The following is a 118,366-nucleotide window of genomic DNA, read 5'->3' as shown; positions in this document are numbered from 1 at the left end:
ATTTCCTTTGTGGGTTCCCCCGTTAACTCATAAGTAATTGCAAGACTTTTTTGGGCACACCTGAAGATTTTCATTTCACATGAAACAAATATAGAGCAGGCAACAAGATTTTGTCGTAGAAGTTTCAGTGCAAATATTCAAATTTCGCATTCTTTGGAAACTGTGAAACCACTACAGAGAAGAAACATGAGGTTCTCTTTTTTTGTTTGTTTTAATAACCTGGTATCTCAGGTACCTAGTGTTGTAGGATAAATACATCACAAAATTTAGTAAAGCAAAAAGGAAGGTTTTATTCGTTATATATTCAAAGAGGCAAAAGTGGAAAACGGACAAGCATGCTGCTAGAGCCGTGTCTACCGGAGTCCAAGGAAATACTACAGAATAGGCAAGAATGGGAAACCGGACAAGCATGCTGCCATAGCCATGACTGCCTGAGTCCAAGGAACCGTTACAGAGTCACCGGTGTATATTAACATCGCAAATGGGCAAAATCACTAAAGCCTTCACCTTGTCACAGATTGGCTAGAAACTGCCAAATTATCGTAATCCTACATTTTGAATTCTTTCTTAATAATCATTGGTACAGGTTTCAGTAACGACAGTCAGGAGGGTCTTCACTGGTCCAGCAAATCTTAGTATTCACTGAAAGCTAACAGAGAAAGATAACAGTGCAAAGTATGTGGGTCTTTTGTGCTGTATTTTATGATTTATTTATGTGAAAGTTTCCCTAAAAGATGTTTTCCAAGATTGTCCTAGCTATTGTTTCTATACCTTAGGGCCCAGCTGATGTGTCCTTGTGAGTCCTTGTGAGTCCAGCTCCAGCTGAATCACATTCTAGGACAAGGAATAATGGTTCCAATATTATCTCCTAAATTACTAGTGCAGCCATAACAGAAATACCAGAAATAGGTGGCTTTAAAGATCAGAAATTTATTTTCTCACAGTTCTGGAGGCTAGAAGTCCAAATCAGGGTCTTGGTGTGCTGATTTCTTCTGTGAGCCTCTTTCCTAGCTTCTGATGTCTGCTGGTGATCCGTGGCATCTCCTTGCTTGTAGACAATTCTCATATGCTGTCTGTCTTTTCCTCTGTGTGTGTGTGTGTGTGTGTGTGTCTATTCTGGTCTTTTTATAACACAGTAGTGATTAGGTTTAAGACCCACCCTACAGTGATATGATCTCAACTGGTTGATTGATTAGACTGCATTATGGAAGGTGATTATTTGAGGTCGAGTTGGCTCCAACTCATGGTGATCCCATGTACAACAGAACGAAGTAGTGCCCAGCCCTGTGCCATCTTCACAATTGTTAGCATATGCAAGTCCATTGTTGTGACCACTGTGTATTTCGAATGCCTTCTGTGATGGTTAAGATTGTGTGCCAACTTAGCTGGGCCACGATTCTCAGAGTTTTGGCAGTTGTATAATGTTGTGATCAATTCCATGTTGAGATTTGATACGTGATCACTCCCATAATGGAATCTGCTATGAGTAGCCAACCAGTTGAAACGGAATTTCCTTGGGCATGTGACCTGCATCAAATATAAGTGGACATTCTGGCAAGACGCGGGGCTTTTTGCTCCCGCTGGACCCTGCAGCTGGCTTCTGTTTGTCTGACCTCCAGTTCTTGGGACATGACAGGAATTAGACTAGCGTTTGTTCAAACAACTGGGAACCATACACTACTTGGATATAACTCCTATGTATCAAGGTAATAATAGTCTCATGAAGTGTTTTTCTACTCTCTGAAACAATTTGTATAAAACTTCTGACACCCCCCCAACACATATGCATACTCTTCTTTCTTTTCTCATTGTAATTTCAGATCCTTTGCTCTCTCTCAGGCTAGATTAGGTTCCCCTGTTCCATACTTCTCATGGCACAGTTTATTTCTTCTATCATAATTCACTATATATATATATCACTGTAATATCTCATTAATTGTTAGTGTTCTCAGCTGAATCATAAACTGCAGGATGGCAGGGACCTAATTTTTATTCACCACTACTCCAACACTTACCCCATTGATGACACAAAGTGGCCATCAATAAGTATTTGTTGACAGACTAAATTTGGGACATGAATCAAATTATCAATGGGTATGGGCAAATTTGAGCTCCCTGTGAAGACCTTCTGCTTCAGAACAAGGGAGAAGATAAGAAGCAAGAAAGGTCACACCCCCAGGTGTGGAAGCGGAGGCCTGTGACAGGAGATTGATGAACCATCCCAGTCCCTCTGTGCAGAAGCATGGTGGGATCAGTGGTGGAACCACTGTCAGCACAAGGTAACCCATCCTCACTAGAGGCCAGTGGTGCTGGATTCTAAGAGATGCAACAGAGGTAGCACTTAGAGGATGTGGGACTGTCATCATGCCACCTGAGAGCAAAGGTCATGCAGGGTCACAGAGGAAGACAACAGAGGTTCCTAGAGATTCCCCTCATAGATAGAGGAAAGGGCTTGGACAAAGCTAGATTTCCCTTAATACTTGTAAAAATGGCATGGCAGAGGCATCTGACCTCCTCTAACTTCACAAGGAGAATCAACAGCCCAAGGCTGATTCTTATGAGGTGGAGTTCAGACATGCCTATCTCTGCCATCTTTACCAAATATGACACCAACTGTCCCCCCCCATGGCACTCTCTACTTCTCTGCTGAGTTCATTAATTTATTGCAATGGCCACACAGAACTCACAGACAATACTCATGATTATGGGGTTTATTAGGGTTTATCAGGAACACTCAGGATACAATTCTTCCATCAGAACAGCCTCTTCTCAGCTGTGCCCGCAGGCATGCCTCTCTCTGGCCCTCTGCCCAGCTCAGGCAATTGTTACAAAGCTCTTTCAGCTCTCCGATAAGTGCCCAGAGGCACCCTACTCCATCAGTAAGCCTCAGCAAAAAGGCATTCAGCTCTAGCTCCCTGAGTCAGCAACCCTAGCTCCACCAAGTGCCTGGAGGCACTCTACTCCACCAGCAAGACTCCTGCCTGAAGGCACTCACCATTCTTGCTCCGTGGGCTCCCAGCCCACCTTGTCGTCTACTGCCGGTCTCCTACCAATCTCTGTCTCTACTTCTACCGTTTCTCTGCCACTACTTCTTGCTGTCTTCAGTGTAACAGCTCTCTCTCTTGGTCTCCTGCTTCCAGGAGCTTCTCAGCTCAGGGATCTCTGGTCCAAAGGACACGCTCCCCTCCTGATTCTTCTTCTTTGGTGGTGGTGAGATCTTCTCTTATTGCCTCTGGGATGGCTCATTTTAAGTTTAGCAGAATGGCAAAACTGACCAGTCCCTTCATTAGGGTTCCATATACCTTATTTGCTTAGTCCCACTCAATCTTTGTATGTGAGTCACAAAGACTATGGCTAGAAGGGCCATATTAAGTAATTCATTGCACTGCAATACTGCAGGTGAAGCCCTCCACCCCAAATGTCAATTTAAATTGTTTTGGTTTTCGGGCTGTGTAATCAAATTGGAATACAAGTCTGAGAAATTAAGTTACGCTTTCAAAATTCCCAAATCCAGAGATGGTTCAATGGCTTCTGTGGGCCCCTAGAGAAACCTTCCTTCCCATGTCCTGATCCCTTGACTTGTGCTCAGTAACCATCTTATTTATTCTGCATCTGCACCTCAGTACCAGCAAGTCCCTTGGACAGAGGCACAAGACATTCATTCACTGGAACGATATGATATCCCTGTATTCTAGCTTATCAGTCTGTCTCATGTGACTCTGGTTAGCATCGATTAGACCCTTGAGCTTCAATAACTCTGAATACTTTGACAAAAAGATCTTTAGACTTGTAATAACAATCATTAGGCTCTGATCCTACATGGTGCTTAGTTCGTTCAATCAATAAACTCAGACTGAACACCTCCTGTGTGGGAAGCCATGTTTGGGTCAGTCCTTGGTGTCTATTCAGACAGCTATTTCCATGAGACCAAGAAATCTTTATCTTTAGAGTAGGCCAATGGCTTAGGCCTGCTTTTTCCTAAATTTCCTTCCCAGTGTTTTGAAGGAGAATAGGGTGAACAAGTGGGGAGGTGGTTGAGAGGGCCTGTTTTAACTGTGCAAGGTTGACTAAATTGTTGGGTATGGTCACCGTCTCTTCCTACACAAAGCTCAGGGAAACCCCAGGACTAGCCCTATACATTTGAGTTGGGGTTTTTGGAACCTGATTCTGGCTCTTCCATGATCTGGCTGGCTACAAGGCCAAACCAAAGCCAAGTTGGCACTTTTTTGCTGTTATGCCCAGCCCTTCCACTGGGCACTATCCCTGCTTTGGGAGTATTTAACTGTGTTATACTTTGAATAAACTGACAAGTACATAAGAGACTTCAGCCTCCCATGAGATTTAGAAGGCCGGGTATCACTGCAGGTAAAATCATATGTTCTGTGGACAAAGCCTCAGTTGAAATCCAACCTCCAGTACTTACTGCTCTGGACTTCATGGCAAAATGGGACTAATAAGGGTCCTATATAGCCTAACCAGGGACATAAAAGACTTATATGAGGAAAATTATAAAACACAACTGCAAGAAACTAAAAGAGATCTACATAAATTAAAAATCATTCCACGCTCATGGGTTAGAAGACTTAACATTGTGAAAATGTCAATATTACCAAAAGCAATCTATAGATATAATGCAATTCTGATCCAAATCCCAGCAACATTCTTTAATGAAATGGAAAAGCTAATTTCCAACTTCATATGGAAAGGAAGGAGGCCATGAATAGCTAAATCAATACTGAAAAAAAAAGAACAAAGTAGGAGGCCTCACACCTCCTGATCTGAAAACTTACTATACAGCCACAGTAATCAAAACAGCTTGGTACTGGTACAATGGCAGACGCGTACACCAATGGAATAGAATTGAGAACCCAGAAGGAAACCCATCCATCTGTGGGTAGCTGCAAGGTCAAAGTCCATTCAATGGAGAAGAAACAGTTTCTTTAACAAATTGTGCTGGCAAAACTGGATATCTATATGCAGAAAAAATGAATCAGGATTCATACCTCACACCATGCACAAAAACTTACTCAAAATGGTTCAAAGACCTAAATGTTAAAGCTAAAACAATAAAGTTCCTGGAAGATAACATAGGGTCAAAACTAGGGGACCTAATCTTCAGCAAAAATAGCCTATCAAACAAAACTAAAAATACATTAATGACAAAACATAACTTAGATAACTGAGACCTCCTAAAATTAAATACTTATACTCCTCAAAATAATTTACCAAGAGAGTAAAAAACAACCTACAGACTGGGAAAAAAAAACCTTTGGTGAAGACATATCTGATAAAGGTCTAATTTCTAAAACATATAGGAAAATTCAACAACTCAACAACAAAAAGACAAACAATCCAATCAAAAAATGAACAAAGGATATGAACAGACATTTCACCAAAGTGGACATTCAGGCAGCCAACAAATACATGAAATGAGGTTCATGGTCATTAGCCGTTAAGAATATAAAAAATCAAACCTGTTGCTGTTGAATCAATTCTGACTCACAGTGACCCTATAGGACAGAGTAGAACTGCCTCATAGAGTTTCCAAGGAGCATCTGGTGGATTTGAACTGCCGACCTTAGCAAATCCACCAGGCGTTAAGGGAGATGCAAATCAAAACTACAATGAGATACCATCTCGCCCCTGCAAAAATGGCAGTGATCAAAAAACCAGAAAACAGCAAATGCTGGTGAGGTTGTGAGGGGATTGGAATCTTTTTTTTTTTTTGCTTTGGTGAAAATAAAACAGTTTAACTGAATAGTGCTGGGTTGCAGGGGCGGGGGCAGGTGGCAGAGGGTCGGTAGTTTCTTGAACTTGCATGTTGTAATGAATTGAATTGTGTTCTCCCCCAAAAATGTGTCAACTTGGTTAGGTCATGTGTGGTTGTCCTCCATTTTGTGATTTTCCTATGTGTTATAAATCATAGTCTCTGTCTGTGGTTAAAGAGGATTAGGGTAGGATGTAACACCCTTGCTCGGATCACATCCCTGATCCAATGTAAAGGAAGTTTCTCCGGGGTGTGGCCTGTACCACCTTTTATAAGAGATGAAAGGGAAGCAAGCAGAGAGCTGGGACCTCACACCACAAAAAAAGAAGCACCAGGAGCAGAGTGCATCCTTTGGACCTGGGATTCCTGCACAGAGAAGCTCCTAGTCCAGGGGAAGATTGATGAGAAAGACCTTCCTCCAGAGCTGACAGAAAGTGAAAGCCTTCCCCTGAAGCTGACACCCTGAATTTGGACTTCTAGTCTACTAGACTGTGAGAAAATAAATTTCTCTATGTAAAAGCCATTCACTTGTGGTATTTCTGTTATAGCAGCACTAGATAACTCAGACACAAGTTTTCATGAATTTGCATATTTTAGGTAGGGATTCAGTTGTATTTTTTTCCCATATGATGAACCAGTTTCTCAAACACTATCCACTAATCAACCCATTCTTTCCCCATTGATTGGTGGCATCATCTTTATCACTGAGTTCGTTTCTGAGCCCTCTATTCTAGACTATCATACATTTGTCTGTTTTTGTGCCGGTAATTTAGTTTTAAAAAAATTACTATAGTTGTGCAGTCTGTGGTCATATATGATAGAGCAAGCGCTTCCTCGTTACAATTTTTTCCAAGTTTGACTTGGGTTTTCATGGACCTTTACTCTTCCGTATATTTTGTAGAGTAAGTTTACTGAGTTTCTCAAGATGCACCCTGCTATTTCGATTGAAATTGAATTGATTTTATGGATTAAACTGGGGACAATTGACTTTTTAAAAAATCTTAAATTGTCTTTTCTAAAAGCATGAAATGTCTATCCATTTACTCTGATCATCATCCATGGCTTTTATTAACATTTAAAGGCTTTTCATATAGAAGTCTTGAATATTCTTAGAAAATGTCCTTTTTCTTGCTATTGTGATTGATTTTTTTAAGAAAAGTGTTTTGAAAATATTTCCGAAAGTGAAAAGATACTGACTTTTGTAAGTCGATCTTTTATCTGACAACCTATCATCTTCAAAGAATGACAGTTTAAAAAAAAAAAAAACTCACTGCTTAGATTTTTTTTTTTTATTCCCTTATGATCATGATTAAAAGCTATGTTAAATAGTGGTAGAGAGACTAGATACTCTTTTCTTATCTTTTTTTTTTTTTTATTGTACTTTAGATGAAGGTTTACAGAGCAAACTGGTTTCTCATTAAACAATTAATACACATATTATTTTGTGACACTGGTTGCCAAGCCCATGACATGTCAAAAGTCTCCCCTTCTCAACCTTAGGTTCCCCATTACCAGCTTTCCTGTCCCCTCCTGCCTTCTCGTTGTTACCCCGGGGCTGGTGTGCCCATTTAGTCTCATTTTGTTTTATGGCCTGTCTAATCTTTGGCTGAAGGGTGAACCTTAGGAGGGACTTCATTACTGAGCTATAAAGGGTGTCTGGGGACCATACTCTTGGGGTTTCTCCAGACTCTGTCAGACCAGTGAGTCTGGTCTTTTTGTGTGTGTGTGAGCTAGAACTTTGTTCTACATTTTTCTCCAGCTCTGTCTGCTTTCCCTGTCAGAGCAGTTGGTGGTGGTAGCCAGGCATCATCTAGTCGTGCTGGAGGGGATTGGAACTCATACATTGCTGGTGCGATTGTAAAATGGTACAACCACTATCGAAAACAGTATGGAGCTTCCTCAAAAAGCTAGAAATAGAAATATCTTATGATTCAGCAATCCCACTTCTAGGTATATATTCTAGAGATATAAGAGCAATGACATGAACAAACATATGCACACCTATGTTCATTGCAACATTATTCGCAATAGCAAAAAGATGGAAACAGCCTAGGTGCCCATCAGTCAATGAATGGATAAACAAATTGTGGTATATACATACAGTGGAATACTATGCAACTATAAAAAATAATGAGTCCACAAAACATCTTACAAAATGGATGAATCTGGAAGACATTATGCTGAGTGAAATAAGTCAATCACAAAAAAACAAATGTTGTATGGTTCACTATTATAAAAAGTCAAGAATAGATATATACACAGAAAGCAAACTTCTTTAGAGGTTGCCAGGAATGGGAAGGAGAGGTAGGGGGAATCACTTTCTAGATGGTAGACTGTTATTATTTTTGGTGATGGGAAAGGCCAAGACCAAATACGGGTGAAGTAACAGCACAACGTGACCAAGGTAAATAAAGACACTAAGAAGCACACAAGAAGCAGCCACCTACTATGCATCAATTGGTCCCAACCCACCTGGAGCAAAGGAGAATGAAGAACACCAAAGACACAAGGAAAATATTAGCCCAAGAGACAAAAGGGCAACATAAACCAGAGACTTCATCGGCCTGACATCAGAAGAACTAGATGGTGCCTAGCTACCACCAATGACTGGCCTGACAGGGAACACAACAGAGAGTCCCTGATGGAGCAAGAGAAAAGTGTGGTGCAGAACTCAAATTCACATAAGAAGACCAGACTTAATGGTCTGACTGAAACTAGAGGAACCCTGGAAGACATGGCCCGCAGGCTCTCTGTTAATCCAGAACTAAAACCCTTCTGTCTTGGTCATCTAGTGCTTCTCTAACAGAGATATCACAAGTGGATGGCTTTAACAAGTAGAAATTTATTTTCTCACGGTCTAGTAGAATACAAGTACAAATGCAGGGTGTTGGCTCCAGGGGAAGGCTTTCTCTGTCTGTCAGCTCTGGAGGAAGGTCATTGTCCTCAACTGTCCACTGGTCAAGAAGCTTCTCAGGCACAGGGACCCCATGTCCAAAGGATGTGCTCTGCTCCTGGTGCTGCTTTCTCTGTGGTCCCCAAATCTCTGCTTGCTTCCCTTTCCTTTTATCTCTTGAGAGATAAAAGGTGGTGCAGGCCACACCCTAGGGAAACTCCCTTTACCTTGGATCAGGGAGGTGACCTGAGTAAGGGTGGTGTTACAATCCCACCCTAATCCTCTCAACATAAAATTACAATCACAAAATGGAGGACAACCATACCATACTGAGAATCATGGCCTAACCGAGTTGATACTCACATTTTTGGGGGGACTTAATTCAATCCACGACACCTTCCCAAAACCAACTCTTCAGACAAAGATTAGACTCAACATAAAATAATACTCATGAAGAGTGTGCTTTTTAGTTCAAGTAGATACTTGACTAAATGGGCAGCTCTTGTCTGGAGGCAGGATGAGAAGGCAGAAAGGGATAGGAGCTGGCTGAATGGACACGGGAAACCCGGGGTGGAAAGGGGGAGTGTCTTGTCAAATTACAGGGATTGCAACTAGTGTTACATAACAATATGCGTATAAATTTTTGTATGAGAAATTAATTTGAGCTGTAAATTTTCTCCTAAAGCACAATTGAAAAAACAAAAGTACACGAGAAAAAGGGACAATTTCGGTAAATGCTGTAATAAACACAATTTTGCAAGAACAGGAAAACAACCAAAAAACATGTGTGTGGTTACATAGGGAGATATGGATGCATATATGTGTATAGAAAGGCATATGTGAACAAATGCGAGTGTATGTATAGGTGTATTTGTAGGCATATGTATATACATGTTTTTATGTGCTGCATATATATCCACATATATAACAAACCACATAGGGGGCACATTTACGGAGCCTACCTAGACATATTCAAACAATTCGTGGGATTGGTTTACCGGGTTAAAAGACTTGGGACCATAGTCTCAAGTGATGACTCAGTCACTTGGCATAACACAGTTCACAAAGATAATGTTCTGCAGCCTAGCTTAGTGAGAGCACATGGGGTCTTAAGAGCTTGAGAGCAGCCATCTAAGATAAACTGTTGGTCTCTACTCATATTGAGCAAAAGAGAGTGAAGGAAATCAAAGGCTCAAAGAAGAAACTAATGCATGAGACTAATAGTCCACACCAACCATAGCCTCTCCTAACCTGAGACCAGAAGAACTGTATGGTACCTGGCAACCACTACTGACCATTCTGACCAGAGACACAATAGAACTTCCCAGAGAGAATGGAAAAAAAATGTAAAACAAAACTCAAATTCCTAAAAATGGCCAGACCTACTGGACCGATAGAGACTAGAGGAACCCTTGAGACTATCACCCTAAGATAACCTTTCAACATGTAATTGAAGCTATTTCCGCAGGTCACCTTTTGGCCAAATAAGATATTGGCTTATAAAATAAACAGTATCACCTGTGAGTAATGTGCTCCCTTAATCAATGAACTATATGAGACCAAGTGGTCAGCATTTATCCAAAAGCAAAGGTGAGAAGGCAAGGAGAGAAGCTAGATCAATGGAAACAGAACAAACAGAATGTAAACAATGAGAACATGAACAGATTGCAAAAATTGTAATCAATGGCATGGAACAAATGTACAGAAATTGTTGAAGGGGAACCTAATTTGTTGAGTAAACTTTCAACTAAAACACAATAAAATATTATTAAAAAAAAAAAAGAGAGTTCTGTATCAGTTAGGACGCATTCAGCAGCAAGCTACAGAAAACTCAACTAACAATAATTGTCTCAAGTTACAAAAAAGTCTGGAGGTAGGCAGCTGATAAAGCCTCCCAATTATATCATCCATGATCCAGGCTCTCCCGTTGTGCTCTATCATCCTTTATATGCTGGCTTTTTTGGGCCCTCTGTGCCACTCCACTGATACACTTGGCCCATGGGAAATGTTTGCTCTTGGATTTCCTAAAGCCATCTCTAGGCACTTATGCTTAGGAGTGGGCAGGGGGCAGCGGTCCATAGTGGTTTGGACTGTTTTTCCCAATTCTTGGCTCCCTTCTTATTGAATTATACACCCACACACTTTACTATACCTTGCTTGGCATAGAATATCAGAGGACAGGACGCAAACAGACGCTTTAAATATGCTTTTGTGATTTGGTTTGCCCTCATGTGTTCCTGTGATCTAAAAAGAGAAGAACAGATTCCAAAAATCCACCTCCCCTTCAGCCTGGGACCTGGAATAAAGACCTTGCACCAGACCTGAACACAACCAAAAGCCTGGAGTCCCACCAGCCCCTATCAAGACCAGGATGAATCAAATAGAACTATCATATGACCCAGCAATTCTGCTCTTAGGTATGTATGTACCGAAAAGGCTTGAAAGCACAGACTCAAACAGACTTGTACACCCATGTTAATTGCAACACTATTCACAATAGCTGAAAGGTGAAAACAACCTAAATGCTCACCAACAGATGAATGGATAAACAAAATGTGGTACGTATATACAGTGGAATACTACGCAACCAGTAGAAGAAGTCTTTATATGCTACAATATGGGTGGAGCTTGAAGACATTGCACTGGGTGAAATAAGTCAATCGCAAAAGGACGAATATTCTATGACCTCACTTATATAAAAAGACAAGAAAAGGCAAATGTATAGAGACCAAAGTTTATTAGTGGTTATCATGGGCAGAAGGGAGGGGGAAAGAGAGGGTTATTGCTTATGAATTACTGAGTTATTGTTTACAGTGACGGAAAAATCACATTGATTAAGGCTGGGGTTGCACAGCCAATTAAGTGCTGTCAGTAAGTTGTACACCTGTAAAAAATTGAATTGGCAAAAGTTGTGTGATGGACATATTTACAACAATGACCAAAAAAAAGAGCAGCTGCTGAGGCTGCTTATGTACAACCAAACACCTCATGGGATTTGGTTCCTTGGTTTGGAGGTTTGGGGTCATGGTTTCATGGGACATCCTAGTTAACTGGCCTAATGTATTTAGTGCTTCTCTTCTACCTCCTAATTTGTTGTGTAGTGCTTGGAGTCTTAAGAGCTTGAAAATGACCCTCCAAGGTACAACAATTTGTCTTTATTCGCCTGGAGCAACAGAGGAAGTAGGAGAGTCAGGAATAGGAGGAGGAAATGGAATGTGTGGCAAAGTGTTCCCATGAACAATTGCCTCCTTTGTCATGAGACCAGAACTGGATTGTGCCTGGCCGAATTGGCCAAACCTCAGATAACTGCAGACCCATGGGCATGAAAAGTACAAACTAGATCCTATCTCCCTGCTGGTACACCCTGATTCACCCGTTTATCTACGCTGGGCAACAAGTTTGTATCAGCTTTAGTTATTTCTTCTATTTTATGGATGTTCCAAAGCCAATTCAATTCCAAGTTCCTAATTCCTGCTTTGCTCTCAGCTTCCAGCTTTCCTTTTCTTCAATCCCCAAAGCAAAAAGAGGTAAACTTCTCTTTTATTCCTTTTATACCATATTCTTGATTTCCTGGTCTCTACTTCAAAAGACAGGGGTTCCTTTTGGAAGCAATCCTTTGAGGTAGGTGTTATTACCCTCATTATTGACAGGTGGGGAAACCAAAGGTTAAATGACCTCCTCCTTTGGTAGAAACTTGAATCTAGCCACTAGATCTTACATAAAATAAGAGCTAAATGAATATAGAAAATTAGTTCTCTCTCACAGAGCCCAGTTTTCAAGCCTATTGTCTTGTTGCAAAATCCTATTTTGAATTTCAAAAGATGCATATTAGCTCTTTCCCTCTCTTTACATTCCTTCTGAAACAATCCTAATCTCACAAGCAGATTGATGGCACAACCAAATAAGGAGGAGGTCCTTTACTGAGAAAAGGAAAAGAGAAAGCACATTAATAGTTTCTTCATATATTACCCATTCTAGCTCCCTGCATCCATTTTGAGTTCCCTACTCCAAATCTGAGGATATGTTATCTAGTTCTGGTATATATTTTCTTCCAAGAGTTTTACAATTTTAGCTCTTATATTAAGGTCTATGATCTATTTTCAATTAATTTTTTGTATATAGTGTGAGATAGAGGTCCAACTTCATTCTTTTAGATGTGGATATCCAGCTGTCTCAGTACCATTTTTTAAAAAGACTATTCGAGAGAGGGAAGAAAAGGGGACTGAGCCCCTAGGTAAAGAACCCTGCAACACCTGCAACTTGCAACTTACTTACAAAAATTATGTGCTTGACTAATGACATAAAACCCTCATCCTGGAATGTGCGATAAGGAAAGAACAATGTACTTCCTTGTAAGATGTTTTTCAGGAGGACCTGCCCGATCTGGTCCCTGGAGCACGCGCAGACATCTGCAAGGTGACTGACAGATGACCTCCCCCTGATGCAAGTACCCACGACAGGAATCGAACCGGCGCTGTAAGGGGACTGCACAGGTGTGACACTCCATAATAAGTCCTGCCACCCAGTCCCAGGAGCCTTTGCTACAAGTTCCTTCTTGGATTCCAGATGTATGCACAGCCTAATTTAGTATGTACTGCCATTCAAAAGAAACCTACTAAATACTCATTACTCTATTATCCTCACCAAACCCATATAAGCCCCAGAAAAACCTTTGTTCAGGGGAACAGAGGCTAGCGTTGCTTGGTCCCTCTCTGTTCCCCGCTCGCGAGCCTTTGCTTTCTTCCTGCCACTAATAAAACTGTTAGTGTGGAAACTCTGAGCCTCTCCTGGTCATTCTTGGTCAGTAGAAGGCAAGAACCTAGGCAGGGCTTAGTCCCGAGCTGGGAAGCCTTGCCCTGCAACATATTCTTTCCCCCATTGAATTATATTGGTATCCTTGTTGAAAATCAATTGACCATAAATGTAGGCGTTTAGTTCTGGACTCACAATTCTATTCTATTGATTTATATTTCTGTCTCTTATGCCAATGGCACAGTGTTACAATGGTTTTATAGTAAGTTTTGAAATTGGGAAGTGTTAGTCTTTTAACTCTGCTCTTTTTCAAAATTGTTTTGACTATTCTGAATCTCTTTCATTTTCTATGAATTTTAAGATAACAGCAAAGAAAATTGAGATGGGGAGGGATTACCTACATCCTCACAACACAGCCCTGTTAAACCTGCTGCCATCGAGTTGACTCTGAGTCCTAACGACTCTGTAGGACAGAGTGGAACTGCCCCATACGGTTTCCAAGGCTGTAATTGGAGCCCTGCTGGCAAAGTGGTTAAGAGCTATAGCCACTAACCAAAAGGCTGGGAGTTTGAATCCACCAGCTGCTCCTTGGAAATCCTATGGGACAGTTCTACTCTGTCCTATAGGGTCACTGTGAGTAGAATTGGCTCATGGCAAAGGGTTTTTTTTTAATCTTTACAGAAGCAGACTTCCACAGCTTTCTCCCATAGAGCAGCTGATGGGTTCCAACCACCAATCTTTCCCATTCACAGCCAAGTGCTTAACTGCTGCATCACCAGGGCTCCTTACAAAACCCAGCTATCAGGTTACAACTAAAAATAATCTCTAAACCATGCTCTTTCACACGTACATATACTTATTAAACATTTATTAGCAGCAGACACAAAACCTGTTTTGTAAACTCAATGAAGTTCCAGCTTTCTGTCTTTTTAGGTGTAATGACCATACCTTCTATGAAAGGTTTATCTGAGAAAAATGTTATATTCCACAGGCAGGTCTCCGTCATCTTCAAATAAGTTAGTGTCAAGCCACCAGAAATCCTCCTAGACGATGGCTGGATCAAAAATCAACGCTTGGATGCCATCATAGAGTTCTGGTTATAGACCTTGCTAGATTATCCAGGCAAGAGTGGAGAGTGTCTCTAATGTATTTCAGCCAATCCACATATGTTGAATATTATTATTTTTACCAATGAATGACTTTCTTAGTTATCGAGTGCTATTATAACAGAAATACCACAAGTGGATGGCTTTAACAAACAAATTTATTCTCTCACAGTTTAGGAGGCTAGAAGTCTGAATTCAGGGCACCAGTTCTAGGGGAAGGCTTTCTCTCTCTGTCTGCACTTGGGGGAGGTCCTTGTCTCCTTTCAACATTTGTGGGCCCAGGGTTCCTTGGAGATCTCCATGTGTCTTGGTATCAATCTTCCCCTAGGTCTGGGAAGTACTCAGTGCAGAGGACACACTCCACTCCCAGCACTTCTTACTTGGTGGTAGGAAGTCACTCACTTCTCTCTCCTTTCACCTCTTGTAAGATAAAAGGTGATGCAGGCCACAACCCAAAGAAACTCACCTTACATCCAATCAGGGCTGTGACTTGAGTGAGGGTGGTGATTTAAGTAAGAGTGATGCATCCCACCCTAATCCTGCCTCATTAACATAGCAAACATAACCTCATCCTCATTAACATAACCCAATCTTGCCTCATTAACACTTAGAGGTCAGGATTAATAACACATCACAAAATGAAGGACAACCACACTGTGCTGGGAGTCATGGCTTAGCCAAGCTGACATATATTTTTGGGCGACATGATAACCATTTTCAGCAGTCACCATATTAGTTACTAGGATATTAATTTCACCAATAAAAACCTATTTCTGTTATTCAGCATGCTAATTATCAGAGCATTGATAGTTGACCAAGATTTGAATAGCAAGTACATTTATAATAGCCACTTCTGGAGTATGAGCTTCTTGATTAGAATGCTATTTCATCACCCTGGACTATGCATTCTTAATGAGAATGCTACCAGTACCTGAGTTATAGCTTAACCTAAGTCATACATTCATAATACCACTCAGTAAATGCAGAAATATTAAGTAAATTATAGATATGAAAACAATGAACTTCATTAAGAGTGAATCAGACTATTTTAGGCCTCCGTACAATCTTCCAAAGGCCACAATACACATAGAATAAAATCCAAAGGTCTTACCTTGGCCTCTACTCGCATAATCTCTCCTACTAACTAAGACCCTTAAGCCACGGGGGAAAGTACAGCAAACTCTCTCAGAAAAAGGTCCATTGCTGATGAGTGAAGGGTAAAAGAAAAAATCCTCTACCCCTAGAATAGGCAGAAAACTCCTGCCCAATACCAACCAAAGACATAGAGTTTGCTTGTCATGAGGAAGAAGGACAGGAATACTGAGAAAACACAACCTCCAAGGACCAGGTACACAGCATCTGTCTAAGACTGATGCTAGGCCAGGGCAACAGAGAACTCCACACCCTGTTGCCACTATAAGCCTAACACCAAGTAACAAGACGACTACTGGAGCAAGAGCAATATCCTGGAGAAAGACCCATCCTCTGTGTGTATGGATGATTGAAAGCTGAGAGGAAGAGCAGGAAAACTTAGGAAAACCTAGCACCCCAGACCACACTCTAAGCATAACAGCAAATTACTATTAAATGAATTTGAAACCTGTGGTGACTGCAGGTAAGGTCAGGAACAACGAAACCCAAATCCAACTTAACTCTTGACCACCCTGTCTCAAGCCCCCACAATAATGGCTGAGAGGCTAAATGAATAATTTCGTTAATAAGGATCAGCACAAAGCTGGTTCCTACGACGCGAAGGCTAAAGATGTCACAAATGACCAACTTTTCAAAACTGCTGTACCACTCCATCATCTCTAACATCAACTACTCCTCCTCCTCTCAGTACTTTCCCTCCTTTGGGTTCCGTAATTCACTGCAATATCTCACAGAACTCAGAAATCATCAAGGAAATGGCTCACAGGATTGTGGAGGCTGGCAAGCCCCAATTCTACAGGCCAGGCTTCAGCCTGGAAGCTTCTCCTGACTCACATGGTTGCAGGGACTGACAAACCCAAATCAGCAGATCAAATGACATGCTGATTAGGCTACAGAAGCTGACGAATCAGGTCTTACAATAGGCTGCTGGCTCACAGGGCTGTGGAAGCTGGTGAATCCCAGAACTGGCAGGTCAGACAGCAGGTTGCCGGCTCAAGTTCCAAGAACTGAGGTCAGAGGATGATGAGCTGGATACAGGATCCAGAGCAAAACAAAGAACTTTGCCAGAGTATTCATATACATTAGATGCAGAGTATACCCTCAAAAAAAAAAAACTCCTCTTTCTTGAGTAAGGCAGTGCAAGGATGTGACTTGAGTGAGGGCGTGACCTGACTGTGACTCAAGACACATTCCACACTAATCCTGCACCATTAACATTGCCTTAGTTATCTAGTGCTGCCATAACACAAATATCACAAGTGGATGCCTTTAACAAAGAGAAATTTATTTTCTCACAGTCTAATAGTCTAAAAGTCCAAATTCAAGGTGTCATCTCCAGGGGAAGACTTTCTCTCTCTGTCGGCTCTGGAGGGAGGTCCTTGTCCTCAATCTTCCCATGGTTGAGGAGCTTCTCAGGTGCAGGCATCCTGGGTCCAAAGGATGCACTCTGCTCCTGGTGGTGCTTTCTTGGTTGTATGAGTTCCCCCAGTCTCTGCTTGGTTCTCTTTCCTTTTATCTCTTAGAGATAAAAGTGGTGCAGGCCACACCCCAGGGAAACTCCCTTTACATTGGATCAGGGAGGTGACCTGAGTAACGGTGGTGTTACAATCCCACACTAATCCTCTTAACATAAAATTACAATCACAAAATGGAAGACAACCACACAATACTGGGAATCATAGCCTAATCAAGTTGGTATACATATTTTGGGGGGGGGACATAATTCAATCCATAACAAACATATATAACATATGTAATTATATAATACCATACAATAAAGGACAATTACATCAGAACACAAAAATGGAGGATAATCATATCAGATCACAGAATGGAGGATAGCTACATCATTACGTAACTTCCAGATCACTGAAAATGATGGCCCAGCCAAGTTGACACATAGCCTTAACCATCACAGGTTCCATACACATTATTTGCATTAGCAGCAAGCTGTTCAATCCCCTTGGCGGGTCACATGCACCTGATTTGCATAGTCACATCCAATCATTGCGTGGGAGTCACAAAGACTATGGCTAGCAGGGCCTTATTAAGTAACTCACTGCACTGCAGAGGCATAAATACTATTTACCTCAGTCTCTATTCATAATGTCTGTCATCCAATCAAAAATTACCAGAAATGTAAAACAACCCATTGTCAAGACATGAAAATATGAACAGAACCCGAAAAAGAGATGAGCTAAATCTTGGGACTATCAGACAGGGGCTTTAAAATTTTTTTTAATATATTAAAGATCTAGGAAAAAAAGTAGACTGAACATGCATGTACAGAAGGTGAATGTCAGCAAAGAGAGAGAAACTATTAGAAAAATTCAAATGGAAACGCTAGAAATAAAAATATGATACCAGAGATGAAGAATTCCTTCAATGGGCTCATCCGTAGACTGGACACAGCTGAGGAACGACTCAGTGAATGTGAAGATAGAATGGTGCAAACTAAAACACAAAGAAAAATAAAGTGAAAAAAAGAAAAGCGGAGCCCTCAAGAGCTGCAGGACAATACTAAACACGTAAATGGCATCCCAGAGGGAGAAGAGAGAAAGAACAGAACAAAAGAAATATCTGAAGAAATTATGCCTGAGAATTTTTCACAATTAAAAAAACACATGAAGCCATAGATCCAGAAGCTCAGATAAACCCAAATAGAATAAATGTAGGGGAAAACACACTTAGGCACGTTATAGTCAAACTGCTAAAAACCAAAGATAAAGAGAAAATCTTCAAGTGAACCATAGGGGAAAATATTACAGAGGTAAAAACACAAATTGCACCAGAGTTCTCATTAGAAATTATGCAAGACAGAACACAATGGCATGATATTTTTAATGAACTCTAGAAAAAAAGACTGTTAACCCAGAATTGCATACCCAGTGAAAATATCTTTCAAATACACAGGTAGAATAAAAACTATTCCAGACAAACAATAGCTGACAGAATTCACTGCAATTAGACCTTTGAGGCAAGTAATGTTAAACAAAGTTTTTTAGTCAGAAAGAGTATGCTATTAGATGGAAATTTGGACCTATACAAAGAAATTATATAATAAAACAAAGGTAAGTATAGAAGATATTTTTTCTTATTTTAAATTATTTTATATAACTTAGACCGTATAAGATTAAAAAACAATATCGTACTGTAGTTTGTAATGGAGCACTGGTGGTGCAATGGTTAAGAGCTACGGCTGCTAACCAAAAGGTCAGTAGCTCAAATCCATCAGCCGGTCCTTGGAAACTGTATGGGGCAGTTCTACCCTGTACTACAGAATTGCTGTGAGTTGGAATCTACTCGACGGCACCAATAAAGAGACAGAGTGTCAGAATGGATAAAAAAAAAAAAAAAAAGACCAGTCTATATGCTTCCTACAAGAGACACACCTTAGACTTAGAGACACAACAAACTAAAACCCAAAGGATGGAAAAAAATATATCAAGCAAACAGCAATCAAAAAAGAGCAGGAGTGGCAATATTAATTTTTGACAAAATAGACTTTAAAGTTAAATCCACCACAAAGGATAAGGAAGGACACTATATAATGATTAAAGGGACAATATACCAGGAGTACATAACCACATTAAATATTTATGCACCCAATGACAGGGCTGCAAGATACATAAAACGAACTCTAGCAGCACTGAAAAGTGAGATAGTGCCACAATTACAGTAGGAGACTTCAACACACCACTTTCAGTGAAGGACAGATATCCAGAAAGAAGCTCAATAAAGACACATAAGATCTAAATACCACAATCAACCAACATGACCTCATAGGCATATACAGAATACTCCACCCAACAGCAACCAAGTATACTTCCTTTTCTAGCCCACACAGAACATTCTCTAGAATAGACCACATATTAGGTCATAAAGCAAGCCTTAGCAGAATCCAAAACATTGAAATATTACAAAGCATCTTCTCTGACCATAAGGCCATAAAAGTAGAAATCAATAACAGAAAAAGCAGGGAAAAGAAATCAAATACTTGGAAACTGAACAATACCCTGCTCAAAAACGACTGGGTTATAGAAGACTTTAAGGATGGAATAAAGAAAATCATAGAATCCAACGAGAATGAAAACACTTCCTATCAGAACGTTTGGGACACAGCGAAAGCAATACTCAGAGGTCAATTTATATCAATAAATGCACACATAAAAAAAGAAGAAAAGGCCAAAATCAAAGAATTATCCCTACAACTAGAACAAACAGAAAGAGAACAACAAAAGAAACCCTCAAGCACCAGAAGAAAGCAAATAATAAAAATTAGAGCAGAATTAAATGAAATAGAGAACAGAAAAAAACTCAAAGAGTTAACAAGACCAAAAACTGGTTGTTTAAAAAAATTAACAAAATTGATAAACCATTAGCCAAACGGACAAAAGAAAAACAGGAGAGGAAGCAAATAACCTGAATAAGAAATGAGATGGGTGATATTACAACAGGCCCAACTGAAATTAAAAGAATCATATCAGATCACTATGAAAAACTGTACTCTAACAAATCTGAAAGCCTAAATGGATGAATTTCTAGAAACACACTACCTACCTAAACTTACACAAACAGAGGCAGAACTAAATAAACCTATAACAAAAGAAGAGACTGAAAAGGTAATCAAAAAACTCCCAACAAAAAAAGCCCTGGCCCAGAGGGCTTCACTGCAGAGTTCTACCAAACTTTCAGAGAAGAGTTAACACCACTACTGCTAAAGGTATTCCAGGGCATAGAAAAGGACGGAATACTACGAAACTCATTCTACGAAGCCAGCATATCCCTGATACCCAAACCAGGTAAAGACTCCACAAGAAAAGAAAATTATAGACCTGTATCTCTCATGAACATAGATGCAAAAATCCTCAACAAAATTCTAGCCAATAGAATTCAACAACATATCAAAAAAAAATTCACCATGACCAAGTGGGATTCATACCAGGTATGCAGGGATGGTTCAGCATTAGAAAAATAAGCAGTATAATCCATCATATAAATAAAACAAAAGACAAGAACCACATGATCTTATCAATTGATGCAGAAAAGGCATTTCACAAAGTCTAACACCTATTCATGATAAAAACTCTCAGCAAAATAGGAATAGAAGGAAAATTCCTCAACATAATACAGGGCATTTATACAAAGCCAACAGCCAACATCACCCTAAATGGAGAGAGGCTGAAAGCATTCCGCTTGAGATTGGGAACCAGACAAGGATACCCTTTATCACCACTCTTATTCAACATTTTGCTGGAAGTCCTAGCCAGAGCAATTAGACTAGATAAAGAAATAAAGGGCATTCAGGTTGGTAACAAAGAAGTAAAAGTATCTCTATTTGCAGATGACATGATCTTATACACAGAAAACCCTAAAGAATCCTCAAAATACTGAAAGTAATAGAAGAGTTCAGCAGATTATCAGAATACAAGATAAACATACAAAAATCAGTTGGATTCCTCTACACCAACAAAAAGAACATGGAAGAGGAAATCACCAAATCAATGCCATTTACGGTAGCCCCCAAGAAGATAAAATACTGAGGAATAAATCTTACCAGATACGTAAAAGACCTACACAAAGAAAACCACAAGACTCTACTGCAAGAAATCAAAAGAGACCTACGTAAGTGGAAAAGCCTACCTTGCTCATGGATAGGAAGACTTAACATTGTAAAAACGTCTGTTCTACCAAAAGCGATCTACAGATACAATGCAATTCCAATCCAAATTCCAATGCCATTTTTAAATGAGATGGAGAAACAAATCACCAACTTCACATGGAAGGGAAGGAGACCCTGGATGAGAAAAGCATTACTGAAAAAGAAGAACAAAGTGGGAGGCCTCACACTACCTGATTTTAGAACCTATTATACCGCCACGGTAGTCAAAACAGCCTGGTACTGGTACAACAACAGATACATAGACCAATGGAATAGAATTGAGAATCCAGACATAAATCTATCCACCTATGAGCAGCCGATATTTGACAAAGTTCCAAAGTCAGTTATATGGGGAAAAGACAGTCTCTTTAACACATGGTGCAGGCGTAACTCAATATCCATTTGCAAAAAAATTAAACAAGACCCATACCTCACACCACGCACAAAAACTAACTCAAAATGAATCAAAGACCTAAATATAAAACCTAAAACGATGAAGATCATGGAAGAAAAAATAGCGACAACGTTAGGAGCCCTAATGCATGTCATAAAGAGTATACAGAACATTACTAACAATGCACAAACAGCAGAAGAGAAACTAGATAACTGAGAGCTCCTAAAAATCAAACACCTATGCTCATCCAAAGACTTCACCAAAAGAGTAAAAAGATTACCTACAGACTGGGAAAAAGTTTTTAGCTATGACATTTCTGATCAGCATCTGATCTCTAAAATCTACATGCTACTGCAAAAACTCAACTGCAAAAAGACAAATAACCCAATTAAAAAATGGTCAAAGGATATGAACAGGCACTTTACTAAAGGCGTTTAGGTAGCTAACAGATACATGAGGAAAAGCTCACGATCATTAGGCTTTAGAGAAATGCAAATCAAAACTACAATGAGATTCCATCTGACTCCAACAAGGCTGGTGTTAACCCAAAAAACATAAAATAAGAAATGTTGGAGAGGTTGTGGAGAGACTGGCACACTTATACACTGATGATGGGAATGTAAAATGGTACAAGCACTTTGGAAATTGATTTGGCGCTTCCTTAAAAAACTAGAAATAGAACTACCATAGGATCCAGCAATCCCACTCCTTGGAATATATCCTAGAGAAATAGGAGCCTTTACAGCAACAGATATATACACACCCATGTTCATTGCAGCACTGTTTACAATAGCAAAAAATGGAAGCAACCAAGGTGCCCATCAACAGATGAATGGATAAATAAATTATGGTATATTCACACAATGGAATACTACGCATCGATGAAGAACAATGATGAATCCGTGAAACATTTTGTAACATAGAGGAATCTGGAAGGCTTTATGCTGAATGAAATTAGTCAGTTGCAAAAGGACAAATATTGTATGAGATCACTATTACAAGAACTCAAAAAAAAAACTTAAACATTCTTTGATGGTTATGAGAGAAGGGAAGGAGGGAGGGAGAGGGGTATTCAATAATTAGATTGTAGACAAGAACTATTTTAGCTGAAGGGAAAGACAACACACAATACAGGAGAGGTCAGCACAACTGGACTAAACCAAAGTAAAGCTGTTTCCTGAATAAACTGAATGATTCGAAGCTCAGCATAGCAGGGGTGGGGGTTTGGGGACCATGGTTTCAGGGGACACCTAGGTCAATTGGCATAATAAAATCTATTAAGAAAACATTCTGTATCCCACTTTGGAGAGTGGCACCTGGGGTCTTAAACGCTAGCAAGCAACCATCAAAGATGCATCAAATGGTCTCAACCCGCCTGGAGCAAAGGAGATTGAAGAACACCAAGACACAAGGTAATTATGAGCCCAAGAGATAGAAAGGGCAACATAAACCAGAGACTACATCAGCCTGAGACCAGAAGAACTAGATGGTGCCCGGCTACAACCTATGATAGCCCTGACAGGGAACACAACAAGGAACCCCTGAGGGAGCAGGAAAGCAGTGGGATGCAGACCTCAAATTCTCATAAAAAGACCAGACTTAATGGTCTGACTGAGACGAGAAGGACCCCGGAGGTCATGGTCCCCAGACCTTCTGTTAGCCCAAGACAGGAACCATTCCCAAAGCCAACTCTTCAGACAGGGATTGGACTGGACTAAGGGATAGAAAATGATACTGGTGAAGAGTGAGCTTCTTGGATCAAGTAGACACATGAGACTATGTGGGCAGCTCCTGTCTGGAGGGGAGATGAGAGGGCAGAGGGGGTCAGAAGCTGGTTGAACGGACACAAAAATACAGAGTGCAGAGAAGGAGTGTGCTGTCTCATTAAGGGGAGAACAACTAGGAGTATATAGCAAGGTGTATACAAATTTTTGTATGAGAGATTGACTTGATTTGTAAACATTCACTTAAAGCACAATAAAAATTAAAAAAAAAATTACAATCACAAAATGAAGAACAACCATACAATACTGGGAATCATGGCCTAACCAAGTGGATACACATATTTTTGGAGGGACACAATTCAATCCGTGACAACTGTGATAAGTTAAAGCCATATTTTGCAAATTCTAGGGTGATCACTAAACAAAGACAATAAAGAAGTGTAACTTATAAAACAGCCATGGTTAAGAACTCAGCTGCTAACTGAAAAGTCGGAGGTTTGAACCCACCAGATGCTCCGTGGAAAAACATGTAGCAGTCTGCTCCCGTAAAGATTAAAACTTTGGAAACCCCATCGGGCACTTCTACTCTATCCTATATGGTAGCTATGAGTAGGAATTGACTCAATGGGAATGGGTTTGGTTTTGGTTTTGGTTTAGGGTGCGTAGCCGATTAATATAATTGCTGTCGAAAAGTTGTACACCTATAAAAATGGCATGAGGGTAGTGTCTGACCTTCTGTGACTTCACATGCCGCTGTAAGGAGAATGAAGATCAACAGCCCAAGGCTGATTCCTTTGAGGCGGAGGTCAGACATGCCTCTTCTCTCCACCGTTTATCAATTCTGACACCAACCGTCCCTCCCACAGCACACTGTACTCCTCTGCTGGGTTCAATGATTCATTACAATGGCCACACAGAACTCATAGACAATACTCACGATTATGGGGTTACGGAAGTAACAGTTACAATTCAGGCTCAGGAACACTCAGGATATAGTTCTTCAATCAGGACAGCCTCTTCCCATCCATGCTGGTAGGCACACCTCTCCCCGGCCCTAGGCCTGTATGCAAAGGCACTCAGCTTTCTCTGACTGTGGACTGGGAAGCCCAGGAAGTCCACCATGCCTTCTCCTGCTGCCGGGTCTTTATCACTGCTTCTTGCTGCCTTCAGCATTTACAGCTCTCTCTCTCTCTCTCTCCCTCTGTCCCCTGGTTCCAGAAGCTTCTCAGAGCAGGAATCCTGGGTTCAATGGATGCACTCTCTGCTCCTAGCTGTTCTTCCTTGGTGGTGATGGAATCTTCTTTTCCTGTCTGTGGGGTGGCTCATTTCAAGCCCAGCGGGATGGCAAAACTGACCAATCCCCTTAAAAAAAAAAAATCCCCTTAGTGGGCTACAATTACCCTTTCTGTACAGTTCTGCTCAAGCACCTGGGTGGGAGTTACAAGACCGTGGTGAGAAAGGCCACACAAAAGTGATCCATTGCATTGCAACACCTGTAAAAAGCAGAAGTGGCAAAAGTTGCGTGATAGTTATATTGACAAAAAAAAAGAGTAGCTGCTGAGGCTGCTTACGTACAACTAAATACCTCATGGGGTTTGGTTCCTTGGTTTAGAGGTTTAGGGTCATGGTTTCATGGGACATCCCAGTTAAATGGACTAATACCTTGTTTAGTGCTTCTGTTCTACCTCTTAATTCATTGTGTAGTGCTTGGGGTCTTAAAATCTTGCAAGTCGCTATCCAAGGCAAACAAAAGGTCTCTATTTGCCCAGAGCAACAGAGGAAGAAGGAGAGTCAGGAATAGGAGGATGAAATAGAATGTGTGACCAATTGCCTCCATGAACAACTGCCTCCTTTGCCATGAGACGGGGAGAACTGGATAGTGCCAGGCTACCACTACTGACCACCACACATCTGTCAGTTTGTTGTACTGTGGTGGTTTGTGTGTTGCTATGATACTGGATGCTACGCCAACCAGAATTTCAAATACCAGCAGGATAACCCATAATGGGCAGGTTTCAATGGAGCTTCCAGACTAAGAGAGACTAGGAAGAAGGACATGACAGTCTATTTCTGAAAAACTTGGCCAGTGAAAACCTTATGAATACCAGTGGAACACTGTCTGATATAGTCCTGGAAGGTGAGCCCCTTGGGTTGGAAGGCACTCAAAATATGACTGGAGAAGAGCTGTCTCCTCAAAGTAGAGTTGACCTTAATGATGCAGGTGAAGTAAAGCTTTTGCGACCTTCATTTGCTGAGGTGGCACAACTCAAAATAAGGAGAAACAGCTGCAAACATCCATTAATAACCAGAACATGGAATGTATGAAGTATGAATCTAGGAAAATTGGAAGTCATAAAAAATGAAACAGAACCCACGAAGATCAATATCCTAGGCATTAGTGAACTGAAATGGACAGGTATTGGCCATTTTGAATCAGTCATATGGTCTACTATGCCAGGGATGATGAACTGAAGAGGAACAGCATTAAATTCATCATCAAAAAGAACATTTCAAGATCTATCCTGAAGTACAACACAGTCAATGACAAGATAATATTTATACACCTATAAGGAATGCCAGTTAATATGAATACTATTCAAATTTACACACCAACCACTAACGCCAAAGATGAAGAAACTGAAGATTTTTACTGACTTTTGCAGTCTGAAATTGATCACGCATGCTGTCAAGATGCATTGATAATTACTGGTGATTGGAATGCCAAAGCTGGAAACTAAGAAGGATCGGTAATTGGAAAATATGGCCTTGGTGATAGAAAAGTGGAGATCACATGATAGAATTTTGCAAGACCAATGACTTCTTCATTGCAAATACCTTTTTTTCAACATCATAAATGGTAACTATACACACGGACCTCACCAGATGGAAAACACAGGAATCAAATCAACTATATCTGCAGAAAGAGACAATGGAGAAGCTCAATATCATCAGTCAGAACAAGGTCAGGGGCTAACTGTGGAACAGGTCATTAATTGCTCATATACAAGTTCAAGTTGAAGTTGAAGAAAATTAAAATAAGTCCACAAGAGCCAAAATATGACCTTGAGTATATCCCACCTGAATTTGGAGACCATATCAAGAACAGATTTAACTTATTGAACATTAATGACCTAAGACCAGATGAAAGTGGGATAAGACCAAAGAGATCATACACGAAGAACGCAAAAAGTCATTAAAAAGACAGGAAAAAAAGAAAAGACTAAAATGGATGTCACAAGACAGCCTGAAACTTGCTCTTGAATGTAAAGCAGCTAAAGAGAAAGGAAAAAATGATGAAGTAAAAGAGCTGAACAGAAGATTTCAAGAGGTGGCTTGAGAAGACAAAGTACTGACATGTGCCAAGACCTGGAGATAGAAAACCAAAAGGGAAGAACATACCTGGCTTTTCTCAAGCTGAAAGAACTGAAGAAAAAATTCAAGCCTCGAGTTGCAATATTGAAGGATTCTATGGGGGGAAATATTAAATGACGCAGGAACCATCCAAAGAAGATGGAAGGAATATACAGAGTCACTATATCAAAAAAAAAACTGGTCAATGTTTAACCATTTCAGGAGGTACTGATGGAAGAAGTCCAAGCTGCACTGAAGGCATTGGTGAAAAACAAGCCTCCAGAATTGATAGAATACCAACCGAGATGTTCCAACAAATGGATGCAGTGCTAGAAGCGCTCATTTGTCTATGCAAAGAAATTTGGAAGACAGCTACCTGGCCAACAGTTTGGAAGAGATCCATGTTTATGCCTATTCCAAAGAAAGGTGATCCAACAGAATGCGGAAATTATCAAACGATATCATTAATATCACACGCAACTAAAATTTTGCTGAAGATCATTCAAAAGTGGCTGCAGCCGTGTGTGGACAGAGAACTGCCAGAAATTCAAGCCAGATTGAGAAGAAGACGTGGAACGAAGGATGTCATAGCTGATGTCAGATGGATCCTGGCTGAAAGCAGAGAATACCAGACAGATGTTTACCTGTGTTTTATTGACTATGCAAAGGCATTCAGCTATGTGGATCATAAGTTATATATAACATTATAAAAAACGGGAATTCCAGAACACTTATTGTGCTCATGAGGAACTTGTCCATAGACCAAGAGGCAAGTTTAAGATAACTGAAATAATAAAAAGTATGGTCTCTGATCACAATTCAATATTAGAAATCAATAACAGAAAGATATCTGGAGCTACCTCCCCCAAATATTTGGTAAACAACACACTGTTAAATAACCCAGGGACCAAAGAAGAAGTCAATGGGAAATTAGGAAATATTTTGAATTGAACAAAAATGAAAACATAACTTTTCAAAATTTGTGGGAGGCAATAAAAATTATTAAAAAAAAAAAATACTGGTACCAAAAGGCTGTACAAGAATGTTCATAGCAGCACTATTCGTAAGAGTCAGATCTGAAGCCAAGCCAAATGTCCACCAATAGCAGAATGGATCCGTAAGTTGTGGTGTGTATATTCACCCAGTGGAAAATAGCACAGCTATGCGAATGAGCAGCTTACAACCACACAAAACAACACGGATGCATCGCCCCACCAAATGCCCAGTCAAAGAAGCCAAACACCAAAGAATAGTAGTCCCTGGGTGGTGAAAACATTTAAGCGCTTGATTCCTAACCAAAAGGTTGGCAGTTCTAACTCATCCAGAGGCAACTCAGAAGAAAGGACTGGCAATCTGCTTCCGAAAGGTCACAGCCTTGAAAACCCTATGAAATGAACTTCTGCTCTGCAACATGTGGGGTTGCCATGAGCTGGAATTGACCCCAAGGCAACCGGTAGCAACTGTTAAGGGATGTGAGGCGGAGGCTGGTGATGTTTTGTTTGTTGACATGAGTCCTAGTTATGGATCAGTTTACGTTCTGAAAATTAATCAGCCTGTACTCTCATGATCTGTGCACTTTTTGGTATGTATATTTCAATAAATAATTTTATGTAAAGAAAAAAAAGTATAATAAACACGGGAAAGGGAAAAAAAAATTTGTGGGAGGTAGCCAAAGCAGTGTTTAGATGGAAATTTAAACATGAAATTAGAAAATCAGAAAAGTTTCAAATCAGTAATCTACTTTACCCTTTAAGAAACCAGAAAAAAGATGAGCCAATGAAATCTAAAACAAACATGGTAGCGAATAAGAAAGATTAGAGCAGAAACCAATGTAACTGAGAACAACACCAAGAACAACGACCAAAAAGAGAAAGAGACAAATCAATAAAACCAAAAGCTGTTTCTTTGAAATGATCATTAAAATCAATAAACCTCTAGACAGACACATCAATAAAAAGTCTGAAAAAAAAAATCTATAGGGGCAGAAATCAAATCAGTGCTTGCCAGGGGCTTTGGGTGAGGGGGAAGGGATTGATTACAAAGGAGCAGGAGGGAATTTTCAGGGGGCTGGAAGTGTTCTACATCTTGCTTGTGGTGATGTGCATGATCATACACATTTTTTAAAACTCGTAGAACTGTTCACCTAAAAAGAGCGAATTTTACTTTATCTAAATTATGTGTCATTTACCAGTACCAGCTGCCCTCGAGGAGATTCAAACTCATGGCGACACCGTGAGTCACAGTAGAACTGTGCTCCATAGGGTTTTCAATGCCTGATTTTTCAGAAGTAGATTGCTAGGCCTTTCTTGTGAGATGCCTCTGGGTGGACTTGAACCTCTAACCTTTCAGTTAGCAGAGGAGTGTGTTAACCGTTTGCACCACCCAGGGACTCCGTATCTCAATGACCGTAACTTGATGTTAGGGAAAATACAAGAGTACATTTTAGCACTTTATGTAGAAAGGGTATTTCATGAAACTTGTTTTAGATATATGTGTGTGTGTGTGTTCTGGATTGCAATGTAAACTGTGTTTTATCATGAATTGCAGGTTAATAAAAGTGAAAGCCATTGCCCTAGACCATGCCAATGTCTTTCCTGCCTTGAGATTTTTGCACTTACCACCCCCCATTTGAATGCTGGGACTGGCTCCTTCTGGGACTTCAAGTTGCCTCCTTGCAGAGCCCTTTCCAGGCTACCCTCTCAAATACCTAAATTTCTCCCCACTCTAACTCTGTATCACCCTGATTATTGCCTTCATCTCACTTACTACAATCTGTAATTATTTTACTTCTGTAACAGCATATTTTTGAATTTGTGGGATTTGTAGATTGTAATCAGATAGCAGCTTTATCCTTCTCCCCTACTGCTTCTTCAAACCTGCTCTGTGGGGGTAGTTCTTCCACTGCCCCTGAATGATAACTCAGGCAGGCCACTGAGTAAAAATGTCTTCAATTTCTGATATCAAATGTCCTCCAAACTTTATTTTAAATTAAGTTTCTTCCCTCCACTAGCTCAGACTGGCTTGACTTGGAGAGCTGCCAGTGAGAAACAGGAGCGACGTGGCCAGCTTCTCCTTCCTGCACTTCCTTCTGGTCTGTCTCAGTGTCTGACTCTCGACCCTGTTCATCAGAGAGGATGCAGGGAAGGTAAGGAGAAGGAAATGCTTTACTTAACAGGCCCAGATGAGCAGCGGTTTTGATTTCCTCTGGCTATGGCAGATGTTCAGATTGACTCGGTCTTGTGAGATGTTTTGCATGTCCTTTATAGACTACCATTACCGGGTATTCTCTGCACTCTGAATCCCAAACCTTCAATTTATGTAGGTGTTAGATTGCAGATGTAGCTGCAATTCTCTGTCACTCCCTGTACCCATGCCCTTTGTAACGTGGCTTTGCAGCTACTTCCATCAAGAGATGGAGTCCATTTCCGCAGTCCTTGCAGTGCAATGAGTTGCTTAATGTGGCCCTTCTAGCTATAGCCTTTGTAACTCCCACCAAGTGACTGGGTGGGACTATGCAAACGAGGTGCTTGTCGCCCACCAAGGGGATTGGAAAGCTTGCTAATAATGTAAATAAGATCCATGGCACCCTTGTGGGACCATGCAAATAAGGTGTATGGAACCCTAACGAGGGGATTGGTGAGTTTTGCCATACTTCTAGGTTTAAAGGGATGCACAGGGAGAGACAGATAGAGGAGCCATAACACGGAAAACAGTGAGAGATGGCAGCGCAGTTCAAGTGGGGCTTGCAGACCCACAGAGCTAAGAGTTGTAACGCTTGCCCAAGGAGGTCCCCAGCAGGGCCCAGCAGCAAACAGTGAGAAGAAGCTGTCCTGATAGGGGAACTTCGTCCTGAGTTGTTGTTTCTATTACTTCCAAGTTGATCCTGATTCTGAGTTGTACCCTGTTACTTCCCTAATAAACCACTTAACTATAGGTATGGTTTGTGAGCTCTGTGAGATGTTGCAGTAAATTACTGAACCTAAGACCAGAGGGAGAGTCCTGAGCGGAGGTGTAGAGATGATGGAGTGGTACAGCAGTTTGGAAAAGGTGGACATTTGGGGACATCTTTAACCTCTGCCTCATAGGAACCAGCTTTGTGCTGTTCCTTCTAAAATGAATTATTCATTTAGTTCTTGAATCTGGATTGGCCTTGTGACTTGTTTTGGTCAACAGAATGCGTACAAGCAACATTGTGCCAGCTCTGAGCCCAGGCCTCAGGAAACCTTATACACTTCTACTTCCAGTCTTGGGACCTGATAGCAGCCATGCAAACAAGCTAAGGCTAGTCTTTTGGATGATAAGAGACATGTGGCCCAAGAAATCCTTGTCATCCTAGCTGACACCGAGCCAACCTCTAGAAGCTGAGCTGCCTAGCTGACCAGCAGCTCATCACAAACATATGAGTGAGCCTTACTAAGATTAAAAGAACTGCATATTGGAGCCCAGCCCATATTGCTGACACATGTAATCATGAGCTAACTAAATGGTTTTCATTTTAAGACACTAGGTTTTAGGGTAGTTTCATACACAGTAATAGCTGGCTGACAGTCTGTCAAGAAGCTATGTGTGCCAAGCAGATGCTAGTTCATAATCTGCATGGCATAGCTTTTATCATCCCCTTATTTTCAAAGGTTCTGTGCCTTTGTGCTTATTTTAAACATGAAAATAAAAAACAGGACAAGAATTGTTTGGTTTGGTTTTCCAAGCTATCTTTTTCTTGGCCTAGGTACTTCAACTCCAAACTTGTGTGGTGGAGATCATTATTATCCTATTTTCCAGATCCACCACTCATCTATCAGTTTGTCATACTGTGGTGGCTTGTGTTGCTGTGATGCTGGAAGCTATGGCACCCGTCTTTCAAATATCAGCAGGGTCACCCATGGTGGACAGGTTTCAGTGGATCTTCCAGACTCAGACAGCCTAGAAACTCCTGGTGGTCTACTTCCAAAAATTAGCCAATAAATACCTTATGGATCATAACAGAACATTCTTTGACTCACTTTGAACACATGGTCAGGAGGGATCATTCACTAGAGGAGGACATTATGTTTGGAGTAGAGGGCCAATGAAGGCAAGTGAAACCCTCAGTGAGATGGATTGGGAACAATAGCCTCAACAACGGACTTGAACATGCCAGGAATCATGTGGATAATGCAAGACCAGACAACATTTCATTCTGCTGTATGTAAGTTTATTATTTGAAGTTCTCCTCTTCTCTCTGTTTCCTGCATGTTCCTTTTTACTTATTATTTTGGTTTTTGGTCATGTCCGAAGTCTTCCTCAAGTATATGGTGGTCCTTGGCAGAACATTCATATTTAAGAGAGAGGTACTAAGCAGCTGGTGGGTCATTCTGGTACCTTGGCAGTCACTGTAGCATGGTTGGGAGACAGCCCAGCTTTTTTTTTTTTTTTCTCTGAAAAATACCCAGATGTCAATATCTGTAAGTCTTTTTTCTTGGATGGGTCACTTTCCTCAGAGACTCAGATTCCTTGGAGTAAAAGTGAATCGCCAGCCTTCTAGGAACCAGCTGGGAGAAGAGGACTTGAGGGCTCACTTCTGGATAACAGACCTTCACTAACTCCCCCTGTTTTCAGTACGGAGCCTCATTCCTGCTTTAATTGGATGAGTTGTTCCCAAAGTCAGAATTTCTTTAGTTTGATGTTTTCCCAGTCTTCTCCCAGCGTGATGGGCAGGCTTGGGGATTTGCCTGGTTTACAAAGTGTTGGGGGAGCTAGCTTAGGGGTACTTAGCTTCTTCAAAAACATTTCATCTGTCTCCCCATGGAGCCTCTGCTTCCAGAGGGAACTGGAGCTTCAATGCCTTTATCTTCCCAAAGTTCTGCCTCAGAAATCAACTGGCTTCTTGTTGCCTATAGCAATCAACTCTCACCTTAAGTTTTATTTTCTCAGGTCAGTAAAATCAGTTATCACTCTTCTCTCAGCTCAGGTTTCCAATTTCTAAAATGTTGCCTTTTCTTGTCTGATTTTATCTCTTCTCCTGTTCGCTTCTTCTTACGGGCCTGTCTGCTTTTTATTCTTTTACTGCTATTTCAGGCTGGTTTGGAGCATAAGGAGAGAGAAACTTGAACGTCCCATTTTCATGATTTAACCAAAAGATGTTAAAATTGCCCTTGTATTCAAGGAAATGAACCTAGAATTTATCCTTTGGAACAAGATACTCCTTTGTTTTGGGATAGACTACTTTTGTAAACCTTTACTTAGCATTGGTTCACTCATTAATTTACTCGAAATATTTTTGAATCTCCAGTATACTGCAAAGACTGGACAAGACAGTGCTGGCCCCTGCCTTCATGGAGCACAGATTCCAGTTCCAAGAAAGGAGAGGTGCAGATAAAGAAGAGAGAATCAACAGATAAATTACAACCTGTGGTAAACATTATAATAAAAACAAATAAGGGGCAGAGATAAAGAATAACCTTATCTTGCTCCTCCTTTTCACAGCCAAACATATTGGAAGAGTTGTTTGTATTGGATGCTCCCACCTCCCACTTATTCTTCACAACCTGCTCCAGTTGGGCTTCTGCCTCTTCCGCTCTTGCATTCCCTGGTGACCTCCATGTCATTAAACCAGAAGACTTTTCAGACCTCCTCTTACCGGATTTCCCAGCAGTAGATGACATGTGAACTTCCGCTTTTGTCATACTTGTCCCTTAGCCTCCTTGACCCAACATTTTTATACTACTCCTACATCTCTGATCACTCTTGATTCCCATTGCCTTCTTTACCCTGACATTAAATGCTGAACTGTCTAAAGCTCGGTCTTGCACCACAGTAAAAATGGTGTCGTGGGGGCATCTGACCTCCTCTAACTTCACAAGGGGGATAGATAATCAAGATCTACAGCCCAAGGCTGACTGCTATGAGGTGCAGGTCAGACATACCTGCTCTCTCCAACCTTTTTACCAAATCTGCCATAAGCCATCCCTCTACTTCTCTTCTGGGTTCAATAATTCGTTGCAATGGCCACACAACTCACAGACCATACTTACAGTTGTGGGGCTTATTGGGGAACTAACAGTTTACAATTCAGGATCACGAATGACTCAGGATATAGTTCTTTGGTCAGGACAGTTTCTCGGCCATGCCCACAGGCAGGCTTCTCCCTCGGCCTCTGGGCTCCTCTGGCTGGCACTGCCCTGCTCGGGAAGTGTTACAAACCTCTTTAGCTCTCTGCCAATAAGTACCTGTGGGTACCCCATTTCACCAGCAAGCCTGCTGGAAGGCACTCAGCTCTCTCCCTCCATGGGTCAGCAAGCCTATTGTAACCACCTTGCTCCATGAGCCAGGAAGCCCACCATGCCATCTTCCGTTGGTCTCCTGGTTCTGCTACCACCATTTCTCTGCTGATGTTTCCGTTTGTCTCACACCATCTTTGGTGTTACAGCTCTCTCTCTCTGTTTCCTGGGTCTAGGAGGTTCTCAATGCAGGGAACCCAGATACAAAGGACATGTTCCACTCCAGTCTCTTCTTCTTGGTGGTAGTGAGGTCCCACCTTTCTGCTTCTGGAATGGTTCATTTTAAGCCTGGCGTATGGCAAAACTGACCGATCTCCTCATTACTGTTCCATACTCCCTATCTGCATGGTCCCGCTCCCACAAGGGTGCCATACACCTTATTTGCCTTATTAGCAAGCTGTCCAATCCCCTTGATGGGCCGTAAGTACCTTATTTGCACGGTCCCACCCAATCATTTGGTTGGGGTTGCAAGACATTGGTGAGAATGGCCATATAAAAGCGATCCATCACACTGCAGGCTACCTCCTGGCTTTTCTGGCCATGGTTATTTCATACTTGGAGGATAAGTTCCCCTCTCAATCATTTTACCAATCCAAGACAGTCATTAACAATTAGTCCTTATTTTTTTTTTAGGGCAAAGAGTCCTCAAGGTATGTTTACTCAGGTACCAGCCATTCAGTTCTGCTGCAGATATCCATCCGATCTGGTCAGGTTCTCCAAAAGTCATCTTGGCTTCACTCTTTCTGGTGTCTGATAAAATTTAACTGAGAGGAGATTATTTCCTTGCTCTGAGCCTCACAAGGTATCAGCATAGCAAAACCTTTAAGGGACTTTAGGTTCAGCCACTGTACTCCAGTCCAGCAGTGCCTCCCCCTTAGTCCACCCTTTCACACTTATAGCCTCTACAATTACATTTTTTACAATCACAATTAACCCTGTTAATAATCAACACTCACAACTGAATTATATAATCCTATCAGCATCTTCCCCCACCCTCTCTTTCCCAGACCCATCAGGAAAAGAGGAAACTCTTCAAGGGGTTCCTCCTTTGTCACCTTCATTTTGAGTATAAGCATACCCATGAAAGTGTGTAAGTCAGCCACTTCATGCCTTTATCTCCCCCTGTTTTAGATAGACAATGTTTAAATCGCCCGTCCTTATTGAACCAGTATTATGGGGAGACAAGTGTGCTCCTTGGTCTGAAGAATATTCTGTTCCCATTGGAACTTTGGGCACCTGCGTCGATAAGCAAAGTCCATCCAGAGCAAGCCATCAAATTGCAGCAGTCTACACCAGCTCACAATGTCAAACATTTTTCTCTTCATTTGGTTGGTCAGCTCATCTCTAGCCCCTGTGGGCTGGGGTGGATTATCTAATAGGCAAGGTAAGCACAATGTTTACCTTGCTTACCAGATCATCTGTAGTGAACAATTCCACATTTTTTCAGCACATCAAAGATTCTACTTCTAAGGTATGGCTGGCATCTATCTCTCTCCCAATCCCACAGCACCTTCCTATGGAATCAAAACCTCTTTTCAAATTTACAGTCCTGGATAACCCAGTAAGCAAGGTAAGCACGGGCTTGCTTATGCTTATTTACTAATCTGTTGTGAAAAATTTCACATGAATTTTCACCATATTGCTATGTCTGACCTTCTCTAATTTCACAAGGGAGAAGGCGAATCAAGATCAACAGAATAAGGCTAATGCTTATGACGCGAAAGTCAGACACACTGTCATGGATTGAATTGTGCCCCCCCTGCCCCCAAAATATCTGTCAATTTGGCTAGGTCAAGATCCCCAGTATTGTATGATTGTCTACCATTTTGTTATCTGATGTGATTTCCTTATGTGTTGTAAATCCTATCACTACTTTGTAATGAGATGGATTAATTAGTGGCAGTTATATTGATGAGATCTACAAGATTAGATAGCATCTTAAGCCAATCTCTTTTGAGATATAAAAGAGAAAAGCGAGCAGAGACATGGGACCTCATTCCACCAAGAAAGAAGCACTGGGAGCACAGCGCATCCTTTGGACCTGGGGTTCCCGCATGGAGAAGAGCCGACAGAAAGAGAAAGCCTTCCCCTGGAGCAGACACCCTAAATTTAGATTTCTAGCCTACTAGACTGTGAGAGAATAAATTTCTCTTTGTTAAAGCCATCCACTTGTGATACTTCTGTTATAGCAGCACTAGATGACCAAGACACATACCTCCTTTCTTCAACCTTTTTACCAATTCTGACACCAGCTGTCCCTCCCATGGTACTCCTTCCAGCAAGCCTCCTGCCTGAAGGCACTCAGCTCTCTTGCTCCATGGGTCAGCAAGCCTATTGTAATCACCTTGCCCCATGGGCTGGAAAGCCCACTGCACCATCTCACGCTTGTCTCCTGGTTCTGCTGCCACCATTTCTCTGCCGCTGCTGCTTGCTGTCTTGTGCCATCTCCAGAGTTATAGCTTTGTCCCTCTCTGTCTCCTGGGTGTAGGAGGTTTTCTGTGCAGGGAACCTGGGTCCAAAGGACATGCTCCGCTCCCATCTCTTCTTCTTGGTAGCGAGGCCCCCCACCTTTTCTGCCTCTGGAATGGCTGATTTTAAGCCTAGCAGGATGGCAAAACCGACAAATTCCCTCATTAGGGTTGTATACACCTTATTTTCATGGTCTCATCCCTACAAGGGTGCCATACACCTTATTTGCATTATTAGCAAGCTGTCCGATCCCCTTGGTGGGCCACAAGCACCTTATTTGCACAGTCCCACCCAATCTTTTAGTGGGAGTTACAAGATCGTGGTGAGAAAGGCCATTTAAAGCTATCCATCGCACTGTAGACCCTCTTCTCCTCTCACTTTATAATCACTAAAAGATCTAGCCCATAAGACCTAGAAACGCTTGCATTCACCTTTTTGTCTAGCCTCCACCAATAATCTTGACATTATTTTTGCATACAACCTCAATTCCCTTGTTACTCTATCCTTTCCCAGTACTCTTGGAAAAGCCCTAACTTTCTGCCCACTCTGCTACTGCACACTGTAATGTGGCATAAGGAATTGTCTAAATTCATGAGACATAAGAATCAGGATCAGTACAAAACTAGTTCCTATTAGGCAGAGGTCAGGTATGTCTCTGCCTTCCTACTTCTCCATAATCTGACACCAGCTGTCCACCTCATGGCACTCTATTCCTCTGCAGGATTCAATAAATTGTTGCAACAGCCACACAGAACTCACAGACCATACTCACAGTTTCTGGTTTCTTAGGGAAGTAACAGGTTACAACTGAAGGTCAGGATCAACTTGGAAGTAACAGGAATAACTCAGGATCAGCGTCAGAAAGCACACAGGCCTCTAGCAATCAGTGGGCACAACTTCTCTGCTGGGCAGCTGCCTTCTCTGCCATGCAGGCCTCTCACCATTGGGCCTTTCTGCCATTGGGTGCTCTGCTGTTGGCTATTTGCTGCCAGCTTCTCTGCTATTAACCCCTCTGCTGCTAACTGGCCCAGCTTATAACCACTGTAGCAAGTTTGGGGCCACTTGGCTCCCATGTGGCTCTGCTTTTCTACCAGCCCAGGTCTTAGCCAGCATCTCTCTTTCTTCCAGAGTCCTCTCTGCCATTGGCTTGTCTGCTGTCAGCCTCTCTGCCACTAACTGGCCCAGCTCATGGCATGTGTAACAGCTTTCTCAGCCATACAGGCCCTTTCAGCCATGCAGTGCAGAACCTCTCAGCCTCGGCTCTGCTACTGGGCCCTTTTCAGGTGTCTTGCCATCTCCAGTGTTACAGCTCTTGACCAGTATTACAGCTCTTTTAGGGGGTTCCCATGCAGAAACCCTGGGTCCAAACTGCTTCACACCAGGCTCTTCTTGGTCTTGAGGTTCCCTCCTCTCTTTCTCTATAAGCCTGTGGAGTTGGTCGCTTATATAAGTAAACTCCTTGTCAGCTTCAAGGTGTGGCCTTCCCAGAAAGACCACAATACAACCAATCCTCTCAGAGGACCACAAATCTCTCAATCCCATTGGGTGGTTTTACACATCACCTTTCCAACTAGTAAACCGATGGATCCCTGCAAGGTGCGTAAAATAGACCAATCACACGGCAGACTACAGCCCAACCAATCATTTTTGGCAGAATTACAAACCCAGGACCAGAAAGACCTTATATAAGAGAAACTCTTTGCACTGCACATGTACAGAGCTGAATATACTCAGAGAGAAAGAAAACCATACAACCATGCTGGCCAGTATCACTTTAAATTTGTGACAAACTTTGAATGGGTCTTCAGTGCTGCTCAACAGTCATGCTACATCCCTCTAGTTCATCGTCTTCAACCTAGAGTATGCAAACCCTAAGGATGACACAAAGACCTTACAAGGGGCATGAGAACATTGTCAGTTACAAAGGTATTCATTCATTTCGATATTCTCTACTTCTATATAGTGTTTTCAATCGTCTCATATGCATGCAAAAGCTGGATGATGAATAAGGAAGACTGAAGAAGAATTGATGCCTTTGAATTGTGGTATTGGTGAAGAATATTGAATATACCATGGACTGCCAAAAGAACAAACAAATCCGTGTTGAAAGAAGTACAACCAGAATGCTCCTTAAAAGCAAGGACGGCGAGGCTATGTCTCACACACTTTGGACATGTTATCAGAAGGGATCAGCCCCTGGAGAGGGACTTCCTGCTTGGTAAAGTAGAAGGTCCATGAAAAAGAAAAAGACCCTTAACAAGATGGACTGACACAGTGGCTGCAACAATGGGCTCAAGCATAACAACGATTGTGAGGATGGTGCAGAACCGGGCAGTGTTTCATTCTGCTGTACATGGGGTTGCTATGAGTTGGAACTGACTCAACAGCACCTAACACAACAACAACAACTACTTCTATATATCCTTTTTCTAAAACTGATTTACCTGAGAACTGCCCTGCAGTAGACAATAACTGTTCTTGTCTCCCTCCTCCTCTTTTACCATTGTCCCATTCCCTTCTTCCAAGGTGGGAAAAATGTAAAAGCATCTGAGTTGCCAAACAAAGCCACAATCGGAAATATTGTTTTTCGGGCTAAGAAAATGAATGACTCTGATGACTGAATAATAAATCCTTTTGCAAGTCATGTGGTTCCCAGTTCTTTGCTTTCAATGAAATTGGAGGACCTAACTGAGCTGTCAGCTTGAATATCATTAAAAGTAATTTTAATGACAGCTCACTGTGTGATTTTTGGCAAATAATTCAGAAGGAGTTCAAAGAAGTGAGTGTCACTGCTGTAATAAAAGCCTTTTCATTCCCATTTACTTACTTACTTATGTGAACTAGGCTTCTCAGCCTTTACACTGACAAAAAAGAAAATAATTGGAAGAGAATTGAAACTCAGTGCTGTTTCATTCCAACAGCATGCATTCAAGGATACGTGGAATAGGTGAAAACTGGATAAGCAATGCATTTCCAATAAAACTTTGTATTTACATTTAATAACTGTTTTTCACATTTACAGTTTCTACAGTTACAGTTTTTACAATCACAATTAACCCTGTTAACAATCAACACTCACAACTGAATCATAATCCTATCAGGATCTTCCCCCACCCTCTCTTCCCCAGACCCATCAGGAAAATAGGAAACTATTCAGCGGGGATCCTTCCTTGTCCCCCTTACTTTGAGTGTAAGCATGCCTTTATCTCCTCCTATTTTAGATAGCCAATGTTTAAATTGCCCATCCCTATCAAACCAGTATTCTGAGGAGACGAGCATATTCCTTAGGCTGAAGAATCTTCTATTCCAGTTGGAACTTTGAGCATCTGCATCCATAAACAAAGTCCAGTCCAGAGAAAGCCATCAAATTGCAGCAATCTACCCCAGTTCACGGTGTCAAACATCTTTCTCTTCATTTGGTCGGGTTCTGGTCAGCTCATCCCTAGCTCCCATGGGCTAGGTCAGTAGGTACCAACTGTAATCTCGGCAGTCCTTACACATGTCCCTGCACTTCAGGCCAGCCAGCCACTTTTCTCATTCCTAGCCCCCAAGGGCTATGTCAATGGGCACCACCTGTAGGCTCAGGAGTCCACAGAGCTCCCTGCACTTCAGACTAGCCAGTCTTTTCTTTTGCTCTCATCCTTAGCCTCCATGGGCTAGGTCAACCAGTGCCAATGGAACATGTCCAAACTCAGCCTGTCTCTTTATTGCTGCACCTCCCCCACTTCCACTCATGCGTGGACCCAGGTGGTCACCACAGGTGAGTATACCAAGCCGTGTACCCTATCGCTCCCTGTAACTTCCAGTTCTGGAAAGCAGGTTTTCTGATGGGTATTGACTTTTCTTGCCCCAATGTACCCAAAGGCAAACTGCTTGCTTGCTCAAAATTCCAAAAGCAAAGCAGTCATTTTTTTTCCTGTAAGTCCTTCCTTCAAATGTTAAATCTTCTGTTGTCTCAGCAGTTCTGGGTAGGTCTGCATGGGTGGGGCTCAGGTTTTGGGCCTAAGGCCCCATACTCTATACCCAGGGCTACTGCATTCAGACCAACAGTTGGTGTTTCTTTCAGACAAATTCTAGTTCTCCTTTTAGCAAATCCAGTCAAGTATTGGCTGAAGGTGGAGTTACATGCTCTATGTTATCTATAATACCGAATATTCATTTCTAGCATAGTTAGGTCTGCTTTACAACACTAAGTAGGAGAAACATTCAATATTCATGGTCCATTCAAATAAACACATAATTCTTTTAAAACTTTCCAGTTTCATCTTCTCCACCCCTTGATTATCTTCCCATTCGTATGCCTCTGGCTGGGTAGAGCCAGTGGGCCCCTATCAACCATCTTGTTTAATCAACCTAGCTTTTGCTCTAGGCTGTTCCAGATGTGGCTTTTCTCTCCTCAGCTGCAGCATAACATCTCTTACTTTCCTTTCAGCCTTTACAGGTAACAACAGCCAAAGTAACCATCTAAGAATCAAAAGTTTCACTTTCCAGGACCCTTCATTCTTTCTCTTACAAAGTCCCACGCTTCTGTGAGTCTGGAGCCATTGCAACAATCTTCTGATGCCAACTGTAAAAATGGCATAGGGGAGACGTCTGACCTCCTCTAACTTCACAAGGGGTAGGGAGAATCAAAATCAGCAGCCAAGGCTGATTGCTGTGAGGTGGAGGTCAGCATACCTCCTCTCCAAACATTTTATCAATTCTGACACCAACTGTCCCTCCTATGGGACTCTCTACTTCTCTTTTGGGTTCAATGATTAATTGCAACGGCCGCACTGAAATGACAAACCATACTCACAGTTATGGGGTTTACTAAGGAAGTGGCAGGTTATACCTCAAGTTCAGGAACACTCAGGACACAGTTCTATCAGGACAGCCTGCAGCCTCTTCTCGGTCATGCCTGCAGGCACACCTCTCTCTCTGGTCCCTTGGCCCGGCCTCTGCCCTGCTTGGGCAAATGTTACAAAGCTCTTTTAGCTCTGCTAACAAGTATCAGAAGCGCCCCACTCTGCCAGTAAGCCTTAGCAGGATGGTACTCAGCTCTAGCTCCTTGGGTCCACCAAGTGCCTGGAGGCACCCTATTTCTCCAGCAAGTCTCCTGCTTGAAGGTGCACTCAGCTTTCTTACCCCATGGGCTGGGATGCCCACTCCACTGTTTCCTGCTGGTCTCCTGCCTCTGCTGCCGCCGTTTCTCTGCCACTGCTTCTCACCGCCTTTGGTGTTACAGCTCTCTCTTGGCCTCCTGGTTCCAAGAGCTTCTCAGTCCAGGGATCCCAGGCCCAAAGGATGTGCTCCACTGTTGGCTCTTCTTTCTTGATGGTGAGATCCTCTCCCCTCCACTTTTGGAATGGCTCATTTTAAGCCAGCATGATGGCAAAACTGACCAATCCCCTTGTTAGGGTTCCATACACCTTATTTGCATGGTCCCACCCCCACAAGGGTGCCATGAATCTTAATTACATTATTACCAAGCTATCCAATCCCCTTGGTGGACCACAAGCACCTCAATTGTATAGTCCCACTCAGTTATTTGGTGGGAGTTATAAAGACTATGGCTAGAAGGGCCACATTAAATAATTTGCTGTACCGCAATCATCATGGTGGTTATTCTGATGGAAATCACCGATGATGCTAAGGCGGATAGGTAGAGGTTTGATGAAGTATCAGATACTTAGGTACCGCAAAGGAACAAATGGTGACTTTATGGTGGCAAATACTGGCAAACTGGGTGGCAGGACCCAGGTAAGATGGGTTCTCCTTCTGTGCCTCTGGATGTAATGCACTGAGGAAAGCATAACAATATTTATCTTTCATCTTTTTTTGAACCTGAGGTAGGAAGAAACAGAGACTGAGCCCCTAGGCAAGGAGCCCTGCAACTCGCAACTTACTCACAATACTATGTGTTTGGTTAATGACATAAAACCCCCATCCTGGACTGTGCAATAAGGAAAGAACAAACAATGTACTCCCTTGTAAGATGTTTTTCAGAAGGACCCGCCGAATCTGGTCCATGGAGCATGCACAGGCATCTGCAAGGTGACCAAGGTGACCAACGGATGACTTCTGCCTGATGCAAGTACCCGAGACAGGAATCAAACTAGCACCACAGGAGGGACTGCTCAGGCGCAACACCCCATAATAAGTCCTGCTACGAATCCCAGAAGTCTCCGGGACAGGAGCTGTCTTAAAGCTATCTTAGAAAGATGCTGTGCATGCACTGTAGTTAACATATCCCCCCCAAGACAGACCACTTACCAGAAAGCTCTGCCCATACCTATGAATAAACATAAATCTTCTCCCCCCATCTTCCCCCGCCCCACTCAAAAACCTTTAAAAATCCAAGCAAATCCTTTGTTCTGGGAGATGGCAGTAAGTGTTGCCTGGGCCCTCCTCATCTCCACTTGTAACCCTCTTTTAGTAAAGCTTTGCTCATGTGGAAAATTCTCCGTGCCTCACCTGTTCATTCTTGACCAGTGAACAGCAAGAACGTCCTTCAATTAAAGGTGTAGATGCACCAGCAACAAACCTATGGTGATGGTTACCTTATAGAAATGAATGGCCTATACTCTTTAAAACTGTTAAAGTCTTGAAAAACAGGGAAAGACTTGAGGAACTGACCAGACTGAGGGAGACTACAGAGATGTGACTGCCAAATGCAGTACATGATCCTGGACCAGAAAGGACAGACATTATTAGGAGAGCTGATGAAACTTGAATGGGATCTGTGAATTGGAAGGGACAGCATCTGGTAGGTTTTTTTTTTAACAATGTTGATTTCCTGAATTAGGCTGGTTATAACGGGGTTGAGCAAGAGAGATGGAGTAAATCTGGCCAAACGTTAGCAATCGGGGAATCTGGGTGAGAGAAATAATAGAGTTCATAATTTCTTCCTGTAGGTGTGGAATTACTTCAAAAGTTAAGAAAATTCAATACAGTGATGGGTTTATTTATTACAGATGATCTTGGTGTTGAACCTACCATGGGGAAGGAACTGTAAGAAAGTGATAAAGGTGTCTGTGTGGCCTTATTGCAAACTTACCCAAGTCATAAGTAAGAGTATCAGCTATTAATATATTACATCCATATAAAAAATATAGCACTTCATAATTTACAAAAACAAACAAAAAAACTCTATTTCATTGTCTCCCAGAACAATCCTGTGAAACAAACTGGTTTCCCAATTTTATAAAAAAAGATCAGGTGACTTGTCCAAGGTCACAAAACTAATAAATGATTAGCCTAGGCTCTAATGAAGATTATTTTTACTCATTATGCAAATTCTTTGGAGCAGCAGCAAACTATAATGTGGATGGCTCTAAACAAAATTGTGAAGTTGATTGTGCCCTTTAGGGGGTGGCTTGCCTTCCGCAGAAAATAAAGGCTTCCGATTAGAATCAGAATGAAGTTTAGGTTACAGACCCTAAAAGTTCCAGTAATGAGGCCCAACACCACACACACTGCTTCCTTTACTGTACCCACCAGCCTTTTCCCTCACTTATCCTAGTTTTTTTTTTTTTATCCTAGGGGACCCAGGTCTCCATTTGAGCTTCGGTTCCCCTCATGAACCTTCAAGCCAGTACCTTGAAAACAGGATCAAGAAAAGGCCTTCATTCTGTTAGCCCAAGACAGGTACCATTCCCAAAGCCAACTCTTCAGACAGGGATTGGACTGGACTACAGCATAGGAAATGATACTTGAGAGGAGCGAGCTTTTTGGATCAAGTAGACACAGGAGCCTATAGGGGCAGCTCCTGTCTGGAGGGGAGATGAGAAGGCAGAGGGGGACAGAAGCTGGCTGAATGGACACGAAAATAGAGGGTGGAGAGAAGGAGCGTTCTGTCTCATTAGGGTGAGAGCAACTAGGAGTATATAGCAAAAAAAATATATATATATAGCAAGGTATACATAAATTTTTGTATGAGCGACTGACTTGATTTGTAAACTTTCACTTAAAGTACAATAAAAACCTAAAAAAGAAAAGGCCTTCAACCCTTGTCCCAGCCACAATGTCCTTGATGACATTCCCCTTCGATGACTGTTATGTGCGCCTATATGAAGTTCTCAAATCACAGTCTTTCATAATGCTTTCAACACTGTTATGCTTTCAATCTGCGTATGTACAACGCACTGATAATACGAAATTAGAAAAATATATGTATATACTTCTGTGATGCTCTCTAACCAGAAAACTTATGTCATTAACAGCTTACAAGGTATTAGAAACTATAACTATAAAACATCAGATAGTTAATTAGAAAACTTCTAACTTTAGAAATTAACTTTAGAAATTGATAAATAGAATGTAGTAAAAAACCTCTAGATGCTGGCACTGCATCCATGTGCTATGATAAATAAATTGTAACTTATAACTAGATAGGGGGTCTCTAAATTAGAAATACAAAAGTTTGAAGTATTTTGCAATGATGTAAAATATAGTTAAACCTCCCTAAATTGGCTCATCACATGTATATGATAAAAACCTCCCTAAACATATTTGTTGCATCTATGCTATAACAAAAACGTTCCTAAATTGGCTCGGCACATATGTGATATGATAAAGGAATTATTACATAAAATTGCCTCTGTGTTACTTGGTCTTGAGACACTAGGTAAGTCGTAAACAACCACCAAATCTTTGACCTTGAAGAAAAAAAAGGTGACATACTAGTCTCTGTTAAACATGACATCACCTAATCCTTATTGTGCAAGGTCAAATTAAAAATTACATGTATACACTGGATCTCGGCTCATGCTCTGAGAGGCAGGCAGAGGCAAAGTATCTCTTTAGTCTCTGACTTTCTCCGAAGACTATGAGAGCTTGCAGGCTACCCACCGCTACAGACCTCGGACCCTAGCTATGCGGGAGCTCCACCAAGTTCCAGCCATGGTCAGTCTTCCTCCCGAGAACCTCTTGTAAAAGGTAAACGCTTTAAGTCTAAAGATTGGGACTCTAACTACTGAACTAACACTGTAATTGTAATTGTCAATTCTTATTCTTGGGTTCTAAAATGGAAGACTTCAGTGCGTGCCTTGCCATGACTACCTTGCAATAAACTAAAGGAATTTATGCATGGCAAACCCGAGCATTTCTTTATGTTTAAGACAAAATCCTACAAGAAAACGACATCTCTATCCCTCTCAAACCTCACATCTTATTTTTGCCCTGGAGTTCCTGGGTTGTGCAAACTTTAACATGCTTAGCCAGCAGAAAGGTTGGCGGTTTATGTCCACCGAGAGGCGCCTTGGAAGAGAGACGTGGTAATCTCTTTGAGAAATCAGCCACTGAAAACCTTATGGAGCAGTTACTCTGACACACGTGGCGTGGCCATGCTTTTTTTAGACTAAAAGGCAACTCCTTGGCTTGTATTTGCCCCAGTAGTTCGCAACTACCCCGCTTGGACCCACCGACCAATCAAAATCTTTCTCTTTTTATGACCACCCCTTGAGCTCACGATGTCCAATTATAATCCGCCTCTCCCAAAATTCCAAAAGGTCTAGGTTATAACGTCCAATCTCAGCCAAAGGCAGACGTGAGTGGGGGTGGGGTGGGGGTGGGGCGGGGCGGGGTGGGGGTGGGGCGGGAGAACTATGCCTGAGCTGACTGTAGACCCCGGGCACTCGGCTACTTGTCCCCAACCCCCTCAGGAGAGGCCCCCACCCAGCCAGCCACCCGCTGTCAAACCCAAAGGGACTTTAACGGCCAACTGAAAAATAAAAGGCCCAGCCCCCTCCTTGACGGACAGCAGCTCACAGTAGCACACAAGGTCCACTTGCTCACCCTTTCTCTATAGGGTCCCCAGACCTTGAGCCTTGACCTTAAAGACCCAGAATGTGGACAGTTGGGCTGCCTGCTTGTTCCAGTTTGTTTGTCTCTATGTTGGGCCTAATGATTCCAAATCACAGAATCATAAAGTGGTAAAACTGGACAGGATTTTAGGGATTGTTTAGTCCAGACCATTCGCTTTATACTGGGTAATTAAATGATTGCTCCAAAGGCTCTCTTATCTCTCTTGAGTGGGGGAATTAGGGTCAAGACAGGTGCAGGACTTGCAAGCACCACACCCCTTAATCCTGGCAGTGCTGAGCAAGGCTTCCATGCCAACCTCCCTGATCCAGCCAGCTGTCAGACTGGGGTTCAGGATGGCAGAGGAAGGCAATGTGGACGAGGACGATGTGTTCCTGGTGTTTGCCCATGGTCCCTCTCCTCCCAGGGGTCCCCTTCGTCAGACCTTGGACAAGGCCTTCTTTATCTTCCTGGTCCTCCTCCTGACACTGCTGATGCTGCAGGCTGCCTATAAGCTGCTGTGGCTGCTACCATGGGCAAAGTTTGGGGACTGGCTCCTGCAAACACCTCAGAAGGAGCAAGAGCTGGAATTGTGACCATCTTTCCTAGAAGCATTCTCTCTCCCTGCCACAGAGGTGAGAGGGGAGACAGGAGGGAAATGGGACTGTTGGGGGTTGTGGAGGGGACATTTATATAGCTTAGAGAAGCAATCTTAATTTCCTTGAAGTAATTTTGAGAATAAATAATTATGAAATAATTTTGAAAACGTATGTAATCTCTCATTTTTAAGTGGCATCTAAAATTTTTCATCATAAATTAAGGTTGCTTCAAGAATTGAAATCAATCTTGGCATATTAATAATGTTCACATTTTAAAATAAAATAGTTAAATCACCCTTTTGAATGTCAAATTGAATTGAGATATCATAGTGACTTGATGGAGCCCAGGTGAAATAGTGGTTAAGAGTTGGGGTGCTAGCCAAAAGGTGAGCAGTTTGAATCCACCAGCCACTCCTTGGAAACCCTATGGAGCAGTTCTGCTCCATTTCTAGAGGGTCGCTATGAGTCGGAATTGACTCAACCGCAAAGGGTTTGGTTTGGTTTTTTGGATGAAAGGAATAGGCTCTTTGTCTCTTTGAGACAAGGTAAGATTAACTAAAAAAAAAAAAGATTACCACAGAGATTTTATGGTTGAGAGCTATACTCTTCTTTTTTTAAGAGGGAGGAAGTCCATTGTAAAAGGGGAAGGGAAGAAAGAGAACCTGTACTGCCGGTGCTTACTCAGGAAAACAATTTTGGGAAAGGTGAGGATCTGGAAATTAGATCCAGTAAAACGCCCATGCTCAGGTACCCTTTGGAGTGTCTTCATGGTCTCAATTTGAAGACTTAGGCTTAGAGAACTGGAGAGAAGTGGTGTGGAATTCTTTAATGGGAGGGAAGGTTTGATGTTCTGGGATTCCAAAGATGTGGGGGATGTAAGGGTGGTACTAGAAAGTGGGAAGATGCTCGCTACTTATGGAATGCACAGGATGCAGGAGGTGAAAATCTCAGAGACTGGAGTCGTGTTAATCTTTTGGGTTTGCACATGAGCTCACCTCTGGACTTTGCCCCTGCCTTGACGAGTCCCTCTAGCCCCACTAAAGCTGGCCGAAGGGGTGCGGGTGAGACAGGCATCACAATCAGTTTCTTCCTCCTTCCTTCTTTCCACAGCAATCCCACAGGAAGAGGAGACGAGACCCCAGGTACTTCACGAGACTCATTTCTCATTTTGTCTCATACCCTTACAGTGGCAATTTGATCAGATTCTTAAAACCCTTGCCCCATCGCCGGTCCTTAGGCGCTGGACTCCTCTACGAAGCACAGCCTCCTGGTCAGCGCCTCCTGCGCGTCGGGGAACCCCTCTCGAGAAGAACAGAAAACAACCCAGGTCCCATCTGCTTGATTGATCGTTACGTGGTGATGGGTGAAAAGCAAATCAACAGTGGCAATAATAATAACGCATTTGTGTAGCGCGTTGTGCTTCTTCGTGTGCATGTGTTATGATTTCACGATGGGGAGATGGAGGCATCTAGATGTAGAGCTAGATGGAGGGTAGCAGCAAGGGGCGTGCAGCCGTCGGAAGAAAAGGGGCGGACGCAGTTGCTTAAGCTTTGCAAACCAACACCTGGGAGATAGGAAATCTGGGCCGGAAGGTTTGTCAATAGCCCAGCGGAAGGAAAGGATTTTTTTTCCTCTTAAGAGATTCTCACTCTTCTATGAAACCTTCCACAGCCTTGGGGAACCCAACTCCTTATCTGTCCTGTTCCGTTCCCCCCCCGCCCAATTGGAAAAGTGGCTCAATCCTCCCTGCACGCGATTCACCGGCGGTTGCGCTCAGTGCAAGAAGTTTCTGATTGGCGGAATCGCAGAAGCACCGGGTGAAAAGAGCCTCACTGGCTTCGCGCATAAGTCCGGACTGAGACAACGCCGTACGGCAAAATGGCGATCCCCGGGTGCTTCGCACTCCTTGAAGGGACAAACCACGCCCCCTACAGGTTAGGGGATAGGGCGCCGCAGACTACTGGAGATACTCGAGGGGCGGGACTACATCACTTCCGGCCACAGGACAACGTTCCGTATCATAAGATGGCTGCGCCTAGGTGCATGTAAGCGGAAACTCTGCGGCTTCCGGTCCTGAGTAGGGACTGCGGTGGGAGGGGGAAGGAAGGCGGAGAGAAGCATGCGAGGTTCTGAGATCAGCGGTGAGGGTCGCCTCGAGAGACCGTTTCTGAGGTGGGCGCTGGACGGTGCGGGCAGACAGGGTGGGGATATCGAGGGAGAGGTATTGTGGAGACCCGAGAGCTGAGCTCGAGAGCAAACTGTGGTACCTCCTATTCCTGAAGGGGAGAGAGCGGCCGGGGGCTGAACTGCGGGGGGAGGGGGGATTTGGCGGGAAGCTCACCTGGGGAAGGGGGCCGGACCCAGGATTGGGATTGAAGAGGAATCAAGAGAGCCCAGTCAGGGGCTCACGAGCGGTTACGGGTCAACGGAGAAAAAAGGGAAAATTAGGGTGGGGTGAGAGGGAGGGGATTCGAGGTAAAATATCTCCAACCTAATTTTTTTTTTTAAAGCCCCGGTTTGAAGGGACCTATTAGACGGTGGAATATGGGAATAATTCAAGGAGAAGAAAGGAGAATGGGCTGTTGGGAGAGAACCTGTTCCTCCACAGAGAGTGTAGGAGTTGGGGTGATCATTCAGGATGGGGTGGGGGGTGCAGGTTTGACGTGGTTGAGGGCGAAAGGGGGAAAACGTGGGGTGTGCCAACAGTGATGTAGCATCTGTGCAAGAGGGTGTCAAAGAAATAAGATGCAGTGTGGTAAACTGTCCTGGGAGGAAGGATCAACTTGCCAACTGTGAGAAACCTTGGATAAACGAAACAGAAAGACCGGAAATCGATCTGAGGGGTGGAGCTGGAGATAGGAACTTACTGTTTGTAGGTGGTTGGGGATCCCCCTCCCAGGTGCAGGGCCCGAAAAGTATATGTAACTAATGGTTGCTGATGATAGTCAGTGAAGACACTGTTGGGCAGAGCTGGGTATTACTGAAACCCAAGGAGATTGGAAAATGTGTGAGATGAAGGGATGGGGCTATGCTGGAGGGGCTCTTTCTGAGGCCCCATCCCCTTCCAGCAGGATTTCTGAAATCCCCACCACTTCCTCCCTCCGGGGGATTTGATCCCCCATGGCCACCGATAACAACATCATCGTGCTGGATGATGATGACGAAGATGAAGCAGCTGCTCAGCCAGGGCCCTCCCACCCACCCCCCAATCCGGCCTCGCCCAGGGCAGAAGCCCCTGGCCCCTCTGAGCCCTGTGTGTCCGAAGGAAGCAGTAGTTCGGGCAGCAAGAAATGCTACAAGTTGGAGAATGAGAAGCTGTTTGAAGAGGTGAGCTTTAAGGGAGGAGATTCTTGTACTCTAGGGAGGGGGAGGGCTGACTGGCTCTCCTGTCCTTTCTTCCCTGCTAACCCCACCTCACCTTCCTCTCAACCATCTCCCTTGTCTCTTTTCCTCTCCTTTCTTCCTCTGAACTGTCCAGTTCCTTAAACTGTGTAAGATGCAGACGGCAGAGCACCCTGAGGTGGTCCCATTCCTCTATAACCGCCAGCAGCGAGCCCATTCTCTGTTTTTGGCCTCGGCGGAGTTTTGCAACATCCTCTCTCGGGTCCTATCTCGGGCCCGGAGCCGGCCAGCTAAGCTCTATGTCTACATCAACGAGCTCTGCACTGTTCTCAAGGCCCACTCAGCCAAGAAGAAGCTGAACCTGTCACCTGCTGCCACCACCTCCAGTGAGCCCTCTGGAAATAACCCTCCCACAGACCCCCCCTTAGACTCCACAAATGCTGAGACCACTGCCTCTGAGGCCCCAAGGACCCGTGGTTCTCGGCGGCAGATCCAGCACTTGGAGCAGCTACTGGCCCTCTATGTGGCAGAGATACGGAGGCTGCAGGAGAAGGAGCTGGATCTCTCAGAACTGGATGACCCGGATTCCACATACCTACAGGAGGCACGGTTGAAGCGTAAGCTGATCCGCCTCTTTGGGCGCCTGTGTGAGCTGAAAGACTGCTCTTCACTGACCGGCCGTGTTATAGAGCAGCGCATCCCCTACCGTGGAACCCGCTACCCAGAGGTTAACAGGCGCATTGAGCGGCTTATCAACAAGCCAGGGCCTGATACCTTCCCTGACTATAGAGATGTGCTGCGGGCCGTAGAGAAGGCAGCTGCTCGACACAGCCTCGGCCTCCCTCGGCAGCAGCTCCAGCTCATGGCTCAGGATGCCTTCCGAGATGTGGGCATCAGGCTACAGGAACGACGCCACCTTGATCTCATCTACAACTTTGGCTGCCACCTCACAGATGACTATAGGCCAGGTAGGGAGTTTGCAGGATGCCCATCAGCAACCCATCAGGTGTGTGGCAGAGGGGCATCCCTTTAGTCTCTCCTTCTAGAGTTTGGGCTGAATGCTCTGACTTTATATCTTCCCACATAGGCATTGACCCTGCACTGTTGGATCCCATCCTGGCTCGGCGCCTTCGGGAAAACCGGAGCTTGGCCATGAGCCGGCTGGATGAGGTCATCACCAAATATGCAATGATGCAAGATCAGAGTGAGGAGGGTGAGAGACAGAAGAGAAGGGCTCGGCTCAAAGGCACCTCTGGCCACCCTGCAGAACCCCCCAGAGCCTCCTCAGATTCTGGTGAGGTATGAGAGGGATACCTCCTTCAGAGAGGCCATGTCCTTCCCCTGCACTGGCCTCCAGGGAGTCTGGGGTGACTGCTGGGGGAATGTGCAGAAAGAAAGCAAGGGCTGGACTCTGGAGCAAGGGATTTCTTAGAGAAACTCCTTTGTCCTCTAGGGCCCTAGTGGAATAGCATCCCAGGAGTGTCCTACCACCTCCAAGGCTGAGACAGATGAGGAAGAAGATGAGGAAAGTGATGAGGAGGAGGAAGAGGAAGAAGAAGAGGAGGAGGAAGAAGAAGAAGAGGAGGAAGAAGAGGAGGAGGTTACAGATTCTGAAGAGGAGGAGGATCTGGAACAGATGCAGGAAGGTCAGGGGAACAATGAAGAGGAGGAGGAGGAAGCAGGTATGTCAGGGAAGCATTCCCCCCATGTGTCAGTTCCCTCTACTTTGTTGAGCATAAGTCACCTGTTTGAGACCCTTATTTCCTTCTCTGTCCTTGTAGTGTCCCCTCAGCAGTATTCTTTCCTCTAGTTCTTATGCCATCCTTCCTTTTTTCTTCTTCCAGGCGAGGATGGAAACAAGAGCCCCATGTCCCCACCACAGATCTCCCCTGAACAGGACCTGGAACCTGGTAAAGAGATGAGCAGGTCTTCAATGGAGCAGCAAAACAAAAGACTTACAGCGTCTCCATCTTCACTGTCAGCGGAGCCCCTGGCCCTTTCCGGCATAGATGCTGAAAGCAGTGGAGAGCAGCTCGAGGAGTTGCCCCTGGAAGAAGAGAGTCCTGTGTCTCAGCTCTTCGAGCTAGAGATTGAAGCCTTGCCCGTGGAGACCACCCCTTCCCCTGAGGAGAGGGACATTTCCTCTTCCAAGAAGCAAACAGAGGACTCCCTCATCACTGTTTTGGAGAATGGAGCAGCCATGGTCACCTCCACTTCCTTCAATGGAGGTGTGTCTCCTCACACCTGGGGAGATTCCTGTCCCCCCTGCAAGAAATCTCGGAAGGAGAAGGCCCCAGGGTCAGGGCCATTAGGAGACAGGTAACAACAAGGAGGAGGAAGAGGGAAGTCAAGGTGGGATTGCACAGGGCTTTATGACAGGAGCACTGGGGAACTGAGTCTGCTGGGAATGAGATTGGACACTCCCCCTCCAGCCTCACTCACGTCATCCCCTCCACATGTTGATGTTTCTGTCTCCAGCTATGTGGAAAGGCAGAGGGCAGTGCATGAGAAGAACGGGAAGAGGATATGTACCCTCCCCAGCCCACCCTCGCCCTTGGCATCTGTGACCCCAGTTGCTGACTCCTCGACAAGGGTGGACTCTCCCAGCCATGGCCTGGTGACCAGCTCCCTCTGCAGCCCTTCTCCAGCCAGGCCTTCCCAAACCCCCCAGTCTCAAGCCTCCCGGCCTGGTACTTACAAGGTAAGAGAGGGAGGCCGTTTTGCTTCTGACAGTTCATTCTCTTTCGTTGTCTTTTCAGTTTCAGCTTCTCTGAGTATTGCACCCACCACTTCTATTCTACCCCCATTTTTTGGTCTCTGTTAAGTCCCTTCGTCTCTTTCTCCTCCTCCCTGTATTCCAGATCTCTCTGACACTTGCCCCTTTGTCTCTCACTCCCCTGCAGATGAGTGTGGCCACACAGTGCGATCCAGAGGAGATCATCGTGCTCTCAGACTCTGATTAACTGCTTCCCCCAACATTCATGCTCCCCACCTCCAACGTGTTTGCTGATAGCATCTGGAGGATAGTGGGGAGCAAATGACTGAGATGGGGATGGACTGAGCTTTTCCCCTTTTGGTGGTGTTTCTTTTAAAAACAAAAGCTTAAGTTTTACACAGACGTATTAATAAACAATAAAATTCTTTTCTTATTGTATCCCTGTCTTTTCCTTGTTCTTTTGCTGTCACAGATTGGCACCAGTTCTTCCCTAGCTCAGGGTTAGCCTGGCCCCGGGTGGCCCTGGGACTGTCCTTTCCAGCCTGGCCTTTGCAGGCCTTCCTTGGGGTTTCTCAGCTTTTGGGCCTTCCCGCGCCCTCTGCCAGGCACTGAAAAAAGTGCTTCAGCCTCCTTAACCGCTCTACTTTCTCCCTTTGAGCGGTCGGAGTAAAAAGGCCAATCAGGGGCCGGCTCAAGGGTTACTTGGCCAATCCTGGCCCAGAGGAAGGGGGCGGGACTTCAGGGGAACTGTCAGAAGCTGGGAGGTGAGGGCGATTCGACCCGGCAAACCTGCAAATGGCCAGAGCTTAGGGGCGGGGTCTGGACTGCGAAGGCCAGGATCCGTCGCTAATGGCAAGAGGCAGGCTTACAGAATTAAAGGAGAATGAATGCTTCGGCCGAACCAATCCCTGAGCCCTCAGCGGGGGAAGGGACCTCGTACCTTTAAGGTGGAACGAGGCGACGGTTCTTTAAAGGGAAATCGACTGAGTCGGCCGAGTATTGCCCAGCGGCACGGGCGGGGTGCTTGGCCGTACCTTTAATGTCGGAGGGGCGGGAGGCGGAGCGTGGGCGGAGGGCGGAGAGAGTCGGCGCAAGATGGCGGCGGGAGGGGCCCAGGCTGCGGCTCTGGCCGCAGAGTGAGGGGCGGGGGGGCCCAGGGCGCGCGGCCCGGTAAGCGGGGACGCGCGGGGTTGGGGGGCGCCTTCCGGGTGGGAGAGGAGGCCGATGTAGCACTTGGGGCGGAGCAGAGGGGGGCGGGGTCCGGTGTGGGCGGGGGTAGACAGGGGGCGGGATTGAAAGTGCTAAGGGGGCGGGGCTATGTGTGCGCTGGGGCAAAGGGGGCGTGGCCGGTGAGAGCCGGGGGGCATGGCCTAAGGGGGATGAACAGAACAGTTGGTTTTCTTTTTAGTACTAGAGCAGACCTGCACCCCCACCCAAGAAAGGGGGGCAGGACACCAAAAAGGAGCATTTTGGAAAGTCAAGCTCTCAGACAAACGGTAAATAGGGTGTAATTCCGAGGGGAGACACCCCACTCCCTAAGAGCACTTTATTTCGCTCACCTGCAAAGAAAGCACTGGATTTGGAGTCAAGAGATCTGCATTTGCTGGCGCTGCCACTTACTAGCTATGTGACATTGGTTAATCTCTTAATCTTTCTCATCCTCAGTTTTCTCATCTATCAAATGGGGTTGAGCGGAATACCTGCCTCACGGTGTTGTTGTGGGGAGTTACTCAGATACTAATTTGTATGAACATGCTGGTAAACTGTAAAAGGCTGTGTCATTATCAGATGTTATCGTTATATTCTTCTCTCTTTTTCTTCCCAGATACCCCCCCGGCCGCCCTCTTCCCTCCCTTGTTCCTGTGGCTGGGGGGGGTACCCCCTCCCTCCACGCCATGGAGCCGTCGTCTCTGTCTCCCAGTGCGACAGCACTGCCCCTGCCCCTACCGCTGGCCCAGCCCCCACTGCCAGCAGCTGCAGTGGTACATGTGTCCTTCCCTGAGGTGACCAGTGCCCTCCTAGAGTCCCTTAACCAGCAGCGGCTGCAGGGCCAGCTCTGTGACGTTTCCATCCGAGTGCAGGGCCGAGAGTTCCGGGCTCATCGTGCTGTTCTGGCTGCCTCTTCTCCTTACTTCCACGACCAGGTCCTACTGAAGGGCATGACCTCCATCTCACTGCCCAGTGTCATGGATCCAGGCGCCTTTGAGACTGTCCTGGCCTCTGCTTACACAGGCCGCCTCAGCATGGCTGCTGCTGATATTGTCAACTTCCTCACCGTTGGGTCTGTGCTCCAAATGTGGCATATTGTGGACAAGTGCACTGAGCTCCTCCGTGAAGGCCGGACCTCAGCCACCACCACCATCACCACCTCTGCAGCCACCTCAGTCACTGTCCATGGCCCAGCAGGGAGTGGGAGCACTGTGGCCCCTGCCACCATGGGCTCCGTGCGCGCTCATGCCTCCAGTCGAGCAAGTGAGAATCAGTCCCCAAGCAGTAGCAACTACTTCAGCCCCCGAGAGTCCACGGATTTCTCATCTTCCTCCCAAGAGGCATTTGCAGCTTCTACAGTGGGCAGTGGGGAGAGGCGAGGAGGTGGCCCTGTATTCCCGGCCCCTGTGGTTGTCAGTGGTGGGGCTACCTCTGGGAAGTTGCTGCTGGAGGCAGATGAGCTGTGCGACGATGGTGGGGATGGCAGGGGGGCGGTGGTCCCTGGGGCTGGACTCCGTCGGCCCACCTATGCACCCCCCAGCATCATGCCACAGAAACACTGGGTGTATGTGAAGCAGGGTGGAAACTGCCCAGCACCAGCGCCCCTGGTTCCCCAAGATCCGGATCTGGAGGAGGAGGAGGAGGAGGAAGACCTGGTGTTGACCTGTGAGGATGATGAAGATGAAGAGCTGGGGGGTGGCTCAGGGATCCCAGCAGGCGGGGGGCCTGAGGCTACCCTCAGCATAAGTGATGTCAGGACCCTGAGTGAACCTCCAGTCAAGGGGGAGGAGCAGGTCAACTTCTGTGAGTCTTCCAATGACTTTGGCCCCTATGAGGGTGGGGGTCCTGGGGCAGGGCTGGATGACTCAGGGGGGCCTACCCCCTCCTCCTATACCCCCTCCCACCCTCCACGGCCCCTGCTTCCCCTGGACATGCAGGCCAACCAGATCCTGGTGTTCCCATCCTCCTCCTCCTCACAGGCTCCGGGCCAGCCACCAGGGAATCAGGCAGAGCATGGGGCAGTGACCCTGGGGGGGACATCGGCAGGGGGCTTGAGCATGCCAGGGGGTACTGGCGGGACCTCTGGGGGAACAGGTGGCACGGATGGGAATAAGATCTTCCTGTGCCACTGTGGGAAGGCCTTCTCACACAAGAGCATGCGGGACCGGCATGTGAACATGCACCTCAACCTGCGGCCCTTTGACTGTCCCGTGTGCAACAAGAAGTTCAAGATGAAGCACCACCTGACCGAGCATATGAAGACACACACAGGCCTCAAGCCCTATGAATGTGGTGTCTGCGCAAAGAAGTTCATGTGGCGTGACAGCTTCATGCGCCACCGGGGACACTGTGAACGCCGGCACCGACTGGGCGGGGGCGGGCCCGGAGGCGGGGCCGGGCCTGGGCCGCCCGCTGGGCCAGCCATGCTGCCCAAGCGAGAGTCCCAGGCGGCAGGCGGGGGTAGCGGCGACGAAAGGAGTGGGGCCACGTCCCCTCCGAGCGGAAGGGTCTGGTCCCCAACTAGCGTTCACAAGGTGGAGATGGGCTTCAATGGGGGCGGAGGGGCAAACTGAGGGGACAGAGCAATTGGGATTATCTTTCGGGAAAGAGGGAATAGGGAGTACAAGCTAGGAGCGCTGTGGCTCCAGGTGATCTCCCATCACACTTAGTCTTCCTTATCTCTATGGACTTGTATATACTTGGGAAAGGGGAATCAAGTTGCACCATCGCCAGTCCATTCCACTCCAATCACCCCCCAACTCCGCTGAAGTTATCCCAGAACGAAGCCCCTCCTTCCCCTCGCAGGGGTACCCTGAAGCCCCAGCTCCACATAGTAGGGAGTACATGGGAGGGGGAGGGGAATTGTTGAGCATCCTGGAGTCATACAGCCAAGGGTCCGGTGGTTGTAGTTTGTGCCTGAAGTTTGTGTTTGTGTTGTAGGGACCAGGCCTTTGAGCCCCACCCTTGTCCTAGAACCTATCTCCCCCACAGGTTGCGTCCCTTATTTCTACCCTACCCCTCTTCTCCCTCTCCTTACCCCCCTAGGGTTTCCCAACTCGGTTCTCAGGGGGGAGGGAGTGGAGACAAGGAGGGAATAAGTCGTAGGAGTATAAGATTTTTATTTTAAATCTTTTTTTAAAAATGGTGATTAAAATATTTATGATCATTTCACATGGCTTCCTGACAACCCCTATATATCTTTGCTGGGGACCCGGCACAGGTGGGGGAAAGCGGAGTGGCTCCGCGGGAGGTGGATGCTAGGGTGTGGGGTAGGGGGAACTTGGGGCTGGGGAGGGTCCGGTAACCGGCGGTGTTGGGTGGGCCAGGGGGGCGGGCGGGGCGGGGCTGGGATGCCCTGACAAGAACTGGAGAGGATGTTCCCGGATCCCTGCCCGGCCAGTGAGGGGCGCACCCGCCTCCCGAACCCACTCGCCTGACCGGAGCAGGGATTTCCCCGCCCCTCCTGCCCGCCTTTGAAGAAAGTGAAAGTAAAAGGGGGAAGTGGAGGCTTCAGGGCTGAAGAGATCGCAGCGCCATGAAGCTCCTGTCCCTGGTCCTCACTGTGGCTTTGGGTGAGCGAATCCCACGACTTCTCTCCCAGGAACGGGGGAAAGACAGGGAGGCGGTCTTGCTGGGCGCCCGGGGGAGGGGTCACCTGCCGGCGGAGGGGTCACCGGACATGCCGGCCGTCCCCTCACCCGGACCCTGTCCCCCAGGCCTGGAGACTGCCGTCTCGGCAGGACCAACGGTACTGGAGTGCTGGTTTGTGGAGGATGCGAAAGGCGGCGGCCTGACCAAGAGACCCGCCGCACTGCTGCTGCGCCAGGGCCCGGAGGGACCACCTCCCCGGCCGGACCTCGACCCCACGCTCTACCTCAGTGTGCATGGTGAGTCTTCTGGGACTCGCCCCCAAGTCTGCCGCCTCCATTGAAGTCCCCTTCTCTTCATGTCATGCAGTGACCTCGGGCCTTAATTCCCCATCTGTAAAAGGAGTCTGGATCACCACTAAACCTCTCACTATCCGGGTAGTCTGTGCGTTTAAAATTACCCAGGCGCTGCCCGCCCCGCCCCTTTCCCGGTGGTAACTACAGTTGCGCTCTCTTCTCTCCACTCACAGACCCTGCGGGAGCCCTCCAGGCAGCCTTTAGGCAGTACCCCCGAGGCGCCCCCGCGCCACACTGCGAGATGAGCAGCTACGTCCCGCTCCCCGCCTCCGCGAATTGGGCCAGAGGCCTGACCCCGGAGCACAGCTGCCCGCGGGCCCTGGACGGGACTTGGTTCATGGTCAGCATGTCCAGCCAGGTCCTCAGCCTCTCCAGCCTCCTGCAGCCACAGCCGGAGTCTCAGCAGGAGCCTGTTCTCATCACCAAGGCAACAGGTAGCTGGGGAAGGGAGGTGGTGATGGATGGGTAGATTCTAGGGTCCAAGAACTGCCAGGTAACTCGCTGTGTGGACTTGAGCGAGTCATTTCCTCAATAAGGGCACGGTTTCATTATTAGGCGAAGCAGTTTTATCCAGCAGGTTGTAGTCCCCACCCATTTAAAACGGTTCCACCCAGGCTTGGGGGCGGAGCATTCAGGTGGGCTGAGTGGGGGCGGTGCTTCGGAGACCGGGGTTTCGGGACACTGGAGCTAGAGAAACTTTTAAGATGGTGGGGCTGGGAGGGGCTCAGAAGCCAGAACTTTCTCCAGTCCTCCCAGAAGTTTATTTTGCTAGGTACCCCCCCCTTGCGGTTCACCCCGTTTCAAAAACTGGCCTTTGAACCCCATCCGCGGCCACACTAGGTGCCTGCTGCAGTCAGCAAAACAAAGGCTCTTGCACTCAAGTGCATTTACCTCCCCTACTCTACAATCCCTTCCCTGTGGTACGAGGGAATGCGCAGACTCTCTGTGGTCACCAAGCGGTGCGCTCCAGTGGGCGGAAGAAAGGGGCCGGGAGACCCTATGGTTCCCACTGCAAGGACAGCTTATCGTATTGTGCAAAGCAGTTTGAGGCCCACTGGTCAGGCACTTTGCTAGTCTGGGACGACAGGAGGGGATGAGATAATGCGAGAATGGGGACGGTCTGACCCTGTCTCCTCGCAGCAAACCGTGGGTAGGGGTCCTCAGCCTCCCTCAGTCTTGTACGATTTTAAATAAACAACACTGCCAGACCGTCAGGTCGTCCCCAACTGAGCCCCTGCACCTCCCTTCCCCAGTACCCTCTCTTTGCCACCCACATCACTAAGAGAGAATGACCAACAGGACCAGGGAAATGGACTCTGTATCCACCCTGCTACCCTCACTTCTGCCTACACTTCGTTCTTAGTCCCCAGGTCCCACCCAGGGCAGGAGCAGAGGACAACTGAGTCTTGTAGAGGCAATAACTCTCTCCAGTGGGAATGAGTATTATTTCCCAGGGCTCAGGCTTCACTGAGGTGGCCTGAGGATGTCCCTTTCTCTCTGAATTTGTTTATCCAAATATAAAATGTGGTTACTGTTTTCTGTCTTTCTGTTGTTGTGACTGTCAAGGGAGGTACTGTGTTAATTTATTCACTGATGCAATAAATATTTATTAGCACCGAAAATAAGCAAAGGCCCAGCAATAAATATTTATTAGCACCAAGAATAAGCAAGGGCCACAAATTAGAATCCTCTAGGAAACTTTTAAAATATACTGAAACTTGGTCCCACCCCAGGCCAATTAGAATCTCTGGGGTGCCCCCTACCCCTTCACTCTGAAGGGTCACAAAGGTGATCAGATGCAGATGGAGATAAGATTTGTATTAAATAATTCTAGTGTAGAGTAGAAAGCCACTTGTGCCCAGGCCAGAAGATCTACATCTCAGAGGCCACTGGGGGTGAAAACAAGCTGCTGTGTTGTGTCTCCCTTTTCAAGCATTTCTGGATTAAGGATTCAAGAAAATGAAAACTGTTCCATTGTTGTTTCAATGTAAAATTAAAAGTGGAATCTTTGATAATTTTGCCATATACATTAATACATTATTTCTTATCAAATTATTTACCAAAGAATTTTAAATGTTTGTTGGCAAATATCCTTTCTTAGCATACCTTGTGTGTATAGTATTTAATTCTCATCATTCTTTTAAAACATTATTATGGAAAAATTTTCAGATTCCCCAAAGTAGAGCAGTATAATGAACTTTGATATACCCATCACCTGTACATCACAAAAATATACAGATATTACATTTTACCAAACTGTTTCATCTGTCCTGCTCCCATTGTTTTTTTTTCTTTTTGAGAGTGTATTTTAAAGTATATCCCAGGTATCATTATTCTACTCTTAATACTTCAGTAAGCATCTCTATTAAATAAGGACCTTTTTTTTTTTTACATAAGCACAATATCATTATCATACCTGTTTTAGTTATTTGGAGCCCTGGTGATGCAGTGGTTAAGAGCTACAGCTGCTAACCACAAGGTCAGCCTTTTGAATCCACCAGCCACTCCTTGGAAACCCTATGGGGCAGTTCTACTCTGTCCTATAGGGTCACTATAAGTTGGAATTGACTCGACGGCAATGGGTTTTGTGGTTTTTTTAGTTATCTAGTGCTGCTATAACAGAAATACCACGAGTGGATGGGTTTAACGAACAAAAATTTGTTCTCTCACAGTTTAGGAGGCTAGAAGTCTGCAATTGGGGTGCTAGCTGTAGGGGAAGTCTCTGTTTGCTATGGGGAAATGTCCTTATCGACCTTCCCTGGGTCTAGGAGGTTCTCAGCAGAGGGACCTTGGGTCCAAAGGATGCATTTTGCTCCTGGCTCTTTCTTGGTGGTAGTAGGTCCCCATCTTCTGCTTCTATCTCTCTCCTTTTATCCCTTGTAAGATAAAAGGTAATGCAAGCCATACCCTAGGGAAACTCCCCTGACATGGGATCAGGGCCCTGGCCTGAGTAAGGGTAGTGACTTAAGTAAGGGTGATTCATCCCACCCTACTCCTGCCTCATTAACATAACAAGCATAACCTAATCTTTTTTCACATAACCTAATCTTTTTTCACATAACCTAATCCTGCCTCATTAAGGCAGGATTAGGATTTACAACACATCACAAAATGGAGAATCACAAAATACTGGGAATCATGGCCTAGCAAAGTTGACACATATTTTTTTGGAACACAATTCGACATGACAATACCTAACAAAACAAACAATATCTAATTCCTAGACCATATTAAAAGTTTTCTGATTGTCTCAGTGATGTCATTTTACAATTGATTTGCTCAAATCAGGATCCAGAAGAGGAGAAACTGTCATCTGTCCTGCAAAATGTCCCTTGACCAATTGTTTCCTTATGGTATCATTTACCTTGTTCCTCTTTCCTCCATATTTCCTATAAACTGGTAGTTGCATTTAGAGGCTTGATGAGATTTGGGTTCAAAAAAAATTTTTTTTTTCAGTAACATTTTATAATAGGTGTTATCACTCACTTCTTTAAGAAAGAAAAGTAAAAATCTATGTGTACAAACTACAAGTGGTGAAACTTTTACTGTTCTGGCCCTATCGTATTTACATTTGTATCTTCACAGGGTACAGTTTATGGGATGCAGGTCTAAAATTGTGTCCAATATCCCATACTATCCCATTACTGTTAGCTTAAAGGTTGAACTGTGAAACTTTTAGGTTTGTTTCTTAATCCTATAGACTTTAAAAAAAAAAAAAAAATCCTAAAGAGTACTTCTAGATTTTGATAAACTAAGTGAAATTGCATATTTTTTTATACTACTTAACTAAAACAATTCCATGAGGTTGAGAAAAGCTTAACTTTATGGGCCTCAGAATCTAGGATTAAAAATAACATATAATCACAAAAGAAAAAAGACTACTTTTACCTGGAGATGGAGCCCTGGTGGTATAGTGGTTAAGAACTCAGCTGCTTACCAAAAGGTCAGCAGTTCAAATCCACCAGCCGCTCCCTGGAAACCCTATGGGGCATTTCTACTCTGTCTTATAGGGTCGCTGAGTCAGAATCAACTCGACAGCAACAGGTTTTTTACCTGGAGGACCTGGACACTTTTGGGAGGAAGTAGAGATAGAACTAATGCAGAAGGACACAGAGTATTTAGATGTTTGGAGAAAATGCGGGAGGGCATCGTAAAATGAAGGGACCTCATGAGCAAAGTAGAAAGAAGTGCAATGGTTGGAGCTTCTACGAGGAACAAGAAAAAGATTTTATGTGGCTGGTTCTTAGGGTGCAAAAGAACTTGGGAAAGGTGAGTTAGGGCTGGATTATCAAATACCTTGAAAGCTCATCTTATCCTATAGATGATGGTGAGCTATCAGAAGATTATCTTTTTATCATTTTTCAAAAAAATTGTTATACAACAACAGCAACATCTCCCATCTAGGAGAGTGCCTGGCTTATAAAAAAAAAATTTATTTATTTATTTATTTATTTTTTGGAAGAGCTTAATAATGTTTGTAAAACAAATTAATTACTACCAGGGAAATTCTTATATTAGATATTTAAGAGAGCTCACTCATGGAAGCGAAATTAATTTCAAGCAATTTTATAGCACAAAGAATATGGTTCTTCAGGCCTTCCTATATTTTTCAAAGCAAAAAAATATACTAAACATGTTATTTTGTAATCTTCTATTTTCAATGACATTGAATGTTTCTTCTATATCTACCATCTTTAATGATGCCATGTAAATGTACCGTAGCTTGTTTAACCCATTCCTTGTTTTGCATATATGGGGGATGCTGAGTTAAAGGGCTATTGATAAATACTCCAAGTTTTCCTTCCGAAAGGCTGTGCCTATTTACCTTCCAATTTATAGTATGAAAGAGATCCATTTTCCTGAACTCCTGGCAATACTGAATCACATCACTAGTAAAACAAAAAATGTCTGGTAATTTGATAAATGAAGACAAAAAAAAGTCTGTTATTTGATTCTTATAAAGGCAGGCAAGGATCAGGTCATTGGACTAAAGAGGAAAATAAAGATTGAGTGATTTTCTCAAGATACCTGGGAAGTCCATCATGATGATGGTAGTAATGAAAATAGTAACAGCTAACATTTATTATTTTCTATATGTCAGGCTGTGTTCTTAGCACTTTATATGTATAATTTCATTTATTCCTCTCAACAACAATAGGAAATTTAAAAAAATAGTTGCCTTTGAGTCAACTCTAACTCAGGACAACCCCATGTGTGTCGAAGTAGAACTGTGCTACATTGGGTTTCCAATGGCCAATTTTTCACAAGTAGATCACCATCCCTTTCTTCCAAGGTGCCCCTGGGTGGACTCGAACTTCCAACGTTTCAGTTAGCAGCTGAGCACATTAACAGTTTGCCATATGGGGATTCTACCATAGAAAATAGTTTTTTTTTTTATTATTCCCATTTTAAGGAGCCCTGGTGGCTCAGCGGTTAAAGTGCTTGGCTGCTAACCGAAAGGTCACTGGTTTTAATTCACCAGCTGTTCCACAGGAGATGTGGCAGTCTGCTTCTGAAAAGATTTACAGCCTTGGAAACCCTATGGGGCAGTTCTACTCTGTCCTGTAGGGTTGTTATGAGTTGGAATCGACTTGGCGGCAATGAGTTTGGCTTTTTGGTATTTTCCCCATTTTACAGATGAAGAAAACTGAGGCACAGAGCAGTTAGGTGACTTGCCCAAGGACACACAGTTTTTAAGGACCAGGACTAGGAATTGAACTTAGAACACCCAGCTCAACCTGTGCCATTAGCTGCTGCTTTCTAGATAGCTGGGATTTTTAAACAGGCAAGTGACCTGTAGCTACAGTGCAGAGGATGACTTGAAGGGGAAAGAAAATGAGGATAGCAAGTCCAGAGAGAGGGTGTTGTAATTGTCCAAATACATTGATGAGAACCTGAGTTAGGAACAAGTGAGATCATTTGGGAGACAGACAGACTTAGGGCATAGAGGGGATAAAACATAGAACATTATATTTGGCAGTTTGCTTGTCTGTCTCCCTCACTGGACTGTAGGCAGCCTGAGGGCAAGGACTGCCTATCTTGTCCACTTTATCCTCTAGCACTACATCTTGAACTTCCAAGGTGCTCAATAAATATTTGCTGAATGAATGAATGAATGAGAGGAAGGAGTCTGAGTGACTCCAAATGTTTGCCTTGAGCCTAGGGGACTGGTGGTGACTGTTCATCAAGGTTAGGAAGGTGGGCACTGGAGCAGCATGAGGGATATCACAGAGATTTGGCTGAGCTGGAGGCATGTTAAGTTTGTCTGGCAGTTAAGATATAACCATAGCAAACACCTTTGCAGACTTGCCCTGTTCCAAGCACTGCTTAAAGCATCTTATGCCTTTCGTATACAAGTCTTTGTTATTGGAGCCCTTATGGTACAGTGGTTAAGAACTCAGCTACTATCCAAAATGTTGGCATTTCGAATCCACCAGCTGCTCTTTGGAAACCCTATGGAGCCGTTCTGTTGTCCTATAGAGTTGCTATGAGTTGGAATCGACTTGGTGGCAATGGTTTTGGTTTTGTTATCCAAAATCAGGAACTGAATAAATTTGAATATCAAGAGGTATTAAATGATTTAACCCTCACAAAAACCCTATGAGGAAGCTATTAGTGTCACAATCATCCCTATTTTAGAGATTAGGAAGCTGAACCATGGAAAGGTGAAGTAACTGGCTCAAGTAAGTTAACTTGGCCAATTACTTGGTAAGTAATTGCAAAGTTGGGATTTGAACCCAGGCAGCCAGGCTCCAGGCACTTAACCTCTGTACTACTCTGCCTCAGTAGAGCATAGAGATCTGTACTCGGTTCCAGGCTAGAGCCACAACCTTCCAGAGTTAACAAGTACAGCACCATAGGATTGATGGTTATAGGTCATTACTGTCTTCACCAACACAAAAGGCCTGGCTCTTCAAGGTGGTGCTTGGAGATGGACTGGTTCAGGCTATGTCAGAAGTGCCCTCAGATCCCACTGTCCCCAGGGCTCAAGTGGTCTGTGTGTTTAGAGCTGCCATCAAAGGCTATACCCACTAACTGCCCCTATTCACCCCTAGACCTCTCTGCTCACTCCCAGTGAAACTGGGTGCCACTTGGTCCCAGCACAAAGGGGGATTTGCAAGGAGGGCTGGGAGACAGTGTCAGAAAAGGTGTCTTCTGAGGGGCGGGTAAGTTGGAGCTGAGTCCTCCCTGTAACTCCATTTCTCTCCTTTCTCTCCCTCACGCCCCTCCTACTCTGCCTCCGTCAACCCCAGTGGTTCTGACTGTCCTCACCCACACCCCTGCCCCTCGAATTCGACTGGGCCAGGGTGCCATGCTGGACTTGAGCTTTGCCTATATGCCCCCTACCCCTGAGGCTGCTACATCCCTGGCCCTGGGTCCTCCTCCCTTTGGACTGGAGTGGCGACGCCAGCACCTGGGTAAAGGGCACTTGCTCCTGGCTGCAACCCCTGGGCTGGGTGGGCAGATGCCAGCAGCCCAAGAGGGGGCAGTGACATTTGCTGCATGGGATGATGATGAGCCGTGGGGCCCATGGACTGGGAATGGGACCCTCCAGCTGCCTACAGTGCGACCCTTCCAGGAGGGCACTTATCTGGCCACCATCCACCTGCCATACCTGCAAGTACAGGTCACCCTGGAGCTTGCCGTGTACAGTGAGTGCGGGGGTACGGTCCCCATGGGTAGGGGGTGGGCACTGGGATTAGAGGTTGCCATCAGAGGGGGAGAGAGGATGGAGGATAGGGTGAGTGAGGGGAGATGGATTGGGGTCCTAGGGAGTCAGAGGGGCAATGGCAGGGGTGAGGGATCCCTGGGAACCTGAGGGGCTTTAACATGGTGATTCCTGTGAAGCACCAATGGGGACACAGTGGGTTTCCCATCCTGGGAGAAGAAATGGGAAGTCCGTTTGGGGAGCCCAGAAGGCAAGTTGAGGGTCTCTGAGGGAGGAGAGTGGGTTGATTCCCCATGCCTATTTCCTACTCTTTACTTAGAGCCCCCTAAAGTGTCCCTGACGCCAGCACCCCTGGTATGGGCTGCCCCGGGGGAGGCGCCCCCAGAATTGCTCTGCCTCGCATCCCACTTCTACCCCTCCGAGGGCCTGGAGGTGGAGTGGGAGCTCCGCGGTGGCCCAGAGGGTAGCTTACAGAAGGCCGAGGGACAGAGTTGGCTCTCCACCCTGCGCCACCACTCTGATGGCTCTGTCAGCCTCTCCGGGCACCTACAGCTGCCTCCTGCCACCGTTGAGCAGCACGGGACCCGCTATGCCTGTCGCATCCACCACCCTAGCCTGCCTGCCGCAGGGCGTAGCACCGAGGTCACCCTGAAGGTGGCAGGTAAGATCCAGGAGCACCATGGAGCCACAGGGGCTGGGGCTGGGGCCTGCATGGAGCTCACTCTCTCTTTCTGCCTGCCAGGCCTCTCCAGGCCCTCCCTAGAGGATGGTGTGGGCCTCTTCCTCTCAGCCTTTCTCCTCCTCGGCCTCATCAAGGCGCTAAGCTGGGTTGGTGAGTGTGAACCCCACCCTACCGTGACCCTCTACTGTGGACATTTCCCGCCTACTCCCAGAACCTGACACTGATCCCTCTGCCCCCCCACCTCCCCCATCCCATCCCTTTGCCCCCCCCACCTCTCCCCCTTCCCTCTGCCTCTCCACTTCCCCCATCCCATCTCAATCTCTTTCCACAGCTGCCTACCTGCCCACTTCCAAGGATTCAAAGGAAAAGGTAACAATACCTCCACCATCCCTTACCTTTCCCAACTCATCATCATGGAGGGAGGCTGCTGGTGTGCTGGGCTTGGAATTCACATGCACCTGCTTCTTAGATCCTTCAACTGTAGGACCCCTTGAACAAGCTACATACATAACCTACACCTCGGTTTCTTTGGCAGTTTGCAACACCGGGATAACAAAAATTACTTAGGTAGCGCTGTCTAACAGAAATACAATGCAAGCCACATACGTAAATTTAAATAATCTACTAGCCGCGTTAAAAACGTTAAACAGGTGAAATTAATTTTAATAATACATTTAACTTAACCTACATATTCAGAGATACTACTTGAACGTGATATAATCAATGTAAAAAACTATAGTATTTTTCTGCAGTCTTTAAAAACTGGTGTTTATTTTAAACTTTTACCACATCTCAATTCAGACTAGCCACATTTCAAATGCTCAATATCCACGTGTGGGTGATGGCTATGCAGGGGACAGCACAGCCTCAGAGGACTGTTGAGAGAACTAAAGGAGATAGTGCATGTAGGTGGAACCCTGGTGGCACAATAGTTAAGTGCTGGGCTGCTAACCCGAAAGGCTGGCTGGCCTTTGGAACCCACCCAGCAGCTCTGTGGGACAAAGACCTGGCATCTGAAGTTTCAGCCTAGAAAACCCTATGGGGCAGTTCTACTCTGTCACATGGAGTTGCTGAGTGGAAATTGACTAGAAAGCACCTGATAGAACGAGAGTGCGTGCAAAGCATTCAGTACAGTGCCTGGCAGGCAGAAAACATACAGAAATGTTAACCTCACCCTTTTCCCACCCTCTGTGCCCATGATGGAAACCCTGCTGGCATAGTGGTTAACAGCTACAGCTGCTAACCAAAAGGTAAGCAGTTTTAATCCACCAGGCGCTCCTTGGGAACCATATGGGGCAGTTCTGCTCTGTCCTAAGGGTCACTATGAGTCGGAATTGACTCCATGGCAACAGGTCTGGTGCCCATGATGGTTCATATTTCTCTGGATTGACCCTGAGCATTTCACCCCACCCTCAAAGATGCCAAATTCATCACCTCCTTCTTGCTTCTCTTTCAGAAAGTACAGTGAGGGCTTTCTTATCACCAGCACCCTGCCGAAGCACCATCATCTCTGGCCTGAGCTGTGGCAGTAGCTCCCCCAAATTGTGTCCCTGTCATCTGCTCCTACTCCCTCCAAATCCATTCTCCACTGAGTGACTTGAATGCTTTTTTAAGGTACAAATCTTAGTACATTCACATTCTTAGAACTCTAGTGCAGTGGCTGTCAAACTTTTTGGCCTTGGGACCTCTTAAAAATTAATCGAGGACCCTAAAGAGCTTTTGCTTATGTGGGTTATAACTACTGATATTAAACCATACTAGAAATTAACACTGGGCGGGGGGGGAGAGAATACACAAACACATATTCTATTGTGAAAACAATGTCATTACACATCACGTAACATCTGGAAAACTACTGTGCACTCTCAGAGAATGAGAGCGAAAAAGGCAACTAACATCTTAATGTTGTTGTGAAAATAGTCTTGATCTCGCACATCCCCTGAAAATCTCAGGGACCTCAAGGACAGGGACATTTTGAGAACCACTGCTCTAGGTGGCAAACCTAGCCTTCCTGCCTTGGCCCATGTGTTCCTGTCGCTTGGGGCCCCTACCTACCTCCAACCCCACCTGGTACTCCTCAGCCCTCCTCTCAATGCTGATCGCACCGACTGCCGGGTCCTAGCGCGCTGTTCCCTTGCCTGGTCCATCCTTGCCCTCCCTGAGCCCCCGACTAGGTCAGCCCCGTCATTCCCCTCCAATCGCCTATCGTCCCTCTTGTACGGTTCACCACGGTTGTATTTAAGTGATTGTGCGAATCGTTGTTCAACGCCAGTCTTCCCTCTGGGACTGTTGGCTCAAGGGCTGAAGGAGCCACTGCTGTATCCCTCGCGTGGGCACTGGACCTGGCGCCCTCTGGAGGGCACTCCTCAAACGGCTGCTGGATGTTGGATGAAGAAAGCGGCGGCCCGGCTTAGAGACAGATCTCTGAGGGACAGAACGTTCGGCCGGACTGAGGGAGGGAGCGGTTCTAATCGTGTGCGAATAAAGTGGTGCTGCTGTGGTTCCAACGGGGCCTCTCATTCTTCTCCAGGCTTCCCCTTTCCAAGCACAATATTCCTTCGAATCACTTCCGGTTCCTCCCAATGACCTCGACCTTTCAATGCCTCAGGGACACCCGATCCCCATTCCCTTCAAAATAATTAGGGGTTGGAAGCCACTAACGGCGTCTACGGCGCCCTCAAGCCGCGGTATCTCCCAGGCTGACCACAGGAAGCGGAGATCCCGGCCTCGAGCGTCGGAAACCCCGGAGCGCCGAATCTGGAACCGGAAGTGGCGACTTCCTGCCCGCCTCCTTGAGCGGGGGCGGGAACTGATGGTTCCTCGAAAACCCCGGAGTGGATTTCCAGCCGTTATTCGTGTGGGTGGGGGTGGGAAGCGTAACACCGCGGGGGCGGAGTAACGGGGTCCCTCCCCGCCTAAAACGCTTCTCGCGGGAATTTTAGCTTTCTTGTTGGAGGTGGGGGGGATGTCAAGTTCTGCTCCTGCCCTACCCTGGGGGCTGGAGCCTGGAATCTTTATGTTAATTCGGAGTGGGGCGACGTGGACTCCAGGATCCCGGAGAAGGGGGCCTGAGAACAGCGGAGCTGGGAACCCGCGCTCCTGGGACCCGGCCCCTGGCGTCCGGCGCTTCCCTAGTCCTCGGCCTGGCTCCTGTTCTCACTTCCTTCCCCTTTTGGCTGCTGCTCTCGGAGCGGGCGGACGCGGGGGGGAGCGGAAAGGGCGGGAGGGCCCGGGAGCCCGGCGGGGGTGCTTAAGGGGGTGCGGAAAAGCCGGGGAGGGGATTCGGTCTGGGGCCGGAGACCGAAGGGAACGGCGACCCGGGACCCGCGCTGCCCCGCCGCTCCCGAGAAGGTCAGAGCCAGAGCACCCTAAGACCCTGCCCGAACCCGTACTCGTGACCCACTCATCCTCAAAACGCACCAGGGGCCCCTATATTCCACCCCTGTGTTGTCTTCCCCCCTCCCTCTAGGGCTGCTGTCCAGTTACTTAGACACCCATGCGTCCCTCCCCTGCCCGGCTCCGCCGAACCCCGGTTTCCCCACCGTTCCTGTCCCCCGTCTCTCTCCAGACGCCCCATGGCCCGACTCCGTTGATTCCTTCTTTCGGCCATGCTCCCGCGGCCCCTGCGGCTGCTCTTGGACGCGAGCCCCTCTGGGGAAGTAGTGCTGAGCAGCTTCCGGAGCCGAAACCCCGAAGAGGATGGGGGTCCGGGAGCCCAGGGAGTGGGCGGGGGGCAGGAGGAAGAGGAGGAGGAGGAGGAAGAAGAGGTGAGACGCGGTTGGTGGGAGGTAGGGGGTGTATATATTTCGGAGACCCTCTCCACTTTTCTTTGTGTCCCTGCGTCTCTTTCTCCCTGCCTTAGTTTACTTCTGTGCCTCTAGATGGGCGTCTGCCAGCCTCCCTCCTGCCGGGAGCCCCAGCGTCTCTGAGGTTTTCTGTGTCAGTGTGACTCAGGACCTGCCCGTAGGAACTTGCCCTGTTCCTGCCTGGAGCGTCAGTCGGCCTGTGTCCCTGAAGGTCTCTGGCCCTCGAGGCCGAGGTCTGAATGTGCCTGCCTCTCTGGGCTGTTGGTCTTGGTCCCTGTCTCTCTCCTTGTTTTTGTTTGGAGAGGAGGGGTTTGTTTCCACAGTAACCAGCTTCTCTGACTCTGGGATTGGGGAGAGAACCCTCAGATTTCATGACCCCTCCCACTCCGCCCCTTTTCTATTGAGTCGGGTGTTGGGGGGAGGCCCGGAAGCCGAGGTTCTGGGACCAGGAGGGGCCCATCCCAGACTGGGTAGGGGGTGGTCACCTGTTTTCCTCAGGGACTAATAGTGATGGCCAGGAGCAGGGTTTGGAGCCTCAGGAGGAGCCAGGTGTTGGATTTGGGGCCCAAGGTCCTGGACTCCTGGGTGCAGAGGCTGAGTGAGGTCAGGGTGACTGGCTGGGCTGGTTTTTCGGGATCAGGCGGGGGAGGGGCTGGGACCACGTGGTCCTCTGAGTCTCCCCCCCCATCATCCCACTTCCCCTTCTCCTTCCTGTACTGGGTATCGGAGGCGCCACCTTGAGGGGGGCGTCCCCAGGGCTGAGAAAGAGAGTAGAGTCCCCACCTGAGGGACCGGGGACAAGGGGGCCTAAGGGAAGGGCTAATTCTTTGGGTTGGGCCCCTCCCTGATAGGGTGGGGGGCGGGGCATGTGGCTGTGCCTGTGCCTGTGACTGAGGTTTCAGCTTCTCTAGGTCTTTGCCTCTGGCTTTCTATCTCTTTCACTTTCTCCTCCTGGCCTTTGCACCCTGCTCCTCCACTGTGTTGGGGTTCAGCTCTGGGGGGAAGTGGATCTGGAGGTCTCCAGGATCAGGTTTCCTGCACTTTGTGCATCCCCCCCACTGCATCCCCCTCGACTTCACCGGGCCCTTAGGCGGCTGGGGGGGGGCTGTCTGGGCCCCAGTGGGGGAGACCTGGGGTCACCAGCCTCCCCCACCCCTCGCACACGCTGGTACTGTCCCCTGCCCTCACAGGTGAGGACAGGGAGGGGGTAGGGCCTGGGAGTGAGTGAGTACGGGGAGCTGTGGGGAATGGTGTAGTCTGTCTGACCTTTTCCTTGCTCCTGCAGGCCCCTGTGTCTGTCTGGGATGAAGAGGCGGATGGGGCCATCTTCACTGTCACAAGCCGCCAATACCGGCCTCTTGATTCCTTGGTGAGAGCATGACTTTGATGTCTTACCACTGACCCATCACCTCCCAGTCTCCTTTCCTCTGCCCAGAATGGTAGGCTGGACATCTGGGTTCTGCTATGTGACTTAGGCTAAGTCTTTTGCCCTCTCTGAATTTCAGCAAAGTAGACCTGGATCATCTCTTAGGTCTTGGATTATCCCCGGGAGTCTAGGGTCTGGGTTGAGGGAATGCTCAATGACTGGCCATTTGTCTCTCCCAGGCCCCCATGCGTCCCCTCCGCTGCTCCCGACGGCTCCGAGCTGGTACTCTGGAGGCCCTGGTCAAACACTTGCTGGATGCGCAGACATCAGGGGCTGACGTGACCTTCACCTCAACCTTTTTGGCGACCCACCGGGCCTTCACCTCTACACCAGCTCTTCTGGGGCTTGTAGTTGACAGGTCAGGGATCATAAGGGACCAGGGATCATGGATGGGTCTGGACTTCCTAAAGCCAGACCATTTGACCCTTCCAAAATGGTCAAAGCCACAGGGAGTTTGGAAAAATGGACAGAGGGATTCTTTTCCTCTCCCCAGGCTGGAGGCCCTTGAATCTCATCCTACTGATGAACTAGAGAGGACAACAGGGTGAGTGATACTTGATTCTTAATCTCTTGATCTCTTCTACCCAAGCTGCTGCTTGACCTCTGACCTCTGGCTGATACCCCTTCTCTCAGGGTAGCCATCTCTGTACTGTCAACCTGGCTGGCCTCTCACCCTGAGGATTTTGGCTCTGAGGTCAAGGCTCAGCTTGACCGGCTTGAGAGCTTCTTGCTTCGGACAGGGTATGCAGCAGGGGAGGGTGTTGGGGGGGACAGCGCTGAACTCATCCACAACCTCCGGTTCCGGGTGGACCCCCAGGCCCCCGACCTTCCTAAGCCCCTGGCCCCCCCCGGCGACCCCCCTGCTGACCCCACGGATGTCCTGGTGTTCCTCGCTGACCACTTGGCCGAACAGCTGACCCTGCTAGATGCGGTGAGACCCTGATCTCTGATTCCCATGCCCTCTGACCCCTTACTAACCTCTGCTTGAGTCCCAATCCCTTCCTTGCTTCCAACCCTTCCTGATCCAGCTCTTACCCTCCTCTCTCTGCCCAGTTTTGACCTTTTCCCTTCTTGCCTTGGTTCTTGCCCTTTAAACCTTATATGCCCTTTGGTTCCTTGGCCACCCAAGATCCTCAGACCGCTGCTATTAGAAGGCTGACCTCACTTGACTCTGAGCTTTAACCTCTTACCTCTGCCCTGTAGGAGCTGTTTCTCAAATTGGTCCCCTCTCAATGCCTGGGGGGCCTGTGGGGTCACAGAGACCGACCGGGACATTCCCACCTCTGCCCATCTGTCCGAGCCACTGTCACACAGTTCAACAAGGTGGCGGGGGCAGTGGTCAGCTCTGTCCTAGGAGCTACCCCAGCTGGAGAGGGGCTGGAGGAGGTGACCATACGGCCACTCCGCCCACCACAGAGGGCCCGGCTCCTAGAGAAGTGGATCCGCGTGGCAGAGGTCAGGGAGAGGACTGGTCCTGTTGGGGACCATGGTGCGGAGAAGGGTCCCACAGCCAATCCTCTCTGTGTGACCTGTGAATCACCCCCCTGCAGGAGTGCCGTCTGCTTCGAAACTTTTCTTCAGTTTATGCTGTTGTGTCGGCTCTGCAGTCCAGCCCCATCCACAGGCTTCGGGCAGCCTGGGGGGAAGCAGCCAGGTGGGTAGGATGGGGTCCTGGACAGCAAATGGGAGTCTCTCAGAGGCCTGGGAAGAGGGAGGGGCTGAGCCAGGTCTGTCCTCAGGGTCACTGCCCTTCATCCCCCAGGGACAGCCTCAGAGTCTTCTCTAGCCTCTGCCAGATTTTCTCTGAAGAGGATAATTACTCCCAGAGTAGGGAGTTACTCTTGCAGGTAAGATCTTGGCCCTGGGTGTTCCCAGCCAGCCCTGCTTCCTGCTCTTCCCCCACCACTACCACCCCTTCATATCTTTTGTTCTGTAACTACCAGGAAGTGAAGCTGCAGCCCCCTCTGGAGCCAAACTCCAAGAAGTCCCCGAGGTCTGGCTCCCGGGGTGGGGTGAGTGATTAGTGGTGGGTGGTTGTGAAGGAATGAGAACTGTGGGGTGGGGAGCAGCTTGAGGAATGGAACGGGGAAGCACAGCAAGAATTTAGTTGATTCTCTCAGGCAGTGGGGTAGGGAAGTGGGGAAAGTGGAGAACCCCCAGATCATGGCAGGGGAGTCTGATCCTGACTCCTGACCTCAGGGTGTGGTCCCATACCTTGGCACCTTCCTGAAGGACCTCGTGATGCTGGATGCAGCCTCCAAGGATGAGCTGGAGGTTAGTGTGAGTGTGTGTGTGTGTGTGTGTGTTGGTGATGTAACAAGTGGGCCTCATGGTCAGACAACCCTCCTTCCGGAGAAGGGGCTGTAAAGCATAACAGCTGAGAACTCTGGAGGACTCTGGAGCCAGATTGCTTGGGTTCTGGCTCTGTTAACTTTGGCACCCTGCTTAACCTCTTTGTGCCTCAGTGCTTTACAAAAAAACCAAACCAAACCAGTTGTTGTTGAGTCACTTCCAAATCGTGGTGACCCCATATGTGCAGAGTAGCGCTGCACTCCCTAAGATTTTCAATGCTGTGATCTTTTGGAGGCAGATCGCCAGGCTTTTGTTCTGAGGCACCCCTGGGTGGTTTGAACTGCCAACCTTTTGGTTAGTAGTTGAGTGCTTAACCATTTGTACCACCGAGAGACTCCCTTAGTGCCTTGTTGTGTGCCGTTGAGTTGATTCCGACTCATAGCAACCCTACAGAACAGAGTAGAACTACCCCATAGGGTTTCCTAAATTGTGATCTTTACGAAGACGACTACCACATCTTTCTCCCATGGAGTGGCTGGTGGGTTCAAACAACCAACCTTTCAGTTAGCAGCTGAGCACTTAACTACTATGCCGCTGAGCATTAAATAGTTTTTTAAATAAACAAATACTGGGATCTTGGGCAAGTTCTTAACCTCTCTGAGCCCCAGTTTTCTGGGGTAGAGTGGACACAATCTCTATGTTGAGTGCTTAGGGCATGATAGATGTGATGGGGAGAAGTGGGATTGGGGAGTCAGCAAGGCCAGAGTGAGGGTTTTTAGTTTGGGTGTGTGTGATGTGGTTCATGTGTGTGTGTGTGCGTGTGTGTGTGGTGTGTGTTTGGGGGGTGGGGTATTATCTCCTGGTGGCCTGGAAGGCAGGGTTAGGACTCTCACGCTACTACGTCCATGTCTTTGCAGAATGGCTACATCAATTTTGACAAGCGGAGGAAGGTGAGAGCAGTGCATGGCTGGATGCTTGCTACCTCTATCTTAGTTATCTAGTGCTGCTATAACAGATATACCACAAGTGGGTGACTTTAGCAAACAGAAATTTATTTTCTCACAGTTTAGGAGTCTAGAAGTCCGAGTTAAGGGTGACAGCTCTGGGGAAAGGTCCTTGTCATTTCTGAGCTTCTGCTCCTGGGTGAGCTTCATGTGGCTTGGCATCTCTCTTCCCCCATCTGCTGTGCTTGCTTGTTTAATCTCTTTTCCATTTTCAAAGAGATTGACTCAAGGTACACCCTACACTAATCCGACCTTATTAACATAACAAGACAACCTGTTCTCAAATGGGATTATAACCACAGGCATACCCAGAACCCAACCCAGTGCCATCGAGTAGATTCTGACTCATGGTGACCCTGTAGGACAGAGTAGAACTGCCCCATAGAGTTTCCAAGGAGCGCCTGGTGGATTCGAACTGCCGACCTTTTGGTTAGCAGCTGTAGCACTTAACCATTACACCACCAGGGTTTCCACCACAGGCATAGAGATTAGGATTTACAACACGTATTTTTGAGAGACATAATTCAATCCATAATAACCCCCTTCCGTGTCCCAGGAAAGGGAGAGAGGGGAAAGTCGGGGTTCCCAGTGTTTTGGCTTCTACACTCTGAGGGCTCCTTCCTAGGAGTTTGCTGTCCTTTCCGAGCTGCGGCAGCTCCAGAACAAATGTCGTGGCTATGATCTCCAACCTGACCCTGATATCCAGCAGTGGCTGCAGGGGCTCTGGCCACTGACAGAAGCCCAGAGGTGACTGACTGGGGGAAGTTGGGACCCGAGGGCTCATGCTAGGTGTAGGGGAGGAGGTTAGTGTGCTACGTCCTGACCTCTGCCCATTGTCCCCCTTCCCAGCCACCGCGTGTCCTGTGAGGTGGAGCCACCTGGTATCAGTGACCCTCCTGTCCCACGGGTGCTTCGGCCGACACTGGTCATCTCACAGTGGACAGAGTGAGAGAGTCAGCATGTGGGGGTGGTCTCTTAGGGGCCCCATTCTTCCTCTGACCCTGCCAATCTCCTGCCACTCCAGGGTCCTGGGCTCTGTTGGGGGCCCCACCCCCCTCGCATCCTGGGACCGGCCCAGTATGGGAGGAGACGAGGTGCCTGGAACCCCTACTCCTCTGCTGACCCGGCTGGCCCAGGTGAGCTCTGCTCCTGACCTCTGACATTGACACTGACCCTGATTCTAAGTGTGTCTTCCTTACCCTCCCTGCTCTCATGCCAGTCCCCTATGTTCTTTGTCCTTCTAGCACATGAAGTGGCCATCTGTCTCATCTCTGGACTCCGCCCTGGAAAATACTCCCTCCCTGCACAGTCCAGCTGACCCGAGCCACCTCTCTCCCCCAACCTCCTCCCCTCGGCCTTCTCGAGGTCACCGACGCTCTGCCTCCTGTGGCACCCCCCTCAGTGGGGGAGCAGAAGGGACCTCCAGTGGGACTGGATATGGGGGAGGGGGGCCCGGGCCAGGGCCCTCTGACTGCCGGATCATCCGTGTCCAGATGGAACTGGGGGAAGATGGCAGTGTCTACAAGAGCATCTTGGTGAGGGAGCTTTGGCCTGAGGTGGGGTGAAGGATGGTGCTTTGTTGAACGCTACTTGTTCGCCTAGATTGGGGCATTCCAAATGGGAGGATGAGTCTAGTTTTCATTCTGACCTTTGATTCTGGCAGCCATATTTTGTTTTGACGCCTGCTCTGCATTACCTTTGCATTGAACTTTTGGTGGCCATGTTAGATTTTCAGAACCTACAGCAGTTTCCCACCAGGGAGGCAGCCTGATTCCACTGGGTGCTGTCTGGGCTGGCTAACGGGGTACAGGAGCTACCACATTGGGTTTCCCTTTCCCCTTTAGAAGGTTGGACAAAGGTAGCCTTTTTCAGCTGGGGGTCAGTGGCTGGGGTTGGAAGGATGGGAAACAGAGGTCATCATGGAGTGATTTATTGCTCTTTTGGTCTTTGTTGCTGCCAGGTGACCAGTCAGGACAAGGCTCCAACTGTCATCAGTCGTGTCCTTAAGAAAAACAATCGCGATTCTGCAGTGGCTTCAACGTATGAGCTAGTGCAGCTGCTACCAGGAGAGCGAGGTCAGAGGCCACAGGGAAAGGCAGGCATGGGAGGAAAGTGGTGCCCATCAGTGGGATGCTTCTCATACATGGGCAGTTGTAGGGGAACAACTGTGTTTGTGCTTGACACCCACTCTCTGAACCTACAGAGCTGACCATCCCACCCTCGGCTAATGTCTTCTATGCTATGGATGGAGCGTCACATGATTTCCTCCTGCGGCAGCGGCGAAGGCCCTCTGCTGCCACAGTGGGCCTCGCCAGCGGCCCCTCTGCCTCAGGAACACCCCCGAGTGAGGGGGGAGGGGGCTCCTTTCCCAGGATCAAGGCCACAGGGAGGAAGATTGCCCGGGCGCTGTTCTGAAGAGGAAGCCCTGTTGGTTCACAGAAGTCATGGTGGCCATACCAGATGTGGATAGCCTCCTGAATGGTGGCAGTCACGTTGCATTGGGACAGAAATCCGGAAAGGTGGCCAGCCACCTGGGAGCAGTGAAGTGCCACTGGTTTATCAGATAACTGTGAGATAGAGCCCGGTGGGAACTGGTAATCTTGGTAACCAAGTTGGATGCCTCTATACAGCCCCCCACCTTTTATGAATGCAGCACACTGCTAGTGCTAGAAAAAAGGGTCAGTCTTGATTCCTGACCACATCCTAGCATGCAAAGGGCCAAGGAAAGGCCTAGAAGTAGTGGAAGAGGAAAGGCCCAGAGGCTCTGAACCCCAGGGGAGGGTGGGTGGCAGGAAGGAGGTTCTAAGCAGTTTTTTCCACTATGAGGGTTCTTATCACTGTGACAACACTAAGATAATAAACCAAAACACTACCTGGACTCTTTCCCTCTGTCTGTGCTGTGTCTATGAATGGCTGCTGGGAGTGAGGGTGGGAGTTGGCTGAAGGTAGGTGCAATGGAAGGAAAAAGTCTGATGTTCCCTATCCCTGTGAAGAGGTGCTAGTGAAAATGGTTCCCTCAGAGCAGTTTATTCCTCCCCAGCAACCTCTCTATCCTGGTCCCTTTATTACTCTTTTTGTGTGTGTGTGTGTGTGTGTGTAAGTTTTATTGTGCCTTTATTACTCTTATTAAATTTTTCTCTGTTTTCACAGAGGAGATCAGTATGAAAAAATCCTCTGGCTGCAAATTTCTAGGAAAAAATTTGAGAACAGAGATGAAAGAACAATCCTGTGGGCAACACATGAGCTTAGAGAACTTACAAACCATAAGGCACGTTGGGAATTTACATCAGTTTAAGCTACAAACAAATTCTAAGAAAACAGACTAAAAAGAACTAAAAGAGATGCCATGGCTCTTGGAAGGATGACAAGTATTCATAGCAAGGACGGTAACCACATTTCATGCTGAGGTCTCAGGTTAGAGAACTGTGATTCTTCAATTAAACCGATATTCCTAACACTATGTTGCATTGTAAACGCCCTGCCCATGTTTCCTTGGTTGGTCACGCCAACCAAGATAAGGGAATGTGAAGGGTTGTAAATGCAGGCAAGAAACAAATTTGAGACCTTTCAGGTTTTGGTTTCAAGAAAGAAGGAAAAGATTGCCCTGCCAAGAGAGACTCCAGTTGCAAAAATATGGGCCTCAGACAGTAATGTAAGTGGCATATAAGGTGGAAGGGGCCAGAAGAATATGTAGAGAGAAACTTGACAGAGTAGCTGGTCAGAAAACAGAACCAAGTGTTTTCACATTTTATTAGCTACAGTATAGATCTAGAGCTGCCTCATTCCCTCCTCCCCACCCTCCCCCCACCTCCACAGGGTCAGGCCTTCCCAGGAGCCCCTGCCTTTGCTGCCTGGGCCCGCTGGAACTCCTGCTGCAGCTGAGCAAGGGTCTCCCTCTGTCGCTCTGACTGCCTCTCCAGGTCCCGGAGCTGGGATTCGTATCGCTTACTGAGGAGAGGCAAGGAAGACAAAGAAACAGAAAAGGAAAAATTAGTGAGACTACTGAAAGACTGAAAGCAAGAAAGATAAGTGGCAAAGCTGAGATCTAGGGGAGGGAGGAGATGGAGGGTTAAAAGGGAAGGAGGATGTGGAGGACTGCACAATCAGGGGCCACTGTGCAGAGCTGCTCTACAATGGTTCCTCAGCAACTACTCCAACAGTGTCAGTTGCATTACAGCGTTTGGGACAGACTCACATTTCAGCGGTTATATAGTCCAGCCTCTTCCCCACTGTGGCCCGTGCCTCCCCCAGCTCCTGTTTGACCAGCACAGGACCCAGAAGTTTAAAGACTACGTTGGACCCATCCAGTAGGGCCAGTTCCTGAGTAGAGGAGAGGGACATATACGATCAGAACCATCACCCCACAAATCCCAGTCACTTCCCGCCCCATAAATTCCAGTCCCTCACCTCCTTCACGATATTATTTTCTGTTAGTTGCGCCTCAAGCTTCTGCCGTCCTGACATAGACTTACTCAAGTCTGGGAAGTGGAAGGAAAAACATGATGAGAGACATCAAATGTGCCACCCGACTCTTACAATCCTAGTCAGGAGAATGGAGCTGAAGAAATAGACAAAGATGGGTCGATGGATACGGGGAATATTGAGGAGGGGATGGGGCTTCACACAGGGGCGTGGGTGGGGCAGAAAAATTTTGTCTTGGTTACTGTTTTGGGTTGTGCGTGAGTGAAGAGATTGGGGTGAGGCCACACCGACCCTGCTCCCTTACCCTTCTGTAGCTGTTGATATTTCTCCACTTCTCCCTGTAGCTTCTTCTGGATCAGCTCAGCCATGGCGGGGACAACAACCTGCGAGGAGCGGGAGAGGGGCGCTGGGTCTGACACTCTGGAAGGTACCCGAGCTTCCCTTCCTGGCCTGGCCGGCGGAACAGACAGCACTCTTGAGAAGCAGCCCCTCAGGACACCGCAACCTCTCCCCGTTGCGAATATCGACTCTGTCCCAGCCCCAAGGAATAAGGTGAAACGAGACCTCAACCCCTTCAGTCGAAAGCTCGCCCTATTCACGTTCTCCCTTTAGAATTACTAACCCCGGAAGTAAACAAGGAATGCTGGGAAAAGACGGCGCCGGACGCTGCCTTCTGAGACACGCCGGGAAGTGTGGTTCTGACATGTGTGATGAGAGGCGTTCTGCTAACAAGACTGGACTGAGAAGATTTTAGGCAAGATGGGAAAACTTAGATGGAAAAAACTTCACTGTTACTTGGTGCCGCGATTTGGCGTTCTTTAATCCACAGTGGCATTATTACTAGAGCAAAAACTGCCGTTCGGGATGGAGGTGCGAAGGACTACCCGTATTATTGCCGTCGAGTCGATTCCGACTCATAGCCAAGACAACCCCGCCTCGCAAAGGAGCGCTCACCCTCACTTAAGATGGCGCCAGAGGGCTTCAGACCTGGTATACGGCTCTCATTGGGTGAGGATCAGAGCACTTCCGGGGGTTTCCTAGCCTACTGTGGGACAGCTGAGAGGAGTTTGCACGTGGATCATCATCTGGTGGGCTTGATGGAGACTGCCCCCAAGCCGGGTGGGGATGTCCCACCGAAGAAAAATAGAGTTCAGTCCAAGAGGAAGGTAGAGGTCTCTCTGGGAAGGGAAGGGAATTTTTTAACTGCAGGGTCCGGGGGTGCAAGGGTCGTGGGTAGCGGAGCATCAGGGTCCCTCATCTGCCGGTAGAAACCTCGGCGATACTGGGAGGAAGAAGAGACCTCACCGACCGCTGCTAGAGCCTCCCCAGGACCCTCTCGTAGCAAGAAGAGGAAGCAGGAGCTCCGCCGCCGGAGAACAAAGAACACTCACATCCAAAAGAAGTCTAGGATCTCCAAGAAGCCCCAGGTTCCGAAGAAGTCTCGAGAACGGAGAAATCCGGTGCCCCAGCGGACCTTGTCTGGGGTAAGATTGGGGCCTGATGGGGTGCTGGGGCAAGGCGCATCTTGCTTTGAGGTGAGAGAGTTTGGGTCAGCCCGAGCATGTCTGCTAATCACCTTCTCCCTGCCCCAGGCCCAGGACCCATTCCCAGGCCCTGTCCCAGTCCCTGTGGAGGCGGCCCTGAAGTTCCGTCGCATTGACAAATCCAAAAAGGTGAGGACCGATCGGAAAGTGGGGAGGGATTGGAGGCAGAGGGTGTGTTGGTGAGTTGGATAGATGTTGGGCCAGGTGGTTCTCCTGTCACCTCACATATTCTCTGGTTCTTTCCATGACCCCTTCCTGACCGACGCTATTATAGCTACTGCATTCTAAATCCAAAACTCAAAAGAGACTTGAAGTGGCTGAAGCTGAGGAAGAGGAAACCAGTGTCAGAGCTGCTCGTTCTGAGTTGGTGCTTGCTGAGGAACCTGGGTGAGTGGATCCTAATCTGGGCTTTCCTGGCTCCTCCTTTATGGGGCTCCCTTTTCTTGTTTTTCTTATTGTAGTTTAGATGAAGGTTTACAGAGCAAATTAGTTTATCATTAAACGATACACGTATTTCTTTGTAATGGAGGTTGCCAACCTCACAACGTGTTAATACTCTCCCCCTCTCGACCCTGGGTTCCCTGTTAACCAGCTTTCCCGGCCCCTCCTGACCTCCCATCTCTGGCCCTGAGCTGGCGTGCCTGTTTAGTCTCATTTTGTTTTATGGGCTTGTCTAATCTTTGGCTGAAGGGTGAACGTCAAGAGTGACTTCAGTACTCAGTTAAAAGGGTGTCTGGGAACTAAACTCTCAGGGCTTCTCCAGTCTCTGTCAGACCAGTAAGCCTGGTCTCTTTTTTGTGAGTTAGAGTTTTGTTATACATTTTTCTCTAGCTCTGTTCGGGGTCCTCTATTGTGATCCCTGTTCCTTCTTCTAATTTTTGTTTCACCATATTAGGAAGCTTTACTGCAGTCCTAATCCTCTCTTGCAGATTTTTGGAAGGGGATGATGGGGAGGACACGGCAAAGATATGTCAGGCTGACATCGTGGAGGCTGTGGACATTGCCAGTGCAGCCAAGGTGAGCCTGAGGGTGGTGAGGGGGCCAGTGGATCTATTAGTGATGCAAGGCAGAGAGAAGTGGGAACTAGAAGCAGGAGTTGCTGAAGGGAGCCTATTCTTTCTTGATTGTTTTTACTCCTCCCTTTCCCAGCACTTTGATTTGAATCTACGGCAGTTTGGACCCTACAGGCTGAGTTACTCTCGAACTGGGAGGTAAAGTTGAATTCCAGTAATATGCTTGAGCTGTTGACGAGGGGAGGGGATCGTGATTTGCGTGGACATAGGGGTGAGCATCTACGGTAACATTTCACTTCTCACTTGGTGAGAAGGGGCTGGCATGGAGCAGACTTCAAATTGTCTGAGTCAGCGTGTTCCCCTGCATTGATACCCTGCCTCTCCCTGTTCTCCAACAGACACCTGGCTTTTGGAGGGCGTCGGGGTCATGTGGCTGCCCTTGACTGGGTAACAAAGAAGCTGATGTGTGAGATCAATGTCATGGAATCTGTGCGGGACATCCGGTCAGTGGCCTTCCAGTCAGCAGTCGGTGGGGCCAAGACAGCCTTTCTCTGATGGAATGACAGCCTGTGACCCCTTTCCCACTGAACGTCCAGGTTTCTGCACTCAGAGGCACTGCTTGCTGTCGCTCAGAACCGATGGCTTCACATCTATGACAACCAAGGCATTGAACTCCACTGCATCCGCCGCTGTGACCGCATTACGCGACTCGAGTTCCTGCCCTTCCACTTCCTCCTGACCACAGCGGTAAGTGGTTGTGGAGCACAGGGACCGGGTGGCAGCCCTTGGGAAGGCCGCTCCTCCCCTGGAACCCTAGTGTAGGGAGGCCAGAGGACAATCAGTACTCAGTCATTTTCATTCTCTCAGTCAGAGACAGGGTTCCTGACCTACCTGGATGTGTCGGTAGGGAAGATTGTGACAGCTCTGAATGCTCGGGCTGGACGCCTTGATGTCATGACTCAAAACCCTTATAATGCCGTCATCCATCTCGGACACAGCAACGGTCAGTCCCTGGCTTAGCTGCGACTCTCTGGCCATCCTGACCTGCTTTTCTTCTGTATTTGTATTTCGCGTGGCCCTAAATTGCCATTTTACCTTTTCCTGTCGTTATCTCTTGGTCTTAGGTCCTCATCTTTCCCAGGTGTGACTACCTCAGCATCCCATCTGTAACGTTAGCTCTTCTCTGACTTTCAGGTACTGTGTCTTTATGGAGTCCAGCTGTGAAAGAGCCACTGGCTAAGATTCTGTGTCACCGTGGTGGGGTCCGGGCTGTGACAGTAGATTCTACAGGCACGTAAGTCACTTGTTTGGGGATGAGGTATTGGGCGTAACGGTGGGGCAGGAAGGTATGGAAGTTAATGTGTCCTTAGGAGTACAGACTGCAGCTGGCCTGCCTGGGTTTAGATCGTGTCGTTGCCACTTATTAGCTATGTCACTATGGGCGTATTACTTAGCCCCCGTTTGCTGTAATTCCCTCACCCCCAGAATGGGGAGCTGAGTGTCTAGCTCAGGGGTCAGCAAACTTTTTCTGTCAAGGACCAGATAGTAAATATTTTGGGCTTTGAAGGCCATGTGGCGAAATTGAGGACCTTATTGTAGTTACTTGACAAGCAAGACAGAAAAATCGTCACGGATCTTTTTAGCGATTAAACTGAAAACCCAGTGATCGTCGAGTACAGCGTAGTGTGATACAGGTTGACGACTGAGAAAATCAGATTCCCTGTCTGAGGATAGCATTGTGCTTAATTGAGGTTCAAAGTTAGTGTGCCAGAGCATCAAACTCGATGGCGAATGCTCACCGGACAAGGCCGATCTGCAGAGTTTTTATGTATTCCATCTTGGAAAACATCTTTTTACACAGACGGGTGATGAGATAGGTAGAATATGAGGCATTCCACTTGCTGTCAGCTTATAACTGAGTCACTGCGAATCGTAGGTGTTCCGAGCAGCAGTGTGAAGCAGTGAGAGGGCCACATGTGGCCTCTGTCACAAACACTCAACCATGCCACAGAGTCAACGAATGAGCTTGACTGTGTTTCAATAAAACTTATTTATGAACATTGGAATTTGAACTTCATGTAATTTTCAGGTGTAAAAATAGTATTCTTTTGATTTTTTAACCATTTAAAAACGTAAAAGCCATTCTTTGCCTGTGGGCTGTACAGAAATAGACAGATTTGGCCCATGGGCCTTAGTTTCCCAACCCCTGGTCTAGCTCAGGAAACCCTGGTGGCATAGTGGTTAAGTGCTACGGCTGCTAATCAGATGGTCGGCAGTTCGAATCCACCAGGCACTCCTTGGAAACTCTATGGGGCAGTTCTACTCTGTCGTATAGGGTCACTATGAGTTGGAATCGACTCCATGGCAATGGATTTGGTGGTGGTTTTGGTCCAGCTCATAAAGCTGTTGTAGACATTAAGTGAGTTAAGGCACATAGAGAGCTTAGCATGGGGCCTAGCAAGTTGGAAGTGCTGCTGTCATCATTGTCGTCATTAAAGACGATTGTTCATTTTAAGTCCTGGCTGCGATGTGAGGGGTAGGGGTGGTGTGTCTACTTTGGATTTCTGCTCTTCCTTAGAGAGTATTTGCATTTTTTCCAGCTTTTTATATTGTCCGTCCCCCCCCCCCCCAATACAAGTTTCAGTGTGTTTTCCTCTAATTGAGTTTCTTTTGTCAGGCACCCTCTGGGCACCTGTTGTGTGCTGGGTCTGTGCTGAGATTTTGGGGATAATAAAGATTAATCAGCTCTAGTGTGCTGTTCTTGTTAAGCTTTATTTACAAAAACAAGTAGTAGGCTGTAGTTCATGGACCCCTGGGGAAAAGGAGCTCTGGTGGCGCAGTGGTTAAAGCAGCTGACTGCTAACTGAAAGGTCGGTGGTTCAAAACCACCAGTGGCTCCACTGGAGAAAGATCTGGCAGTCTGCTTCTGTAGAAATCTACAGCCTTGGAAACCCTATGGCGTCTCTGTGAGTCAGAATTGACTCATTGGCAGTGGGTGGGTGGGGCTAGGGGAATGATTGGCCAGGGGATGCGTTTAGTTTCCACTGAGTTGTCTTCAATAACCCCAGAGTTAATGTGTCCATCGCTAGATGGGTCGTTCCACTCCCAAAGTTCCTCCTTGCCTGCTACCTTTCTCCAGCGTTTTCCTGTCACCCAGAATCTGGCCTCTCGTTTGACTCCTTGAGTTGGTTACACAGCCTCCGTGTTCTTCATCCATCAGCAATAGCAGCAATCAAAAACACTATGTACTGAGTGCTTGCTGGGCCCCCAGGTGCATGATACTTGTTTTGGTGGATTGCTTCATTACTGTTCTCAACCAGCTTCGAAGTCCTGACTGGTCTTTCTCAGGGGCCCTCCCAAGTCCGGTTCTCTCCATCCTTGCTGTCTTCTATGGGCATGAGTGATTCTCACAGCCAGTTTCTTGTCTCCAGCTCTTCGTCCCTCTGGGGCATCCTGGGTGCTATTGTTAATCTTCCCCACAAGCTACTTTCCTCCTTTGACACTTTTGCTCAGAATCTTCTGCATTAAGCATAAACTGTATAACTCTATTTTTAAATTGTTCTGAAGAAAATAAGCAAATGCACAAGTAATGCCCAGTGGTCACCAATGTATGAAAGCCTTCTGGATGCTTGGACTCCCTTGACCTTCCAGACTTGAATCTTTGTGGACAAGTGGTTTGGTTTTTACTTCATATCTGTGCCAGCCTGGCACTAGGAGGGTAGGGAGGTCTGCTCTGAGGCCTTCTTGCCTTCTGTAGGCCACTGGGCCTAAGCTGTAGCTTGCCCTCCCTGAGCTGTCTTGGTTAACTGCTCTTGTGCTTAGAGTATAATCAGTTCACTGAGGCCTGGGTTGGTCAGCACCTTGATGCTGATTGAACAGCCCTGGTCTCTGATTTTACACCCATCCCTGCTAATAATGCCCTTCCCAGACAAGCCCTAAGGGGTCCAGAGATGAGGTTTACCATCTTCCCCAAGCGGCTTTCTGGAAGCTTGCCTTAGGATTGGATTAGATTTTCAGAGCTAAACTGCTTCTTGCAAATGTAGCACAGAGGTGTGGCCTAGACTCTGCTCTGGCCACCAGGCTGGTATTTCCTAGGGAATCCCATAGATGGACGTGTGGGGGAGGGCAGCCAGCATGTGCTCCTGAGTTGTTGGTTCACAGAAGGGTGTGACCCTGTATTCCAGGAGTCCTCAATCATTCCAGATTTGAACTGGTGGCCTTACCCGATGGTGGACTTGGGTCCCTGATGGTCTTATCAAAAGAAGTATCCGCCGGGGCCTCTATTTGGCTCTGTCACAGCAAGAGTCTCTGATCATAGGATCCCTTAAGTCCCCTCCTACTTGTTTACAGCCAAGGCAAGAAAGAGAAGTCCTTGATCCCTTGGTGAACATATATCCCCCGGCTTGGCTGGTTCCCACTTCAGCCTCTCTCTCTCAGAAACAACACAGACAGAAATTCCAACTTCTGAAAATAAACAACTTAGGCTGTGCAAGATTCCCTGAGGGGATTTGGTCGCCATCTTTACCCTCTCCACTAACAGGGGAAGGAAAGAGACGGGTGGGGGACCCTCTGGCACATGACTTCATTTCTTCCTAAGTAGGTTTTCTTCAAGTTCATGCAGTCTTCAACCTGTGCTTTGTCATTGCCAGAGAGTAACGTTGGGGTAATGGGCTACGAGTCCTCAGCTTGACTCTAAAGAGTCTCTTACAACTTGTCTCTTCCCAATCCTCCTGACCACATTTCCCACCAATCGTGGAAACAAATCTCTACTCCCATCTTAATGCCTACATTCTGATGTTAATTCATTTTTATCTACTATTCCTTTGCGTTTTCTTGAGAATTGCTTAGAACAGCTCACGTCTTACCTCTCCCATGAAGCCTTCCCTGATTGCTTCAGTTGATCTTTGCCTTCGCTGAGCTGCTCTGCCGCCCTGTCTGTGCAGTGAAACACCGCGTTCAGGCACAGATTGTCATGTGGGTTCTCCACTTGTTTAATGTGTTTTGAGAAGGCAGTGTAGTATTAGTGGAAGAAGAGAACAGACACTAAAGAAACAGGTTTGACTAGAATTCCAGCTCTACTGCTCACTAACCCTGATTTCCCTTCTCTGAGCTCCAGTTTCCTGTTGTGTAAAAGGGAAATTTAAAAAATGCCCAATTGTGTGAGGCTTAACTGAGAGGATGCCTGTGGAGCGTATAGCACGATGGTGGTGGTGGTTATGATGTCTTTCTCCCCAACCAGAGTCAGTGCCTGGAAGACAGAGGCCGTGTCTTCTGTGAATTTGGGGTTGGTCACAGGACTGCTCAGTAAACCCTTACTGACAGATTGGCTGATTTCTCTTCTCCCCCTAGGTACATGGCCACTTCTGGCCTGGACCACCAGCTGAAGATCTTTGATCTGCGAGGGACGTTCCAACCTCTGGGTGCTCGGACCCTGCCCCAGGGAGCGGGGCACCTGGCCTTCTCCCAGCGGGGACTGCTGGCTGCAGGAATGGGCGATGTGGTCAACATATGGGCAGGGCAGGGCAAGGGCAGCCCACCCTCTCTGGAGCAGCCATACCTCACCCACCGGCTCTCGGGCCATGTGCATGGCCTTCAGTTCTGCCCCTTTGAAGATGTGCTGGGGGTGGGGCACAACGGGGGCATCACCAGCATGCTGGTTCCTGGTGAGTGGACCAGGGAATGGGGTGCAAAGTGAATGACCTGTGGATGAAGTTTGGGTGGACCTGGGATAGCAGAAAGTGAGGGGCTTGGTTGGGCTGGAGCTGGCAGAGTGGGTTCTTTCTATGGTTCTATGCTCCTCCCTCCTTCCAGGAGCTGCTGAGCCCAACTTTGACGGCCTGGAGAATAACCCGTACAGGAGCCGGAAGCAGCGCCAGGAGTGGGAGGTGAAGGCCCTGCTAGAGAAGGTGAGGATGTGCGTACGTGTTGTTTGGGGCTCGGAGTAGGGAAAGCGCCCCAGTGTTCTCACTCCAGGGGGTCTTAGAAAGAGTGGGATTCAGCACCCTCCCTGGCTTCTGTTCCTCTTTGGTGCCATCTTTCTGTGACTCCATACCCGTTTTTTGTCCCCTTGTGACATCCCCAGGTACCTGCAGAGCTCATTTGTCTGGACCCACGAGCCCTGGCGGAGGTTGACGTTGTCACTTTGGAACAGGCAAAGAAGGAGCGGATAGAGAGGCTGGTGCGGAGCAAGCCCCTGCATCCCCACCCCAAACACCACTCTGAGTGCCCGGTCCCCCTCACCCCCACATCCTCTCCCTACCATGGGCCTGTCGCCAGAAGTGCAGCACAGCAGGCAAGTGCTGCCATAGTTCCCTGCCCCTGAGGCTATTAGAGATTTCACTTCTCTCCTCTTCCTCAGGGCTATGACCCTGAGGCCAAGGGTCCCTTCCAGCCAAAGCCAAAGCAGAAGGGCCGCAGCTCAACAGCCAGCCTGGTAAAGAGGAAGAAGAAGGTCATGGACAAGGAACACAGGGTGAGAGCATTGGTGGGGTGGGCCAGGCTGCCCCTGGGCTGCACCCTTCTGCTCCTGCTTCTCTCTCTGGCCTTGCCACTTCTCATCATGCCCGTGTCCTCCTCTCAGGACAAGGTCCGGCAGAGCCTAGAGCAGCAGCAGCATGACCAAGAGAAGACCAAGCCCACAGGGACCCGGCCATCTGCCCTGGACAGATTTGTGCGCTGAGCCTGGCCCCAGGGTGGCTTGAACAACAGACTTCCCAAGATCGTCTGTGGGGAAATGACCCTGTTCCCTGGAATGAAGAGGGGGCAGCAATGTGCCCCTTTTCCAACCAGGGTAGACAGCTGCCTCCTGGGTGGGTTGGTATTAAAGAGAAAGGTGATTTTTTGGATAGTGTATCTGGATTATCCTGTGGCCCTGTTCGCTCCCCCTTGCCTGAAGTGGGGCTGTCTAGGATCAGAGGGGTCATGGTGTACTGCCTTTCCCTCCCACCCCATACTGTGTGGTTGCTGTGGTCTTAACCCTGCCTTTTAAGAGCCCTCTTAAAGAGCCTCAGAAAGGCTTGTCCTTCTCCGACGTCCCTGAAGATGTCCTTCCCAACCAGCAGGGCCTGGCAGCCTCTGGGACTTCTCAGTCAGTGTTCTGGGAGTTCTGATGAAAAAAACACTGCACTCAAGAGGCAGAGAGACAAAAGTTTATTGAGGAGCTAATGCCGCTCACCTGCCTTGACTAGAGAGCGCCCCTGCGTTTTTTGCTATTCCTGACGGCCATTTTGGGGGCTGGCAGGCCAGGCCCCTGGGTTTCTTCTGTATCACTGGGTCGGCAGTGTCGCACTGAGGAACTGGCATGAGGAGATGGACCTGCTGCAGCCAGCCAGGACCCTTGCATCAGGCCTGGGAGAGAAGGTCTGGGGGTGCTCAACCCCCTTAGCCCCTCTCTTGTGGCTCCAGGCACACTCAACTCTCAAGCCAGGCTATTAGCCGACATCGCAGGATGCCCAGAACTCCTTGGAGCCAGGAGCAGAAGGGCACAGTCCTTTCTCCATCAGGGCTGTCCACCAGCTTCCAGGCCTGTTGCATCTTCCTGGGGTCCAACCTGTGGGATGTCAGCAGGAATTTTCCATAGCAGCACCGGTCCAGAGGGTAGTGGGTGGCACCAGCAAGCTTGACACAGTGGGTTGGGGTGAGGCCTCCTCGGTGGGCACTTACCCCCACAAAGACATCCTCCAGTGGCAGGAGGGGTGCCCGGCTGGCAACCCTCAGGATGAGCTGCACAGCAGAAGCTGAGAGCACATACCCAGTGCCTGAGGCATAAGGTGGAAAGGGGCCCCAAGCCATAGGCCACTGCTGTTCAGACACTTGGTGCCGCCCCCCTTCTGTCCTAGAGGGATATACCCGCCAGTGTACACGACCCAGGTACAGCAGAGGCACCGGCTCGCTCCCCAAAACCCGGCCCCCCCGTTCCTGCTCCTCATCTCCAACCACAGCTGCGCTCTCGGGCTCTGTGCCCCTTTCCCATTGCTCCCAACGGCCCCCTCGCCGGACCAGCTCTGAGACCAGTTCGGGGACATTGACATACACATCATCGTCCGTCTTGAGAATGTAGCGAGCCATGGGACAGTGTTTGTTGGCCCAGTTCAGCCCGCTGAGGGTTTTGAGGGTGAGGTTGCGGTAAGAATCCTGGAAAGCCGCCTGCAAGATGTCTCCTTGCATCGCAGCCTCCCACGCCACGCCATTCCCTTGTTTGCCCCAGGTCGGCTGTGGCCGGACGGGCTCCCCCAGCAGGAAGAGGGTCTGCACCCGCAGCCCCATGGCCTCGTGCAGTCCGCCCCACGAAGCCCGGATGGCGTTCCTTTGGTGCAGATTCTCAGGGGCGGTACACACCAAGATGAGCAGGAAGGGAGGGGTACCGGGCCCGCTACACGCTTCCAGGTTGGGGATGAGAAGGCGGGGCAGGGCCAGGGGCAGCGCTGGTGAGGCAGGAGCGGGGAGCAGGGAGGAGAGCCAGAGGCTCAGCAGCTCCTCCCCGAGGCCTGAGGGCCCAAAGAGGGTCCAGACAATCACTAGCAGCAAGGCTGCGAGGAGAAGGAGGCGGCGGAGGAGGCGGAGGGACATGATGCGGCGGCCAGAGGGGATCTGAAGGGAAAAGGGAAGGGCAGTTAACAAACCCAGCTCCCCTCGACCCAGGTCAAGGCCCCATCCCTCCCCGGCTGCGCGCGGAGTGGGACGGGCCGAGAGCACGGCCGAGTACCGGCACCGAAGTTAGATGATGCGGAGACGTGGGAAACGGTGCAGCCGGCAACCACCGCTGGGGCTGCGAGAAGCATTACCTTGTCGCGGTTCCGCCGCCCCTCAAGCCCCGCTCCATGGCTGGCAGACTGCTGCGCCCACCGCCCCTCCCCCGCCCGGCCCCGGGAGGATGTTGCGCGGCGCCTTCACGTGGGCCCCGCCGGAAGCGGCTCAACGGCCGCGGCGGAACCTAGGTGGCCAGGATTGGGCGGTGGGGACGGCCGCGGCGTGCGGGAACCGGCCCGGTTATCCAGCCGCGGAGGGCTGAAGCTGCGCAGTCCAACTGGCAGCGCCCCCTCCCCCAGAGCACGCACTTGCTTCATCTCCCGGCCCAGAAACCAGCTTTTCTGAGTCGCAGAAATAGGCGCCCATTTGGCCGTTGTTGCCCAGCAGTAAATCCAATAGATTTTTACGGGCCATGTCCCCAATTTTGTTAACTGCGGACTAGACACAAAACCGCATCTTTTAGAAATAGAGTAAGCAAGACCTGCAGATACTCACCCCGGAGCAGCAACTGGCTAGGTTCTGCGTTCCGCCCGGGGGGCGCACTTCCCAAACTGCACGCTCTCCCGGAAACTTACCAGGGTTGCACACCCGCCCGAAACTCATCTGGGCTCCCCCTCAAAGCTGGGAGTGATCGCTCATTTTCCACAGGAATCCACACCCTCCAGAACGGGACATCATTTACCAAAAGGTTGCTTTAGGTAAGGGGGAGAGGGGAGGAGACAACCCCCCCACTTTATATACCGCGGGCATTATTTGGGCAGCCGAGTATGGACGGCCTTTAGTTAAGTAAAAAGGGGAAATGACCAAAAGGACCGGACCCAGCCCCAAACCCAAACATTCCCCATCAGTGTCAGCAGAAGAATGGAGAAAACCACAAAGGAGGCGGGTGTATAAACTATTTATTAATAACAAGGCCTATAGACTTATTTCTTCTTGGACACACCCACAGTACGGCCCCGGCGGCCAGTAGTCTTGGTGTGCTGGCCTCGAACACGAAGGCTGCAGGTAAGAAGGAAAAGGGTAATAGGTCATAAAAAGCATGAAACAAAAGAGGAAGACTGGACACTAGGATGCAGGATGGAAGTTTAGAGGCAGGCATGGAGATGAGATCCCTCACCCCACTCACCCCCAGAAGTGGCGCAGCCCTCTGTGGGCCCGAATCTTCTTCAGCCGCTCCAGGTCTTCACGGAGTTTGTTGTCCAGACCATTGGCCAGGACCTGGATTTGCCAGAGGAAGAGGGGTGTTTGTTTTTCTTCCTTGATCACCTACATTCTAATGGGGACCATCCCCCTGCCACCTCCAACCTTCCCCCAACCCCCGCCCAACTCCCTTCCATCAATACAAACCTGACTGTATTTCCCATCTTTCACATCCTTCTGTCTGTTCAAGAACCAGTCTGGTATCTTGTACTGGCGTGGATTCTGCATAATGGTGATCACACGTTCCACCTGGTAGGTGGGACAAGGGTCAGATCCAGAGGGGACCCAGATGTCCTCCCAAGTAGGCACAACCCACAGCGCCCCCCTTCCCTGTCCTCACCTCATCCTCAGTGAGCTCTCCCGCCCTCTTGGTGAGGTCAATGTCTGCTTTCCTCAACACCACGTGAGCGTATCTTCGCCCCACACCCTGAGGTGAAAGGTTTGGGAAGAATTAGGTCTGATTGGTTTTCTTTTAGCACATAAAGCACATAAAAGTAGGGCCTGAAATAATCTAGTACTTTTGCATGATCCCGTATCACCCTTCCCTATTCAGTAAGACATAAAGCCTAACCACTGAAAAGAAAAAAAAAAATTCTGTTCAGGGCCAAGGCTGGGCCATGAACAGAGAACCCAATAAAGGATAAGCCCCTGAGAGCACATAGTCTCACACTGCCCACCACATTGAGGCAGTCAACAAACGCTGGCTGACAAACACTGCAGCAGCCCCTCAAGAGTAGTACTGATTCCTGCACTGTGGAGGACAGTGGGCCTGGCTTTCAGCATTCAAAGAGCAAGACCAGGGTCTTACGAGTTAAAAGGCTGCTCAAGGTCTCTAAGGACCACGATTCTTTGGGCAGGCCACTACATCCCCATAATCATAGTTTGCCAAGATCGCAAATTCGTCAGTGCCCAGAGATGATCAGGTCCTAGGAGCTAACTCTATCTAAATCAAACCCGAAAGGTACTAATGCTTACACTGGTGCCATGACACTAACACATGCACCCCTGCCATCTGAACTCACCAACCAGATCTGGATAGTAAAGGGTGGCATTTTCTCCCTGGAAGAAAATGACCTAAGAAACCAAATTATCAGGAGGTTGTCCACAAGAGATTGGGGTCTTAAGCTTCTCTCAAATTCACAAAAATATTTACAGATAAAATGCCATGAAATTTGCTTCAAAATGGGTAAGGGGTACAGATGATAAATCCATGGGCTTTGATTATACCCTTCTCTCTACCTTTGAATTTTTTTTTAATTAACTTTTATTAAGCTTCAATTGAACATTTACAAATCCAATCAGTCTGTCACATGTAAGTTTACATACATCTTACTCCCTTCTCCCACATGCTCTCCCCCTATTGAGTCAGCCCTTTCAGTCTCTCGTTTTATGACAATTTTGCCAGCTTCCCTCTCTATCTTCCCATCCCCCCTCCAATCAAGAGCTGCCAACACACTCTCAAGTGTCCACCTGATTTAATTAGCTCACTCTTCATCAGCATCTCTCTCCCCTCCGCTGACCAGTCCCTTTCATGTCTGATGAGTTGTCTTCGGGGATGGTTCCTGTCCTGTGCCAACAGAAGGTCTGGGGAGCATTGCCGCCGGGATTCCTCTAGTCGCAGTCAGACCATTAAGTATGGTCTTTTTATGAGAATTTGGGGTCTGCATCCCACTGATCTCCTGCTCCCTCAGGAGTTCTGTTGTGCTCCCTGATAGGGCAGTCATCGATTGTGGCCGGGCACCAACTAGTTCTTCTGGTCTCAGGATGATGTAGGTCTCTGGTTCATGTGGCCCTTTCTGTCTCTTGGGTTCTTAGTTGTCGTGTGACCTTGGTGTTCTTCATTTTCCTTTGCTCCAGGTGGGTTGAGACCAATTGATGCATCTTAGATGGCCGCTTGTTAGCATTTAAGACCCCAGACGCCACATTTCAAAGTGGGATGCAGAATGTTTTCATAATAGAATTATTTTGCCAATTGACTTAGAAGTCCCCTCAAACCATGTTCCCCAGACCCCCACCCTTGCTCCGCTGACCTTTGAAGCATTCATTTTATCTCGGAAACCTCTTTGCTTTTAGTCCAGTCCAATTGGGCTGACCTTCCATGTATTGAGTGTTGTCTTTCCCTTCACCCAAAGCAGTTCTTATCTACTGATTGATCAATAAAAAACCCTCTCCCTCCCTCCCCCCTTCGTAACCACAAAAGTATGTGTTCTTCTCAGTTTTTACTATTTCTCAATATCTTATAATAGTGGTCTTATACAATACTTGTCCTTTTGCCTGACTCATTTCGCTCAGCATAATGCCTTCCAGATTCCTCCATGTTATGAAATGTTTCAGAGATTCGTCACTGTTCTTTATCGATGCGTAGTATTCCATTGTGTGAATATACCACAATTTATTTACCCATTCATCCGTTGATGGACACCTTGGTTACCTTTGAATCTTTAAATTTTTCCATAACCATGCTCCTGAGAAGTTGCTGTCGAGCAAAGATCTTGAAGGCTCTGTTTACTGACTCTAGATGCTAGCCTGCCAAGAGGTTAGGTCCCCTTTTCTCTGCCCCAAGATCGCTGTTCTCTTCAGGCCTCCTCTATCCACAAAAGTACACTGCAGTGACCATCACTTTCTCCTAAGGGCCTGGACTATGTAACAGTTGATAGCCAACTTAATCATTACACTTACCCTCTTTAAGGACACAGCCAGCACTTGGATACAAAAAGGTGGTTTTCCAAGGACTCAAGTCTGAAATTATTTGATCAACTAATTTAGTAGTCCGTATTAACTTGGAAACCCTGGTGGCATAGTGGTTAAGTGCTACGACTGCTAACCAAACGGTTGGCAGTTCAAATCCACCACGCACTCCTTGGAAACTCAATGGGGCAGTTCTACTCTGTCCTATAGGGTCACTATGAGTCAGAATCGATTCAACAGCAGTGGGTTTGGTTTTTTGGTATTTAATTTAGAATCTATTTCTACACTGGACAGAAAAGTTGTTAGTGTGCCTCATACCTGCATTTAAAAATAAACACTGAAGACTCTGAAAGTGTTCCAGGACAACTGGCATCTTGGTGGGACAAGAGTTCCTTGTGAACAAGACCCATGGGGACCTTCAAGTCAACTCTAACCCCTCCAAGTTTCCAAATACTTCCTGGATGGCAGCTATAATCCTGATGTAGAAGAGGGCAGAACACTAGCCTTAAAAAATACAGCAAAAAACTGAAAGTGGCAACAAAACAATGAGGGGAAAAAATCACAGCACAGAAAAGCTTTGCAGGATACACGCATACGTGTATGTTTCACCAACTGCCACTGAGATGGCTCAGATCCATGGCCACCCCATGTGTCAAAGTAGAACCGTGTGCTATAGAGTTTTCAATGGCTGATTTTTCAGAAGTAGATCGCCAGGCCTTTCTTCTGATGATGCTGGCTGGGTGAACTTGAACCTCCAATCTTTCAGTAAGCAGCCAAGCCCTTAACCATTTGTACCACCCAGGAACTAAACCAAAACCAAAAACAGTGCTGTCAAGTCGATTCTGACTCATAGCAACCCTACAGAACAGAGTAGAACTGCCCCATAGTTTCCAAGGAGCACCTGGCGGATGTGAACTGCTGACCCTTTGGTTAGGAGCCGTAGCACTTAACCACTACGCCACCAGGGTTTCCTGCAGATCTATATTGTTAGCTGCTGTTAGCTGGCCCCCCAACTCATGGTGACTTCACACACAAAGGAATGAAATGTTGCCCAGTCCTGCACCCTCCCTGTGACTGGTTGTGGATTAGACCGTTGTGATCTACAGGGTATTCATTGGCAGAGCAGTGGAAAGTAGATCTCCAGGTCTGTCTTCCTAGTCCATCTTAGTCTGGAAGCTCCACTGAAGCATGCCTAGCATCACAGCAACATGCAGGCCTTCACTGACAGGCGAGGGGTGGTAGCTGCTCGAGGTGCACTGGCCAAGAATCAAACCCAGGTCTCCCATATGGAAGTCAAAATTTCTACTACTAAACCACCAAATGCCCCACAGTAGATCTGCTACCTGTCAGTATATACCCTTTTCTTATGTTAACTTTCATTCTTCACCATTCTGGGGCTAACCACGTTTTTGAGGAACCCCTCCCCATACTCAGCCTCCCTTTTTCCTCTTTAATCTTCTCCCAATTTCCTAGAATTACCCCCAATCCCTCGTTCTTAATAAAGGACCACCTCCAAGCTTTAGGTCTGTCACCAAGAGGTAGCTGCCTTTCCTGGCTCTCTGCTAACAAAAACTTCAGTACCCAGAGATCTCTAAGGAACAGCCCTTCCCAATGATAGCAGGGCACCAGGATCCCATCCCCCTGTGAGACTTCTCTTCACATGCTAAATATCTGAAAATGGCTGAACAATTGTCCATGAAATCTAATTCGACTACAAAGATTATGACACACATTTAACAAATCAACTGCAAAGATGCAGAGAGTGAAGAAGCACCCTACTAACCATGCTCCGCTTTTATATTCACAAACTCGCTTATGGCTCACAGCAAGGCTTTGCAGTAAGTATTCAATCTTTAGGGTATCTTACATTTTCAGAGAATATCAAACAGAAGCTTTAAGCTTCTTCTGTATTCAACTGAAGCAGCTCTGTTAAAAAAGAGTGGTTAAGCTGCTTGGCTGTGAAGCAAAAGGCTGGCAGTTTGACCCCACCAGCCACTCAGTGGGAAAAAAATGTGGCAGTTTGGTTCCTTAGACATTTACAGCCTTGGAAACCCTATGGATTGCTGAGTCGGGATAGACTTGAGGGCAGTGGGTCTGGTATTCAATTGAGAACAAGTAAAAGCTGCTCTCTGTATGAGAGTGAAAAAAAATCAAGGAAATTTGACAAACTCGATGGTCGTCAGGACCAGTCGGGACACCCCCTCTGTCACCGGAGGCGGGGGTAAGGTATCCCCAGTACCATCCATTCCCTAACACTGAATAAGCCTCAACAATACACCAGAAGTAGAGGACTGTAAACAAGACTGGCTTGGCCCTGTTCCCTCTGAGTTATGGGTACTGCAGGGCAAGAAACACATTCAGCTATTTGTACAAGTAATTATTCTATAAACGATAGAATGTCCCCAGCCAGAAGGCTGGATGAAAGTAGATATCCAAACCTGCATTTAATTCTTTCAACAAGCCCAAACCAAAATATACTGGGGTTCCCTTTTCAGCTGGAAAGAACACTGACTTTCACCTCCGACAACTGAGTAAATATCCTGCTCAGGACCTAGTGATGACCCTGTCCCATGGATATATTCTTTGACACTTGCAATCTGTTGGCACAGCTACTCATTCAAGATGTGTAAGAATTATAAGGTTTTCAGGGTGTATAAATTTAACAGGAAGGGCTGTTGTTATGATGTAGTGGAGACAGAAATCTCAAACTGAAGGTTCAGAAAACAGCTTTAAATAACTTTAGCAAATTCCGGTCGACAACCATACCCAGCCTTTTCACTCTAGTGAAACGTTTTGGCTTGACCTTAGACCCTTCTCTGGCTTTTATTACTCACCTTTTGTGGTAAATGTGGTTAAGGGATTAATCACTCCCCTTAGCTTTTTTTTTTTTTTAAACCCAGCAGCCAACGTGATCTGGTTGCCTACTCGACCTTGCTCATTTATAATTTAGCTCTTAACAACCCAAATCTCATTTATAATCTTTACTTTACCTTAATGGCAGTGATGGCAAAGGCTATCTTCCGCCGCCCATCGATGTTAGTGTTGAGTACTCGCAAAATGTGCTGGAACTTCTCGGGGATCACCAGAGACTGATTGAAAGAGATGGGGGGGGGGATCAGACACTGTGAACTACCGTCAAACCGTAAGACGAACGAACCACCTCAAACAGGAACGCTAAGTTTGTCACATAGGGAGCAATGACCCACTCCACGTTTTCACATCACCGCAAACTCCTCATTCCTGCAGACAGCAGAATCATGAACCGTTCAGGCCTAGGGATATGCAACTTCCGGAAAGGGGACAGGTCCCCTGCCGACTCCCAAAAGCATATTCTGCGTAGAAGCTGCCGGAGATCCCCGCACACGCCTAAACCTCTCCCCGCTTTCGTGCCTCCAGGGAGTGACCCTTTCCCGGGTCCCGTTTCCCGGAATTGGAAGTCTTTGGTCATCCATTCTCAGGGGTGTAATGCAAGGCTCCACACAGAAAGTTGCAGGCCCCTAGGATAGGGCGTTTTTGGCCCTCTGAAAGCAGACGTTCCCTGCCCCGGTTCCGATGCAGCCAGATCCCGACCCGGACTCTAGACTTACCATGGCGGCGGTAGCTTCGGCGGCGTGTAGGCCTCCGGTGGAAGAGAGAGCGGAAGTGACGCCAAATACTTATATAGCTCTCTGGTGGAAGGGGCGGAGCCATCTGGAAGAAGCGCTTCCTGAAACGGCTTCACCCCAAACTGACTAGACTTCTGAGGAGCTGACTTGGACGCCACAACTTCCGGTGGTGTCTGCTCTTTACTGTCCGTAAAGTTCATGGGTGTGGCAACAGCGAAGATTCCGGGACGAGGCTGTATGTGAGACTTCCGCACTCTCGTTTGTGCTTAGGTGAAGCGGTTACAATTGAAAGGAGTTAGACAGTTTAACTCATTTATCTGCGAACGGGTTTGCGTTGTGCAAGGCTCTCTGGAACGGACTTGCCCGGACTGACAGCTGCCGGAAGTGAGGCTGCGCCTAATGGCCGCAGTTGCGACCATGGCGGCAGCAGCTCGGGAGCTGGTGTTGCGAGCCGGCGCCTCGGATATGGAAGAGGAGGAGGGCCCGCTGGTGAGAGCGCCGGGCTGTTTTCCTCTCCGGAGCTCCATCCGGGCCTCCTAGCGTCAGGAAGTCCCGGGCTGGGTGTAGGCACAAAAGGGTGGGAGCTCGGCTGCTATCGGTAACGCTACCTGTTTGGCTTCCTGGGATCGGACCTGAACCTGAACGAAAACCAGAGTAGCCATGACTCAGTTTCCAGGGGCACAATTTCAACTCCTCCCGATTTGGGGCAGAACAGAGAAGCCTCTGGAGCCACACAGCCTGGGTTCGAATTCCAGCTCTGCCACCTACACACTGTCTTTGGGCAAGTTAACCAGCTTTTTCTATGAGATGACGAAAATAATAGTATCTGTCGTATTAGATTGTGAGGATTACGTGAATGAATATATGTAAAACGGTCCCTGACATGCACTTAAACAGTGTTTAAGTTTTAGCTGACTTTTCTAGAAAGGCTCGGACTCCCCAGAAAGATGGTGATACGACATGTGAAATAGCAGGAGTCTAGGACTCCTAAAGTCAGCTGCAAGATCTGCCCAATTTTTGCAGCTTCTCATCTTCCTCAGAGACCTCCTCCCTCTTCATGGATTACATGCTTCCTTTGCCATATGTCCTGTCCATAAATCCTAAATAGTAGGTGGGGTACAGAGTGAGACTCTCGGAGGTTTTTGACTCAGCACTTACTACTCCCCAGTAAAAGAACCTCTCTCCCACTTGGAAGATTGAGGACGTCCTATTGTATTTTGTTCTTTTCCTCCTCCTCGTACCCCTCTCTCGGTAATTTTTCCCTTCCCAGGGGAGTGGTACTGGGCTCCAGGAGCCACTGCAACTTGGGGAGTTGGACATCACTTCTGATGAATTCATCCTGGATGAAGTGGATGGTAAGTGATGGCATGGGGCCTCTGCAGAGCTGGAAGTTAGAGTGCCTGTAATCTAAGGTGCAGCAGGTGCCAGAAGGAGTAACACAGAGACTGGTGTGCAGATACTTAGTGTGGGGGGTGAGAGCTGTAGATCCGGGCTCTTATGATAACTTTCTATTTCCAGTTCACATTCAGGCAAATCTGGAGGATGAGTTAGTAAAGGAAGCTCTTAAAACGGTGAGGCTTTCCACTGTACTAATCTGCTCCCTCATCTCCCCTCCCCCCAAAGAAAAGAAAAACAGTCTTCTATTCTCATGACATGACCGTGGTGTCCCACTCTCTAGCCCTTTGTTGATTCTGTTCCAGTGATTCTTTGTTGCAACTTAGTCCTGACCTGTCACTTTATATGTCTTCCTAGGGTGTGGACCTCCGTCACTATTCAAAGCAGGTTGAGCTGGAGCTACAGCAGATTGAACAGAAGTCCATTCGAGATTGTATCCTCCACCAGAGGGCAGGAGTGGTGTTATTGACAGGGATTTTGTCGGGTATGGTGCAGGCAGCCCAGCTAGGGCTGAGATTTCCCTGAGGTTTCTGTCATCTCAGGGAGAAATCAGAGAGGTTCTGCAGGTCTGAGAATCTCCATATTCAGCATGAGGCCCCTTGACTTTTTGTGGGTCAGATATCCAAGAGAGCGAAAATATAGCATCTCTGCACAACCAGATCACAGCCTGTGATGCTGTCCTTGAGGTTAGTAACCATGGCCTGTGACCCATAACAAGCATGAACTGGTCCAAGACTTTTGGTGCCATTTTTAGTCATTGACCTTAGGTGGAAACAGGTTAGAGTCATTTTCAGGATGACCTCAGCATCCTTTTTCATGGTCATTTCCATAGCTGATATTCTTTCCGAACGGTGACCTTTGGGATACTTCTCCCCTCATCACCCCCCACCCTCACAAACTGATAGATACTAGAGATTTCACCAAGAGAATTAAATGGCCCACTTGTCCCCTACCAACCCTTTGGTGCTCCAGCAGCATTTACTCTCTCCCCAGCGCATGGAGCAGATGTTGGGAGCTTTCCAGAGTGACCTCAGCTCCATCAGCTCTGAGATCCGGACACTGCAGGAACAGTCAGGAGCTATGAACATTCGTCTTCGAAACCGCCAGGCAGTTCGGGGGAAACTTGGGGAGCTTGTTGATGGTCTGGTGGTGCCCTCTGCCCTGGTCACGTGAGTCGCCAGTCTGAAGGGTCACAACATCTATGGCAGCTAGAGACTTACCACATGGGTCTTCTGGGTCCTGGTCATCAAGCGCCTGCCAGAAGTTGGTGGTTGGATTGACAGTCTTTTCTCACTGCGATATGTGCTTTAGGCATCAAAGATTAGGAGTCATCTAGGGTCAGATGTGTAGTGAGGAGGTTCGAGGCTTACGTGGAGAGTCTAGAAGCAGAAAACTGTACATACAGCCTGACTGCATGTTACAGTGTAAGAAGGTACAGCAGGCAGAGGCTGGGTGTAAGGGGTGTGGTTTGGGCGTAGTCTAGGGATGCCTGGGTCTCCCACCTAACCCACCTTGCTCCTCCCTGCTACCCAGGGCAATTCTGGAGGCCCCGGTGACAGAGCCCAGGTTCCTGGAGCAGCTGCAGGAGCTGGATGCCAAGGCAGCTGCAGTCAGAGAGCAGGAGGCTAGGGGCACAGCGGCCTGTGCAGACGTCAGAGGCGTGCTTGACCGGCTCCGGGTCAAGGTGGGGAGTGGGGGTAGATACCCAGAAACTGCTAGAACCAGGCTCCCTAACACCTTCACCCTGGATTCCCTGGCAGAGCTCACTGAAGCTTGCCCCCCAAGAACTTCGCCCTGCCCTTATCCAGCATAACTCATTGTCATTTCTCTGGGTTCCCCTGAAAATCTTCAGGAATACTGAAGAGGTGGTCTCCACCTCTCCTCTATGTAGCATCTTTGACTTCCCCTAACTCCCCCCAAACAGTAAGAGGGTTACAGCTTCACACCCTGCGTTTGGTCCCCTGTGTCTAGGCAGTGACGAAGATCCGAGAGTTCATCCTCCAGAAGATTTATTCCTTCCGAAAACCAATGACCAACTATCAGATCCCCCAGACAGCCCTGCTGAAGTACAGGTCATTACCTGAAGGAAGGGTGTGTGGTAGCCTCTGAGCTTTTGAGCAGCCCAGTGTGGGCATCTGGTTTATGGGCAGATGAGGAGACTGACTCGTCCCTGGCCCTCCAGGTTCTTCTATCAGTTCCTGCTGGGCAATGAGCGAGCAACGGCAAAGGAGATCAGGGATGAGTATGTGGAAACGCTGAGCAAGATCTACCTGTCCTATTACCGCTCTTATCTGGGGCGGCTCATGAAGGTGCAGGTGAGGCCAAGGAGGACATTTCTGGGCACGTAGTCTGGGAGGAGGGAACACTCTGGGCAAGGAAGAACCATGTGGAGAAGAATTTTTATTGCTGTGTGGGAAGAGATGGTTACCGGCTCTCTTTTCTGTTTTTTCTAGTATGAGGAGGTCGCTGAGAAAGATGATCTAATGGGTGTGGAAGATACAGCAAAGAAAGATATCCTAGAACTGGGGAACCCTCGTTCCAGGCCCTTGAGGGTGGGAGGGCTTCTGGCTGCCACTGCCTCCAAGGCATTGCTTCATATGTTTTTCGTGGGACAGAAACCTTTGAGAATGTGATGAAAGCTGTGGTCTCCCTCCCCCAAAAAATGCGTATATGATTTTGTGGCATAGTTTTGCACGTGATATCGGGATGTGGACACACCCTGAAGCCCATTCACAGGTGCTAGGTGAAATTGTGCAGGTACTGGGAAAGAGAACTAGTGTGCTAAGGAACATGGAGGCCTTGCCTGGCTGCCTCGTCCCCTGGAAGTATTGAGTCTTTGGGCCCAGTTGTGGTCTCATTGTTTTCCCTGACTCTGATCCTTCGTACGATTCTTCTCAAAGCCATCACTTCGCAGCAGGAATACCATCTTCACACTGGGGACCCGTGGCTCTGTCATCTCTCCCACTGAACTTGAGGCCCCCATCCTGGTGCCCCACACAGCCCAACGGGGAGAGCAGAGGGTATGAGGAGGAACAAGCTTCAGCCACAAAGGGGACTCTGGACATGGAAGAAGGGAAGGCCAGGCCTTGGGGCAAAGCTTCCCATTCTGCAGGCCCCATATATTGATCCCTTATACCTGGGAGTGGCCTTCTCCGGTGACCCTGGTGTGCTATGTTGTGAAAAGGGTTGGGAACCATTGATTTAAGGACGTGCAGAGGGAAGAGACGAGCTGAGGGAAATAGTATGTCATGAGGCAGGTGTTGAGGCAGATGCAGCTGGGGTTGGACGTTTCCTCACACTCCTTATTCTCCCACGTATCATTGGTGCCAGTTCCGGATTCTTTTCCACAGCTAGGACTTGGATTGGATGGGAATGAGACCAATGGGGAGGGTCTCGAGTCCTTATTAGGAAGGTTTGCTGAGTTTCCAGTCAGACATATGAGGATCAGTGTTGGGCTCCATCCTTTTTTCTTTACCTTTTCCCTCCTAGTATCCATATGAGGCCCTCTTCCGCAGCCAGCACTATGCTCTCCTAGACAATTCCTGCCGTGAATATCTTTTCATCTGTGAATTCTTTGCTGTGTCTGGTCCAGCTGCACATGACCTCTTCCATGCTGTGATGGGCCGAACGCTCAGCATGACACTGGTACGATCTCTTTCTCCTGTGCTCTTAAAACTCCTTTGTCCTCAGTCCTCATCAGTACCATAGTGGGGTCATAACTCTGGTAATACTGAAAGCAGGAAAACTCATTCTAAAACATCTAAGCCTTTTACACGGTGTAACTTCTATGAAACCCTCACAGCTTGGGGTCCCTGAGACTGCCCCATTGCTGATTCATACCCAGGCAATAGCCCCTGAAAACTGAAGTGCTCCTAAGCCTTGGTTATCTAACCCCTGGCCCATTTTCAGCTCCAAATTCTACTGTGACAGGTCATGATGAGGGATCCTGGTGAGCAAAGCAACAGGGCCACCTGAGTGGATGGGGAGGAGGAGCCATTTTTCTTTTAGATCTCTCCCTTCCCTCCCTGCCAGCGCCTCATCCTCAGAGAAGTACATGTATGTGTCCTTAGCCGCTGGGGATGACAAACTAACAAACATTTTCTTCCAATTCTCTGCTTTTCCCTAAATCGCAGAAACACCTGGAGTCCTATCTGGCTGACTGCTATGATGCCATTGCTGTTTTTCTCTGTATCCATATCGTCCTTCGATTCCGCAATATTGCAGCAAAGAGGGATGTTCCCGCCCTGGACAGGTCACTGAGTTCTGGTCCTTGGTCTCTGCTTGCCTCGAACTGTCAGCCTTACACAACTCCCCCTAAGCTTTGGGCTCCTGCAGACCTGATATCATTGACTCCTGTTCTTTTCATCTGTCCTGGAGGCAGGACTGCTGCTTTCTCATCCACCTTTTACACACACTCCTGCTACCACCATCAGCCATTAGCCTGAGGGTCGCCGCAGAATTGAACAGCACCCCCACCCCACACTGTGCTCTGCCTCCCCTCCAACTTCCTTGCCAGCTGACCTCTGATCCCGTTTAAGCTTACAGGTACTGGGAACAGGTACTTGCCTTCCTGTGGCCTCGGTTTGAGCTGATCCTGGAGATGAACGTCCAGAGTGTCCGAAGCACTGACCCTCAGCGCCTTGGGGGGCTGGATACTCGGCCTCACTATGTGAGGGAGGGCAAGGGTAACAAAGGGGTTCCCGAAGGGCTGGGCTGCAAGTTTCACTGTGGGGATTGGCCGGGGTCACTGTTGGGTTGTGGGCCTGGCTGGATATTTAGCCACACTGTGAGGGGGCAGTCTAGGAGTGTGGCCAGATTTCAGGTGGGGTTGGGCACAGTTGGTAGGACAGATTAGAGGTGCAGTCAAAGGGAACCTGGTTAGCTGGCTCTGAGGGAGTTGGGAGATTGTGTCAGTTGGGCTAGCAGGTTGGTGTGAGTTTTTCCTCGTCTTCTTTCCCCCAGATCACACGCCGATATGCCGAGTTCTCCTCTGCTCTTGTTAGCATCAATCAGACAATTCCCAACGAGCGGACAATGCAGCTGCTGGGACAGCTGCAGGTGAGGGAGGGCAGGAGAGACCTCCCAGCAGTGGGTGGACTGCTGCTGGGGGCTGGAGTCTGAGGAGGGCCGCAGTGACCCTGTCTTCTCATGTTCCCTCCTCCTTTTGGCTTTTTCAGGTGGAGGTGGAGAACTTCGTCCTCCGAGTGGCAGCTGAGTTTTCCTCAAGGAAGGAACAGCTTGTGTTTCTGATCAACAACTATGACATGATGCTGGGTGTGCTGATGGTAACACAGACCCCCTTCTCCCTGTCGCCCTACCCAGAGGATTCACTTTCCCCTATCCCTCTGTTAGCTCTGTGAGGGCAGAAATTATGCTTGTTTTGCTCTGTTTTATTCCTGGAGTCCAGCACGGTGTCTGGCTAAGTCCATAAGTGTGGAGTAAAGAGGATACCCTGAGTGAAGAACTGCTTCTCCCCAAGCTTGAGATTTCCCTTTGTCTTCCCTTAGGAGCGGGCTGCAGATGACAGCAAAGAGGTTGAGAGTTTCCAGCAACTGCTCAATGCGCGGACACAGGTAAGGGCCGTGGGGAAGATAAAAGGGACAGTTCTGCATGCTGTTATCAGTTTATTGTGTGTGTGTGTAGGGGATGGCAGTGAATAGACCTCAATATGTGGATTTTGTTTTTCTTTTTGTTGAAAATATACACAGCAAAGCATACACCAGTTCGACAGTTTCTACATGTACAATTCAGTGACTTCGATTACGTTTCTTGAATTGTGCAACCATTCTCATCCTGCTTTTCTGAGTTGTTCCTCCCCTGTGAACAAACTCATTGCTTCCTAAGGTTCCTATCTAATCTTTCAAGTTGCTGTTGTCAGTTTGATCCTATACTGTTGTTTTTGTTAGGTGTTGTCGAGTGGGTTCCGACTCATAGCAACACTGCATGGTCCTGCACCATCCTCAAAATCGTTGTTGCAGCCACTGTGTCAGTCCATCTCGTTGAGGGTCCTCCTCTTTTTTATTGACCTTCTACTTTACCAAGCACGATGTCCTTCTCCAGGGGCTGATCCCTTCTGATAACATGTCCGGAGTATGTGAGACATAGTCTCACCATGCTTGCTTCTAAGGAGCATTCTGGTTGTGTTTTTTCCAAGACAGACTTGTTAGTTCTTTTGGCAGTCCATGGGTATTCACTATTCTTCACCAATATCATAATTCAAAGGCATCATCTTCTTCAGTCTTCCTTATTCATCATCCAGCTTTCCCAGGCATATAAGGTGATTGAAAACACCATGGCTTGGGTCAGGCGCATCTTAGTCCTTAAAGTGACATCTTAGCTTTTTAATGCTTTAAAAAGGTCTTTTGCAGCAGATTTATCCAATGCGATGCATCTTTTGATTTCTTGACTGCTGCTTCCATGGGTGGAAGTAAAATAAAATCCTTGACAACTTGAGTCGTTTCTCCATTTACCATGTTGGTGCTTATTGGTCCATTGTGAGGATTTTTGTTTTCTTTATGTTGAGGTGTAATCCATACCGAAGGCTGTGATCTTTGATCTTCATCACTAAGTCCTTCAAGTCCTCTTTATTTTCAGCAAGGAAGTTTGTGTCATCTGCGTGATACAGGTTGTTAATGAGTCTTCCTCTAATCCTGATGCCTCGTTCTTCATCTAGTCCAGCTCTTCGGATTATTTGCTCAGCATACAGATTGAATAGGTGTGGTAAAAGGATAAAACCCTGACATACACCTTTCCTGACTTTAAACCAGACAGTATCCCTTTTTCTGTCCGAGCGACTGCCTCTTGATCTATGTACAGACTCCACATGAGCACAAGTAAGTGTTTTGGTATCCCCATTCTTCATAATGTTATCCATAATTTGTTATGATCCACACAGTCGAATGCCTTTTTGTAATCAAGAAAACACAGGTAAACATCTTTCTTGTGCTTTCTGCTTTCAGCCACGATCCATCTGACATCAGCAATGATATCCCACTTTCCACATCCTCTTCTGAGTCCAGTTTGAATTTCTGGCAGTTCCCTGTTGATATACTGCTGCAGCTGCTTTTGAATGATCTTCAGCAACATTTTACTTGTGTGTGATATTAATGATATTGTTTGATAATTTCCACGTTCGATTGGATAACCTTCTTTGGAATAGGCATAAATATGGATCTTTTCCAGTTGGTTGACCAGGTAGCTGTCTTCCAAATTTCTTGGCATAGACAAGTGAGCATTTCAAATGCTGCGTCTGTTTCTTGAAACATCTCAATTGGTATTTCGTCAATTCCTGGAATCTTGATTTTTGCCAGTGTCTTCAGTGCAGCTTGGACATGTTCCTTCACTACCATTCGTTCCTGATCGTATGTTACCTCCTGAAATGACTGAACGTTGACCAGTTCTTTTTGGTATAGTGACTCTGTGTATTCCTTCCATCTTCTTTTGATGCTTCTTGCATCTTTCAGTATTTTGCCCATAGAATCCTTCAGTATTACGACTTGACACTTGAGTTCTTTCTTTAGTTCTTTCAGCTTGAGAAATGCAGAGCATATTCTTCCCTTCTGGTTATCTAACTCTATGTGTTTGCACATGTCATTATAATACTTTGCCCTCTCGAGTCACCCTTTGAATTCTTCTGTACAGCTCTTTTATTTCATCAATTCTTCCTTTCGTTTGGCTACTAGATGTTCAAGAACAGCTTTCAGAGTCTCTTCTGACATCCATTTTGGTCTTTTCTTTCTTTCCTATTTTTTTTTTTTTAATTGTGCTTTAAGTGAAAGTTTACAAATCAAGTCAGTCTCTCATACAAAAACTTAGGCACACCTTGCTATGTATTCTTAGCTCCTCTCCCTTTAATGAGACAGCACACTCCTCCTTTCCACCCTGTATTCCCCGTGTTCATTCAACCATCTCATCTCGCCTCCGGACAGGAGTTGCCCACATTGTCTCATGTGTCTACTTGAGCCAAGAAGCTCACACCTCACCAGTGTCATTTTTTGTCTTATAGTCCAGTCCAATCCCTGTCTGAAGAGTTGGCTTCGGGAATGGTTCCAGTCTTGGGCTATCAGAGGGTCCGGGGACCATGAACTCTGGGGTCCCTTAGTCTCAGTCAGACCAGTAAGTCTGGTCTTTTTATGAGAATCGGAGGTCTGCATCCCACTTTTCTCCGGCTCCGTCAGGGATTTTCTGTTGTGTTCCCTGTCACTTTCCTGTCTTTTTAATGATCTTTTTCTTTCTTCATGTATGCTGTTCTTGATGTCATTGCATAACTCATCTAGTCTTTGCTTATTAGTGTTCAGTGCATCAGATGTGTTCTTGAGATGATCTCTAAATTTAAGTGGGATATACTCAAGGTCATACTTTGGCTCTCATGGACTTGTTCTAATTTTCTTCAGGTTCAACTTGAACTTGCATATGACCAGTTGATGGTCTGCTCTGCAGTCGGCCCCTGGCCTTGTTCCAACTGATGATATTGAGCTTTTCTACGGTCTTTTTCTATAGATGTAGTCAATTTAATTCCTGTATATTCCATCCGACAAGGTCCATGTATATAGTCACCGTTTATATTGTTGAAAAAGGCATTTGCAATCAAGAAGTCACTGGTCTTGCAAAATTCTATCATGCGACCTCCAGCATTGTTTCTGCCACCAAAGCCAGATTTTCCAACTGCTGATCCTTTTTTGTTTCCAACTTTCACATTCCAATCACCAGTATGAAAGCATCCTGATTGCATGTTCGATCAATTTCAGACTGCACACGTTGGTAAAAATCTTCAACTTCTTCATCTTTCGCCTTAGCGATTGGTGAGTAAATTTGAATAATAGTTGTATTAACTGGTCTTCCTCGTAGGCATATGGATGTTATCCTATCACTGACAATGTTGCACTTCAGGATTGAAGGGTTCTTTTTGATTACGAATGAAATGCCATTCCTTTTCAAGTGGTCATTCCTGGCATAGTAGACCATAAAAAAATATGACTCTGCAATTCAAAATGGCCAATACCAGTCCATTTCAGCTCACTAATGCCTAGGCTATTGAAGTTTATATGCTGCATTTCATTTTTCACGATTACCAGTTTTTCTAGGTTCATACCTTGTACATTCCATGTTCCAATTATTAATGGATGTTTGTAGCTGTTCTTCTCATTTTGAGTCATGCCAGTCGTGATGTGATGTAGGAATCTAATTTTTTTCTCTATGGATAATGATCAACCCAGAACCATTTATAGAAAGTTTATCTCTTTCCCCATTTGATCTGCAGTGCTGTCTTTGTCATACAGCAAAGTTTCACAAAGTTGTCCATGTTGCCTCTTTTCTAGTCAGTTGATCAAGTTTTCTTTTCCTACAATAGTATTAATTATTATGTCTTGCCTTCTTTTTCAGCAGTGTCTCGACTGTTCTTGGCTTTTTGGTTTTCTATATAAAATTTACAACCCATTCATAAGTTTTAAAAAATAAAAAACCTTTAAGGAGTTTGTTTAAAATGGCATTAAATCTATAGATCAATTTGGAAAAATTGATACTTTATAATGGGCTCCCTCTCCATTTATTCAGATATTCTCCAGATGTCTTTTGATAACATTTTATGATTTTCTGCACAAAGAATTTGCAGCTCTTTTGTTAGATTTATTCACAGGTAGGTGTAATATGTAGATGTATACCTACTATAAATGAATAAATCCTTTCTAGTCCTTACGTCTGTAATTTTTCTTCTACTAGCTAGTAGTTCCAGTACAGTGTCCAGTAGCTGACTAGAAGTAGTGATAGCGAGAACTCTTCTGCTTTCCTTGATTTTAGAAGGAATGCTTTCATCGTTTCCCCAATAAGGAGAATGTTCTACAGGTAACAGTTTTTTGTAGATAACCCTTTATCAAGTTAAGAAAATTCCTTTCAGTTTCTTGTTTGCTAGGAGTTATTATAGCTATTCCTAGTAGAAACACACATTTATTTAGGAATAACGACTAGCACTCATACTAGGAGTTATTAGAAATAATTACTTCATTTTTTTATCTAATCTTTTGGACTTCGTACTCTATTCTTTTAGAATTTGTGCTTTAAATGGTTGGTATTTAAATATTGTCTTTTTTAAAAGATGTTTTCTTATGGTTAGAAGTGGGGTATAGAAATGTTATTGAGTTTTGTATATTGATCATGTAGCCAGCCACCTCCTAAACCGTTATTTCTAATAACATGTCTGTAGATTTGTGTGTGTTTTGTATGTAAGCATCCATCATCTAAGAATTATGACAGTTTCAGTTCTTCCTTTGTAATCCCGATGTGTTTAATTTCTTATGTCTTTACTCTCTTACCACACTGGTAGTACCCCCAGTACAAGTTGCCCCCGACTCACAACAGGGTTCCATTCTGACAACTCCATCATAAGTCAGTTCTGACATAAGTTGAATGCCCAATTTTTAAAAAATTATTAATGCCTTTTATTGTCACCATCTTTATAAACCTGGCAGTGTTTTGAACAGTAAATCATAAAATTGAACATCGAATGGTAACGTAGCAAATTACGTGCTGCAACATATTACCAACGACAAGATGTGCCAAAAAAAAGGATGGTCCTGGGCATGGTTTGTTGTAACTGAATACTTTGTAAGTTGGAGACTACCTGTACAGTGTTGAATAGTTGATTAGAAGTGGCTGTAATGAAAACTTACACTTTTTTTTTTTTGGTAATTTTTATTGTGCTTTAAGTCAAAGTTTACAAATCAAGGCAGTCTGTCATACAAAAATTTATATATGCCTTGCTATATACTCCTAATTGCTCTCCCACTAATGAGACAGCCCACTTCCTCCCTCCACTTTCTCTCTTCGTGTCCACCAGCTTCTAACCTCTCCCTCTTCCCTCTCATCTCCCCTCCAGACGGGAGATGCCAACATAGTCTTAAGTGTCTACCTGATCCAAGAAGCTCATTCTTCCCCAGCATCTTTTTCTATCCCATTCTTATCCTTTTCTTGATTTTATAAGGAATGCTTTTATCATTTCCTCATCAAGAGTAACGATGCTGTAGGTTTTTTGTAGATAGCCTTTATTGGGTTTAGAAAATTCCTTTCAATTCCTAGTTTGCCAGGAGTTGTTGTTATTATTTTCTTAATCATCAGTGGGTATTGAATTTGGAATCAAGAGTGGATGCTTTTCATCTGTGAGATGATCATATGGTTTTTCTTTATCTGTTATGTGATGTGTGACATTTATAGATTTCAGAATGTTAAACCACACTGGATTTGGGTTGCTGATTCATTTAGAAATTTTCTTCTCTGTGTATGAGTGAGATTGGCCTGTGATTTTCTTTCTTGTATTGTCCTTAGGCAGTTTTGGTACCAAGGTCACAGAAGGAGGTGGGAAGCAAGTATTCTTTCTTTATCTTTATTATGGAAGAATTTAAGATTGAAATTTTTTCTTCAGAAGTTTCATAGAATTTGCAGCAGAAGCATCTGGGAAGATTTAAAGCTACGAAATTCCTTCTGACTACTTCTTTCATTGCATTCTGTGGTGAAATATGTAGCATTTTCATTATCGTTTAGTTTTAAGAATTTTTGTATTTCAATTATAATTTCCTCTTGGATCCATGAGATTTTTGGAGGACTGTTTTAAAATTTCCAGATATAGTTTTCTTATTTATCTCTTTGTTGTAGATGTCTAACTTAATTGCATTGTGGCTAGACAATGTGGTCTTTTTTGTATCACTTTTTTCAAATTTGTTTGGATTTGCTTGTGGCCTAGTATATGATCAACTGTTGTACATGTTCCAGGGGCGTATGAGAAGAATGTCTATTCTCTGTCAGGTGTGGAGATCAAGCTTTTTAATTGTGTTGTACATGTCATCTATATCTCTATTGGTTATTCTTTGTCTATTTGACTTATCAGTAGTGGAGAGGGATGTATTGAAATCTGTAGGTTTGTCACTTTCTCTTTGTAATTCTATTAAATTCTGGATTATATAGTTTTCAGCCTGTTTTATCTAAAATCTTGAAAATTTAGAATCATTGAAGTTTAAACTCATTCAGATCTTACTGGTGACATGAACCGTTTGTCATTTTATAATGATCCTCTTTATCCCTGATAATTTTTTTGTCTTAAAGCCTGTTACGTCTGATATTAACATAACCCTGCCAACTTTATTTTGGTTATTATTTGCTTATTATATGTATTTCCATTTTTTTACTTTCCGCCTTTGTGTGGTCTTACATTTTAAGTATGTTTTAAATTTTACCGTGCATGCTTAGCTTAAAGTCTAAATTTAATCTTGACCACCTCCCAAACAACATGTAGACGTTTAAAATGCTTTAGCTCCAGTCATCCCGCTTCTGCCTTCATGCTAATTATTGACCAATATTTTACTTCCATTCTGTTTTTGTTATTTTATAGTGGTAGTGCTTATTTGGATCTCCATGCATGTTTACTGTTTTATTTGTTCACCATTCCTTTTTAAAACTCAGATTTTATCTTTTGGAGATGGTTTTTCTTCTTTCTGAAGTAAATTTTCTAGGAGTTCCTGTGGTGAAGGTCTGTTGGTGTAAACTCTGCTTTTGTTTTTATATACATGTCTTCGTTTCATCTTTGTTAGGGAAAGACAGTTTTGCTGGTTTACTGTCAAATTTTAGGTTAACACTTACTTTCTCTCAGCATTCAGATGCCTTTCCACTGTCGTCTGGCTTGAAATTTTGTTCTAATTATTGTTTGAAGGGAGTCTGTCTTCTCTGGCTGCTTTCTGTTTTGGTGCTCTGCAATTTTACCACAATGCGTCTACATGTGAAATTCTCTTTATCTTTCTTGGTAACTGTTGTGTTTCTTGGATATTTGGATTTATGTTTTTCATTAATTCTGGGAAATCCATCATCAGTACCTCTTTAAATGCTGTGTCTCCTCCATTTTTTCCTTAAAAAATGACTAGTTATAGGTTAGACTTTTCCGTTCTATTCCCTCTCTCTTTTTAGTAAAATAAACATGTGATTAGATGACAAAGGAAGCAGTTGTACTCATCTGGACAGTTAGGTGACCAGAGAGAATGTCAGCTCTGCTTTCAGAAGTACAGTATTCTAGACCCCTAATCCCACAAAGATGCGCTTAACCAGTGAATTCTGCTGAGAGCAGCTGAGGCGCCAGGGGATGGGCCAGGTGTTGAGGAGCTGGCTGTCATCAGTGTTTGCTGTCCTGTTTGATTGGCTGGTGCTTGATGTTGTGTGGGAACGATTGCTAGCCAAGGCCTAGTGCACTGATTCCCTCTGGTTACTCCTGCTATAAAAACGTTCTCAAACATACTTTGGCTAGATAGAAAGCTTAAAAAAATTTTATCCAAGTCTAGACCAGTGCTGTCCAATAGAAATATTAGGTGATTTTAAATTTTCTTAGTAGCTGCATTAAACAAGTGAAAAGAAATAAGTGAAACTAATTTAATAATATATTTTTTAACCCATTAAAGGAGTGCCCTGGTGGCACAGACAGTTAAGCACTTGGCTGCTAACTAAAAGGATGAGGGTTCCCACCTAGCAGTTCTGCGGGAGAAAGACCTGGTGATCTGCTCCCATAACAATTACAGCCTAGAAATCCCAGTGGAGCACTTCTGCTCTGTCTCAAGGGGTTACTATGAGTCGAAATTGACTCGACAGCACCTAATAACAGCAGCATATCTAAAATATTATCATTTCAGCACTTAAAAAAAGAAAGCTAATTTTTTATTGTGGAAGAATTTAAGAGTACACTCTAATAGAGAGAACAGCTGAATGAACCCCCAGGCAATCTTCACAAAACTGCAACCAGTAGCAACTTAGTTTGATTTCATCTGTACGAACTTTGTTTCCCTCGTACCCCAATTATTTTTAATTCAGTCCTATGCATCATTATCATTTCGTCTGTGTCAGGATTTGTTTTAAAAGCCTAGCCACAATACTGTTAGCACACTTTTAAAAATTAACAGTTCTTTAGTATCAGATAGCTAGTATTCAGATTTCCCCAGTTAATCTCATAAATTATTTTTACAGCTTAAATAAGGATCCATATAAAGTCCATACATGTGTCTCTTTTTAATCTATAGGATCCCCTTCCATCTTTTCCCACTCTCCTGCAGTTTATTTATGGAAGAAACTGAGTCATTTGTCCTGTAGAATGATGTACAGTCTGGATCTTGCTGATTGCATTCAGTGGTGTGGCTGAATTGTCCCTCTGTCTTGTATATTTCCTACAAACAACTACTTGTATAGTTAGATGAAAAGGCTTGATCAGATTCCAATTATATATATCTATATATTTTTTTAAATAACACTTGTGAGGTAGTGGTGTGTACTTCCAGCAGAAGGCACATGATGTCTTCTTGGCTCCCTTTTTGGGATGTTGGTAGCCATCAATGGTCACCACTTAGATCCATCAATTAGATTTCTTTGTCTCTTAACATCTCAAGTTTTCCCATCTCCTAATCTGTGTTGCACTTTGAATCATTCCTTCAATTTTAAATTCTAGTTTACACTGTCATTCTTTAGGTATTTCTGGTCTGCTATGTAACCTGTTGACTTTTAAAAATTTCAACAATTATGTTTTTTCCTTTCTGAAAAACCCCATTTTTTAAGTTGTTCATTCCTAATGTTGTTGTTAGGTGCCATTAAGTCGGTTCCAACTCATAGCAACCCTATGTACCACAGAACAAAACACTACCCAGGGCCTGCACCATGCTCACCATCATTGTTAGGCTTGAACCCATCCATAGTTGTTCTTAATTCGTCATTTTTGTGTTTACATCCTTTTCTTTTTAAAACAGTTCATATGGAATATACAACTATGTATCTGACAATTTTAATATTGGCAGTCTTTGGAGGTCTAAATCCGTTGTTTATGGTTTCTGCTGATTCTCGTGGTAGTTTACATTCTTATGTGTGTCATGATCTTTGAGTTCATTACTTGATCAGGGGGAGTCCTGTAGGTCTAAACTGGTTTTGAGGATATTTTCCTCCAGAGGAAAGAAGCCTCCTACTTCTATGATAGCCAAAGGATGTCACCCACCTGGGTCTACATTGGTGCCTCTTGAAGGTTTCACAAGAGATTGAAGGTTCACCCTCCCCACTCCAGACTGGCATCAGGCTGTTTCCAGATAGTGGACTTGTCATAGCCATTTGTCTTTTGGCAGCCCTGCCTCGCTTCCCAGCTGCGTAGCCCTCTGGCACCAGTCTTGACTCCATTTTCTTGTTTCTCTGCCCCTACCTTCAGTTTAGTGTCTTGCTTGGCATCTTTTTTTTTTTTTTAAAGAGGGGATCCTTGGAGATTTCCCCTAACTTTTGTGAAGCCAGTGATATCTTAAAATGTGTGTCCTTTCCAGAGTTTAGCTGTTCTGCTATGGAAATGTGCTTCTAAGCATCTTGTCAGCCATGATGCCAGAATTGGGACATCTGATCCTGTGTTTATATGTCTCCCCAGGAGTTCATTGAAGAGTTGCTGTCTCCCCCTTTTGGGGGTCTGGTGGCATTTGTGAAGGAAGCTGAGGCTTTGATTGAGCGTGGACAGGCTGAACGACTTCGAGGAGAAGAAGGTATGAGGATGGTGTGGTAGTGGTTGGGGCAGCAGTAAAGTGAGTGTGAGACAAAAATGGTAGGATGCAGATTATGTGGGGAGAGCAAGTAAGAATGGGTTGGGCAGAGATGGTAAGGATGGCTGTGCATTAGGGAGGACTTAACTGAGGTCAAAGATCACCCAGCCCAGTCTCTCTCTAACGCTATCTCTGTTTCGTCCATTATCAGCCCGGGTAACTCAGCTGATCCGTGGCTTTGGTAGTTCATGGAAAACATCAGTGGAGTCTCTGAGTCAGGATGTAATGAGGAGTTTTACCAACTTCAGAAATGGAACCAGTATCATTCAGGTGACCTGCAACTCCCAATCCCCACTCCTACCCTCCCCCCAACATTGATTTTTTTCCCCCTCTTCGCCTGGGTTCAGCACCTCCCAAGTGACCCTTGATCTTCCTCTGCCAGTTCTGGCCAAAGTTCTGGATGAGCCCTAACTTCTGATTCCTAACCATTATCATTAGCACTGCCTTGCAGTCTGATCTCTCCATGACCTTCTCTGACCAGGGAGCATTGACTCAGCTGATCCAGCTCTATCATCGCTTCCACCGGGTACTGTCCCAGCCGCAGCTCCGAGCCCTCCCTGCCCGGGCTGAGCTCATCAATATTCACCACCTTATGGTGGAACTCAAGAAGCACAAGCCTAACTTCTGATGTGCCGAACCCTGGGATCTGCCAACCCTCTCCATGGACTTCTGTACCCCATCCCATACCCTTTTCACCTGGGTCCCCCTTCAGTTCTCTCGCCTTGCCTCCCAGACCTTTGACACGCCTCACTCTTGCCTTCATTCCCAGGACCCTAACTTATCAGAATAAGCCAGATTCCTTTGGCTTTCTGAACCTCCCCGTGTCTTCGTTTCCCAGAACCACTCACCCCTGCCTGAGCTTCCCAAATGACCTTTATCATTTTTTCAATTTTGTCACATACACATGCACGGACCCCCCCCCCCCCCCCGCCACATCCCCATGGCTGTTTCTTCCCCCAGTAGAACTTTCACTGCCTCAATCTCTGGTTCACTCTACTCTTGTTACCATGTCCTGAGGTGGGAAGCCCCTACTCTGGGAATTGGTGGCAAGGGGAGACTGCCTCCAAGTCATTTTTTTTCCCACTCAAAATGATTTGTTTAGCTTTTTGACCTTAGATCTCAGCAACTTGAACACTAACCCACCCCCTCCTGGCCCAAGAGTTACCCCAAGGTCAGCCTGTAATAAACAATATTTAATATAACATGAAAAACATCATGCTTGGTAAAATAAAGGGTCTGTAAAAAAAAGAGGAAGACCCCCAACAAGATGGATTGACACGGTGGCTGCAACAATGGACTCAAACAGCAACAATTGTGAGGATGGCACAGGACCATGCAACATTTTGTTGTTATACAGTGGGGTCAGTATGCGTTGGAACTGACTCCGGGCCTCTAACAAAAACGACAACGTAACATTACACTCTTCTCATTTCCTTTCTACTTAAACCAAAAACCAAACCAAACCCTGTCGAGTCGATTCAGACTCATAGTGACCCTATAGGACAGAGCAGAACTGCCCTGTAGGGTTTCCACGAAGTGCCTGATGGATTCAAGCTGCCAGCCTTTTAGTTAAAGCCTTAGCTCTTAACCACTACACCACCAGGGTATCCTTCCTTAGGAGCCTTCAGCTGGCCCCATCTCTGCTCCAAGGTCACATTTCCTCTCCATCTCCTGGGCTTGCTTACATCTGTTCTCGTGGGTATCTGTAATTAATGGGCAGGGAAAGTAATCTCTAACCTCTAGCTACTTCAGGCCAAAGAGGTGCTGCATTGATTTTTAGAGAGGGGACTATTTCACAAGTAACCGACCTGGTAGAGGAAGGTGGCCCTCTGGTTAAAGTGGCGTGCAGCAAGGGCTGTGGAATGTGCAGTGTCAAGCACATCCAACCCCTCAAGCTAATTCAGAGAATGCCTCCTGGTGGCGTAGAGGTGAAGAGCTACGCTGCTAACCATAAACGTCAGCAGTTCGAATCCAGCAGGCTCTCCTTGGAAAGCCTATGGGACAGCTCTACTCTGTCCTATAGGATCGCTGTGAGTCCGAATTGACTTGACGGCAAAGTTTTTTTTTTTTTTTTAAATCATCTGCTTGGCTTTCTTGGTTGTGCCGGCATAGCCCTTTGCTGGAGGGCTGCAACACTCACACCGTTCCGAGTAAGGGGCGGCCAGGTTGGCAACTTAGCCACATCATCCACTTCAGTGTTTGGTTTGGAGCCTTCTTGCCGTCCCCGCCTAGGCTCCTCGTTTGAACCCAAACTCTAGACTGGAGAGACCTGGGGGCGCCTTTAAGTCCTAAGGGGGAAGGCGCGGGTTGTCAGGAGAAGATGGTAATTTAAGGATGTTTCCTGTCTCCTGCGCCCTCGTGGCCTAATCATTCTTGACCCCAAAGTGGGTAGTGGAAGATAAACGGTTTCTACTTCCTGCTTAGGCTCTCTGGAGACAGGCCCAGCCCGCGAAATCGATAAGGGAATGGCCCCTCAGGGGCGCAGTGTGAATGTGGTCAGGGCGCTTGACCTGACTGTGGGGCGCAGGGCGGTGTGTTCCGAGGCCGAGCTAACATGGGCTGGAACGACGCGCTCCAGATTGGCTGCCGCGGTGAGGGACCGCCGTAAGGCCGTCAGGAGCCGGCTTCTGCTCCCGCCTTTTGGGGGTTGCGTCCCATCCCCAGAGCAGCGCTCTGACGGGCTACGGAAACCGGTCTCTCTTCCTTTAGCGCAATCTTCGCTGCTAAGTGTGGGAACGAGAGGGCGAGGCTGGGGCCCGGCTGCTTCCGATTGGCCCAGGTGCCCCGGGGGCGGAGCCAGGTCGTGTCCTTAATTCACCCCACCCCACCCCACCGCTTCGGTTCCCCTCATCCCTGCGAAGGTTCTGCGTCCTTCCAGGATGACCCCGCCAGACTCTCAACCCCAGCCAGTCAGTGAGGCCTGCCCGGTGCTAGACTCGAGGGGCTGCCCGCTCACCCAAGCACCTGCCTGGGAATCCTCTGTCCCTCCCCCTACCTTTTCCACTTCTTTTTCCTCGCCCACCTACTCGCCTCCACCCCGGCCGTTCCCACGTTTGGGTCTTGGGGGACTTAGGAGATGTACTCAACATTTGTCCCGACTTCAGCCTCAGCGTGAGGAAGACGGAAGAAGGGCCAAGGGTTTGGAGCTTGGGGCAGGAGAGGCGTAGCCCGC

General features: G+C 46.6%; 10 protein-coding genes across 21 annotated transcripts; 7 read left to right on the top strand and 3 right to left on the bottom strand.

Annotated features, from left to right (window-relative positions):
* Positions 1–46,665: 46,665 nt before the first annotated feature.
* Positions 46,666–46,905, top strand: SMIM40 (small integral membrane protein 40). The gene has a single exon (XM_049875730.1). It carries the CDS (start codon positions 46,666–46,668, stop codon positions 46,903–46,905), a length of 240 nt encoding a protein of 79 aa, XP_049731687.1.
* A 2,075-nt stretch (positions 46,906–48,980) lies between these two features.
* On the top strand, positions 48,981–53,399 carry DAXX (death domain associated protein). Of its 2 annotated transcripts, none has more exons than XM_049890185.1 (8): positions 48,981–49,080; positions 49,977–50,235; positions 50,387–51,218; positions 51,338–51,549; positions 51,704–51,932; positions 52,095–52,569; positions 52,729–52,951; positions 53,154–53,399. In XM_049890185.1, the coding sequence occupies exons 2-8, from the start codon at positions 50,029–50,031 to the stop codon at positions 53,211–53,213; spliced, it is 2,238 nt and encodes a 745-aa protein (XP_049746142.1). In that variant the 5' UTR covers positions 48,981–49,080; positions 49,977–50,028; the 3' UTR covers positions 53,214–53,399. The 2 variants fall into 2 exon arrangements, with proteins under 2 accessions (XP_049746142.1, XP_049746148.1); XM_049890191.1 differs by having other exon boundaries at positions 48,984–49,080; positions 49,980–50,235.
* A 652-nt stretch (positions 53,400–54,051) lies between these two features.
* Positions 54,052–57,447, top strand: ZBTB22 (zinc finger and BTB domain containing 22). The gene is made up of 2 exons (XM_049890178.1): positions 54,052–54,136; positions 54,792–57,447. The coding sequence occupies exon 2, from the start codon at positions 54,862–54,864 to the stop codon at positions 56,746–56,748; it is 1,887 nt and encodes a 628-aa protein (XP_049746135.1). The 5' UTR covers positions 54,052–54,136; positions 54,792–54,861; the 3' UTR covers positions 56,749–57,447.
* Positions 57,448–57,538: 91 nt separating this feature from the next.
* On the top strand, positions 57,539–69,197 carry TAPBP (TAP binding protein). Of its 2 annotated transcripts, XR_007518194.1 has the most exons (9): positions 57,539–57,747; positions 57,892–58,062; positions 58,293–58,553; positions 65,373–65,771; positions 66,108–66,449; positions 66,531–66,620; positions 66,802–66,839; positions 67,927–68,084; positions 68,743–69,194. XR_007518194.1 is itself a non-coding variant. In XM_049890169.1 (8 exons), the coding sequence occupies exons 1-8, from the start codon at positions 57,711–57,713 to the stop codon at positions 67,936–67,938; spliced, it is 1,350 nt and encodes a 449-aa protein (XP_049746126.1). In that variant the 5' UTR covers positions 57,539–57,710; the 3' UTR covers positions 67,939–69,197. The 2 variants fall into 2 exon arrangements, 1 of the variants encoding a protein (XP_049746126.1); XM_049890169.1 differs by having other exon boundaries at positions 67,927–69,197.
* Positions 69,198–69,713: 516 nt separating this feature from the next.
* Positions 69,714–77,896, top strand: RGL2 (ral guanine nucleotide dissociation stimulator like 2). Of its 6 annotated transcripts, XM_049890128.1 has the most exons (18): positions 69,714–69,821; positions 70,039–70,237; positions 71,562–71,645; positions 71,882–72,060; positions 72,196–72,246; positions 72,336–72,633; positions 72,906–73,157; positions 73,253–73,356; positions 73,465–73,549; positions 73,646–73,714; positions 73,902–73,976; positions 74,912–74,944; positions 75,624–75,745; positions 75,848–75,943; positions 76,023–76,134; positions 76,243–76,533; positions 76,959–77,073; positions 77,202–77,896. In XM_049890128.1, the coding sequence occupies exons 2-18, from the start codon at positions 70,079–70,081 to the stop codon at positions 77,411–77,413; spliced, it is 2,337 nt and encodes a 778-aa protein (XP_049746085.1). In that variant the 5' UTR covers positions 69,714–69,821; positions 70,039–70,078; the 3' UTR covers positions 77,414–77,896. The 6 variants fall into 6 exon arrangements, with proteins under 6 accessions (XP_049746085.1, XP_049746117.1, XP_049746093.1 ...); XM_049890160.1 differs by lacking the exon at positions 70,039–70,237 and having other exon boundaries at positions 69,725–69,821; positions 77,202–77,895; XM_049890136.1 differs by lacking the exon at positions 69,714–69,821 and having other exon boundaries at positions 69,828–70,237.
* Positions 77,897–78,778: 882 nt separating this feature from the next.
* PFDN6 (prefoldin subunit 6) lies at positions 78,779–80,040 on the bottom strand. The gene is made up of 4 exons (XM_049890119.1): positions 79,725–80,040; positions 79,406–79,476; positions 79,194–79,318; positions 78,779–78,946 (listed from the first exon to the last, which is right to left on the bottom strand). Exons 1-4 carry the CDS (start codon positions 79,786–79,788, stop codon positions 78,817–78,819), a joined length of 390 nt encoding a protein of 129 aa, XP_049746076.1. The 5' UTR covers positions 79,789–80,040; the 3' UTR covers positions 78,779–78,816.
* Positions 80,041–88,847, top strand: WDR46 (WD repeat domain 46). Of its 2 annotated transcripts, none has more exons than XM_049890086.1 (15): positions 80,041–80,428; positions 80,689–80,904; positions 81,013–81,093; positions 81,239–81,351; positions 81,894–81,981; positions 82,114–82,175; positions 82,376–82,480; positions 82,574–82,724; positions 82,845–82,980; positions 83,172–83,271; positions 87,327–87,640; positions 87,789–87,883; positions 88,060–88,155; positions 88,336–88,449; positions 88,558–88,847. In XM_049890086.1, the coding sequence occupies exons 1-15, from the start codon at positions 80,285–80,287 to the stop codon at positions 88,654–88,656; spliced, it is 1,914 nt and encodes a 637-aa protein (XP_049746043.1). In that variant the 5' UTR covers positions 80,041–80,284; the 3' UTR covers positions 88,657–88,847. The 2 variants fall into 2 exon arrangements, with proteins under 2 accessions (XP_049746043.1, XP_049746052.1); XM_049890095.1 differs by lacking the exon at positions 80,041–80,428 and adding an exon at positions 80,438–80,586.
* Positions 88,848–89,115: 268 nt separating this feature from the next.
* B3GALT4 (beta-1,3-galactosyltransferase 4) lies at positions 89,116–90,821 on the bottom strand. The gene is made up of 2 exons (XM_049890105.1): positions 90,761–90,821; positions 89,116–90,566 (listed from the first exon to the last, which is right to left on the bottom strand). Exon 2 carries the CDS (start codon positions 90,543–90,545, stop codon positions 89,388–89,390), a length of 1,158 nt encoding a protein of 385 aa, XP_049746062.1. The 5' UTR covers positions 90,546–90,566; positions 90,761–90,821; the 3' UTR covers positions 89,116–89,387.
* Positions 90,822–91,607: 786 nt separating this feature from the next.
* RPS18 (ribosomal protein S18) lies at positions 91,608–98,245 on the bottom strand. The gene is made up of 6 exons (XM_049890080.1): positions 98,201–98,245; positions 97,604–97,702; positions 92,266–92,352; positions 92,073–92,174; positions 91,852–91,943; positions 91,608–91,724 (listed from the first exon to the last, which is right to left on the bottom strand). Exons 1-6 carry the CDS (start codon positions 98,201–98,203, stop codon positions 91,649–91,651), a joined length of 459 nt encoding a protein of 152 aa, XP_049746037.1. The 5' UTR covers positions 98,204–98,245; the 3' UTR covers positions 91,608–91,648.
* A 113-nt stretch (positions 98,246–98,358) lies between these two features.
* On the top strand, positions 98,359–116,414 carry VPS52 (VPS52 subunit of GARP complex). 4 transcript variants are annotated; one of them, XM_049890063.1, is made up of 20 exons: positions 98,359–98,707; positions 99,489–99,573; positions 99,737–99,789; positions 99,971–100,046; positions 100,232–100,299; positions 100,607–100,782; positions 101,147–101,297; positions 101,585–101,685; positions 101,796–101,928; positions 102,067–102,124; positions 102,500–102,633; positions 103,103–103,258; positions 103,747–103,865; positions 104,159–104,282; positions 104,576–104,671; positions 104,791–104,898; positions 105,121–105,186; positions 115,026–115,137; positions 115,346–115,464; positions 115,676–116,413. In XM_049890063.1, exons 1-20 carry the CDS (start codon positions 98,618–98,620, stop codon positions 115,820–115,822), a joined length of 2,172 nt encoding a protein of 723 aa, XP_049746020.1. In that variant the 5' UTR covers positions 98,359–98,617; the 3' UTR covers positions 115,823–116,413. The 4 variants fall into 4 exon arrangements, with proteins under 4 accessions (XP_049746020.1, XP_049746026.1, XP_049746028.1 ...); XM_049890075.1 differs by lacking the exon at positions 98,359–98,707 and adding an exon at positions 98,889–98,999; XM_049890069.1 differs by lacking the exon at positions 99,737–99,789 and having other exon boundaries at positions 98,624–98,707.
* The last annotated feature ends 1,952 nt before the right edge of the window (positions 116,415–118,366 follow it).

The sequence above is a fragment of the Elephas maximus genome, chromosome 1 (genome assembly GCF_024166365.1).
Source record: "Elephas maximus indicus isolate mEleMax1 chromosome 1, mEleMax1 primary haplotype, whole genome shotgun sequence".
Taxonomy (NCBI): domain Eukaryota; kingdom Metazoa; phylum Chordata; class Mammalia; order Proboscidea; family Elephantidae; genus Elephas; species Elephas maximus.
Note: the sequence above shows the minus strand (reverse complement) of the source record. Positions and strands in the feature narration are given on the sequence as shown.

Excerpts from the sequence above, each read along its gene's own strand:
- SMIM40 (XM_049875730.1), top strand. The coding sequence starts at position 46,666 with ATGGCAGAGGAAGGCAATGTGGACGAGGACGATGTGTTCCTGGTGTTT.
- ZBTB22 (XM_049890178.1), top strand. The coding sequence starts at position 54,862 with ATGGAGCCGTCGTCTCTGTCTCCCAGTGCGACAGCACTGCCCCTGCCC.
- WDR46 (XM_049890086.1), top strand. The coding sequence starts at position 80,285 with ATGGAGGTGCGAAGGACTACCCGTATTATTGCCGTCGAGTCGATTCCG. Across the intron at positions 81,094-81,238 it reads GCATTGACAAATCCAAAAAG|CTACTGCATTCTAAATCCAA; the intron begins GTGAGGACCGAT and ends ACGCTATTATAG. Across the intron at positions 82,481-82,573 it reads GAATCTGTGCGGGACATCCG|GTTTCTGCACTCAGAGGCAC; the intron begins GTCAGTGGCCTT and ends CTGAACGTCCAG.
- DAXX (XM_049890185.1), top strand. The coding sequence starts at position 50,029 with ATGGCCACCGATAACAACATCATCGTGCTGGATGATGATGACGAAGAT. Across the intron at positions 51,219-51,337 it reads CACAGATGACTATAGGCCAG|GCATTGACCCTGCACTGTTG; the intron begins GTAGGGAGTTTG and ends CTTCCCACATAG. Across the intron at positions 51,550-51,703 it reads CCTCCTCAGATTCTGGTGAG|GGCCCTAGTGGAATAGCATC; the intron begins GTATGAGAGGGA and ends TTTGTCCTCTAG.
- VPS52 (XM_049890063.1), top strand. The coding sequence starts at position 98,618 with ATGGCCGCAGTTGCGACCATGGCGGCAGCAGCTCGGGAGCTGGTGTTG. Across the intron at positions 100,783-101,146 it reads GTGCCCTCTGCCCTGGTCAC|GGCAATTCTGGAGGCCCCGG; the intron begins GTGAGTCGCCAG and ends CCTGCTACCCAG. Across the intron at positions 115,465-115,675 it reads ATGGAACCAGTATCATTCAG|GGAGCATTGACTCAGCTGAT; the intron begins GTGACCTGCAAC and ends TTCTCTGACCAG.
- TAPBP (XM_049890169.1), top strand. The coding sequence starts at position 57,711 with ATGAAGCTCCTGTCCCTGGTCCTCACTGTGGCTTTGG. Across the intron at positions 58,554-65,372 it reads TCTCATCACCAAGGCAACAG|TGGTTCTGACTGTCCTCACC; the intron begins GTAGCTGGGGAA and ends CGTCAACCCCAG. Across the intron at positions 66,450-66,530 it reads GGTCACCCTGAAGGTGGCAG|GCCTCTCCAGGCCCTCCCTA; the intron begins GTAAGATCCAGG and ends TCTGCCTGCCAG.
- PFDN6 (XM_049890119.1), bottom strand. The coding sequence starts at position 79,788 with ATGGCTGAGCTGATCCAGAAGAAGCTACAGGGAGAAGTGGAGAAATAT. Across the intron at positions 79,319-79,405 it reads AAAATAATATCGTGAAGGAG|GAACTGGCCCTACTGGATGG; the intron begins GTGAGGGACTGG and ends TCCTCTACTCAG. Across the intron at positions 78,947-79,193 it reads GACTATATAACCGCTGAAAT|TAAGCGATACGAATCCCAGC; the intron begins GTGAGTCTGTCC and ends GCCTCTCCTCAG.
- RGL2 (XM_049890128.1), top strand. The coding sequence starts at position 70,079 with ATGCTCCCGCGGCCCCTGCGGCTGCTCTTGGACGCGAGCCCCTCTGGG. Across the intron at positions 72,247-72,335 it reads GAACTAGAGAGGACAACAGG|GGTAGCCATCTCTGTACTGT; the intron begins GTGAGTGATACT and ends CCCTTCTCTCAG. Across the intron at positions 73,550-73,645 it reads GTAGGGAGTTACTCTTGCAG|GAAGTGAAGCTGCAGCCCCC; the intron begins GTAAGATCTTGG and ends TGTAACTACCAG.
- B3GALT4 (XM_049890105.1), bottom strand. The coding sequence starts at position 90,545 with ATGTCCCTCCGCCTCCTCCGCCGCCTCCTTCTCCTCGCAGCCTTGCTG.
- RPS18 (XM_049890080.1), bottom strand. Across the intron at positions 92,353-97,603 it reads TTGCCATCACTGCCATTAAG|GGTGTGGGGCGAAGATACGC; the intron begins GTAAAGTAAAGA and ends CTTTCACCTCAG. Across the intron at positions 91,944-92,072 it reads AAGATGGGAAATACAGTCAG|GTCCTGGCCAATGGTCTGGA; the intron begins GTTTGTATTGAT and ends TGGCAAATCCAG.